Source organism: Hoplias malabaricus, chromosome 7, assembly GCF_029633855.1.
Source record: "Hoplias malabaricus isolate fHopMal1 chromosome 7, fHopMal1.hap1, whole genome shotgun sequence".
Classification (NCBI taxonomy): Eukaryota; Metazoa; Chordata; class Actinopteri; order Characiformes; family Erythrinidae; genus Hoplias; species Hoplias malabaricus.
This window is the reverse complement of record NC_089806.1, coordinates 31,277,573-31,401,357: the sequence shown is the minus strand read 5'-3', so window position 1 is coordinate 31,401,357 and position 123,785 is coordinate 31,277,573. Positions and strand designations below refer to the sequence as shown.

Below are 123,785 nucleotides of genomic sequence, written 5' to 3'. Positions count from 1 at the left end.
TGAGGGCTCGAAGGTCATGCTTATTTAACAATGGTTTTTGGCCTCACCCTTTTCTCCAAATTCCCTGAATCTCCTCACATCATAATGTATGATAGATGGTGAAAGAACAACAGTCTTTGTAATTGTGCATTTAGAAAGTTTTTTTTTTTTTTTTGACAAATTTCTCAATATGTAAAAAATGGTGAAACATAATTGTTCTTGCAGAGAATGTTTGTTAGGTGCTATTTTTACATATTTTATATTCACCTTATTCTATTGGAAGGTTTTAAAATTGTGTATTTTGAATATTCTGTAAACTTTTGAGTGGGTTGCAGGCATAATAATATTTTTTTTAATTTACAAAATAAAATCATTTTTTAAAAATGACAAATTTTCCATAAATTGGATTTGTAGCTGAAACCACTAATTATAAAGATTGTATACAAACCTTTTGTGTAGATATATACCTGTGGCTGTGCTGTTATTCAGAGGCATGGTTTTACTCAAAGAGTCTTGATTATTCTGTGCGACTTATAGGTTAATCAGATTCTGTGTTCTTCAATTGCAGAGAGCCAAGCTCATCAGATTCCACTGGCACACATTCCCCTGGAGATTTACCAGCCTTAGGGCCAAAGAAACATGCAAGTATCTTCAGTATAAATTTATATGTGCATAGGTCTGTAGGCACCTCTTATATTTAGAAATTCTCACAGAAATGTTCCAACTTATACTGAAAATGCTCGCCAAAATAGTAGATGCAGCACAAAGTGTGTTATGTACTGTTGTATGAGCAGATGCCCAAAGACTTTTGGCAAAATCAGTTTATGTTCTAATAATTATGAAGCTTGCAGCAAGTCTCTTCTCTTCACTGCTATAGGTGAAGAATGAACCTAAAAATATCACACACATCTTGTGAGTACATTGTAAAAGTGAAGGGACTATCTAAAAAGTCTGTTGCTGAGGTTAATACACATGCTATACTCTTATTTCCCAAGGATGTAGTAATTCACTATTATAGACCTCTATGTTTGATTCATTTTTCTGAACACACTTGGAGTAGAGGAGACTTTGGATGAAATTTTAATACTGTGCTTCCTACAACATACTTTTAAAATAATAGTTAATAATTCCAAAATAACAGTAATAATTCCAGATTTTCTAATCATGTTTGTCTGCCAGAATTTGCCATGGAGCTGGATTTTCAACTGGTTACACAAGATGGACTTTATCTGTAAGAAAGAGAAATGAAGATATGTTTTACTGTAAGAACATTCACTGTTTAAAGATTTTACAGTCCCACACAGGTTAAGAAATTAAATGAAACTTGTAGAAACTTCAGAAATGCTCTGCAATTTTCCCAGACCCAGATCAAATCGTAGCCTACACTCTTAACAAAAAATGTTCTTTGAGCAATGCCTTAGAAGAACCACTTTTGGTTCCTTAAAGAAGTTTGTTAAAGAGATGTTTGAGTGTGAAGAACCCTTTGAAGACTTAAAGAAATTTCACTTAATGCAAAGGTTCTTCACCAATTTATGGAACCACAAGTGGTTCTTCAATGGCATCACTCAAAGAACCCTTTGTACCACATTTATTTATAAGGGTGTATGGCCAAATGATTCCCTTAATACAGAGAACATGGACATAATAGCAGAACTGAGGAATAAAAACAGAATTTATATATGTATATATATATATATATATATATATATATATAGAGAGAGAGAGAGAGAGAGAGAGAGAGACATAAATGGAAATGTACATAGTGTCAATTGGACTTTGGATTTACAGTTAAAATACAGGAGAAATTTGTTTTTTGTTTTTTCAACCTCTGATACAAAACTAAACCAAAAACACCTGGATATCCCATTCAGATTGTTCTTAAAATATTTAGATCTTAAGTGAATCATTTTGCTGTTCTACTTGTTTGTCCATGTTTACAAAATAAAATCATTTACAGAATTTTGAATATTAAAAACTGTTTGCCCAGATTAGCCCTGTCCGTCATGTGCCACTAACCCACAACAAAGGCTGTGTCGTGCATAAGCTCCTAGTGTCACACATCATGGTCTCAAACCAAAGCTGTGTGCAACTAAATGGCAGTGTGCTATTATGTAGCACCATGGCTCGAGATTTCACTGTGGCATGATCGAGGAGAGGCCATGATCAGGCCAGAATGGGAACAGAAGGAGGGAGGCAGAATACTAAGCCCTACAACATTTAATGATAACTTATAACGTTTGACGATCATAGATCATATTTGACTTGCACATACTGCCCAAATATTTAATTAAATAGAAATAGTTTATTTTGTCATTGCTAAAATATTGCAGCAATTCCAGGAGCATCACAGTGATCTGTAAAGCTTTTCAGGCTGTAAGCACACATAGCAGCAAATGGATCTCTCTGGTCTACTGCTAAGGTATCGTGATTGCTGGAAGATTTTGCTAGGATATTTGGTCAAATTACTATTTGCCTCTGTAAAACTCTTCTTGTGAGAGGGCAGAGAGTCACTGCAGACAAAACAAAAGCGATTTCACCCCATATCCCTTATATGCCCATCTCATATCACTTAAGTGTCAATTCATGTTGGAAGAGGGGCCAAGGGGTAGGGCTACACATCCCTTGAAATGGAGATTTTTCAGGGTCACACAAATGAAGGAATGGGTGATAATACAGGATTGTCAGACACTTCTGAAGGCATATTTTTAAAATTTAAATTTGTGCAGCGTTTCTCTGCTTGATATCTCAATATTGTAGAACATTTTGTAGTTCTACAATGACAGAATTACAGACTCTGATCGATTTGCTGCTGTACATACTATGATACCCCTTTGTCACCCTGTTCTGCAATGCTCAGGACCTCTAGATGACCTTCACAGCGCAGGAACACAGTAGCGCTGCTGTAGCTTTTAAATTATCCAGTGCTAATAGTGGACTGAGAATAATCCACCAACCAAAAATATCCTGCCAAATGTGTACTGTGACAATTGATGAAGGACTACTGGATGACTAACACAAATGCTGCACAAGAGAGGAGCTGTCTCAGACTTTCCACTTTAAGGTGAATCATTCAATAAACAAAGTTTTATGGTAAGGGTAATTTACGAAGGAATTTTTGTTGTTTGTTTTTTCATCATTCAAACACACATGAAGCACTTACAGCTCTCTTCAAAATGTCTCCTCTCTGGGTGTTTAATGGGAGCTTTCATCCAGCAGCAGCGCTCCTCGGGTTTCACAGTCTGTTGAGCGCTGAAGTCACAGGTGTTGTGCAGGTGACAGTTGAAGTGTTTCCTCTGAGCTTGATGCCATATTCTGCTGTCTGCTTCCACACAGCACCATGACTCTCTCTGCAAATTAAGCTCATACAACTCCTCTGCCTTCGACCTTGTCATATTACATCACTACTATTGATACCTGGTATCAGCATTAACAACTCTCAGAGCCATGGGCTGGCTGTGTCAACTGCATGGTAACTTGAGATTTAGCGTCCCTGGCAACAGTGGTGACTGGTTTGTGTTCCCTTAGATGAGTTTAATTTTTGTTTAATTGTAGTGGAAATAGTTATGCACACGTTGTGATGGCATAAACATTACATACCAGACTCAATGATAATTATTTTTTGATTAATAATTAATTATTTAATTCATTTTGCTAAGCTCCATGTTTGGGAGCCATTTAAATAATATGTAGTGTCTTTACCTGTGCAATTTCAGCTTGGACATGTAGGTCATCATGTTAGATGACTTCACATATTATATAGCAAAATTAGCTAGAATTAATTATTATTAATGAATTATGCTCATTGACCCGCTGTAGGTTCTTGGCTCTGAAATCTGAGCTAAAAGGAATTATTCCGTACAAGAAAAGTGCACACACAAATAACCAAGGATTGGTTTTATCACACAACTGGTTTATTAATTATAATATCAAATAATGAATATTGATTATACATTCATATAATGAAATGGATTACAGCGATACATGGGGGAACAGGGAGATTAATATATGAGGGAATTTCTCTATGATAATTACCCTAAATTCTAAAAAGGCTATTGTTTATCCAGCAAGCATTCAGCTTCGACCTCCTGAGCAATGAAAGAAATGAAACCATGTGACCTTATGTATTCCTGGAGATGGACTGGTGATAGCTGGGAGCATGTCGCTGACGCGTGGTGTTTTCCGGCGCAGCTTCCTGGAGCACTGCAGCCATGGGCCTTGTAGCACTGCAGCTGCTGGCGTTCCTTTTCTCCCCATTTTCAGAGACACGGCAACCACTCTGTCGGAGCTGGTGGCGTTCAGGTCTCTATGGGAATTCTCTGTTATTGCTGATCTGCCACCTTGTGAGAGATACGTCCATGCAGGTCTCTCCTGGGCCTTTTTCTCAGAATGTCATTCTGAGGGCGCATGTGGCCTTCTTCATCGCTGGTCCGGAAGTTTTTGTCATCATTTTGAGGGTCACAGGTCTGAGGTCTCCTTCATGCTCTGCATGGCACTGAATTCTGCTTTATTTAAACTACAGTCCTTTTAACTATAGTTTTCTACTAGAGATAAATTTAAAATAAACTTCTGGTTGGAAGATCTGGGTTTGTTCTATCTGGAAGCTGCTTGAGGAGCCATAAGAGATAGCCATAAGACAGTCTGACACCTGCAGAGAGCTGGAGAGTCATTTCAAACCCGAGTCATTTCTCTCTTTAGCCTTGAAAAAGGCTTAAATAGAGAAAAAGCGAAGGGGTGTGAAAAGAGAGAGAGAAGCGAAGTGAAGAAGGGCCATGTCATTTCATGCTACTTGGTTTTTAACCAGAGTTAAACCCTCCTTAAATACCTGATTAGTTCTCAGAGATTGAGGATTGGAGCCTCTCTTGCTTCCTGTACCTTGGTAATGACATCACATACAATTTATGACACTTGACAAGACAAAGACTTGAAAACGCAGTCCCAGTTGAATGACTATCCCAGAATTCTGAATTATACTTTTGATATATTAGAGAATAATAATATTATTCAGACAAACCATGTTTTACATAATTCTTAACCAAATAACACACAGAGTATGTGGCTACCTTGGTTCCAACATAAATTCATATAAAAAGATGATTTAAAACACATCCATCCATCCATCCATTATCTGTAACCGCTTATCCAATTTAGGGTCGCGGGGGGTCCAGAGCCTACCTGGAATCATCGGGCGCAAGGCGGGTATACACCCTGGAGGGGACGCCAGTCCTTCACAGGGCAACACAGACACACACACACACACACACCTACGGACACTTTCGAGTCGCCAATCCACCTGCAACGTGTGTTTTTGGACTGTGGGAGGAAACCGGAGCACCCGGAGGAAACCCACGCGGACACGGGGAGAACACACCAACTCCTCACAGACAGTCACCCGGAGTGGGAATCGAACCCACAACCTCCAGGTCCCTGGAGCTGTGTGACTGCGACACTACCTGCTGCGCCACCGTGCCGCCTGATTTAAAACACATGTAAATTAATTCCACCCGTTTTGATTTGTCTAAATGGAATTCATTTCACACAGTGGTATACATAGGCAACTTGTTCATCAGGTAAATATAAGAATTAAATAATTATTTTGTTTAACAATATTTCAAAATGTGTGAGAAGATTGTGTTTTAATCAATATTGAGCCGGTGTCTCTTTGCATTCTAAAAGATTCTCCTCTTGACCCTGTGTCATAAGCTGTCCTGAAAAGGGCCTGTAGTGTCAGTTTTATGACCCTCTGATACAGACCTTCAGGCACCAATTTGGGGCCAGTGCTTGCTGGAAAGCTTATCTCAAATTCCAATATGGGTTGGTGTGGCTTCGAGATGTCTCTGAAAACCAGCTCAAAATTGGGTATAAAATCAAAGTCAAATTTCTTATTAGAAATTAATACACATTCATCATATCACACTACATAATTGCTCATCCAGTATTTCTTCTCAAATTTATCATTTAAACATTTAGCACTAAAAATAATTGCAGCTCCACTGACCCATAGACAAATGCCCATTTGAGTGAGTGTGTGTGTGTGTGTGTGTGTGTGTGTTTTGCCAAATTCAGTAATAACAGTCATTGACCGAAAAAAAGGTTGATTGCTGCAAAACTTGGCATGCAGTTATGTCTCAGGCTGATATGTAAATGATTACAGGTTTGGTCTGATTAGAAACAGGGACCTTCCACAAGAGCATGTAAAAATGCTTCCCCTGCTGCTTTGTAAGAAGGCTCTTTTAGAGGCTACTTGTACTTAGTGTACCTTTTGGTGAGAGATCATTAACTGCTATACATGCATCTATGATGCACTCAAAGACGTTTTTCCGAATTTGTGACAGGGTGAATCATTAGACTGAGAAAAGCAGGATGGTCTTTTCGATATATTGCCCACCATCTAGGCCATTCTGACCAAGCAAGCCGAAGGCAACAGTGTCAAGGAAATCTCTCTCAAGGCTGGAGGAAATATGTTGGGAGGAACCAAGACTCACAAAGGGGATCCATCTGTCAGGAATTGTGGAGGGCGGACTGATGGAGGCTGACGCACATGCTAAAACACAGTGAACTTTAATGTACAAAAAGAATAACAAAACAGAAAGACTTCGATAATAAGAAAACAAACAGAGAGCTAACAGAGACTTGGACAAAAAGGAGCTAAGTGAACTAAACTAGGACACAGCGTTAAACAGACGAAACCTAAACACAGAGTACTAAACAGACTAAACATAAACATAGAGTGCTAAACAGTGTTAATGGTACATACAGACTAGAGAACTAAACAGAGGACTAAACAGAGAACAAACCTAAAAGAGGATCAACAGAGACAGACAGACTTGAGAGCAACAAGACAATGGAAAATGAAACAAGTAAAACGAAGTGCCGCCTTCACGGGGACAGCAGCGGCCATGGAAGCCACGTGGAAGGCCTGTGAAGGCTGTGGAAGCTGCCTTCACAGGGACAGGAGCGGCCGTGGAAGCCGCCTTCACGGGGACAGGAGCGGCTGAGGAAGCCGCCTTCACGGGGACAGAAGCGGCTGAGGAAGCCGCCTTCTCGGGGACAGGAGCGGCGGGTGCCACCTTCACGAGTACAGGAGCGGCGGTTGCCGCCAAAACAGGTACAGCAGCGGCTGGGTTCGCCACTTTCACAGAGACAGGAGTGGCCGTGGAAGCTGCCTTCACAGGGACAGGAGCGGCCGAGGAAGCCGCCTTCACGGGGACAGGAGTGGCCTGGGTGGCCGCCTTCACAGGGACAGGAGCGGCCTGGGTGGCCGCCATCTCAAGGACAAGAGCGGCTGTGGAAGCCGCCTTCTCAGGGACAGGAGCGGTTGTGGAAGCCATCTTCACAGGGACAGGAGCGGCTGGGTTCGCAGCTTTCACAGAGACAGGAGCGGCTGGGTTAGCCGCCTTCACAGGGACAGGAGCGGCTGGGTTCGCCACCTTCACAGGGACATTAGCGGCTGGAGCGGCCTTTATGAGCTCCAAAAAAGACTCCACGGTAAGATCCTGGGCCTTTTCCTTAATTAACTGTTCTGCCCACTGTATCACTTCTCCTCTAAGGAGAGATTTGACAAACATGACCTGGAAAATGACAGGAGGAGTAGAACAGGTCAAATATTCCAAATAGTGTTTGCACTGCAGAATAAAACCCATACAGTTAGGACCTCCTTCAAATTCAGCGGGTACTCCCATGACAGATTGCAGAATGGCAGGCTGATTACCAATACTTATGGTCTGTCCTTCCTCTGCCAGAACAATATCTTTCACAGAAGACATAGCCATGTTAGCTGCCTTCTTGGGGACATGAGCAGCAGCGCAGTATCGCCTATAAAAGTCCTCTAGACATGCATAGATGCTTGAAAGATAGTCCTGGGAGTTAGGAGAGACTGCAGTGACATCCTTAGAAGCAGGGGGACCTGCGACGATGTCCACCGAAACAAGGGGACCTGCGATAACATCCACGGAAGCAGGGGGACCTGCAACAATGTCCACAGAAGCAGGGGGACCTGCGACGATGTCCACGAAAGCAGGGGGACCTGCGACGACGTCCACGGAGGCAGGGGGTCCTGCGACGACGTCCACGGAGGCAGGTGCTTGTGCTGCTAGCAGGACACGTGCTGGAGCTTTAGAGTGTTTAGGGGGACTGATGGGCGCACTCTTGAGGGATTTCTTCAACCCTGGTTCCCCATGAGGTGTGCCCCTGTTAGCCTCACCTCCCTTGTCCTGAGGATGGAGGCTAACAGCCTCTATCCTCAACAACACCCCCCCCCCCCCCCAAAAAAAAATTTCCCCGGACCTGAGGGGGAAATCCTCCAGCAAGGGGGAGACTCCAGCACACTGCTTTCGCCGACTCCTTTTGCTCCGATTTCTCCCGTTGGAGCAGTCACTCGGTTGAGGAGTCGATTCCTCTGAAGTCCTCGACTCGATCAGCGCCTGGATTATAGACGCTTGGACTACTTTCAACTTTTGAAAATATCCGTCAGTGTTAGCTGCGTCCTTTAATTGGTCGGTCATTCTGTCAGGAATCGCGGAGGGCGGACTGATGGAGGCGGACGCGCACGCTAAAACACAGTGAACTTTAATTTACAAAAAGAATAACAAAACAGAGAGACTTTGATAATAAGACAACAAACAGAGAGCTAACAGAGACTTGGACAAAAAGGAGCTAAGTGAACTAAACTAGGACACAGCGTTAAACAGACGAAAACTAAACACAGAGTACTAAACAGACTAAACATAAACATAGAGTGCTAAACAGTGTTAATGGTACATACAGACTAGAGAACTAAACAGAGAACAAACCTAAAAGAGGATCAACAGAGACAGACAGACTAGGGGGCAACAAGACAATGGAAAATGAAACGAGTAATAGCAGAGACAGACAGACTAGAAGGCTAAACAACATGACCTAGGGATTGAAACACAAAACAACATGACTAGGAAGTGAAACGAGAACATGACATGATGGAGACAAACAGACCGGACTGAGCGACATAAAGCAACACAACATGACTTGGGAAAGGAAACAACAAGACTGGAAATTGGAATGAATGACCGACAAGAGGAAGTGAGACAAGGGGACTTAAATACATAACACAGACAAGACACACTTGAAACAGATAACGAGGAGGACGGACAAGGAGGCGGAACAAGGGCGGGACATGGGCGGAGACATGGACAATAACAAACAGAGCCATGAGAGAGCACATGACGGGGAAAACGGACACGACAAGACAAAGGCGTGACACCATCTTCCTCTTATCAAACTACTGATAGAAATGTACAGTTTCACATGTTAAGTCCCTATGCTACAGTGTAAAAATAATAATAATAATGACATCAATCTGGGGCCACAATAACTGTGCTGGAAGCATTAGTCAGAGTGTTACTAATCTGAGTCCATTTCTACATTAGTGTAACTGATTGGTTGGTAATGGCAAGGGGTCTAAGGATGGCAGAAGTAGATGGAGGTAAGCAGCTGGTCTGGTGTGGACTGCAGGAGAACCCAGCAGACAATCTTGCTTCAATGTGCAGCCATTTTCTCAGAAAACAGTAAAGAGAAGCAATTAGTTCGGCTGAGTGCAGCAGTAAAGCGTAGTGACTTTACTGTAGTGACTCCAGCAGATCTGACTGTAACAGGATGGAAACCAGAAGGAACATAGACATTAGAGCATCCTCAGACAATGACATCCATCCACTAAACCATTCTCAAACCAGAGAATTTGTGAGCACAGCATCACAGAGCCCATCCTTGGATCCCCGATGTCCATGAGTTCCTGAAACAACAACCTTAAACTAGAAGAAGAGGTTAGTTTCCAAAGTAAACACACCATAGCGTTGTAGCTAATATCCCTGTACCTGGATGGAAGAGACCTTTCAATGAAAGGTTACAGTGCAGGATTGTCCGGATGGAGGATAAACAGCCCCAATCAAGTTCCAAGGAAATTCAAGCTGTCCTGCAGGCTCAGCATGAACTATCTATCATTATTTAAATGAAATGAAACGCTATGGCAGGAGACCCAGGAGGGCCCCACTGCTGACACAGAAACATAAAAAGCTAGACTGCAGTTTGCCAAAATGTATGTGAGTAAGCCAAAATCATTCTGGGAAAACGTCTTGTGGACAGATAGAGCTTTTTGGTAAAGCACATCATTCTACCCTTTACCAAAAATGAACGGAAAAAAAAGAACACAGTACCTACAGTCAAATATGGTGGAGGGTTAAAGATGTTTTCGGGGTTGTTTTGTTGCCTGTGGGACTGGGTGAGGGTGGCACGGCGGCGCAGCAGGTAGTGTCGCAGTCACACAGCTCCAGGGACGTGGAGGTTGTGGGTTTGATTCCCACTCCGGGTGACTGGTCTGTGAGGAGTTGGTGTGTTCTCCCTGTGTCCACGTGGGTTTCCTCCGGGTCCTCCGTTTTCCTCCTGTGTCCAAAAAACACACGTTGGTAGGTGGATTGGTGACTCAAAAGTGTGAATGTGTGAGTTTGTATTGCCATGTGAAGGACTGGCGCCCCCTCCAGGGTGTAACCCTGAATTGGATAAGGGTTACACATAATGAATGAATGGCACTGGGTGCCTTGACTGTGTGCGAGGCATTATGAAATCTGAAGTTTACCTAAGGATTTTGGGGGGCAATGAGTCTGAATCTAAATCCCATTGAACACGTGTGGAGTGAGCTTAAAAAAGTTAAAAAATATGAGAGAAGTGGAGCAGTTTGCAAAAGAAGACTGGTCCAAATTCCAGTTGAGATGTGTAAGAAGCTTGTTGATGGTTATAGGAAGTGATTGATTTCAGTTATTTTTTCCAAAGGGTGTGCAACCAAATATAACTTTGAGGGTGCCAATAATTTTGTCCAGCCCATTTTTGGAGTTTTGCATGAAATTTTAGATATTTACGCGTTGTTACATTACGCAAACATGTGTATAACAAAATGAGTAATTACAATAATTTTCTGGGAGAAATTTTCAGGGGTGCCAACACTTTAGGCCATGACTGTATATGTTATACTTATGCAAGTATGAATGAAGTTGTTGGGCCTTAGAGTTTTCTAAGTTCTAATATAAATGGCAGGTTACATAAACGGCAGGTTAGAGTTAGGTTTGTAATTGGATTATACACTAGGATTCAGATCTGGTTTCTTGATCAGGTGTTTACTATCTACTAATTTAAATAATTTGGGTACATGACCCAGGCTAAAGGATGAATTTATGATTGTTAAAAGGCGATTGATTACAACTGGTAAAACTTCTTTAAATAGTTTAGTTGGTATTCCGTCAAGTGTGCAGGTTGTACAATTTGATGAATGGATGATTTTCTCAAGTTCTAGCTGTGGAAGTGGGTCAAAGGCCTCTAATCATTCTTCTAGGTTTTGTTCTATATCAGCCATACGAGATGTCAGACAAGCTGGATTTAATAATATGGTATTTATTGTTTAATAAATTGTCTAATAATTCCAATTGTGTTATTAAAAAGTCCATAAAAGCATTATTGGTGTGAATTTTTGCGGATCTGCCTGATTGTTTGTAAGTAGCGATCACACTAAAGATTACTCTAAGATTGTGTTTATTATTTTCAATCGGAGAGGACAGATATACTGAACATGCATTGACAAGTGCCCTTCTATATTCTGTATATTCTATATAATGAAGTGTTTCTTCATTATGCCACGGAGCAAGTTTTTAATAACGTGGGCATGTACATAGCTTGTAATCTAAACTCAGTTCATATGAATTTAGGTAAGTGGTCTGAGATTGATGATAATTGAGGTATATTTAGGTTTTTTATGCTAGTGCTCAGGGTCAAAACTGTCAAGTGTATGATTACAATTATATGTAGGGCCGGATACATTTTGTGTGAAACCAACAGACTCTATGATTGATGTGAATGCCTTTTTTGTGGATCATCACTCTTTTTCGAAACGAATGTTGAAGTCTCCTACAATTATTACTTTTCTTTCACAGGACACTGTTAAATTAGCAGCTAAATCAGTAAATTCTTTTATAAATTCTGAATATGGCCCTGGTAATCTGTAAATATTTATTAAAGAGAGTGTGTTCTTATTTGTGGCAGGGTTAGCTATGTTGATGTACGTTATTTCAGAAGAAGTTGTAACCATGTTTTTGGTTAATATCTAAAATGTTTGTAAATTATACATAATCTACCCCTTTGCCTGTCAATCTGGGGCTGTGTACATATTTAAAGGAGTGGCTTGATTTAATGATAAATATTCATCATTTCTGACCCAAGTTACACTAAGACATAAAACATAATTTTTTTTCTGCTTCATTATAATTTCATTCATAATTGCTGCTTTGGAGTTAAGTGCTCTTACAAACCAGATTCCAAAAAAGTTGGGACACTTAAACAAATTGTGAATAAAAACTGAATGCAATGATGTGGAGGTGCCAACATCAAATATTTTATTCAGAATAGAACATCAAAAGTTTAAACTGAGAGAATGTATCATTTTAGGGAAAAAATATATTGTTTCAAAATTTCATGGCTTCAACAAATCCCAAAAACGTTGGGACAAGGCCATTTTTTACCACTGTGTGGCATCCCCCCTTCTTCTTACAACACTCAGACGTCTGGGGACAGAGGAGACCAGTTTCTCAAGTTTAGAAATAGGAATGCTCTCCCATTCATGTCTAATACAGGCCTCTAACTGTTCAATCGTCTTGGGCCTTCTTTGTCGCACCTTCCTCTTTCTGATGCGCCAAATGTTCTCTATAGGTGAAAGATCTGGACTGCAGTGTAAGAAATTACAGCATGGACCCAAATGTGACTGGCTTAACTTGCTGCAATCAACAATATTAATATCATAACAAATGTTCCAAACCAGTGTGTCTTCCTAGAGATAGGTTGACCATTTGACATATTTAGTATATAAACAGTCAAAGCAGAAAGAGCCACAACAGCTCTCACTGTGGGACCAGAAGACCTAATCAATATCAAAGGAAGTTTATTACTGAGTAATCAACAACCATCACAGACAAAGTGAACTAGTTTAGACATGAAGGTGATAGAACTCAATACACATTAAGTTCCTCACAGATGACAGTGTTCCGTGTGTATTGTGTTCCTTAGGAGGAGCTGAGATGGAAGGCGGTATTGTCAAACTATATAAGCTGTGTTTTTCTATTACTCAATGTTCAATCTAGCTCCGCTGAACCCATGGTACATCTTTGTATCTTGCAACTGCTTATTGTAATAAAGGTTTTCCATTTTTTCATCAATTTTTGAGAGACGTCCCATTTTTTCCTACAGCAGGCTGGCCATTTCAGTACCCGGATCCTTCTCCTACGTAGCCATGATGTTATGATTGCTGCAGAATGTGGTCTGGCATTATCTTATTGAAAAATGCAGAGTCTTCCCTGAAAGAGATGACCTCTAGATGGGAGCGTATGTTGTTCTAGAACCTGAACATAGTTCTCTGCATTAATGGTGCCTTTCCAGACATGCAAGCTGCCCATGCTACAAACACTCATGCAACCCCATACCATCAGTGATGCAGGCTTCTGAACGGAGCGTTGATAACAACTTGGGTTATCCTTGTCCTCTCTGGTCCGGATGACATGGCGTCCCAGTGTTCCATAAAGAACTTCAAATCGTGACTCATCTGACCACAGAACAGTCTTCCATTTTGCCACACTCCATTTTAAAAGACCCCTGGCCCAGTGCAAACATCTGAGCTTGTGGAGCTTGCTTAGAAATGGCTTCCTCTTTGCACTGTAGGGTTTCAGCTGGCAACGGAGCATGGCATGGTGGATTGTGTTCACTGATAATGCTTTCTAGAAATATTCCTGAGCCCATTCTGTCATTTCCTTGACAGTGGCATTCCTGTTTGAGGTGCAGTGAAATTTAAGGGCCCGGAGATCACGAGCATCCAGTAGAGTTTTACAGCCTTGACCCTTACGCACAGCAACTGTTCCAGATTCTCTGAATCTTTTGATGATGTTATGCATGGTTGATGATGATAACTTAAAAGTCTTTGCTATTTTATGCTGGGTAACACCATTCTGGTATTGCTGCACTATCTTTCTGTGCAACAATGGTGGAATTGGTGATCCTCTTACCATCTTGGCTTCAGAGAGACACTGACACTCTGAGAAGCTCTTTTTATACCCAATCATGTTGTCAATTGACCTAATTAGTGTTAATTGGTCTTCCAGCTGTTTTTTTTTCCAGCCACTTATTGCTACTTGTCCCAACTTTTTTGGGATTTGTTGACACTGTGAAATTTTGAATAAACATATTTTTCCTTTAAAATGTTACATTTACTCAGATTAAACTTTTGAACTGTCATCTATGTTTTATTACGAATAAAATATTGACATTTGCCATCTCCACATCATTGCATTCTGTTTTTATTCACAAACTGTTTAGTGTCCCAACTTTTTTGGAATCTGGTTTGTATATTGAGTCAGCCAATATTTAGGACTGAATGGATGATTCCATTTCTGATGGTTTCATAATGATTTGGGTATTGGTGCATGCTGTTTGAGGTTTCTCCTTACTATGGGTAGACAAATGGCCATTATCTGTAAGTGTATCTTTAAAATCACTTACCTGCTCACTGTATAATCTACTTGCCTGATTTGAGCGTTTGGATGGGAAGTCAGGCCTGGCGAAGAACATCCTCAATGTTTCCAGAGAGGACCACAAGGGTGAAGCCCATCCCAGCCATAGAGGGCAGGACGCTTCGAAAACACTAGTGCTCAACGTAGTCCGCGACAACCAGACCCAATCTGGTGCCATGAGTGGAGTGGGAAGAGCCTGCTGTGATCTGTGACAACTGTGGAGGATCTACAGTCCCAGCTCCAACATCTGTGAATAAATGTGCTACAAAATGCCATATGGCACCTCTATGGCTCCATGCCAAACCATATCTCACCTTGTGTCTAGATGCAGCCCAACAGGGTACTAGAGCCTCCTTTGTACAGTTTTCCCCAATAACATTATACTTTCACTATAATTATTTCATTCATTATCTGTAAGTGCTTATCCAGTTCAGGGGCGCAGTAGGTCAAGAGTCTACCTGGAATCATTGGGCGCATTGCGGGAATATTTCACAGGGCAACCAAAACAAACACAAACACCTTCAGACACTTTTGAGTCACCAATCCACCTACCAGCGTGTGTTTTTGGACTGTGGGAGGAAACCGGAGCACCCGGAGGAAACCCACACGGACAATACACCAAACTCTTCACAGACATTCAACCGGAGTGGGAATTTAACCCACAACCTCCAGGTCCCTGGAGCTGTGTGACTGCAACACTACCTGCTGCGCCACCGTGCCGCCCAATTTCACTATAATATAGTGATCAATTACATATATAGTCACTACATTACCACATTTAATGTTTATATATTTGGAATACAAACTTTTGCACATGTATTGTCGCTGGGAAACAACTTCCTTTTGATGTAAAGGATTGGGTGCTGCTCCTCGCCGTCTCCTTGCAGAAGAACTGTTCCCAGTCCCACTCCAGATGCATCAGTCTGGACCACAAACTGCTTCTCCCAGTCTGGGCTCCATAGGTGCTGAGCAGAGTTGTGACTTCAGTTCTTTGAAAGCTTCATCACACTCTGTTGTCCACTTTACCTTGTGATGATGGTCTTTTTTGTGAGCCCTGTGAGAGGTGCTGCTATGCTTGAAAAGTCTGGGATGAACCTTCTGTACCAGCCCACTAGACCCAGGCAGGATCTTACTCGTCTCTTTGTAGATGGAATAGGGGCTTTCTGGACCGCTTCTACTTTGTCCAGCTATGGGCTTAGCACTCAGTTCCCCAAGACATATCCTAAATACGAGACCTCGGGCTGTGCCATACAACAATTCTCTGGATTAATGGTGAGCCCTGCCTCTTTCAGCTTCTGAAGCACCACCCTCACATGGTTTACATGCTCTGACCAAGACTTACTGTAGATGACCACGTCATCTATGTACGCCGATGTGAAGTCCTCCATTCCTCTCAGCACTCTGTCCATAACTCTCTGAAATGTTGCTGCTGCCCCTTGGAGCCCGAATGGTATCATAGTGAACTGATACAGTCCACTGGGAGCTCTAAAGGCTGTAAGCTTGCCTTGCCTGAATGAGTCTTGCTGGGAATCTGCAGCTCGTCTGTCGTAGTTCTGTCTAGATCAGCCTGATTGAGTGATCTATCAGGTTTGTGTGTCCAGGCTCTGCGCTGAACAGTCCATCAGGAATGACTTGTCTCATGTCGTTCTGCTGGTGCTCGGAAAGGTGGGAGAGTGATACCGCTGCTTGGTATTCATGAGCTATTGGAAAGTATTGTTCTTCACACTCTTCCTCTTCTTCAACAGCCCTCAGCCACATCTGCTCCATGGTCGTTGTACCATCATCTTGCCAGCGCCTCAACATGTTGATATGGAAGGTTTGGGTGGTTTTCTTGCGATCTGGCAGAAAAAGTTTGTAAGTTGTCTGCCCCAACCACCTCTTCACCTCATATGGACCTTGCCACTTTGCTCCAAGGCTAGTTTCCGATTTTGGTAATAGGATGAGTGCATGTTCTCCAAATTTCAGCTCTCTTTTCCTTGATGTGGCATCATACCACTTTTTTTGGTTTGCTTGTGCCACCTCCATGTTTTCTCGTACCAGCTTCGTTATTTCTTCCATCTTGTCTCTCATCTTCAAGATGTATGACAGGATGTTAAGCTCCTTCTGTGGCTTCTCACCTTCCCATGCCTCTTTTAGCACATCAAGGGGTCCTCGCACTTCTCATCCGTACAACAACTCAAATGATGGGAATCCGCTTGATGACTAGGGAACCTCCCGATAAGCGAAGAGGAGGTAAGGAAGCCACACATCTCAGTCAGCTCCTGTGTCTGAGACAAACTTCTGTAACATTTCTTTAAGAGTTTTATTGAAACTCTCCACCATGCCATCAGTCTGTGGGTGATACAGGGTAGTCTTGATGCCTCTAATACCCAGTAGTGCCATAACCTCCCTCACCAGTCTAGATGTAAAATTGGTACTTTGATCCATTATTATTTCTTTTGGGATTCCCACCCATTAGATTAATTGCATTAGAGCATTAACTGCTTGACATGCTTTGATTTTTCTCAATGGAAATGCCTCAGGGTACCGCGTTGCATAATCAGAAATCACCAAAATGTACCTATTGCCCTGCTCTCAGTCTTCCAACGACATGTCAATCAAGTCTGTAGACCAATCAGGGGCAGAGTTATGGTGATGTGCACCCAAGGAGAAGAGACAAACACCCGGCAGAGCACCTAACAGACCCAGACACCACGCAAGAGAATCAAACGGTTCTATTTCGCAGCTACAAGCTCCACGAACAATAATCAAGTCAGTAAACAGGATTTGAAAAATTAAAATTCTTTTAGTAGTTACATTTCCCCCACTGAGGACATTTAAATACAGCAGGGGGTGTGGGGGAGGATGCCTTGCTCTACAGCCAATCAGAGTGCAGCTCTCGCCTTTTAACATGTCAGACATTTAAAGGAACACTGCACTCTGTGAGAAACAAGTGTAAATATCAGAAATAAACTATTAGAATAAAACACACCATAATTAATGGTTTTTACTGTTTGGTGAGGGGTAAATGGCCACTTGGTGAGGGACAGGAGACGAGTTTCTCATAGAAAGTAAAGAAAAACACTAAGATGTTGACATTAGGTCTAGACAAGGTATATACACTGTATTTTTGCAGTAAAAGTAATCATTTTCCTTATGGAGAACTTCAGGTCTAAAGAGACAGTTGGAGAGGCCATCTGTCCACTGTCTGCTCCAGCATGAATAACTTCAAATCAGTATGAGGTATCAACTCCAAATTTTACATGGTGAAAATAGACCCCTGGAGACACAAATTTAGATTCATGATCTGTTCAGTTTATAGTCACTAACATTTTTTATTATTTTCAAAAATAAGACAAGCGCCTAAATTTTTTTTTTGTCATTTTCATAAGTTTTTGATCACTTCATATATATTTCAGGACCTCTAAATGGTTTCTTTTACAAATTTGAAGGGTTTTCTGTAACAATAAATCATGAAAATGCCTCGAGTTTATTCATTGCCTGAGGAATGGGAATATCTGCTTTACATATCGGCCATCGGCCACTACTGCTGTCTAAAAAACGGAATCGGCCATCAAAAAACCCATATCGGTCGATCGTTAAATAACAGACAACTCTTTCCATGCCTAACAAAATCTACAGTATTTTATATAAGCCTTATACAGAAACAAATTAAACTCTGAAATAGAAGCAAAAAAGCTTTTGGTGTAGTACATGTAAACGCAATTAAATATTTTAATCTAACTGTCCTGGTCTATTTAAAGAAAGTATAAGCTGCAGATACAGAGACAAGTTGATTAATTTTTTTTTCTGTGAAATCAGTGATTCTTGAAACTTTGGAAAAAACATGTCCCACTAAGACAAGTGCTAATTTTGTTGTAATTGAAAACATATATTTCATGAACAAAAAGAATCAATGTTATAATCAGGGGATTCTTAGCAAATATTTAAGGTTCTTTTATAGGTTTATTTTTAATTGTTATTAATTTAAAGACTATACGCTGGCTTATTACCTACAATATCAGTTGTCCTCAGATAGGACATAATCATTTCAACTTTATTAAAAAAAAAGTAATAATTGAATTGAATAATATTTTTACCCCTTGAAAGATTACATTGTAATATGTATTAAAAACTACAGTGAGTTCTGAACAATTTTTACTATAATTTTGTGATTGCTCAAAATGTGTCCCATATATTCAAGGTGGCTAATGTGAACAACTCATGCATATCATGTGAAAGTGTAGTTTTATCACCACTGTCAGATTTTCTCTCTGACACTGTCTTACGGTGGTGACAAAACCCTCCAAATGGCCCTCAGAATATAATTGTTGATCACAATAAATACCAATATGACCTATAATGTTTCAATAACCGCTTTTATCACTTTATTTATGTAATTCCCTCTATATTTCTTACATATCATTTAACCTAGGGGATGGGGTGTCCCTTCCTTCTCTCTCAATTCACTATTATGTCAGGTTTATTTGGCTTACGTCATTTGGGATGCACGTATTGCACCAACTACCTACCTACATAGCACATAGTGTATACAATATCCCTTGTAGGTTATGCATCTCCAGTGACTGAAGCCAAATGAAAATGGCATGACAACATTTAACCAAATCTAACATACACTGTAATTCCCTGCAATTTCATAGCCTTTACACTCAACTTTGACTTTATGTATATTAGAAAGTTATAGCTAGGCAGCAGCTACCTGTGAAGGAGAGAAGGAGAAGAAACAGCAGAAGCAGAGTTAAGTTATCTTTTTCCTACTGGGAATGACTTTACTTTTTACTATGATGATTTGATATTTGATGATATGGTGATGGGGTACTTTTAATCAGGATTATTATTTATTGGACCAAATAGTTAAATACATATGTTAAGCAAGAAGCCATTGGCTTGAGAGGTATGAATTTTGGAATTGTGTTTGTTATGAGACCACTGTCACCACCGTCAGTTCTAAATTCACCACCATCAGAGGGAGTTTTATTTGTTTTAAATGAATATGATTACAATATGCTTCTTCAGTGTTGCTATTAAAGTAATAGTCCCTCTTAATACAAAAATACGTTTGTTAAATTTAAAAAAATTACCTTTTTCCTTTGGCTTCAAGTAAACGCATGGTGTTTGATTTTTTTTTTTAAAAGAGTACACTTCAAACAGTATAAAAATTGAACAAATGTGAATATTCAGCATTTAACAGCATATATGTGTATTATGAATGCCAGATAATTATTTTTAAATTATTGTTATTTAATAAAAAATTGTTCGGTTCTTGTGTCTGATGGTTTTGACAAAAACAAAGTAATAACTGGAAAAACACCAATTTATGAAAATATATATATATACAAAATTGCACCGACACATTGCTAAACAGCCAAGACCTCAGTATATAATGAATACCTTCAGATTTTGTAATTTAACTAACTTTTTATTCTCAAGAATCAGTGAAATGTCTTTTGAGTGGAAATGACTCAAATATTTAGGATATGAGCCCTTTAAAAAATACATAGCTCTATTTTGGAATCACAAGCAATCAACATAAAGCAGATTTATCTCGCACTTTTTTTCTCTGTTGAATATGACTAAATTCCCGTTAGCAGCGCTGCTCTCGACCCTCCCTTTACTCACAAAGGAAGACCCATAATGTACATTTTACATACAAACTCCTCCTCCGCGCTGCGATTGGCCAAACTTTATCGCCCGCCGATAACCAGCCAATCACAATATCACCCAGGTTACTACAACGCGGCTCTGCTACAACCCTACTCTGGATCTAACGACCACCGCTATGTTCACTCTCAGCAGGATGCACATGATCTGTCGGACAACGGGTGAGGACTTCACTAATCAGCCTTAACTCGCTACGCATAGGCTGAATCCAACCGGCTTTACATTAATGATGCGTATTCCAGCTCATTCCAGTGAATCATTTCAAATAATTCAGCTCATAACTAATTCATTCGACTTCCAATTTGTGTAAGTAGGGAACACAACTTGGGAGTCGAATGAGTTAGAAATTATAAATCCTTCTTTTACTGATGAACTATGGGTGGGTCCAAAACCCCACAAACACAGCCAAATAAGCTGTGTGATCCATCACAGTATAGATATGGCCAGGAATATTAAAATCTAATATTAATAGATTCGGATTAAAATTTTAGTGAATGTAATCACACTATTTTGTAGTATTACTACTATAAATCACTATAATATGTTAGTAGGTTGTTTAAAATTCCCTTAAGCTAAAAAAACACATTTAAAACAACACCACACGGATATGTAAAACTGTGTTTTACATATTATGGTACTGGTACTAGAAATTATGGTGACTTGATTTTCACTGGAGAGGGCCGACTAATTTGAAAGAACCGACTCAAGGAGCCGACTCCTTCCGAAAAGACAGTTTATGAACACTGGCAGTTATGTGGCCATACCTCCCTCGTGTCGTCCGATGTTGGAGTAGACTATTGAGTCTGAGACTCGGGGAACTGTTATGTGCTTCGAAGCAGTATTGGTACACTCCAGTTCCATATCTCAATTGAATAGCTCAGTAACATAACTGTAATAACTTAAGGGGCGTCTTCTAGCGCTGTGTACTTATAGTCTTTCTGAGGATCCGAAAAACGCCTGAGCGGATGTGAGGATTACACGAGGTAGATGGTTCCTTCATTTTCGTGTTGTGTCTGGTGATAGTGGATGTTATAAAGGGAGAGCTGATTGCATCATGGTGGCGGGGGAGCTGCTTCAGGAACATGTTCGTGCCTGCGAGGACGAGGAGGCTTCAGCGGAGAAAATAAATGACACAAATCCCGAGGACCTGTCCGTGCATGTGACCGTGAGCGCGGCGATCCCGGAGTCGAAGCTGAAGCCAGAGGACAGGGAGCTTCGCCCGGGTGAGGAGGAGGAGACGATGCTGCCCGGCGAAACGCTGAGAACACGGCTTTACTTGCGGCGGTTCGCTGTGCTGGCTGTCTTTAGCCTTTACTCTCTGGTGAACGCCTTCCAATGGATCCAGTACAGCATTATCGCAAACATTTTCATGCACTATTATAGCGTGTCGAACGTGATGATAGACTGGCTTTCCGTGATCTACATGCTCGTGTATGTGCCGCTCATATTTCCCGCCGCCTGGCTCCTGGACAGGCGTGGGCTGAGGGTCACGGCGTTACTCGGTGCGGGGCTCAACGCTGCCGGAGCTTGGCTGAAGTGCGCCAGCGTCGGGCCGCAACTCTTCTGGATTACTGCTGCTGCGCAGCTCATCTGCTCCGTGGCTCAGGTGTTCATACTCGGCCTTCCTTCCAGGATCGCCTCCGTATGGTTCGGCCCCAGGGAGGTGTCTACCGCCTGCGCTGCCGCCGTGCTCGGGAACCAGGTGAGCGAACAACTGAAGAACAGCACATTATCTGTATACACCGATCAGCCAAATCATTAAAACATGACCTTGTTTCTACAATCATTGTTCAAATGATGAGCTCCACAGATCACACTGTAGTTTTATAATTGCAGGTTGTAATTCGTTTGTTGCTCTGCATAATTTTTAACCCAGTTTCATCCTCTTCTTCAATGGTCAGAACCCCCCTAGGCTTTTAATTGAGTGTTGGTTCGTTCTCGGCACTGTGTTGCATGGTACGAGTGGAACAGCAGTGCTGCTGGAGTTTCTAAGCACACAAGTTTCATTACTACAAAGTATTCAGAGAAACAAATGGATCACAGTCTATACTTTTAAAACTTCAAAATGGGCCTAATTTGTCAGTGGAGCTGATGATATGGACAATGAGTGTAATAATAAGGAGAAAGTTAAGTGTAATATCTGATGGGATTATGTATGTTAAAATACATAGCTACATTTCTAAATTCTGAAAAAGCTTTCATTATTATTTTTAAAATTACTGTTATATTATGCTTTTATTTAACCAGCTAGGTCATAATAACATTCTTATTTACAGTGGCATCCTGGCAAGTCTTGTCTAAAGCAACTTAACCATTACACATTTCTTGTTAATGGGAAAAAAAAGCAAATTAGTTTTAGGAGTCTTCCTAAAGGACTTTTATTGATGTAGTTTGGTGTGGTTTCCCAGGCTGGGGACATAGATCTCGACTATGCTATATAACTAATTAATATTGATAACTGTTGAGCTCACTTGTCTTTGTTCACAAATGATATGAGTTCTGTTCAATATACACTATATTGCCAAAGGTATTTACTCATCCATCCAAAAACTTGAATTCAGGTGTTCCAGTACTTCTATGGCCACAAGTGTATAAAAACCAAGGGGTTGGCAATATAATGTCGTTCACGAAAATACCAGTATGGTTTTTATTTCAATATACTTTTTGCCATATCGCAATATTGTGACGTAAGCACGAGCTAGAGCTGGGGGATATATATCGCAAATATCGATACATTCAAGAGTGTTTTTTACATGATGTTTTAAAAATTACCATATTCGTCATATCGAGTATGCCGAAAAATACACAGGTTTCCCTCAGCCGGGGGGAGGGGCAGATATTCCACGGTTCCTAAACAGAGAATGTGCTTCTCACTGATGGTCGTTTCTGCTTAGCCAATCAGCAGCCAGATTTAGCTGTCCATCGTGTAGTGCTGCAGCCAAAGGAGTCATAGTCCCACCTACAGGGGTTAGTTGGTTTTGTGATGCGCTGAGTGAAACAGGTCTTAAAAAAATAAAGAAACAAAAAACCTTATTTTAGCACCATGTCTCGAAGAAACTACATTTAATTTTTCCCGTAACACATCTGTGATGACAGTACAACTGACTAACTTTTAGAATCAGAGTATTTCTTCATACATAAAAATCACATTAGAGGAGAATGGTACTTGTCTGACTGCATTGTGCAAAGTGTAAAGTTATGGGGGATTTTGGTGTGGGGTAATATTTCAGGAGTTAGGATTTGCCCCTTAGTTCCAGTGAAAGGAATATGCTTCATCAATTTCATGCTCCCAACTTCGTGGGAGCAGTTTAGAGATGGCCCCTTCCTGTTCCAACATTACTGCATACCAGTGCAAAAAGCAAGGTCCATAAAGATAGTGAGCTGTGATGTGGAAGAACATTACTGGCCTGCACAGAGCCCTGACCTCCACCTGACAGAATCTTTTGGAAGAATTCGAGTAGAGACTGCAAGCCAGACTTTCTTGACCAACATCAGTGTCTGACCTCACAAATGCACTTCTGGAAGAATGGTCAAAAATTCCCATAAACGCACTCCTAAACCTGGAAATCCTTCCCAGAAGAGTTAAAACTGTTACAGCTGTAAAGGGTAGGTCAACATTATATTAAACCCTATGGATTAATAATGGGATGTCACTTAAGTTCATATGTGTGCAAAGGCAAATGAGCAAATATTTTTGGCAATGTAGTGTACAATATCAGCATGGCATCTTATTGAAACATTTCTCTGGGTGCTTGGGTTTCCTCCCACGGTCAAAGATATGTAAGTAGGTGGATTTGCAATGCAAACGTGTATACAGATTTGAGTATGTGACGACCTGTGTCAGACTGGCATCCTGTGATGTGTTCCTGCCTAAACCATGGTATTATGTAAAAAATATGAATGAATTAATTAATTCATTGACTGCAACTGCTTATCCAGTGCAGGGTCATATTGGGTTCCAGTCCTTCAAAGTGCGACACAAATTCATGTGAAAATATATTTAATTTAATATAATAAATATACCATTTATTTTGATGCAATGGTGTGTTCTTTAAATTAATAAAAGTATTTTTCAGTGTTATGTTAATATCACCAAGAACATCGATATAGCCAAAGTACCCTTAAATATTGTGATATTATTTTAAGGTCATATCTCACACCCTTAGTGTTTGCTCTCCAAATTTACCCAGACTGGGCCATTACTATATCTAATGTTCATAAATTAGTGCCATAACACAAAAACAACTACATATACCACTCTACCACTCCACTATCACTAAATACAGTGTGAATAACCATTTACTTTATATTTTTCTCTGTGGGAGTTTTTGGAGGGGTTACATTTTTCAGATATCAGGTTCCCATCACCATCACTAAGTCACACCAAATTATGTCACAACAAATGAGTCTGCATATTAAATGTGTAATGGTGTACAATCTACTACCACACAAATAAAATGTACAGAACTAACAGCATGATATATGACAGCTCAGTGTGAATGTGCAGTGCAGTGTTTCAGGTTTGCATTTACCTCTGATATCAGTTTGATGTCAGTTTTTATGTAATAAGCATTTAACCCAATGAACTGCATGAACACTTGGACTCTAATTATGGTGTTGTTAGTCTTATGGTCATACCAGGTAAGATTGTACAGTAACTTCAAGTAAAAGTATAGTTACTCAAGCAGATACGAATACAAAAATAACTCCTTCAAAATCAATTGAAGAAATACAGAATTACAAAGTCATCAAATAACATCTGATAGTTAAAAGGGGGGGGGGTAATTTGATAGGCTCTGTACTAGTGACCTCATAGTTCAAGAAATAATAATTAGGCTACAATGTAGTGTTACAATGTATATAAAATATTTGTTAGTTCCTTGTGCATATTATACATGACTAGGAGCAAGGAAACAAATTAATTAACCAATCCAACTGCAATACCACTCACTAATAACTAATGTGAATTATTGGGTCTATTATATAGTATACTAGGCATGCATGAAAATATTGTGATCATATTGATATTGACAGATCTTAGATAAAACTTATTGTGCTCTGAATGACTTAGCTTCTGTGGTAAAATTTCTACTACAGGTAGATATACGTCCAATGTTTACATTCTTTATTTAAATATTTAAAGAGTTTTTTTTGTAATAGGCAAACAAATCCCTCATTAGTGCATGTGCATATAAGGAGTTTAATAAATTCCAAATTGCTCTCTCTATCTCTCTCTCCCTCCCTCCCACCAACTCTCATATCTGTATCCCTCTCTGTCAGTTGGGAGTTGCCATAGGGTTCCTTCTTCCACCTGTGCTGGTTCCAAACACATCTGAAGATAAAGACCTCATGGGCCGCAACATAAGCATCATGTTTTATGGAACAGCAGCTGTCTCGACTTTACTATTCATTTTGACAGTCTTCGGTAAGAGAGTTATAAGCAATGCCATGTTCGGGCCAAGATGCCCTGAATAGCAGAGATCATGTAATGGTGCATCAACATATGAACATGATGCACACACCAGATCCTGTAATGGTTGTGTGATGATGTGTAAATATTAGGAGCAGCCAGTTATGAATCCTTGAGACATAAAGTGAAATTAGTAGAGTAGTAGCACTCTCTGAGCCATGACTTGCAGTTTTAATCCTGACTAAGTTCAGGACTTTCCTGCTCTTTAAGAAATCTGACTCTACTCCTTAATAATGGGCTCATCTCTGATAGAGAGAACAATACAAGCAAAGCTGGAGCTCAGAACCTCAGATTTAGAGCTTCCTGCAGAACATCACATAGAATATATTCAGTGTTTTTAATTGCATACAGCCTATGAGGCATGAATTGCAATATTAAATATTATAATATTGTTAAAAATGGGCAATATACTATAATTTATCCATCATTTGTTGTCTTATATGGACCATCTTGTAACAGACAAGAAGCTGCACTGCTTATTAAAGAGAGAATATTTTGGTTTTTGTGTTCAGAAGTGGTACTTCATGACTAACATTTCATTTTTATCACAGTAAAATTGTTTATTTGGATAATTCGGAAGATGATAATTGTTTGTGAAAATGAACAACTACTGGCAAAAATAATAGAATCACCACAATTTTCAAATGTTCACCCAGCTTTTTTAATTTGTAGCAAATAAACACTAAATGTCACTAAACAATCTTTGCGTAATAGCTGAAAATTCTGGCTTTGTTAAACAGATTATTTGAATTAAAGCAACACTAGGCAGTATTTTCACCTTAACATTACAGTTTCAGAATAATTGTGATGTTGTACTGACTTGTAATAAGGAGAACAGAACTTCTGTCTTTGCTACTCTGGGCTCAGAACTACAAAAACTGTATAATGTAACTTTTGGAGGAGGATAGGAAATCATCCCTCTTTCGCCTTGACTTCAGGACAGTGCTGTAAAAGTGAATATGTAAGTATGTGATGTCCTGTGGAATACTGGCACCCTGTCCAGGGTGGGTTCCTGTCTTGTTCCTGATGGTAACAAAGACTGCATTAGTGGTAATGAAATTTTTATCTTCAGTGACGTCACAATATCACTAAATACAAGACCAATTCTGATACTAAAATCTTCAACACCAGCTGTTCACAATAGCAGCTCTTCAAGAACACAGATGTTTCTAAATTTCCTCACAGTTCAGATGTGATTTATTGTGGAGTAATGCAACAACTGTCAGATTTACAGTAGTGACCATAGGAACAAGAAGTTGTAATACCTATGACAAGTAAAGATACTCTTTACTATCCAGACCTGGACAGTTTTATGTCTACTGTCTGTAAATTAATGCCAAAACCCAAAGCACTCTGCCATGAAGGGTCCAGGCAAAACTCACCAGACAGTTTTCATAACTATTTCATGTAACAACTTTGTGTGGGAGCTCTTTTGAGGTTTGGAGGGATTACATGTTTCAGACATCTGTTTCTTTTTATTGGAAAAAACACCCTAGTATTTATTTAAAGTCATACATTTTAAAGGATCAAGTTGAGGATAAAATAAAAAAAATGTTGAGGAGAACATTTAAGAGTCACATCTTAAAGTTTTAAAATATAAGGTATGGATTTCATTGAAGAAAAACAATATTCTGCATCAAACAGGCTCTGTTTTTCTCAAATAGCTTTTGTCACAGGTCAGTTTTTAAAAACGTCATCTATAAAGTTTCAGTCAGATTGGGCTGTTAGTGAGTTGCCACACTTTTACTGAAGAAAAGCATTAAAACTCTTGTTTTGTGGCAGGATGCATTATCATCCTTCCATCATTCTTCAATGTATGGCTGTGTACTTTCCAGTGAAGTAATGACATTGCTATATATTCTGGTCCTTTACCTGACACACAACGTAAAATAAATAAATAATAAATAAATTGAATGGGATAATTTATTTGCTTTCTTCAGGCAATAATCATTATATTTTAAATCTGAATGGCACCAGCCAAAAGATCTTTCATCATCTCTTTGTCTAATTTGGTTTCGTGATTCATCACTGAATGTGACCTTAACCCAATCATCCACAGTTGTGTGTTTTCTTTTGTTTAGGTGTCAAGGTTAGTTTCCATTTGAATTTTTTACTTTAGCCTACCTGTATTATGTCTTCCTTTTATTATCTTCATGTTTTGTTTATACTTGCACCAGATTTTAGACACACCTGACTGGGAACAACTAGCACATTTTGCCATACTCTGTGCTGGATTTCCTTCTTGAAGGAGGTTTATAATCCCTTCCATTGTTTCCACTGACAACACCATGTGTTTTTTTTTTTTTCAATCAGCCAAATTAAATGCTTGTTAAGTTTTTTTAAGCACTCTTTGTAATTGCAAACAAGTTTGCGTTGTACAAGAATTCTATTTTTTTTTTTATTAAAATGAAAATAAGATCCCATAACATTTCCCTCATCATTATGTGATTTTAGGTGATATTTGACCCAAATATATTTTAATAATTGAAATATTTTTATTTTAGATATTTAAGATTTAGGTGTTATTCACAAAGCTAGAATATTCAGCTATAGAATAACCATTGTTGTGTGTCATATCTGGGATTGTTTATTTGTTTATGAATTGAACTTTCTCTTAGAGTGGTTAATTTAGATATTTTTTTGCCAGCAGTAAGAAATAAACAAGAAAGCCCACAGCTTATAATAATGTGCAGAGTTTTTCCTTGTACCTACCACACATTCTTCAGCTGATTCATTGTTTAAGAATTCTCTGTGAGTTAGTTCTAGAAAGTAGATCTCTAGGAAAAGGGTTGGTGCCCTCTGAGTTATATGTGTACTTTTTACCGTTCTTTCAAACTTTTTGTCAGTTATACTGAATAAAACATCTAAAACTGCATTTTATTGCATGTTTCATTTTTATATTCTTGTGACTAGATCGTGAAAACAACATTCAGAAACAATAACAAGCTGTTTTTAAACTAACTCTCTCTCTCTCACTCTCACTCACTCACCCCAGTCATTCAGGACAGGCCTCCATTGCCCCCCAGTCCGGCTCAGGCCATTCTGCCAACAAGCCCAGCAGAGGACTATTCATACAAAAAGTCCATCATCAGTCTGTTCAAGAACAAGCCCTTCATCTTACTCCTACTCAGCTATGGTAAGATACTTTCCAGTATGCAACAAATCATATGAATCTGCCTTACTAGCCAGGGGTGCGTTTCCCAATAAGATTAATCTTAGCAATTTCTGAACAACTTAACCCTTTGGGGTCTAAGGACATTTTCTCAATTTTCTGAAATTTGCCTTTAAAGTACTTGTATTATATTATAATGCCCACATGTTTTATATCAAAATGTTCAGGACAATCTCAGCTCTCTTGTTAAGAGAGGCCCATGTGACCTAGAGCATTTTATAAAGCGATCATCTGTCTCTAACCCTGAAAAACTTTATATTTCTTATGAAAACATCCCTTTACTCATGTGGATGATTTGTTTTGGTGATTGAAATAGTTTTATCAGTCTTAGAAACAAGCGAATCCACTAGTTAGACACGGCAAGAGGCAGAGGAGGCGTGTCTCAAGCTTATACATAGGCTAGTAACTCGGGATGTATGGTATCGTGTACAGTCTTGCGATAACATGCAATCGAAAGAGCAGTTGGTTGCAACCTGATATCATGGCTGAAACGTACCTATGCTACTAAAAGACCACACCAGCTAAAACGTACATTTTACGTACAAAAACTACGTTTAACTTGATATGCGCCCCCTAGCCTCTAAGGCCGCTTGGAAAACGGCATGCAAGAAATTTAAATAGAAAAGTTTTGCAATCAACTGATAAGCCACGTGTATATAAACACAAATAAATTCAGTATACAAAAGCGCGCGCACACACACACACACACATATATATATATAGAGAGATATAGATAGATAGATAGATATATTCACTCGGCAGGTTGCAGCTGTTCTTACTCGCGCGCGAAACTAAACTACAATCCGGCATTGTGGGAAATGTAGTTTAGTTTCGCGCGCGAGTAAGAGCAGCTGCAACCTGCCGAGTGAATAGATATATATACTTATATTCATACATTCACTATCATTAACCGCTTATCAAATTCAGGGGCGCGGTGGGTCCAGAGCCTACCTGGAATCATTGGGCCTCACAGACTCACCCGGAGCGGGAATCAGACCCACAACCCTGGTGCTGTGTGACTGCGACACTACCTGCGGCGCCACCGTGCCGCCCTACACATTTTTCCACTAAAAAAAAGTTAAATAATCTTCTACTTAAATGCTTTGGTTCAGCATGCCGTTTTCCAAGCGGCCTTAGAGGCTAGGGGGCATTATAAATTTAAACGTAGTTAAATGTACGTTTAAGCTGCTGTGGTCTTTTAGTAGCATAGGTACGTTTCAGCCATGATATCAGGTTCCTTTCTTTACATTCAGAGAGTGTTTGAACTGTATTTCTGTGCTGTGTTATTGCTAAAATATTAATAGAAACATTGTGAATGGTCGTATTTGACGCACAGGCGCATTCTTCGGCCCTTCGGGTTAAACACAATTTTAGGAACTCCAATTTTATCCTAGTTTCCAAAAGCCCTCTTAGTCTCCAAAATGACGAGCGAGATACTCCGGTAAAGTTTAAAAATTTAACCCTTACTGGCCCGTGGTGATACATTTTTCATTATAAATTTCAATAGCTTTTGAACCTTTGATGATATGGTTTCAAAACAAGTTTTATTTGATCAAGTGCCACCCACATGACGTACTACACCTCTTATTTTGGCAAATTTAACCCTTACTGGCCCGTGGTGATAAATTTTTCATTATAAATTTCAATAGCTTTTGAACCCTTGATGATATGGTTTCAAAACAAGTTTTATTTGATCAAGTGCCACCCACATGACATACTACACCTCTTATTTTGGCAAATTTAACCCTTACTGGCCCGTGGTGATACATTTTTCATTACAAATTTCAATAGCTTTTGAACCTTTTATGAAATTGTTTCAAAACAAGTTGTATTTGATAAAGTGCAACTCACATGACATACTACACCTTTTATTTTGGTCAATTTAACCATTGCTGGGCAGTGGTGATGGGTTTTTGAAAATAAATTTCAATAGCTTTTTAACCTTTTATGATATTGTTTCTAAACAAGTTTTATTTGAACAAGTGCCACCCACATGACATACTACACCTCTTATTTTGGTCAATTTAACAATTAATGGCCCATGATGATGTATTTTTGAGAATACATTTCAATAGCTTTTGAATGTTTATTGAAATTGCTCAGAAAGAACATGTAGCTGTTTGAATGAAGTAATGGTGGGGTAGGCAATAATTTGAGCAGCTTTTTTAACAGGTTTTAAAATATTTTTATTGACCAACTGTCAATATTTTGCAGAATGTAAGTATATACACACAAAACAACAGCAATAGTTATAATCCAAAAAAATTACTTTTAATGTAAAAATTAAGTTGTCTGACTCATGAGAGACATAACTTTTGCCAGAGGTCTGGGAATGTCTGCTCCAGCTTTCTTTAAATGTATCCTGTGGATACACCAACATTTTGCATACACCTACTGTATGTACACCTCTGGCAAAAGTTATGTCTCTCATGAGTCAGACAACTTAATTTTTACATTGAAAGTAATTTTTTTGGATTATAACTATTGCTGTTGTTTTGTGTGTATATACTTACATTCTGCAAAATATTGACAGTTGGTCAATAAAAATATTTTAAAACCTGTTAAAAAAGCTGCTCAAATTATTGCCTACCCCACCATTACTTCATTCAAACAGCTACATGTTCTTTCTGAGCAATTTCAATAAACATTCAAAAGCTATTGAAATGTATTCTCAAAAATGCATCATCATGGGCCATTAATTGTTAAATTGACCAAAATAAAAGGTGTAGTATGTCATGTGGGTTGCACTTTATCAAATACAACTTGTTTTGAAACAATTTCATAAAAGGTTCAAAAGCTATTGAAATTTGTAATGATAAATGTATCACCACGGGCCAGTAAGGGTTAAATTTGCCAAAATAAGAGGTGTAGTATGTCATGTGGGTGGCACTTGATCAAATAAAACTTGTTTTGAAACAATATTATAAAAGGTTCAAAAGCTATTGAAATTTGTAATGAAAAATGTATCACCACGGGCCAGTAAGGGTTAAATTTACCAAATTAACAGGTGTAGTACGTCATGTGGATGGCACTTGATCAAATAAAACTTGTTTAAAAACAATATTATAAAAGGTTCAAAAGCTATTGAAATTTGTAATGAAAAATGTATCACCACGGGCCAGTAAGGGTTAAATTTACCAAATTAACAGGTGTAGTACGTCATGTGGATGGCACTTGATCAAATAAAACTTGTTTAAAAACAATATCATCAAAGGTTCAAAATCTATTGAAATTTATAATGAAAAATATATCACCACGGGCCAGTAAGGGTTAAATTTACCAAAATAACAGGTGTAGTACGTCATGTGGGTGGCATTTTATCAAATACAACTTGTTTTGAAACAATATCATCAAAGGTTCAAAATCTATTGAAATTTATAATGAAAAATGTATCACCACGGGCCAGCAATGGTTAAATTTACCAAAATAAGAGGTGTAGTACGTCATGTGGGTGGCACTAGATCAAATAAAACTTGTTTTGAAACAATATTATAAAAGGTTCAAAAGCTATTGAAATTTGTAATGAAAAATGTATCACCACGGGCCAGTAAGGGTTAAATTTACCAAATTAACAGGTGTAGTATGTCATGTGGATGGCACTTGATCAAATAAAACTTGTTTAAAAACAATATCATCAAAGGTTCAAAATCTATTGAAATTTGTAATGAAAAGTGTATCACCACGGGCCAGTAATGGTTAAATTTATCAAGGTAGGAGATGTAGCATACATCATGCGTGAGTTTCGTCACCTTCGTTTTTACCGTGTAGTGTAGTTTGTAAACGGTCCCTTAGCTCTCGCGGAGATGGCGGCAGCCCATAGAAAACAATATATTTCGTGTTTTTTAAATGGCAAACATTTCTGACATAAACTGAGTTGTAGTTGCTTGTCTTGCATCCCAAAAACAATACTTTGCAAGTATTAAGTCATTTGCATGCACCGTTTGAGAGCTATTGAAGAAAGAAATCTGAATATGCGAATATGAAACCAACTTTACCGGAGTGAGCGAGATTTAAGATTTTCTTTGTTGATTCCGCCTCTGGATCTAAACACGAGAAGCAGAGGCAGTCAAAAACTGAAACATTGATTTACATACATTTTACATAGTACAGCATTATTAGGCAAACTTTTTTATTAAAAAAAAAAAAACGTATTATCAAAATGTTAGCACTAGATTCCCAAATTCCCACATGTTAATAAATGTTTTATTAGAATTATTATAAATGTATAATTCACTATTAAGATCTAGATTCAGTAATTTCTTGACTTGCATAGTGCACTACATAGGGAGTATGGGGTGATTTGCAATTAACACATCTGTGTTTCGCTCATGCTTGGTGGGGTTTTGATGCCAGTCTTTAAGAGGTACTATTGCCCCCTACTGTACAGGCCATTTTAATATTCGTCTGGACAGGGATATTTTCAAAAACAGAGAGAGGAAAATCTCAGTTTTTAAAAATAAACTGATCTGTGTGGATAGGGTCTTAATTTACTGCTATTAATACTTCACTGGGAAAAAAACTATTTGAAAATGTATATCATAAAATATTTATGTAATTCCATCAAGTTCATTATTTGTTTCACATGAATATTTACATGCTGGAATAAAATGAAACATTTATGTAAATTTATGCTCAGAATTGAGCATATAGTTATTCATAGTGGGAGCTGCTACACAATAATACATCAAGCTAGTCTCTAATGCTAGGAACATACTAACTCATAATTCAAAATATTAGATTTGATTTTTCGTTATTTCCTCCGGGTGCTCCGGTTTCCTCCCACAGTCCAAAAACACACATTGGTAGGTGGATTGGCGACTCAAAAGTGACCATAGGTGTGAGTGAATTTGTGAGTGTGTGTTGCCCTGTGAAGGACTGGTGCCCCCTCCGGGGTGTATTCCCGCCTTGCGCCCAGTGATTCCAGGTAGGCTCTGGGCCCACCGCGACCCTGAACTGGATAAGCGGTTACAGATAATGGATGGATGTATGGATAATTTTTCATTATTGAATGTAGTATATGGAACACAGATACATTCTCAATAATCAAATCAAATCAAATCAAATTTATTTATATAGCGCTTTTCACAACTGATGTTGTCACAAAGCAGCTTCACAGAATTCCAGTAAGACAAGATTTGACATGAAATGTAAAGACAAATGTAAAACCCTCAAGTGAGCAAGCCAGGGGCGACAGTGGCAAGGAAAAACTCCCCCAGCTGAGGAAGAAACCTTGGGAGGAACCAAGGCTCACAAGGGGTGACCCATCCTCCTCTGGTCAATCTACTGGTGATGATAGTTAGTAGTCCATGAGAACTTCAGTGTAGGGACAGCTTCAAGGCACTTGGTGGTTGCTGGAGCGTGGGCAGCTGGTCTGAAGCGTGGAGGAAGATCTCGACAGTCATCCATCAGTGTCCAGACAGACAGGTGGGCAGTCGTTTACTCGGAAAGATGTAAAGGGATGGAATTAGTTTTGAACTGTTTTGTGTTTGTAAAGTAGAAAATATGAAAATTTCCAGAGTGTGGCTAATGACTCCGGCAGATCTGACTATGACAGCATTAACTAAAAGGAGAGAACCAGGAGGACACACAGACACGGGAGCATCCTGAAACACTGGCATCCCTCCGCTCCACCGTCAACAAACCTGAGTGATCGCGAGAAGCGGCGGGACGACAGCACCAGCATCTCAGTTTACTATAATTCCCTGTGTCCATGGACCCCCCGGATCTGCCGCCTTTATCTATGGGGGAGCATTAGCTATCAAATGATAAACTAAACAAATGAGTTTTTAGCCTACATTTGAAGATTGCGACTGTGTCTGAGTCCCGAACATTTTCTGGAAGATCATTCCAGAGTTGGGGGGCTTTATAAGAAAAGGCTCTTCCCCCAGCTGAGGCCTTCTGAATTCTGGGAACATTTAAAAATCCAGTATTCTGTGATCTGAGTGAACGTGGGGGCTCATAATAGGAAATTGTATCTTGAAGATATTCAGGAGCAAGCCCATGTAGAGCTTTATATGTTAATAACAAAATTTTGTAGTCAATGCAGAATTTAACAGGCAGCCAATGAAGTGATGATAAAACTGGGCTGATATGTTCAAATTTTCTAGTTTTAGTGAGGACCCTAGCTGCAGCATTTTGAACTAGTTGAAGTTTTCTTAAATTGCTGCTGGTGCATCCTGACAGTAGTGCGTTACAGTAGTCAAGCCTTGAAGTAATAAAGGCATGTACTAATGTTTCTGCGTCCTGGAGGGATAAGGCATTTCTAATCTTAGCAATATTGCGAAGATGTAAAAAAGCTGTCCTAGTGATACTACCTATGTGTTGATCAAATGATAAATCCGGGTCAATTATGACACCAAGATTTTTTGCTGCTGAACCAGGTTTAACTGGAAAGTTAGCTAGATTTAAAATTAAGTCTGATAATTTATTTCTTGTCACTTTTGGACCCAAAAGCAGGACCTCTGTTTTGTTGCTGTTTAGAAGGAGGAAATTACGCAACATCCAGCCTTTCACGTCTTTTACACAGTCCTCTATTTTCTTTAATCTGTGTTTGTCATCGGGCTTGGCTGAAATATACAATTGTGTGTCGTCTGCGTAACAGTGAAAGTTAATGTCATGGTTTCTTATAACTGTGCCTAGCGGTAACATGTATAATGTAAATAATAATGGTCCTAAAATAGAGCCTTGTGGAATTCCAAATCTTACTTTAGAATAATTTGAATTTAGATTGTTTACTTTTACGAATTGATAACGTTCCGTTAAGTAAGATTTAAACCATAATAGGGCTGTCCCTGTGATTCCAACCATGTTTTCTAACCTTTCTATGAGAATATTGTGGTCTATTGTATCGAAGGCTGCGCTTAGGTCAAGAAGCACCAACAGGGATACGTGGCCTTGATCAGAGGCAAGAAGAAGATCATTTGTTATCTTGACTAGAGCTGTCTCTGTACTATGATGTTGCCTGAATCCAGATTGGAATTTTTCATATATATGATTCTTATGTAGATATGAACTAAGTTGTTGGGCCACAGCTTTTTCTAAGATCTTAGACAGAAATGGCAAATTAGAAATAGGCCTGTAATTAGACAGTGTACTAGCATCAAGATTTGGTTTCTTGATCATAGGTTTAATAACTGCTAGTTTAAAAGCTTTGGGTACATGGCCCAGACTAAGGGATGAGTTTACTATAGTTAAAAGAGGATCAATAATAGCTGGTAGTACTTCTTTGAGCAACTTTGTGGGAATTGCTTCAAGTGTGCAAGTTGTACAGTTTGCGGAGGTGATAATCTTCTCTAGTTCTAATTGTGGGAGTGGGCAAAAGGTTTCAAGTCTTTCTTTTACAGTTATATTATGTTTTATTTCATTCACATCAGGTGGCAGCCAGGATGGATTTGATCCTGTGGCTAGAGTTTGTTGTCTAGTATTCTCAATTTTATTATTAAAAAAGTCCATAAAATCTTTACTGGTGAGAGTTGCTGGAATTAGTTGTTCAGAACCTGCTTGATTTTTTGTAATTCTAGAAAACACACTAAACAGTGCTCTCGGATTATTTTTATTATGGGAGATCAGCGAGGCCAGATATGCTGAGCGAGCTTTAGTGAGGGCATTTCTATACTCTATAAGGCTGTCCTTCCAGGCAGAATGGAACACTTCAAGCTTGGTTGATCGCCATTTCCGCTCTAGTTTTCGTAATGTTTGTTTTAAAGTACGGGTCTTATCGTTATACCATGGTGCGAGCTTTTTCTGTCTTATACTTTTATGTTTAAGTGGTGCTACCTTTTCTAAAGTAGATCGACAGGTATTTTCTAGGTAATCAGTTAGTACATCTAGGTCCATTGGGTCTGATGGAGTTGGAACTGGGGTCGATAGTTCTGGTAGGTTTTCTATAAATTGTAGGGCGGTAGATGGTTTTATTATACGCCTTGTAGAATAGCGAGGGTTCTTACATATATTATGGATAAAACGTAGCTCATATGAAATTAAGTAATGATCGGAGATTGCTGAGGATTGCGGTAAGATATTAATTTTGTCAATGTTAAGACCTAGTGTCAGAACTAAGTCTAAAGTGTGGCTGCAGTAGTGTGTAGGCCCTGTTACATTTTGAGTAATACCAATAGAGTCTAAGATTGAGGTAAATGCCTTTTTTAGTGGGTCACTTTCCTTCTCAAAATGGATATTGAAATCTCCTATAATTATAACTTTATGATTGCACACCGCTAGGTTTGTAGCAAAATCGCTGAATTCTTTCAGAAATTCTAAGTAAGGCCCTGGTGGTCTGTAAATGTTGCATAATAAAAATGCGTCCTTTTTTGTGACCGGATTTGTAATAATAGTGGAGAGAACCTCAAAAGAAGAGAAGGTGTCACATTGTTTAAGACTAATTTCTAGGGTATTTTGGTAAATTACACATACTCCACCTCCTTTGCCTGATATTCTTGGGCTATGTGCATAATTATAGCCTAGGGGGGTGGCTTCATTTAGTGCTAAATATTCATTTGGTTTAACCCACGTTTCCGTGAGACAGAAAACATTGAATTTATGATCACTTATAATATCATTTACGATGAGTGCTTTTGAGTTTAGTGATCTTATGTTGAGTAACCCAAACTTTAGTTCTGAGGTGTTGCTGCTAGGTGTTGTGTATGATTTAATATTGATTAGGTTGCTGAAACAGGCTGATTTTGTTTTTCTACTTTTACATTTAGTTCGGGGGAAAGACACAGTCTCAATACAGTTGAACCTGGGTGACGTCTCAAGACAGTTCGCAGACGGTCGGTTTAGCCTGTCTGTCTGCGGCCTGGTCCCGGCTCTGGATTGTCAGCAGCTATCTACACTACTCTGCTGACTAACTAAAAGACTATGTGCTATGCTGCAAGAAAGTAAGGCAGCACCCTCCCGCGTGGGGTGGATACCATCCCTACCTATAAGACCAGGCTTGCCCTCAAAACGTAACCAATTGTCTATAAAGCCCACTTGATTTTCGGAACACCACTTGGACATCCAGCAGTTTAACGCCCAAAGTCTGCTGTAAGCTTCGTCGCCACGCCGCATTGGTATGGGGCCAGAGCAGATTACGGCATCGGACATCGTCTGGGCCAGTTTAATCACCTCTCTAATATTACCCTTAGTTACCTCAGACTGCCGCAGACGAATATCATTGGCCCCTACATGAATGACTACCCTCGAATATCTCCTATTAGCTAACAGTCTAAGGTTGCCACTAATATCCGGCGCTCTGGCTCCCGATAAACAGCTAACTGTTACTGCCGGCGCCCCTAAAGGAGTAGCTAATTTCACGTGCCGAACAATAGAGTCTCCTATAACCAGAGCACTCTTAACAGGCTCCTCAGCGGGTGCTTCGCTGAGCAGGGCAAACCTGTTTGACACGCGAATCGGAGGAGCGTGGTGTCCCGGTGGGCTAGCTTTGGCCTCAGCGTTAGCATCAGCCTTAGCTTTCCGGCTATGACGCCGAGACGTCACCCATTCACCCCGCTGTGAGGGCTCTAACGCCAGAGTCGTGGGGGTGCTAACTCTCCCTAAGGCACCCGGAGTTGCTAACACTGAATCTCGCTGTTTATCCCTCAACAATAATAAGCTCCGGATGCGCACTTCTAGCTGGTCCACTTTATCCACCAGAGAGCTAACTAGCTGACACTTACTACAAATACAACCACTATATTTATCGCTAGAGGTGGAAAAGGGCGTTAAACTAAACATGCCACACTCTGAGCAGGCAAAACAGCCAGTAGTAGCCATGGAATTGCAGGTACTTACCGCTTTTTGTGAATTTTAGTAACTTACACCAAGAACGTTACTCCAGGGTCCGGTGGCAGTTTTAGTGCCTCTGTAATGAATATTCCTGCGGAGACAATCTAAAAGATAGATCTATGGATGGTTAGTAGGTTATAAAAACAGATATAAATATAGAAATAACAATGGAAACGAGTAAACAGGAAAACCCGAGCGATCAAAACAGCTTCCAAACGGGTACAGAAACAGCCAAACGGGTTGCCAGATCTCCACTCCACAATAATATATTTAGATGTTCATGAATTCATGTTTTATATATGTAAGTTGCTATTGCTGTGCAAATAACAAGCATGTCTTTTTAATTAAAGGCCTCCTAATTAAAGGAATTTAAAGGCCTCTAAAGATTTGTGGCAGAACTGCACATGAACTTTAAGATAAGAAGTACTTAGTGAGTTACGAATGAGTCAGAATACTCTCAATTTAACAATGAGTTTAAATACTACATTAATTACAAATAGTTTCAGGAAATGCTCATAATTTTAAGAATGTTCTTAAGTACAGGGTTATGTAGTACTTAGATTAATGAATGGTTTGGGAACCCTGAGTTAAACATTTCTGCATTATATGTCCAAAAGGATTCAGACAGTCCAAAATGGGCACTAATTCCCTAGTAATAACCTTGACTTCAGAAGGAATAATGATGAACATATGTCTCCAAGCTTTTAGAGATATAGTGTATATTGTTTTGTATCTAAATGTTGCTTTATTATTGATACATTATTATTGATATTGCTGTTGTTTATTTGCTATTCTTTATTTATTTGAAAGTTATTATTGATTAAGCCATTTTCCAGGAGATAACTAATGAATCTGTTTTGTAGGCATCATGACTGGATCTTTCTATTCCGTGTCCACGCTCCTCAATCAGATTATTATCACCTATTATCCAGTGAGTAAACATTTGTTGACCTCACTAACTGATTATGTACATTTAAATGTAAATACACATGTTTAAAAAATTCAGAAGTAAAATTCTCTCAGATGAACATACAGTGTTAGCAGCGTCTGAGTCTGGGAACAGATTCATGTCTGTGTCCTTGCAGTTCATTAGCTACTTGTTTCACGCATGCCTGCTACTCATGAGAGAGAGGTGAAATTTATTGAGAAGGCTGATGGACAAGAAGCTCTGTGTTTCCTCTTCTAGCTAGCCTGACCCAGACCCAGTCAACTAACTTTGTAACGTGATTGGAGGGCTTTCTTACCAGTCTTAAGTCTGTAAATTGCACTCTCAATGTGACATTACTTATTGATATATTACATTTGTGTTACACTAGATATGTTATATAACAAGCTGTAATGAAATAGACATTTTAGTGATCTAAAGGACAGGTCACTTTCTTCAAATTGCATACAGACAACAATTAGAGTCAAATAATACCAAAAACATTGAAAACTACTACGGATACATTCAATATTCAAAATTACTAACCCAGTTTGTGATTATTTTTCAGGGAGAGGAGATAAATGCGGGTCGAATTGGTCTAACTCTGGTGGTGGCAGGAATGATAGGCTCCATCCTTTGTGGGCTGTGGCTGGATCATACCAAAACATATAAGTATGTATTTATTTCTTGCAATATAATAAAAATTACAAACACAATAAAATGGTTATGCATCACAGCAGGCCCTTACAGCAATAGGGTGGTCTACTAAGTACTAAAGGTGCTTGTCATGAACAGGTTGAATAATTCTGATACTTTAAAAGTGGTATTTTGTGTTTAATTTGGAAAAAAACAATTGCTGAATTGTTTGTGTTTAGATATTTAATCATCATGCTCGATTGGTTTATTGCATACAGCTGAACATTTTTACTTTTTGCTAATAAACTTGCAATGGTGTCACATCTTGGCCCAGTCCTGTTTGTTTTCCCCGCCATGTGCTCTCTCAGCACATGGCTCTGTCTGTTATTGTCCATGTCTCTGCCCTTGTCCCGCCTTTGTTCCGCCTCCTTACTCCTTGTTATCTGTTTCAGGTGTGTCTCGTTTGTATGATGTATTTAAGTTCCCTTGTGTCATTCCCTTGTATCGGTCATTCGTTTTGTTTCGTTCCTGGTCCAAGTTATGTCCTTTCGTTCCAATCTCTAATCATGTTGTTTCTCATCCAGTTTCATGTTCTAGTCTGCCTCATCTGTTCCTCGCTTCGTGTTTGCCCTCAAGTATGTTTGTGTTGGTTTTGTTATTTTGTTTTAAATAAACGTCTGTGTTGTAGCGTGTGCGTCCGCCTCCGTCAGTCCGACTTCGCGTTCCTGACAAATGGCATTTGAATAACTGGCAACTGCAACTGTGTCCTCTTGTAGCCACATACCATTTAATTCTCAAATTGGTCTAACATTTAACAAAAGGCTATCCCAGAAGATAGTAGTAGGTAGGTCTGCAAAGTCAGTTACTTTCTGAAGACTGTGGCTTATGTAGTGCTGCAAATATCAATGTCAGAAGATTTTTTTGACATGGCTTAGTTTCTCATTATTTTTTGTGAAAGTAACTAGTCACAAAGAGGATTAACCTTTATTACTGTTAATACCGTAGCCAGAGTCACTGTTTGAAGATTCAATTGGTATAAACCCTGTTTCTGGAGAAGCTGGGATTCTTAGTCAAATGCAAAAAAAATATTTGGTTTGTTCATTAATTTGAACTTTTGGTTAACTGGCAAAACTACAAAGATATGTATGTATGTTTTTAACAACTTGATTGTATTGACACATTCCAAAATATTTGGGACAGGGTAAAATTAGACTGAAATACTTATAGAATATTCAAGTTACACCATTTTGAAACATTTAAATAAAAGCAGGTGTATATTAAATACATGAAAGGAGCAGCTACAGATGGCTCAGTCGTTGAAAACAAAAATGGTTATTGGATCAACATTTTGTGCCAAAATTAATGTAAGGTTTGTCATGAAGTTTAAAAATACTTCTCAGCACAAGATTAGAGAAAGTCCATCTTTAGGTTTTTCACCATCTTTTATACATAAAATTATGAAAGATTGTGTTTGAAGTTTAAGCTAACTTGCTGCAATTCATTATATATTTTCAAACTACTGTGTTTGGAAACCTTAGAAAACGGTTCTAACCGTTCTGCTTCAGTGTTAAGAAATACTGCCTGAAAGTCCTTTATTCAAGGCAAAAGCATTCATCAAATCTGTGCAGAAATGTGAAGTTTTTAGGGCCTCAACTCATCTTAGATGGTCCATAAACTGTGGAAATATGTGCCATGGTCTGATAGCGGTATGGAAAGACATCAGTGCAATGGCATGGATGACTTGCATATTCGAAGGTACCATTGATGTGAAGGTATGCATTAGGATTTTGGAGAGACATATGCTGCCATCATAATGATATCTTTTTCTGATGTAATGCAATTTTGGCAAGACAGTGCCTGGCCTTATTCAACACATGCTACAACAATGAGGCTCTCTTCTCTTAGAGTTGTGTGTCCTTGACTGTCCTGCCTGCAGTCCAGATGTGTCTCTTTTGGCACATCATGAGGAGACTCAGACAACAGTGCCAACAGAGTTTAGCAGCTGATATTTGTATCAAGCAAGAATGGGCACAAATTGGAACTGGAACATTTGATGTCCTCAGTTTCAAAATTAGTAAAATAAATAAATAAATAAAATTAAATAATAAATATATTTAATCATACCTCTACCCCAACTTTTCCGAATTTGTTGCAGACATTATGAACTTATTTAGCTATACACAGTAAAAATGTTGAAACTCATTGGAAGGTCTAAGAAAATTCTTTTTTTTTATTGCATTTTATAAAATGTCCCAACTTTTCTGGAAATGGGGTTTGTAGAATTTCCATTCCCATTTAATAAAATATGGAAGATTTGTTAAAGGTACTATTTGCAGATAAAATAATGCTGCACCAGTGAAAACCACCACAAACCAATTCAAACACACACAATAACAAAAACACATACAACCTGCCCAAACAACAACTTTAAATAACAGTCCTGACTATTAAAAATGTTGGCTGCTGAGCATGCTGGGTACTCTCTTACAATCTCTCCAGCCCCTTTCATACTCTGCACCGCCACAATATCAATGTGACTGCATTAAAAATGTGCTATATTGTAATTCATTTTTCTTTTTCCTTTTAAGAATGACAACACTGATCGTATACATCCTGTCCTTTATTGGAATGCTGGTGTTTACGTTTACTTTGGACCTGAAACTCCTACTCGTGGTTTTCTTCACTGGTGGAGTGTTGGGGTATGTCTGGAGGATTCTTTCAGAAAAGTGTCACTTTAATTCGTAGCAATTCTTTTGTTTAAAGCAACACCAGGTAATATTTTTCCTTAAAATTACAGTTTCAAAATCATTGTGATGTTTCACTGACCTGTAATAGGGAGAATCGAGCCTCTGTTATTACTACTTAAGGCTCAGAACTGCAGAAACTACAATATATAACTTTAGGAGGAGGGTAGTAAAGCACTTCCCTTCGTCCCCAACCCTGTTTGATTTCAGGACAGTGTTGTAAAATGAATTACACTCTGCAACTTTAGGGAAACCCAGAAGTTTAGATGTTTGTAAAACATCTAAGTTATTTGCTGTCCCAGAATAGCAGCGTTGTTGTGTTATATAGAAACTCAGTCATTCAGTTATTTTTGGCGATTGCTTCATATTCTTCAGGGTTACAGTGGGTCTGGAGCCTCACTGGGTGCAAAGCATTATATGGAAAGATTTTCTATTTTCAGTATTTACAATGTTTATTTCAGAAAATGATGAATAGAAACACACAGAACTTAAGAAGTTTTGGGATAAGTTATGCCATTTACACACTACACGACTTCGAGTCATCAGTCTGCCCTACCTTTCACACTACACCACTTGTTTTCTTATAATCAGGAGTCTTTCAGTGTTTTTGCCTTCAACACTGCGTGACTGATCAGCGACATAGGGTCACAAAATTACCCTATCTCTCACCAAGTGTATGACATCACAATAGTGGGAGAAGCAAAGGGTGCAAAAACACCAAGTGGACAATATAAACCTGGATGAGTGTAAACATCCCTCTTGCGAGGGTAAATGTGAAACTTCCGAGCACAAAGAGAGGATTTGCGTGTACACTGATCATAAGCTCACTCTCAAATGTTTTTTTTTTTTTTTCTGTTTAGGTCTGTCTGGCTCAACCCAACCACATCTCCACCTTATATGGGCCAGATATCAAGTTTGTTGTAGACTAAATCAGGGCCAAACCAACATGTGGCTCACATCTGGCCCACATAACTAGCATTTTTTTCTCCATTCTTGAATGATTTTTACCTTCTCAATATTAAAATTTACCTTGCTTGCCAAGCTCTTTTTGCTCGGGCTCTTACTGCGCTCAAGAACATTTTCTGTGCTCAGGTTTTGAAAATGGAGGGATTTTGACAGTTTGGGGGCAGGGGCAGGGCCAGTGCTCTGAGTGAATACTATTGGATTATGTCTCCTTGTTCAGTGACTGTTTCTGTTCTACAGAAAGTGTTGGAGGTAAATAGAGATTTTTGTAACAATAACATAGCTGCCCGCTCATACTGATGAAAAGCCTGTGTGTATGTGCAATTATTATGATAGAAACTACACTGTCAGAAAATTTGTCACTGTAGTGATACATTTTGCTGTATCTGTGGTGGTACGCTCAAGGGAACATAAATTTGTGTTGATTTCATCTGCCCATTTAATCTCCATGACTTATGTTCTTTTATTTTACACAGTTCTATAATGAAAGATTACAGATATCCCCCTCTCCTTCTGGAGAAAAGAATGTAATGTACTTTTAAGGAACACAACTGTACTTTTAAACACTGTTGTACCTTTAAAGATATATTTACACTGTTTAGCTATATATAGAGAAATGTTCCTCCAGGGCCACAGTGCAACACAGAACACAGCGAGCATAAAATACACTGCAATAATTACAAAGGGGTTAAAACATACGGAACAGTGTCTCACATTCTCATTGGCTGTAGCTAGTCTCTGCATTCACTGCCAGTCACAACACCTTTCACACTAGTAGAGTTGGCTCTGCAAGCTCTCGGATCACATCTTTCAGTGGTTCACACATAATGACTGAGCGAGTGCTGTGCAAACACAGATTTGCCTCCAATCTCAGGGTTTTGATGACAATCTCCAAAACCAGTCAGCGACTGGAAAAGAAGGGCTGAAATTGTGTAGTGTGAACCTGGCATTACAGGCAGCTTGGCTGTGGGCAAACTGAAGAGAAAGGAGTTGATTTTTAAGGAATGTGTGGGAAGAGGAATTCTGAGAATGGACATTTGCGTCAAGATAACTTATTTAATCAACCTATTTAAAACACACTCTCCTGTTTGTTTTATTGCTCAGAAACTTGTTGTTCAATGAGAAAATGCTATCATAAAGTTCTTTCTGTTTTACAGGTTCTTTATGACTGGATACCTGCCTATTGGCTTTGAGTTTGGTGTGGAAATAACATATCCTGAGTCTGAGGGTACATCATCTGGTCTTCTTAATGCATTTGCTCAGGTGAGAGTGTAATCTTTAGTAACTGCTACTGGTTGCCACCCAATAAACTTTCACACAGTTTTCAAACAAAGAGTGCTTCAAACATTTGCATACTCTGCCAGACAGCAGGCAGCCATGGCTTTGTCAGGCAGCATTCTTTTGCATGTATTTTACTAAAGACTTTATGGCATAGGCATAGGTGTGAATTACACTTAGGGAGGCTGTGGACACTGCCCAGACAGAACAGAATGTTCGGCCCTAATGTGGTCCACATCTGCAGTTCTCTTTGGCCTATATTTGTGTGAGTCTGTCTGGCCCAACCCAACCACAGCTCCACCTTATATGGGCCAGATATCAAGTTTGTTGTAGACTAAATCAGGGTCAAATCAACATGTGGCTCACATCTGGCCCACATAACACATGCCATAAACCAATTCAAGCCTAATTCATGAAAATTGGACCACATCCTGCCAACATAACATTTGCCATCTGCTCTGAAAATATTTTATCTCTCTTAGTATTATTCTGTTTTATCTGTCTTAGTATTAATATTAATCTTATCAAGATGTTCTTATTTAGAACATCTTGCTGAAGATTGTTGGGAAAAGGTGTTCATGTTACTTTAAGAAGTGTGTGGGACCATACATTTTGCTGTTTGGAGAAAGTTTACATTTGTTAAGAAGCTGCCTTGCCTTATTGTCTGCTTTTCACTGTAATGTTAGCAATACTAAATTTATGCCCACACTTCTTTATTTCAGTTAGTTTGAGAGCATGGAACAGAGGATAAACACCACTCTGCTTAGGAATTTCACAAAAATGATATTATCAATATAATATAATCAATTATATTATAGTATTATATATATATATATATTGATAATGTCCTTTTTGTGAAATTCCTAAGCAGATTGGTGTTTATCCTCTGTTCCTGTTTCACATTCTTTATTCTCTAGCTTAATAATTACATTTTTGCTGAATATTTGCTGCTCATTAAAGGAGGGTAATTGCATTATTATGTTATTATTATATCAGTGGCATTAAATGGTTTTAAAATGACAAAAATATGGTTTATTGCAATTATTTTTGGGATATAGTGCTGGCCGATATGAGCGCAAATCAATATCACGATTAATTGCACATTTTACCACGATTTAGATTAATGAATGATTACTTCTTTTTGTATTTTTGACCCTTATATTTCATGTGTGGCTTGTACTGTAAATATGCTCCAGTATTATATATAGGATATTTTTTCGAATGTTGCTGGGACCTCGCTCCTCTCTCGTTTTTTGAGCACGGTTTATATTTGATGTGTGATTGTACTTTGGTCGTTTTTTCTCACCCTTTACATTTGACTTTTTGTTCAGTTTTGTCTTAATTATAGTCAAAAGACAGCACGTTCAAACTACAGATGCTGTGTTTTTCTTTGGTACTAGTTGCTCTAGTCGCTTGGTCGGCCTCTGCATTTAGGTTGCTTCCAAGTGGCAGACAGGGGCAGAGTCATGTGACTACAACTTGGTAGCATGGTTTTAATGGGACAGTACATGAACACACCATGGGGACATAACAGAATTAAAATAATCAATATAGATATGATTATGTTGATCAGAAGTTCTGAATGTCAATTTCAATTAATTTTTGATTAATTGCCCAGCCCTACTGGGATAGTATATAGGCCACAAAACAGCCTATCATGACAGGCCTAATTGTGCTGTGGAATTTAAACTTGCTGCACTGTGGCTATAGTGGGTATTACTAGAGCTAACTAGCTAGCCTTGAAACTAGAAGTAAAGAAAAACATCCTCTGGACCCCATCTATGGCCAGGAAAAAGGGCTAGAAAAGGGTAACAAGACACCTGTCCAGTCAGTCTGGAAAAATGGCACTAAGATCATGAAGTAAGCCAATAATATGGCATCAAATTGAATGTATTGCCCTGAATCTTTTCCCTAGCGGTTTTTCAAAGCAAATTTAAGCCCATTAATTGAAGGATGTGAAAATGTCTGGCTCTTCATTGTTAATATAACTGTCCTTTGTACACTGATCTTTGCTCTACATTAACCTGTTTTCTGGCTGTACAATTTATAGGTCTTTGGAATCATTTTTACGTTAATCCAAGGCAAGCTCACCACAGACTACAACCCACGGATTGGAAATATTTTTGTATGTGCCTGGATATTCCTTGGTGTCATTCTAACAGGTGCCATTTCTGATATCTTTCATTATAATTTGTAATATTTCTGTATTTTGATTCAAACAAACAAAATCCTCTAGCTCTGTTTTGGACATTTGTTTTTTTTGTGTTATTTTTGACATAAATAACAGCTGCCATTTAAACTCTGTCAAAATGTGTAGTCCTTCAGGCTAGTTCATATAATTCAAAATTTCTTAAAAATTGAAATATTTTGCATGAATTTATATTGACAGCTAAAGAGTTTTCAAAGCTTCTGTTCTTACACTATACACTTTCACTCTTACAGGGTTTTTCCCCTGACAATTTCAGTTTATTTGTGTGTTGTACAATGTCTTGTAATTGTTCAATTCTTTTTACTGTGAATTTCAGCATTAATAAAGTCAGAACTTAAAAGACATGGAGCTAATATGGGCAACAGCAAAGGACAAGCGGTAAGAATGTCTTCACTTTAGTCAATTCCACATCCGCTGCTAAAATATAATCTATTCTTTGCCATGTTTCTTCTTCTTTTTTAAAATTTTTTATTTATTTATTTTTTATTAAGAATCATATTGACTCTTAAAAATGATTAATATTAATAACGATTAATCTCTCTTTTTTAACTCAAAAAGAGAATTTGGGGTGTTAAGGTCCTTCTTTTCTTCTTTCAATAAAATCAATGCATTAAAATAAGAAAATAATGATGCATTAAAGCATCATGAAATAAAGGAAGGCCATTTCAGAGCAATATATTTTTTCCATTTCTCCCAAATTTCCTTAAATTTATTATCTTGAAGCCTAATGGAAAAAGTTCTTCTTTCCATTACAAAAAATTCATAAATTATGTTGTACCAATTCTCAATAGAGGGAGTATTTTGCTTGAGCCATTTTCTTGTAATTGCTCTGTCTCTGTCCCAAATATGTTCACTAATTCTAACTAAACCTCCAACCAAAAAATATTTATTTTTGGACAAGACCAAAACAAGTGGAAGTGGTTGGCTTCATGTGAGCCACACGACCTCCAAAAACTAGAGGATCCCATATAACAAGACCCCTGAACAGGTGTAATAAAATATCTAATAAGTCTCTTCTATCCAAATACTCTTCATGAAACTGAACTTATTTTCCACTGAAATTCACAATATTTTATCCAGATTTCCTCTTAAATGTTACTGTTAAAGTCCTTTTCCCATTTTTGTTTTATATAGGTGGTAAATTTTTTTCCCCTTCTTTGAGGCCCCGATATATTCTAGAGATCACTTTAAGCCCAGAATCTGCTCTGTAGACACTTATAAACACTTTAAGTAGATGATTCTCAAATGCTTTTTGATTCTCTTTCATTGATGTGTTTTATATAGTGACGTACCTGTATAAACCTGAAAAGGTCACTATTATTTAACCCAAATTAATTTGTTTAACTTCTGGAACTTATTCTGTATATGTTTATTAAAGAAATTACAGTAAGAAGTTAAGCCTCGCTCAGCCCACCAGTTATAAGTCACATCAAATTGGTTTGGGGTAAAATCCAAGTCGTGGGCACTCCATCTCAATATCTTTATCACTTCGATTAATCCCATCCTGGTGATAATGTTTACCCATGTTCTCAGATTTACATTTATCCACTTATTACCTGTATCCATTAATATTTTGATTAGTCTTTTATCGTGCTTGAATAGGGACTTCCTATTTTCTCTTTAATTTTTTTCCATCTTGCTTGATGGTCAGGTTTACACCAACAGAATAAATGACTCAGTTGGGAAGATATGTAATAGTCTTTGAGACAGGGAATTGACACCTCTTTGCTATGTTTCTGACATAAAACAGGATTGCATATATAATTATGGGGACATGACATTTACAGTGACTAGTGCATTATGTTACAGGTACATTCAGTAGCCAGTTTTTCACTTTCTGCAAACCCTTTAGGTTTGTAATTACGGTTTGTAGCCCATCTGTTGTTTGTCAGCTCTATCTAACCTCAGAGTATCAGATCCTACAGATTTTCTTAGGGTTTTTAGATTCTAAGCAACTTGTGAATCTGGCTTAACATCCCCATTCCTACCTTCCTCATTCCATCGTTTGTTTACTCATTCATTCACCCACTCGCACTCAAAGCTGAAGATCCTCCTTGAATTGTTTTTGTTGCTTTGCAACAGTGACACACACTTTAAAAGATCTTATTGGCTATTTTTACATTTAACCAATCCTTAATAGCTCAATCAGAATTCAGTCCAACTCAGAGTTCAATCAAAGCTCAGTTAGAATATAATTAAGTCAAAGTCAAAGTTTTTTTTATTATTTTAATTGTCAGCGTGTATTGTGTGAGCTTTTACATTTCAAAAGTTTGATGGCCTGAAGGATGAAGCTCTTGCAGAGTCTGGCAGTCTTACACTGGATGCTGCGGTAACGCCTCCCAGAGGGCAGAAGCTTGAATAGTCCATGTGCAGGGTGGGTAGGATCCTTGACTATCCTTGTGGCTCTGCTGAGACAGCGTGACTGGTGCAGCTTGTGTATGAATGGAAGTGGGGTACTGATGATTCTCTCTGCTGTCCTCACCACTCTCTGGAGAGACTTCTGGTCTGCAGCTGTACTGTTACCACACTAGACAGGGAGGCTGCAAGTCAGGATGCTCTCAATAGTGCCCCTGTAGAAGGTGGTGAGGACAGGAGGGGAGAGATGTGCCCTCCACAGCTTTCGCAGGAAGTGGAGGCGCTGCTGTGCTTTCTTGATGAGAGAGGTAGTGTGTTTTGTCCAACTGAGGTTGTCTGTAATATGAACCCCCAGAAACTTTTAACAGATTCGACAATACTGCTGCGGATTATGAGTGGAGTGTGAACTGTGTGTTTTCTCCTGAAGTCAACTGTGATTTCTTTTGTTTTGTTGATACTCAGTATCAGATTGTTTTTGTCACACCAGTCCACCAGTTGGTTGATTTCATATCTATAGGCCACCTCATCATTGTTAATGGGGCTCACCACTGTTGTGTCGTCCGAAAAACTTGATGATATGGTTGGAACTGTACTTTGCACAACAGTTGTGAGTCATCAGTGTAAACAACAGGGGACTCAAAACACAGCCCTGAGGAACCCCAGTGTTCGTGCTGATGGTTTGAGAGGTAGTCTTTCCCACTCTTACTGTCTGGGGTCTATTGGAGAGAAAGTCAAATATCCAGTTGCATAGCATGTGTTGATGCCTATCTTTGTAAGCTTCTTAATCAAGTGCTGGGGGATGACTGTATTGAATGCGGAGCCGAAGTCAATGAAGAGCATCCGTACATATGAGTTTTTTTGCTCCAGATGAGTCAAGCTCAATTGAAGTGCTACTGATATGGCATCATCTGTTGACCGGTTTGAGCAATATGCAAATTGCAGTGGGTCGAATGTAGCAGGGAGATTTGCTGTAATGTGACTTTTGACCAGCCTTTCGAAGCACTTCATTATGATGGGGGTGAGTGCAATCGGACAGTAGTCATTAAGTGATGATACAGGTGACTTTTTTGGCAATGGCACAATGGTGGTGGACTTGAAACACTTGGGAACAGTGGCTTGGCTCAGGGAGGTGTTGTAGATGTCAGTAACCACGTGCGCCAGTTGGTCAGTGCATTCCCTAAGAACAAAACCTGATATGTTATCAGGACCAGAAGCTTTTCATGGGTTGACCCTGTGTAGGGCTGTCCGTAGTTTGGCTTGGTCTAATCTAAGTACTTCATCGTCCAGATCCAAAGGGGTTACTGTTATTGGTGTGGTGTTAGTTTCATCAAACCTGCTGAAGTTTATGTTGAGTTTGTCGATGTTGGCATTGCTGAGTGAAGTGGATGGCTTGTAGTCTGTGATGGACTGGATGCCTTACCACAGCCGTCTGAGGTCTTTTGAGTCAGTGAAGTGGCTCTGGATTTTCTGTCCATAGGCACGCTTAGCAGATCTCACACCCTTATTCAGTTTGGCTGCAGATCTGAGTGCATCTGTGTCTCCAGACATAAAAGCAGTGTCACATGCTCTCAGTAGAGCATGCACCTCACTGTTGAACCAGGGTTTCTGATTAGCCCGTGTGGTGATGTTTTTGGTGACTGTCACATCTTCCACACACTTGGATATGTATCCGATTACTGACTCAGCATACTCTTCAAGAATGATGTGTTGGTTTCCAGTGTCAGCTTCTCTAAACATAATTCAGTCCGTGCACTCAAAACAGTCCTGTAAAGTTGAAACTGCTCCCTCTGGCCAGCATCTTATCTGCTTCACGGATGGTTTGTTTCTGGTAAGCAGGGGTCTGTATACTGGTCTTACCATGACAGAGAGGTAGTCTGAATTCCCCAGGTGCGGGTATGGAACTGCCCTGAATGCACTCTTGATGTTACAGTAAACATGGTCCAGTATGTTTTTCCCTTTGGTTGCAAATTCCACATGTTGGTAGTAATGTGGTAGTACAGTCCTCAATTTAGCCTGGTTAAAATCTCCAGCAGTGATATAAACACACTCCGGGTTGGCATTTTGGGACAAACTGGTAGATCTGTAAAGTGTGGATAGTGCATCTTTTGTGTTTGCATCAGGGGGGATGTAAATATCTATGAAGCAAATAGCAGTGAACTCTCTTGGCAGGTAAAAAAAGTCTGCATTTTATTCTGAGAAATTCAATATCCCGTGAACAGTGGCTTGAGACAGTTTTAACATTTGTGCACCAGTTGTTATTGATGTTGATGCACACTCCACCTCCTTGTGATTTTCCACCTAGTGCGTGGCTCCTGTCCGCACGGAACACTGTTAGTGTTCCATCGATGCTAATTGCGCTATCAGTGATGTCTGAATTTAGCAATGTTTCAGTGAAAATGAAAGCACAACAGTCTCTCACCTTGCGTTCAGTGGTTAATTCCAGTCTAAGATGGTCCATTTTGTTTTCCAGTGAGCGGACATTAGACAGGAGAATGGATGGAAGCGCAGTTCTGTGAGGGTTTACTTTAAGCCTCACGCTGATGTCGGCTTGGGAGCTACGTTTGCGCGATCTCTCACAACACTTGCGTCGCCTCTTCAGGCGGTCAGTAATGGTAGTCAAGACTGCTGATGTGCAGGCCACTGGATCTTGCTTGCACGTAATCCTGAGCTCACGGAGTGTTATAAGCCCTGACGGCAGCAGTCCGCTGTTAAAGGCGCTGAATGAGCTGGTATTACGAAATCCAAGTAAAACGCTGTCTGAAAAAATGGTACATTTAACATAAAACGCACATCGCCGATGGGGGTGCCGCAATTAACTAATTCATTTGCTTATAGAAATTTGAACAGAATTCATACAGAGTCAAAAACTTGACTGTTAAATTGTAGACATCACTGTGATTAGAAAGATTCAACAACCAAACAATATCTGGTCAGTGGATATTTATTTATTTATTTATTTATTTATTTATTTATTTATTTATTTATTTATTTATTTTCACTGAAGGGTAGGGTTGGTGATGCATGATAAAATGAGCCTAGTAGAATAGATAAATAAAGTAATTGTAAACTTACAAAATGCACTTATATGGTAGGACAAGCCTTATAAACATGCACCCATTGTATATGGGTGCAAGAACAACCAGATAAAAATGGCAAAGGTCTTTGTGAATAGAAATGAAACAAGTGCAACTCAGCAGAAAAAAAGAAAGGCAAAAGTTGTTATTGCCATTTATGTAGCAGGGTATGTAGATTTTCTTTGGAAAGGTATTTTTTACTTCTATATATATATACAGTATATATGTTGTATTTACTGTGATTATATATAACTTTATACAAGCACCATTCTTACTGAGAAGGCATTAGTTTATTATATATAATAATCCTAGGTACCTAAGACTGAGGAAATTTCATGACTAGACTTATTGCACAGATGGCATCCTATCACAGTAACACGTTGGAATGGGTCTTCTCAGGAACCATCCTTCTCCAGGACCCATTCCATCACAAATATTTGTAGAAGCAGTCCGTATGCCTACATGCTTGGTTTTATACACCTGTGGCCATGGAAGTGATTGGAACACCTGAATTCAATTATTTGGAGTGGTGATTGCTAAGGTATTCAATCTTTCAGTAAGAAACCAGACAAGCTGGCATTCCCAGTTGCTTTAAACTCAATTTTTATCAAATTTTATATATAAAAATGCAATAAAGACTAGATATTGTAAGCTGTTAAATGCCTTGAACTTTTATTTAGCATTTTTATAGTGCAATAAAATATCATCTGTGTTCGTGGACAGTGCTTCTATTGCTTCTGAAAATGCTCCAAAGAAGCAAAATAAAGTGAAGACATAAACAAAAACGGTTCAATTACTAGGTATGCTTTGTACAGCATATCAAATTAGCATTTGCACAAAGGCTATTACATTTCCCAGATTTTCAGCAATTGGGGTGAAACATTTCTTGTATACCAAAAGATGATAGTGTAATATCTTAAATGAAAGTGACTATTTGCAATTTATTCTTTTAAGGTTCCTACTGAGTGTCCTTCAGAGAAAGTATCCAATGGTGTGAAGATGGGGTCCTCCTCGAGTTTTTCACGTGAGACTTCACTGTAATCCCAATGAAGCCACAGAAACTGTGCAGCACTCCTGGAAAAACCCAGAAAAAACATGCTCCTGAGGTTACTTGAAATTGTTTCTCTTAATTTATTTTTTCACTGTTCTGTAACTGAGTATGGATTGTCTTGAGTGAAACATTTTTAGTACATACTATTTTTTAAGATCATGAAATAGGCGTCTGAGAAAAGTCCACTTACACCTCAGATCTTTAGCAGATGTGATTTGTAAAATGTGTCTTTTGTTAGAATGCTAATCACATCCACACTGCACTGTAATCCTTTCATAGTGACAATTAAATATGTATTCTGTAAGATTTATTGGTTAAGTGACACTTTCTCCAACTGCACTTGTCATTGCAGTTAGCTCAAAGAGGTTTAACTTAAATAACTCTGTAAAAACAAGTTTATGAAATATTTAAAATACATTCCATCTAAGACCAGGAGTCCTAGAGGATACAATTGGCCACAATCTATGGGTGGGTAAAATGGCCCTAATTCAACAGACATACAAGCACAATGCTAGCTGTCATTGGCAACTAAACAGTCATATCAGAAAATTATGACCACCTCCTTGTATGTACACGCATTGTCCACTTTATCAGCTCCATACAGGAGCACTTTGTACAAACCGGATTCGAAAAAAGTTGGAACACTAAACAAATTGTGAATAAAAACTGAATGCAATGATGTGGAGATGGCAAATGTCATCAAAACATCATCAAAATATTCAGAGAATCTGGAACAATTGCTGTGCGTAAGGGCCACGGCCGTAAAACTCTACTGGATGCTCATGATCTCCGGGCCCTTAAACGTCACTGCACCTCAAACAGGAATGCCACTGTCAAGGAAATAACAGAATGGGCTCAGGAATATTTCTAGAAAGCATTATCAGTGAACACAATCCACAGTGCCATCCGCCGTTGCCAGCTGAAACTCTACAGTGCAAAGAGGAAGCCATTTCTAAGCAAGCTCCACAAGCTCAGATGTTTGCACTGAGCCAGGGGTCTTTTAAAATGGAGTGTGGCAAAATGGAAGACTGTTCTGTGGTCAGATGAGTCACGATTTGAAGTTCTTTATGGAACACTGGGACGCCATGTCATCCGGACCAGAGAGGACAAGGATAACCCAAGTTGTTATAAACGCTCCGTTCAGAAGCCTGCATGGTATGGGTTTGCATGAGTGTTTGTAGCATGGGCAGCTTGAATGTCTGGAAAGGCACCATTAATGCAAAGAACTATGTTCAGGTTCTAGAACAACATATGCTCCCATCTAGAGGTCATCTCTTTCAGGGAAGACGCTGCATTTTTCAACAAGATAATGCCAGACCACATTCTGCAGCAATCATAACATCATGGCTACGTAGGAGAAGGATCCGGGTACTGAAATGGCCAGCCTGCAGTCCAGATCTTACACCTATAGAGAACATTTGGCGCATCATAAAGAGGAAGGTGCGACAAAGAAGGCCCAAGACGATTGAACAGTTAGAGGCCTGTATTAGACATGAATGGGAGAGCATTCCTATTTCTAAACTTGAGAAACTGGTCTCCTCTGTCCCCAGACGTTTGAGTGTTGTAAGAAGAAGGGGGGGATGACACACAGTGGTAAAAAATGGCCTTATCCCAACTTTTTTGGGATTTGTTGACGCCATGAAATTTTGAAGCATATTTTTTCTCTAAAATGATACATTCTCTCGGTTTAAACTTTTGATCTGTGATTTGTGTTCTATTCTGAATAAAATATTTGATGTTGGCTCCTCCACATCATTGCATTCAGTTTTTATTCACAATTTGTTTAGTGTCCCAACTTTTTTGGAATCTGGTTTGTAATTTAAAGGTTACAGACTGTAAGTCTGTGTGTTTGTTCAGCACATTTGATGTCCACCTTTCACCCTGTTCTTCAATGGTCAGGACCCACTCAGGGCCACCACAGAGCAGGTGTGATTCTCATCATTCTCAGCGTAGCAGTGACATTAACATGGTGGTGGTTCGTTGGTGTCTGTTGCTGGTACGAGTGGATCAGACACAGCAATGCTGCTGAAGATTTTAAACACTCTCCACTCACTGTGCACCTACCTCATTGGTCCACCTTGCACATGTAAAGTCAGAGACAGTAGCTCAGCTGTTGCTGCATATTTTGTGCTGCTTAGCCTCTAGTAGTTCATCAGTGGACACTTGATATTTTCGTTAGTGGAGTGTTCTCAGTCCAGTAGTGACACAGGGTTATAAAAACTCCAGCAGCACTGCTGTGTCTGATCCACTCTTACCAGCACAACACACACCACTTCACTACAGCACTGAGAGTAATCCACCAAACAAATCCTACATGCTTCTATGTTGGCTCTGTGGGGATCATGACCATTGAAGAACAGGATGAAAGGGGGCAAACAAAAATGCAATGCAAAAGATGGACTACAGTCTGTAACTGTAGAAAGTGGTTCTGTGTGGTCAGTGGAACTGAGAGAATGGACAGTGACTGTAGAAACAAGGAAGTGTTCACAATAATATTCTAACATGACTGTTGTTGAATTGAGGGGCTCTTGAAAGTTGTTTAAACTAAATTAAACAGAGTCACGCATATCTGAGGAAAGAAAGTATAATTTATTTGAAAATAGAAAGGTTTACAGAGATCACGTATGCACAAGTTAAAGCGAGTGTTATAGCCCTCAACTTTTTATAAACAGTTTTCTTCCAAGCATCAAGGTTATAGACCAGTGATATACAGGCAGAGAAGAGGCAATCAACTCTGAAAGAGTTCACAGTGACCTAAAACAAAGTGTAAGAAAGTCAATGAAATTTACAACCCCAATTCCAATGAACTTGGAACGTTGTGCAATACATAAATAAAAACAGAATACGATGATTTGCAAATCCTTTTCAACATATATTCAATTGAATACACTACAAAGAAAAGGTATTTAATGTTCAAACGGATAAAGTTTTTTTTCTTTGCAAATATTCACTCATTTTGAATTTGAGGCCTGCAACATGTTCTAAAAAAGTTGGGACAGGGCATGTTTACCACTGTGATACATCACCTCAACACTCGATAAGCGTTTGGGAACTGAGGACACTAGTTGTTGAAGGATTTCTTTCCCATTCTTACTTGATGTACAACTTCAGTTGCTCTACAGTTCGGGGTCTCCATTGTCATATTTTGCACTTCATAATGCACCACACATTTTCAGTGGGAGACAGGTCTGTACTGCAGGCAGGCCAGTCTAGTACACACACTCTTACTATGAAACCACACTGTTGTAACACGTGCAGAATGTGGCTTGGCATTGTCTTGCTGAAACAGGCAGGGACGTCCCTGAAAAAGACGTTGCTTGGAGGGCAGCATATGTTGCTCCAAAGCTATATGTACCTTTTTAGCATTAATCGTGCCTTCACAGATTTGCAAGTTACTCATGCCATGGGTGTAAAAACACCCCCATACCATCAGAGATGCTGGCTTTTGAACTTTGCACTGATAACAATCCAGACAGTCCTTTTTCTCTTTGGCCTGGAGGACACGACATCCATAATTTCCAAAAACAATGTGAAATGTGGACTCATCAGACCACAGGAAACTTTTCCACTTTGCGCCAGTCCGTCTCAGATGAGCTCGGGCACAGAAAAGCCGGCAGCATTTCTGGGTGTTGTTGATATATGGCTTTCACTTTGCATGATAGAGATTTAACTTGTAGATGGGGCGATGAATTGTGTTCACTGACAGTGGTTTTCTGAAGTATTCCTGAGCCCATGTGGTAACCTTTACAGAATGATGTTGGTTTTTAATGCAGTGCCGCCTGAGGAATCGAAGGTGGTTTTCGGCCTTTCCACTTGCTTGCAGAGATTTCTCCAGATTCTCTGAAACTTTTAATGATATTATGGATTGTAGATAATGAAATTCCTTGCAATTGTACGTTGAGAAAGGTTGTTCTTAAACTGTTGGACGATTTGTTAATACAGTTTGTGAACCTTGCCCCATCCTTGTTTGTGAACAATTGAGACCTTCAGGGATGCTCTCCTTATACCCAGTCATGACACTCACCTGTTTCCAATTCACCTGTTCACCTGTGGAATGTTCCAAACAGGTGTTTTTTGAGCATTCCTGTTGCTCAACGTGTTGCAGGCCAAAAAGAAAAAAATAATAAGATTTATCCATTTGAACCTTAAATATCTTGCCTTTGTAGTGTATTAAATTGGATATAGGTTGAAAAGTATTTTTCTTTATGTTTTACACAACGTCCCAATTTCATTGGAATTGAGGTTGTCGAATCAATATGAAATCAATTACTTCCCAACAAGGTGTACAGAGTTTACAGGGAAATAGTTGTTTGCTTCACATGTCTCTGAGAAAGTATGTGCTTGCCCGACCCTCCCAGGCTGGTGGAAATGTGTGACACTGTGTGGTGACACCTAAATGAACAAATTAATAAATAAATTTTATGGAATTTATGCAGTTTAAATGCAATACATTACAGCCCACATCAGAGAAGAGGGATTTCACTGTAATTCTTAGTACACTACTGTTCAAAAATTGGAATCACTTGTCATATTAAAATGTAATTTTTTACAATAGCAAAATACTGAACAGCAGAAGGTAATTAATTTAAGATATTTTATTTTATGTAAGTTTTGAAATGCAAATAATTTTCAAATGTAATGATATCAAAGCTTAAATCACAGTGTAGTGAATCACAGAAGTAGTGAAGGCGAAGCAGAAGTAGAAGAATATCTGGTATTAGATAGCTAGGTATTTATTAAGTAATTAAGTTGATTTTATAGCAATGTCTCCTGTTTGATACTGTATATAGAATGCATGCTTGTTATTTTTTAATAGAAGTCTTAGTCTTTTTGTCTTCAGGTTTAGTATATGTACAGTAGGCTACATTCTCCAGTTTTTGTGTCATTACATTGGATGCAGTTTGAAAATTAAATAGGTTTTTGGGGACTAGCTGACACAGTTACAGAGCAAGTAATAATAAACAAAAATGGTGAAAAAAGCAGGGGGAAATTTCACAGCAGACGTTCTCAGTTAAACAGGAAACTTAAGAGCAAAGCCAGTACTGTTAAATAAGAAGAGAGTCGTGTGACTTTTCTATTGCCATAAACTTGACTTTTGGCCTTAACTATCTCAAACCCAGAAGTCAATTTCAGGACTGCAGTTCTGGACTGCATTCAGAAGGCAGTTTAGGATTATGTTATATTTCTGTCTGGAAAAGTAAACAAGCCCCTAAACATGTTATTGTATTTTTAATCATGAAATATTATCAAGTCATATTTAAACATGAATTAAAAAAATAATTAACTATATTACATTTGATATTCAAAGGTTAATCAACATAACCTGATATCAGAAATATTAATAGTAAAGACCTACATGAAAAATGAGGCCTGAAAATAAATGTACCGTTAAAAAGCTAGTGGTTGCAGAACGTTAATAATGTATATTCAGAGCCATTTTATCTAAATGGTTCAGGAATGCCTGCATTAAGTTATATGGTTAACTACTTTGTGAATTGCCCCCAAGACAAAGCTGGCACTTTAGAAATTAAAGCACAAAACATTTCAGGCTAAATATACTTCTGATCCAGGTGTCTTAGATCCTGAGCACATGACTTTTCTGTCTTGCAGAAACCTCACAGATAAAATATGGTAACTATGAATGAGGATTTATTATTTATCAGTTAACTATGACCACAGGATTTAGGACTATGTGCTACTGATGATTTAAAACCCAGGCACTATGCAATCACTCTGTGAGGGACTTAAAAGGAGCAAATAATCATCCTTCAACATTCCTTCAAAAGTGATTTAAAATTCATTAATTAATTCATTCATTCAAATTCTGTAACCACTTCATCCTGTTCAGAGTCACGGTGGGTCCAGAACCTACCTAGAATCACAGGACACAAGGCAGGAACACAACTGGGACAGGGTGCCAGTCCCTCACAGGGTGTCACACACTCACTCAGTCACTCATACATTCACAGTTCTGGACATTTCTCAATAACCAGTTCACCTACCAACAAATGAGTTTGGACTGTGGGAAGAAATTGGAGCACCCAGAGAACAATGAACAGGAAGAACAAACCAAATCCCTCATAGACAGTGTGCCAAGGCAAAAATTGAACCTACAACCCAAGAACCGTTTCAGGCTACTGTGTTACCCTGTAGAGGGGATGCACAGATGTCAGTTCCTTGTCGGAACATGCGCGCTCAGTCAGACTGAGTGGCAAAGTGGCTGTGTTTACTGTACTATAAAACTTAAACAGTGTAAATGTACCTTTTTAAAGCTACAGCAGTGGTTTTAAAATCCAGTTCTTTAAAGGTCCATTAAATTCTCTTCTCCAGAAAAAGAGGTGAATATTTGTAATCATTCATTCATTCATTCATTCATTATCTGAAACCGCTTATCCAGTTCAGGGTTGCGGTGGGTCCGCAGCCTCCACTGAATCACTAAAAAATGCTCCCAAGTCAATACCTTGAAGTAATCCTTGAAGAACCATCATTTTTAAGATTGTAGAATTAAGGTGTTCCTTTATAGGTACAGAATATGTACCCTTGAGTGTATCACTACAGTGACCATATTTCTGACAGTGTATACAGTGCCAAAAAGATTGTGCTATTATGATATAGTAATATCATATAAAGCTATTAATAATAGCTTTAATAGCAGAAAAACTCTGTGGTGTGATTTACAACCATTATTTTAAAAGATTCAACATTTGCACCATTTGCAATATCTTTTGCACCAATCTGAAGAACGCTTTACAATGCAAAAAAAACCCAAATCTAATATTTCTTTGAGTGTTCATGTTCTCATGTTGTTTTTAAAAGAAACAACTAAACCAGTACTGACCTGAATAAATTAAAGGCCGTTACACATGATCACAGTCCACAACACAACCACTTAGTATGGATAGATATCTGTGTAGGTACAACACAAACAAAATGGCCCCATTGAAAATTGGAGAGCTGTAGAGCAGACTAGGATGGTTTTGAAAGCCATGTGTACGACAGGACTCAGAGAGACGTGTTCACATGCAGCAGCATTAATGTTTGCAGTTGTGTCCTACTGTGTCATTTGCTTCTTTTTTCATTAGCATTTGGTCATCTGAAAAAAGAACTCAGAATTTTTGTTGAATCTGTAAATTCAAGCACAAACAGTTTCATTTTAGAAGTTTAGGTTTTTTTTGCTGCATTCACACTGAACTCTGACTCTGCTGCTGAGTGGGCATAACTGCAGTGAGTTCTGCCAGTTGGGACAACGCATGCATACCGTCTATAATCCATATGAAAATGATTATCCATTTTTTGTCATATTTCTTCTCTAAAAGACAATTTGCATTTGATTATCAACTCTTGCTCCATACAGCGTGTTTAGTACATAAACTATGATATATCCATGCCACTAAATATTAGTTTATTCATAATGTTAAGAGTAACTATTGGTTAAAATGGCTGATTTCTCCTTTTAAATATCAGGAAAGGAAAAGATGTTTCAATGCAATGATCTGTCTACAAACATGGCACTGTATTATTGTCACTAAATGTACAAACTGTGTAACAGTATAAATGTAATTTTAAAAGGTACAACAGTGATTATAAAGTACAGTTTTACTCTTTAAAGATACATTACATTTTCTTCTCCAGAAGGAGAAGTGAATATTTGTAAGCTTTCTTTGTAGAACTGTTTAATATAAGTCCTGGAGATGAAATGGGGCTTTTGAAATCAAAATTTTAAAATCTACAATTATAACAGGTACAACTGCGTGACAACTAACTGCTCAACTAACACACATTCCAAAGTTCTAAGTTTGAATCCTGGTGAGATTTTTATGTTTTTTATTACCTCAGAAGTTTGGTGTGGTAAATGGGAGTGTTTACAATATTATTACTATTTCTTTTTTTATTTTACATTTTACAAGTTTTTGAAACTAGGCACATTACACCACTAATAATTAAGGAACTGCATCAATGTTGATGTCTACATCTTCCGTTTGTTGTCCTGCTGATATGGTTTCATCTACTGAAATGAAATCAGTATTTAAACATGAATAATAACATTTGTTTCATCATCTGGAATCACTGGGAAATATATTTCATCTTTTCATCCTCAGAATTTGTTGTTGAATGTACAGATTTTGCTCAGTATGCATCCATGCTCCAAGATAGCTGTAATTTGTCCTAAAAATAGAATGGTAATCTCATGTTTCTTTTTTCAGTCCTTGTCAATAAAGATAAAACCAAACTTCAAAGCTGTAGTTGTTCATTGTGATGTTTTCTGTAGTACTCTTTGTGTAACCGGTGTTTTATATATACTACAAGGAGTCATTTTACCAAACCTACACTTACAAAATATGGCTCTCGCATGTATAATTCAATTTTTAAAATGAAGTCTTAAAATGTAGACTTCAGATTACGCGTCAATCTATATTTGAAGAATTAAGGCTTTTCAGTAACCGTTTATTCAGTTCAGGGTTGTGGTGGGTCCAGAGCCTACCTGGAATCATTGGGCGCAAGGCGGGAATACACCGTGGAGGGGGCGCCAGTCCTTCACAGGGCAACACAGACATTCACTCACACACTTTTGAGTCGCCAATCCACCTATCAACGTGTGTTTTTGGACTGTGGGAGGGAACGGGAGCACCCGGAGGAAACCCACGCGGACACGGGGAGAACACACCAACTCCTCACAGACAGTCACCCGGAGCAGGAATCAAACCCACAACCTCAAGGCCGCTGGAGCTGTGTGACTGCGACACTACCTGCTGCGCCACCGTGCCGCCCTAAGGCTTTTCAGACTAATGTTAATTCTGAGTCCCTCTGCATCCAGGCACGGTTGCCCATCCCAGAAAATCCAGTTGTTTTTTAGCCTTTACTGGGCAAAGAGTGGTCAAAACCTGGCTTCTCTTTGTCTTTCTCATACATACCATTTGTCTTGATTATTATTTCCACAACACAAGATTATCTTAGGTTGTAAAATATTCATTAGCTATTACATCATTATCTATTATTTTCAAGTCACGTGACACACAAGATTTACAAAATAACAATCGCTGGCTTTAGGCCTCAATATGGCCCAGCCTTGACCTGGAGCTCTCTGGCAGCTGCCCTGTCTGCTACCACAGCAACCTTGAGAATAAATGTTAACAAACTATCTCAGACCATAGACTCGGTTTCTGTAAGAGCTTTTGTTAACATATAAAGCATACGTGTGATGTTTACGAGAATTCTGCTAGACTACAACGGGCTTCTTCAACATAACTAATAAGTGTTCTTGATTACACAGACCAACTCAAGAGAGAACCAGCTTCACAGTTTTATCATTATTAACTGTTGCTGTATTTTGCATTAAATACAAATATTCCTTTAAGTGGAGATATCGTATTTTTGGGAGCTTTCCAAAGGTTACATCATAACAGACATAAATCTTTCTTAGAATTATAGACATTTATCCTTAATTAAATGGGGCCACCATAAAGTAGCCAAAACACATTTACACAATGAGGGAAGATCTTACCCAACCACAAAGCTCCAGTACCTGAAAATCTGAAAGCTAAAATCTGAATTTCGGTGCAAGCTAATATAAAGAGATTTTATTCTTATTAATTTTGGAACATTTTATTAGTACTTTCATCATGACATTTTCAAACAAAGGGTAGCTGCAGTGCTGTGTATTTATTTATTTAAACAACTGCATCATTGATGTGATGGGCAGCTGTTATAAAACTTCAGAATCTAGGCTGTTTGAGTTAAAGAGGGGGAAAGCAGCCATTTGTTTCATCATAAGAGACCAAGGGAAACTCATATTTCATGTTTTAATCATCAGAATTAATAACAACAGTGTGTCAGGAAGCTTCATGGTTTTATAGTGTCTCGTGTATTCAAACAAACCCAACCATTTCAGCCATTCTGTTACTGCCCTTGCAGACCTCATAAAGATAATCAGGCTCATTATCAAGCACTTGGGCGTGGGACATTTTGTAAAGCGCGAGTGAACAGTGTGTGACTGACTTACAATAAGGTTCCATGAGGATAACGAAGATATTATGAAAAGCCCCACTGTCACTATTCATTAAACAAGACAACTGTTTATTAATGCTGCAACTGTCTTCACCCAAATATGATTCTGGCGTTAAGACACTTGTTACCAAGCTATATTACAATTCGGCTCCCAAACCTCTCAGTTTTCAAATAATACTCTTTATTCTAGCGCCCTCCAGGGTCCAAAATAAATCACACTCAGTGCAGGAATCAAACAGGCGGAATTTAGAGGATTATCCAGTATTTGGGTAGGAGTTTTAATCCCAGCTGCACACTGATTACTTAAACAAATAAATATTATGTGTCAAAACTTAAAATTATATAATGATATTTCCCATCCAAAACAAAAACGTACTTCCAAATTATATTTTGTTATGTATTCAGTTGCAGGTGGTTTAGATTTGTTGTCTTTTTTTTTACACTTTGGAACATTTACGCATTAATATAAGGGAGGTTTTTTAAATTATGTTTATGAATATCAAATTTCATAATTCTTATTTTAGCAATATTCTAGGACATTGTAAAGTAACTTCACTGATATAGAATTCACAGTCTAATGAAAAAGTTAGGACACCACATGAAAACCTTTGTCTTTTTTAACATTTTTAAACATGGACATTTGAGCTTTCTTTGAACAATATTGAGAGATGGAGCTTATATATCTAAACAAGTAAAACTGAAGAAATTTCTCATAAACATAACCTGTAAAATGTAATGATTATTGTACATATTTTGTGAGGAAAAATTAGGACACCCCCACATTTATTACTATTTAAAAATGTCTATATTTAGAATTAGGTGCACACATCAGCTGCAAATGATTAGGCCATTGTTAAAGAGGACCTTGGAGGAGGCTCTTATTTAAACCTCAGACATTAGTTTGATTTGCTCTTGATTGTTGAAGTGAGTGGTATCACGAGATCTCAAAACAATTGGAAATCAGCCATTCCACTGTCCACAAAATAATTTACAAGTGAAAAACATTTCAACCAACTCCCAACATGGCCAGGTCAGGCCATTCTAACAAGTTCAGTCCAAAAGCAGACAGCCAGGTGCGTAAAGGAGTCTCCAACCATCCTAAAATATCATCACAGGACCTACAAGTAGCTCTTGCCACAGTTGATGTCAAGATCTACCATCAGGAAAAGACTGCACAAGTTTGATTTTCATAGGAGGCGTGCAAGGAGGAAACCCTTGCTGTCAAAACAACATCAGGGCAAGACTAAAGTTTGCCAGAGAGCACCTAGGCAAAGACCAGGACTTCTGGAACAATGTGCTTTGGACAGATGAATCCAAAACGGAATAATTTGGGCACAGTAACAGAAGACAGGTTTGGCACAAACCAACATAGCATTTGAGTACAAGAACCCTATACCAACTGTGAAATACAGTGGTGGAAATGTCATGGTTTGGGTCTGCTTTGCTGCAGCAGGGCCAGGCAAGCTCTTCATCATAGAATGCTTCACTGTATCAGAGGGTGCTTGAAGAAAATGTTAGACTATCTGACCAAAAACTGTTTTTGGTTTATTTTTTGCTTTCTTTGCTCTTTAGCTCCACCCCTAAAAACACCCAGCTGCTCCTGCTTATTGTTGTCATTAGGTAATTGTATATAAGGCCCCTGTTTCAGCTTTCTATTTGGTGGGTATTTCATACTTGCTCTTGTTGGTCTTTGTGTGAACTGGTCTTTTCTTGTATTTGTTGTTTTCATCTGTCTGACTTTTTTTTATGAAATTTATCATTGGTTTCTGTTAGTCTGTCTTGGTGTTTTTGTTTTTTGTTTTATTAAAAATCTGTGTTATTGCATTTGCATCTACCTCCATGACATCCACCTACTGATACAGAGTGGGAACATTTTTCTCTCAGTTGATTAGGGAACATCAATTTGATGTTATTTAATAAACTAGAACTATAATTTGTAAGATTAGAAGTATAAACCTTCGTTGAATATTTCTGCTTTGGAATTCCAGCATACCAAAGACATTCTCAAACAGACGAATTCAGACAACTTCAGTTTCTGAGCTCATTAACTTGAGTAACAATTTTTTTTTATGAAGAGAGATTAGTCTCAAAATACCTTACAAATGCGTAAATGTTAATCCACAAATAAAACACAAGTCACAAACATGTTTCACTGTTCACAAATGAATACATCCCAATCTGTGTCTCACAGTCTGCAGTTTGTACAAATACAGTTACATTCATAAATACATGTTTTTGGTTTTCATAGATATAATCACAATTCTATGCGAAAATAAACACATTTGTTTAAATTTGTTTAAACATTGCAAATATTTGTAAAGTCGGAGTCTCGAATGTAAAATTTATTTGTAAAATGTAAAATCTGGATTTGTGAATCGAGTCACTGACGAATTTTCCGTGACGTGCATTTCGTCTCGCGGATTTTGCGGTTTTGAAACTTTCCTTTTGCATTTCACCCGATCCAAATACAAATGCAGCATGATCCACAAATGTGGCCAGCAGGCAAACAAGCCACCGCTGGGTGGCACTGTTGTTTTAGGACGTGGGGGGCAGCTTAAACGGAGACGCATTCGCGCAACATTTAATGTGGAAGTTCGAACAAAAAGCCCTCAAGCCGCTGAATTCAGCTTCATGTCACAGACAGTTAGGAGGGGGATCACTGGGGAGCACTTTTGAAGGTGCTCTAAATTTAGCGGGGTTAAAATCCAGCGGAACTTCCCTAATTTCGCTGCAGAATAGGGCTGTCAAATAAAATACGTTAAAATCATCCCGTATTTGGACTAAAACCGTATTGCTTACTGGACTGATACGGGACTGATGTGTTTCGTAATTTCGAGATTGAGTTGTTAAAACGGGTGATTTGTTTCAAACATGCTCTCCCTCAGCCGGAGGGAGGGGCAGATACCCCATGGCTCCGCAACAGAATATGCGCTTCTCATTGGTCATCACTTTTATTTAGCCAATCAGCATCCAGAGTTAACTGTCTATATTTACTACGGCAGCCAATGGAGTCATAGTCCCGCCTACAGGGGGTTGTTTCGCTGCGGTCCTGACAGCAACCGGTCAGTCCTGAGACCCTGGGGGAAACAACAGTGCCGCCCAGCGGTAGCTTGTTCGCCTGCTGGCCACATTTGTGGATCAGGCTGCATTTGTATTTGGAGCGGGTGAAATGCTGGAAATGGTGGAAAGTCTCAAAATCCAAAAACCCGCGAGAGGAAATGAACAAATGCATGTCACGGAAAACACGTGAGTGACTTCTACATTTTACAAATCAATTTTAAATTCGAGACTTCGACTTTACAAATATTTGCAATGTTTAAACAAATTTAAACAAATGTATTTATTTTCGCATAGAATTGTGATATATCTATGAAAACCAAAAACATGTATTTATGAATGTAACTGTATTTGTACAAATTGCAGACTGTGAGACACAGATTGGGATGTATTCATTTATGAATAGTGAAACATATTTGTGACTTGTGTTTTATTTGTGGATTAACATTTATATATATAAGAGCATTTATTATATATATAAGAGCAGAAACCTTTAAATGAATTGCTCTACACTATACTCAAGTTCACTATGGTGAGCTCGATGTCTCTTTAAACTGAAACACGAGAATTTGTGACCGAGTCGCTCATTGGAAAACGCGAGGGGAGCCACGCCCCTTTATAGGATGCACCCGAATCAAGAGACTCTTCATACCCTTTTATGGTGCCAGTCCCGCTTGTCTTTGTTGCTTCGTCCAGTTAGAGCTGAGCATGAGTGTGGTTGGCTGCCCGGTTACGATGAGAGAACAAACACAGCCAAATGAGACTGGGATTAACATTCACCGTCAAAACCAAGTGGGAAAGGATAATGGAGGATATTAATGACGGAGGAACCAGTTACGCGGTTTAATAATTAAGCAAAGTGATTGAGAAGGGTTTGCTTTGCTAAGGTGCAGTTGTTTTTTGTAGGAGCCCGACGTCCACTCGGTGGTGGTTTATGCGAAAGAGAAGGAGGAAGGGGTGAAGTTGTAACGTTAACTGGACTCTTACTCAACAGCCTATTGACGAGGAGTATACACGCAGAATAAGAAGAATGCTTTTAGTGTACCCTTAAAGCCTCGTGATTCAGCGAAAACAGGCAAGCAGGGGGTACCGTTTCATTAATATTTCATTTTTTCCTTTCGTTATAACAGATATAGGTCAGCCGTAGTCACATTCAACAATGTGGCTGATTTTAATAGACGCGTAAAAGACGTGTTATAGAGATATTGGAATTTTAAACGGAAATGCCTGTCTAAATGACCGTTTACTATGCAGTGTTTATAGCGCGACACGTTAGCAGCAATGCCCTTGCTCAGTTAAGCAGAGGCGGTAAACGCTCCGCCTTTTGCCGCCACCGCTGCTCTTGTGGAGTGTCGGGGAGAACGAGAACAGAGCCGGAGAGGAGAAAATTACTGTCTTCATGACCGGACCGAACAGCTCCAGCTCGGCGGCCAAAGTGGCCAGACACGGCCGCTCCAAGAGCACCAGCGCCTACTGCTGCCCCTCGCGGACGGGGCCGGAGTCTGCCCCCTCGGCTACGATCAACAACACTGGCCGTTCCTCCGGGGAAGAAGATGAAAAAGAGGGTGGTGTGCCGTTCTACGTGAACCGCACCGGCTTCCCCATAGAGATCCTCACTTGGGAGAGGATGTGGACTCATGTGGCCAAAATACATCCAGATGGTCAAGAAATGGTGCACAGGATACGAAACGCAGCACACCTCCCCAAAGTAAGAATAAGTTTCCAGTGTAGTATTTCTATCTGTCGTTTCCTGTATAAAGTTGCCCCGCCTGGTATATAATATATACAAATATATAGAATCCAAAACATTAAAAAGCCCTTTCTGTTTTGAAGTGGGTGAGTTAGAGTAAGGAAAGCTCTAAACCTGTTCAGAAAATGTCCAGATTAAGGGCTGCTCCAAACAGCTTTGGAACTGTGTACTTTTTGGTAAACAGTTATATAGCCTAAAGTTCTGTTTTATAATGGAAGGCAAATTAGAATAAAAATAAATTTGATTAGTGTTAATTTACTCAGATAAATATTAATATTATAATAATTATGACTAAAATAATACAATAAATAATTACTTTGAATTTTCTTTTTACCATTTCCTCAGTGGTTAGTAATAATATTAATAACATTAATAATTGTAGTTACTATTTAATACCAGGTTTAAGAACACAATACTTGAGTTATGTTCAGTCAAATACATTTGTGATGGAACTGATGAATGAAATATCATAGGGGCTTTCAGGGTCCTGGGACCCAAAGTAGTTCAGGAAAGACAGACATGTATTATTACATTTATTTTTCAATTTAAGGATATGTGATAATTTTACAAGTATTTACACATATAAACTAAGATGCTTGTGCTATAGTGCCCTGTTATAGTATATTCTATATCAGATGTGAAAATACCCAGCCTTTTCAGTGTCCTTTGAGAATAACTCTAAAAACGCTGTATTACAGAGCAGTGTTCAGCAAAGCAGTTTCAGAATCTACCAGCCATCCATTTAAAATCCAGTCAGTGTGACCTGCTTTCCAAGCCGAGGAATAAAATGTAGCATGTGAACTGACTGCCTCTCCTCATCCCCGTTTCCCCTGTCAGGACACTGCATTGGCTCGCAGGCGAGGTTCATTGCAAATCAGGCATGACTGAAAACTAACTGCACATGCCTTAATGAATAAGGGCACATGGGTGGGTCTAAGTGCAGTGAGTTTGCAGGGCCATCGTGAAGAAATACATTATGCGGTGTGGATGGAGTGTAGAATAAAATCTGGGAAGTGTACATAGACATTAATTGAAGACAACCCATATTATTGGTTTCAGATGTTTGCCCAACATTGCTATTAATTAAACTCATTGAAGCCATTGTCATCTTCTTACAGTGAGACCATGAGCATAGAAAGTAGCATGGTCAAGATTTCCATCCCAGCAACTATTTTTGATCCTTAAGCATTAACCCAAAAGGAAGAACGGATAGTCTAATACTAGCATCTTGGAGGGGATAATGTGACTCTTAGTCAGTGACTGCATAATCCAGATAGATAGATCTCCCTGAAGACGCTGCCAATTGTAGCAACTCATCTCTTCTGTGAGAATAGTCTGTTTATTGTGTACACTCTTTGATTTTTATGGCCACACATTCCACATTTACAAATCAATAACCATCTTGGTGGTCAAAGTGGTCTATGTCATGTTTTAGTGACCTAACTTTTCTTGTGCAACCAACTGATGTTAGACTAGTTCATGTGTGCTGTGCACTCATTAAGAAGACTGAGCAAAGTTAAAGCAGATTGAAGCTGATTTGAGAGGGCAAAGCTGGGGACATGTGGCAGACAGTGCAGGCAGGCTTACATAGACTAGATAAATGCATGAGGAACAGTTAGTACAGCATGTGGAACTAGAAAAGCAACAAAGGCAAAAAATGTTCTCATTGCCAGTGACACAAACGTCTGCAGCGTTTTAACTTCACTGTTCAACCCAGATTTTACTTTCACATCATGACAAATTTCAAGTAAAGCTGTTTTCAGATATTTCTGTCTCCACAGATTATTATCTTTTGTATTTATGACTGACATAATCCAGTCCAGGGCAAAGTTCATTAATTTTAGCTGTTATGACCAGACTGTGCCCTTTTATGCTAAATGAAACAAGCTTTCAGCCTCTAGCCATTCCAGTGGCTTGTTAAATCATATTGACACACAACCTGACAAGTTGTAAATTTGGCTGTTTTGTAAAAGGACATGCTTTAAAATGTCCAACACACTGCTGCTCTCCTACTATTATTGATAAAATGTCACGATATTCAAAACATTTCAAGGGAAAATCAGATGCTTTTTCGCTGGCTTGTGCATATTTCCGGTTAAAAAGACCCCTGATGATTCAAAGGTCAGCTAATTTTGCCGACATGGAAGGCTGCACTTTTTGGGAACTGACTCAAGCCAAATCCAATATTGGGCCTGGAAATGAGCTACCCTACACTTAGGTGGCACCGAAGACAACTAAAAGCATCACTTCTGCAAGCCAAGCACCCCAAGGAACTGGCTTGTACCTCTTTCACTCATACGAAATTCTTTGACCTTAAGCAGTACCATGTATTGTTTCATGCCCTACAGAGTTGCAGTTCTGGATATCAAATTTTTGGCCTCCATTCATTGCACTTCATCTGATGTGTTTTAATGGTGAATCTTTGGCAAGTGTGAGATGATGTGGTGGCTAGTTGTCATGCTAATATTTTAGTTTAGGCAATAGAAAAACACTTATGCTTGACTATGCTTAGATTGGTGGAACAATTGCACCCAGCGAAACTGTTTCCTAAAGGAATGTCAACACAATCTTCTACAACTGCATTGTACCATTGATTATCAGAGACAGCCATTGTGATTTATTTCTTCATAAAAAAGTCTTAATTCAATAATAACAATTAGGGATACAACATTTTTAAAAAAATTTTGGACTGATACCATAACTGATAATTAGCACTTTATACTGATATTAATAACCAATGGTCTTTTTGTAATTAAAGCAAAGTCACACTCTATTAAAGCCAAACAAAAGATTTTTATCATAGGTTGTCATAGGACACGATTTTTCTTCAGTATTTGTACGTTTGTGTACATCATTAATTTCATCTTTTAAAGGAGCAATCTGTAATTCTGACGCCAAGCATTTCAAAACAGTGGAGAGAGCTGTCTGTCTCCTCTTCCTAGTCCCCAGTCGTGAAGCTCGACCCGGTTGCCAGTTTGAGGTAAACCGAATGAACAAGTAAGAGACAAGGTTAAGAAATTTGCACCATAATAGCTGACAAGAATGTGCCACAATCAACATTTACACAGAAATGTGTTCATCATTTTGCTAAAACATTTACCTATGCAAGAAAAAGACAAAACAATTGAATGAGTGGCCGCCATTTTCTGTCCAAATCCACATAAAATATTTTGACTAGACAAGGCTGGTGTTACTAATCGATTTTCCCTTCCATCAGTGTCGTATAGGAAGCAGAACTTTGCTCCTTATTCACAATTTTCATAGTCAAACATTTTGTTCCATCTTAAATGTGTGAGTTTATGAGTCTTACTGGCGTTATTTGCCAGCTTATTGAATTCTCTCTTCCACCTTAAGAGCCGAAGCTAGTGCTATAGCTTTTGAAAATTTTTGAAGCAACTGTTATTCTAGTATATCCTTTAAAATGACACAACCCAAATGTATGTAATGTCAAACATTTGCCTAAGTGAATAGCAGAAATAGAAAGAGCCCCCGTTTCCCGTGAATTTACAATAATTTACTGTCTAAACCACATTAAAATTTTAGACTAAACAAGGCTGGTATTATTTTCCTTTTAACAATAAATGTTATTTTAGGAGGCAGGTCCTTGATTTTTATTTACAATTTTCATAATCAAGCATTTAGTTCCACATTAAATCGGTCCGTTTAAGAGTCTTATTTGCGTTATTCTCCAGCTAATTGAATTCTTCAATAAGAGCGCTAGGTTTTATAAACGGAACTCATTTTGAAACACTTCTATTTCCCATTTTCTTCATTTAAAATACACGACCAAGTGTACATCATGTCACTAAAACATCTACGTACTGGGGAAACCCTTATATTTGGTGTGAATTCCCTAGCTTGATATCTTCGTTCCACCTTAAATAGGTGCATAAACGAGGCTTTTCAAAATAAATACATACATTCATTATCTTCCGTTTGTAGCACCTCAGGCTTCTGAATATTGCTTTTAAACACACAATATTGATTGTTTTGTTGTGTTATAATGACAAAATTGCAGCTAATTCTGTGGTGACTTTCATGTGAAAAGGGAAATATTTCAGGTAGTTGTTTTGCAATCAGTTAACATCAAAACCGATTTAGCGCCATTTGCTTTTTTTGTTACATCTTGTGCAGTTGATATCTTATTTTCCCATTAGGCTTGTTCCATGTTACTTAAAGCTGCAAAAGGAAGGAACTATGTTCCTTTAGCATTTATCTCTTTTTATTTCATGCTAGAGAAAATAGGAGTAGGTGGGGGGAGGAAGAAAGGGATTTTCTGACCCTGCAGAAGAACAGTTGCCTCCTCAGCTGTCAGGGGAAAGGATAGTGCTGTTTCTGTGAGGGGATTATCGAAAATAAGAACTTAAAATGAGTCCAGCCTGCATTTATTTGGGAAGTTTTGATTAAATAGCTTTTAGTGCTATTTAATGTGTTTCTCAAGAAGCTTATCTTTTACTGGGGATCATAAGAATGAAGAAATCCACATCGCCTACATCTAGACCTAATAGTTCTTTTTTTCTTTCCTTTTCTTTATTTTGAATCCAAGTCTGTCCTTATCAGATACAGTTTTGTTGAGGAGTGATCAAGGCTTTGATATCCCGGTTGCAAAAGTGACAGAATGCCAATGATCCTTAAGGGATTATTTCAAGCCATGAATGACTGGAACTTTTGACAACATCGAAAAAAAAAATTGCCCCTTACTTCATGATTATTTCAAGATCAGCATGGAACTGGTGGTGTAACCTAGAAGATGACTGTGCCTTTGACCCATTGTTTTCATTTTTGAAGGTGTAATAATGAAGATAATAAATAATGAATAATAGTTAAAAACAAAAACCGTCTCCCAGTTTCTATCAATTTAATTTTTTATACCCTCTACACACTACCAGCATTATTGGCTGTGTAGTTCTTTTGCTTGAATGCCATTCTAAACTCTAAACTTCTTTTGCCTCTTTTGATGCTTTCACAGCAGCCTGTGCCATTAGTTCCCACCTTCAAGCCGTCCATGTCCGTGCCTGACTGGCTCCATGCGGTCCAGAACTACATGAAGAACTTGCAGTATCCTTTACTTCAAATTCCACTTATAGCTCAGAGCACTAACCCCAATACAAGCTGCCCCAACATGCACTACAGGTGGATATAGTTTGCCGTTGAGAATCAGTGACCGTTCTGTTAATTCACTCAGGCAAGTCGAGTTGCTAAAACTGCCTCTTTTGTAGTACCTCTGATTTATTTTATCTGACTAAAAACAACTGTAATTGTAGTTAAAAAATATACATAAATCATTCTTTATTTAAAAAATTAATAAATCAATCAATTAATCAATATTAAACCTTATAATGGACAGCAGTGTTTTGGCTACTTCATTACCCAGCTCATGTATATATTACACGAGGCCAGTAAACATTAATTAAAATAATTCATCTTTTTTTATATTTTGTGTATTTTTCATGCAACAATAGGGGAACAGTCAGAACTTTGGAACAGTATGTTATTTTCAGTTGTGCACGAGTCACAGTGAAAGCACATGTTAAAAACCCCTTGCCAAATGAATCGCTCATTCTTCTCTACCTAGTTTACCTCCTTAAATGCTGACAGATACAACCACACAGGAACACAGTTCTTTGAGATTCGGAAAACAAGACCATTGTGTGGGTAAGTGAGGTCATTGTTGTGGCATCTTCATTATCCTGTATTTCCCCTTGTGTAAAAGCTTCCTTTCCTGCCCTCATCTACCAGCTGTCAAAATAAAAAACCCTCTCCTTCTAAATGTCCAAAGAGAAATATTGATTGCTGTGTGGGTAGTGTGAAGATGTATGGAAAGTTATTGTAATAATATTTAATAACATTCCAATTCGACTACATATTCATTACATGTAAGTGTTAAACCACTTTGACTATTAAAAGCATCTGTTATAATACTGGTGTACTGGAACTACATTACAAATAAACTATGGGAGACCATTATTATATATATATTTTTTTCATATTGATTATCCAAATCATCAGGACACTAAAGTTTAATAGAAAATGTCCTTTAACAGTATGTCATCAGGTAAAGGTACAGCAGACTCAACACATTTGCTGTTTTTGAGAACCTGTGCAATAATAATATTGTAATTAAAAATATTTTTCTGTTCCATCTCTATAAGGTTTTGCTAGGTTTACTAACTTTAAGGCTTTTATAAATGTAAATGTCAAAGCTGAGACCTGGTCAGTGGGTTCTCAGTGTGTCGCAGTAATTACTCTTATCTAAAAGGTCTCCAGATTCAGGTTGACATAAGTATAGGCCTGTGGCTTAGAAAGTTAACAGTGGATCATATCAGTTAGTTTGGCTCCATTTCATTATAAGCCATATGGGAATTGTTTGTGGCCTTTTATAACCAAATGATTTGTTGTATAGAACATTTAAAGTACCTAAAAGTAATGACAAAGTAGTGACTTTCATCACAGCTGTCTTTAAGTGTTGGTCAGGAGCTCAATTACATAAAAAGAAGATTTTGTGGAGATCAGTGCTCTAGGAAGGCTGATACTCTAATCTCTCTCTCCATGTCTTTCTTTCAGGTTAATGGAGACTGCCAGAGAAATGATAAGGGAATCACTTCCCATTAAATGCCTTGAAGCAGTTATCCTTGGGATGTATCCTTAAAGCAGTTATCTTTGGAAAGTTTTACTTTTTTAAATTATTTTATTTTCACAAGGTAAGTGAACGATAGTGTACAGGGTGGGCCATTTATATGGATACACCTTAATAAAATGGGAATGGTTGGTGATATTAACTTCCTGTTTGTGGCACATTAGTATATGGGAGGGGGAAAACTTTTGGGTTATGGGTGTATATGGGTGGTGACCATGGCGGCCATTTTGGATCCAACTTTTGTTTTTTGTTTTTCAGTGGGAAGAGGGTCATGTGACACATCAAACTCATTGGGAATTTCACAAGAAAAAGATTTTGGTTTTAACGTAACTTTATTCTTTCATGAATTATTTGCAAGTTTCTGACCACTTTTAACTTATGTGTTCAAAGTGCTGCCCATTGTATTGGATTGTCAATGCAACCTTCTTCTCCCACTCTTCACACACTGATAGCAACACCGCAGGAGAAATGCTAGCACAGGCTCCCAGTATCCGTAGTTTCAGGTGTTGCACACCTCGCATCTTCACAGCATAGACAATTGCCTTCAGATGACCCCAAAGATAAAAGTCTAAGGGGGTCAGATCAGGAGACCTTGGGGGCCATTCAACTGGCCCACAACAACCAATCCACTTTCCAGGAAACTGTTCATCTACGAATGCTCGGACCTGACACCATGTGGTGGTGCACCATCTTGCTGGAAAAATTCAGGGAACGCGTCAGCTTCAGTGCATAAAGAGGAAAACACATCATCATGTAGCAATTTTGCATATCCAGTGGCCTTGAGGTTTCCATTGATAAAGAATGGCCCCACTATCTTATCTTATACTACACCATTCCAGTCAAGACATGCAGCACCTGAAACTACGGATACTGGAAGCCTGTGCTAACATTTCTCCTGCAGTGTTGCTATCAGTGTGTGAAGAGTGGGTGAAGAGGGTTGCATTGACAATCCAACACAATGGGCAGCACTTTGAAAACATTTTATAAGTGGTCAGAAACTTGTAAATAACTCATGAAAGAATAAAGTTACGTTGTTTTTCTTGTGAAATTCCCTATAGGTTTGATATGTCACATGACCCTCTTCCCACTGAAAAAACAAGTTGGATCCAAAATGGCCGACATCAAAATAGCCACCATGGTCACCACCCTTCTTGAAAAGTTTTCCCCCTCCCATATACTAATGTGCCACAAACAGGAAGTTAATATCACTAACCATTCCAATTTTATTAAAGTGTATCCATATAAAGGGCCCACCCTGTACTTAGTCATTCTTTATGTTAAATCTTGAATAAAATTTAGTGTTTTGTGTTTTTATTAATTAGATTTAAGGAACACTAGGTAAAATGTGTCATTTTTTTCTCTTGAGCTCCCCCTACAGTTGCAGAGTGTAATTCACTTTGCAACACTGTCCTGATATCAAGGGAAAGTGTGTAGAAGGGGTGTTTTCCTACATTCCTCCAACATTTACATAGTGTATTTGCTGCAGTTGTGAGCCCAGAGTAGCTACAGCAGAGGCTATATTCCCCCTATTACAGGTCAGTAAAATATCACAATGATTTTGAAACGATGAGTTTAAAAATACTGCATAGTTTTCCTATACAGTAGTAAAAAATATTTCTGTAGCAAATCTTTAGATAGGTAATGTTGCTGCCACACAGTTCCAGGGTCCTGGGGTTGAGGATTCAAGCCCTGCTCTGGGTGAGGAGTCTGTGGTATGTTCTCTCTGTGGGTTTCCTCCAGTGCTCCGTTTTCCTCCCAAAAACACACATTGGTAGGTGGATTGGCTACTCAAAAGTGTCCATAGAGTGTGGACCCACCAGGACCCTGACTTGGATAAGCAGATACAGACAATGAAAGGTTAAAAATTTAATATAACTAATTATATAATTGTCACTCATAGCAACGTGACATTTAATGTTTATCATGGGCATTCACTAGACCACCCACCATCCTTTTTTTTTTCTTTAAGCGCATCACTGTGTACACTAAATATTATCTGAACATTACAATCATGTTCTTACAATCATGTTTCTTGAGGGCACTACTATCTCCCAGCGTCTCCTGTTACTAAGCAATTATGAGAGGAGTGCTAGCTTACGTTAATAATTGCTATTCAGCCCCTAAAAATACCTGACAGGACCCTTTGACGAGTCACAATACAAAACTCTGCTTTTAAAAATTTTATTTGGGTGTCTTCAGATTTTAATAACATTAGTGTCATTCAAATGATTAAATGTCAGTTTGTTCATACTCAGATAAGCTTTGTGAGACAGTTTTTCAACCTACGATATAGGGCCATCCCTACAGGCTGGTTTGTTTTTGCAAAAGTGGTAGGCCTGAAATCACCAAGATCCGTTTTATTCATGGACCCACTGCCCGTTCATATCAGTCTCAGGCTTCTCAGGCTCAGCTGTTGCTAGGAAACTAAAAGTCTGGATGACAGAGTCAGCAATTATAGGAAGGCATAGCTGGGTTTACTGTGCAGTGGATGGGGCCCAACCCATTTGGCATCAGTGGAAGCTCGAGCCCTTTTAGAAGCTGTAAGTGTTGATTAGATAATCAAACTTGGCCAGTAGGTTTATATGCTGTGAACCTGCTAGTGCAGCTGTCTCAGATGGTGGTAGGACTGAATTATATAGACCAGTGGTTCTCAAACTTTTTAGACCATGTACCACCTATTATCTAATCAAAGCCTCCAAGTACCACCTATCAATCCTATATCTTGCTTGAATATTTGTAATTTGCATGCATTACACAACGTTGTTCTAAAATAATTACTAAAAATTATAGAGCGAATATAAATAATTAATCTTAATTGATATTAATAACATAATATGGGACTGCCCGGTATCTGAAGTTACGTATGGCCGCTGTCACACCTGCAACCGCTTCGACTGTTCTGTGCTCTGCAGTCTTACCCACTTCAGATTGGTGCTCTGCTCTCCTGCTTCTCCTCCTGCTGCAACCAGCCGCCTGAGTGACCCCCCGCATCTGCCTCAGATGCTGGCGCACGGCTTTGAGCCTCCCCTTACCTTCGTCTCCAGCTACGCTGCTACGGGACTGCCTCGTGTTTGGGGAACGCAAATCTACTGTTGGTATGGCTGCTACTCCATAGCTACAAGCTCTACTGCGCCTTGAGCCTCCCATTTTCTCCTCTCTGGCAGAACAGCCTTGGCGTTCCAGTAACGTGCTCTGAAACAATGGCATTCCCTTTGCTCACTCAGCTAAAGAGAGAAACGCGTTTGCTGGTGTACGGAGCCCCCTGCGTAGCAATGCGAAGATGTCACAACCTCCTCTCTCCCCCGACTCAACGCCCCCTGCTGGAGCATTATTCGTCTTCCTGTTACCCTTCCTGGTTGTGACTAAGCTGGAGACATTATTCTCAATGTCTTATAGTCTTTGCTGTCTCACAGGTCGGTGCCTTAGAGGGCTGTTTTCATAATAATATAATTACCTGAGCTGCATTGGATTATGGCTTGGAATCTGCAATATTCATGCACATCACCAGGGCACTAGTTCACCCACACTGCTTGCCAAGATGGTCCTATTTGAAATGTTAGAAAAGAAAGCAGGCAACATGTTTAAGCCTTCCCTCTGAATACTGGAGCATTGCACCCATTTAGACACAGCCCTCCTTGCTCGTTCCGTTCTCTCTTATCCTCTCTAAGCATCATCCCACCCCTCCCTTTCTCTTCCTCTACATCTGTCTCTACGCATCATCCCACCTCTTCCCCTGTTGCAGCTGCATGCCACAGATCTTCTAGTCACACCCCTCTATAGGTGCTGCGGCGGGCCTGTCTCCTGTCGAGCGCTCTGGGCACTCGATGCCGTCTACTTTACGTACGTCTACTCTACGCATCATCCCACCCCTCCCTTCATCATCCCACCTCTTGCCCCGTTGTAGCCACAGCTGCATGCCTCAGATCTTCTAGCCCGCACCCCTCTATAGGTGCTGCGGTGGGCCTGTCTCCTGTCCAGCGTTCTGGGCGGTCGACGCCGTCTACTCTATGGTATACTCTACGTAGGTCTACCCTACGCATCATCCCACCCCTCACTTTATCATCCCACCTTTTCCTCCATTGCAGCCGCTACTGCATGCCTCAGACCTCCTAGCCTGCACCCCTCAATAGGTGCTGCGGTGGGCCTGTTTCCTGTCTAGCGTTCATCCATTCATTTTCATTTTATCCCCCCAACGCACCTTTCTTCATCCCACCCTCTACCCCACGGCAGCTGCTGCTCTATGCATCATACTTTCCAGCTCGCACCCCCTCTACATGTTGCTGTTGCGGGCCTGCCTCCTGCCCGGCCCTCTAGGCAGTCTTGCTGCACAGCTTCCTCATCCTAGATTCGCTCCCAGCCTCTACATCAGCAGCTTGTGTACTTCGTGGACGCTCATCCCAACCCCTTCTATTTGTGGCTGTGCCATACCTTGCCTCTATCTTTACAATTCTCACTTTTCTATTCAGGTGCTGTTGCGGAACCTCATCCTGACTCCTCTGCTGCTGTGCTCCTCCCACCCTCCGGCCTCCAGTTTGTACTCTTTTCAGATGCTGCTGTGGACTATTGTACCGTACCTTCCTTTGTGCTGCTTTGCTCCTCACACTCTACAGCTTCTAGCTTCTGCTCTGTTTTCAGGTGCTTTGGTGGACCTTCACCCCCCCACTTATTGCTGCTGCACTACTTCCGGTCTCTGACTTTCCATCTCATCGTCTTCTCGGGTGCTGTTACAGGCCATGTCCTAATCCTCTCTCCTTTTCGGCTGTCTCTTCCTTTACAGCGCATCCTCTATCATGCCAAAACCTTCATCCCAAACCCATAGCTTTGCGGCTGCACCACCTGCCTCCAACTTCACAGCTTGCATTCTATGCCTTCCCCTCACAGACATACAGTGCCCTGCGTCCACTGTACGGCATGCACTTGCTCCTGCTGGATCTTACTTTCTGCCTCTCTGCTTGCAGCTAAGCTTCTCCTAGTGAATGCACCTCACCCTGCCTCTTATGGTACTGTTTGCATTGATTTCTCCAGCAGCTGCGGGCTTTCAACCTGATCTCTCCTCTTCGCAAGCATGCTGCTCCGATCCCCTAAGTTCCAGCTTATGCTCTCTTCTCAGGTGTTGCCTTCGACCAGCCCCTCTACCCTGCAGTAACTCTCTCTGCTAGCACCTGCACCTCAGCATGCCTCCTATGGTACCATTCGCATTGATTCCTCCAGGCGCTATGGGCCTTCAACCTGTCCTCTTATCTTCACAACCATGATGCTCCTAGCCCCTAAGTTCCAGTTATGCTCTCTCCTCAGGTGTTATCTTGGACCAGCACTCAGGCACTTGATGCCACCTCAAATTCAATTCACCTTCTTACATGCTGTCTCTTCTCTGGCACCTGCTTTTCTTCACCATCTAGGCATTTTCGCTATCTTTGAGTCAACTTTCTACCTGGCCCCCTTTGCTTGAGCTCCTTAGCACCTTTGGATTTTGTCTCTTTCAGAGTTTTCTCCTGCGTGACAAACTGCCTTCTCTCTATCGCGCCATTCCTGTGGTGCTGACCCTTTTTGGGCTTCTTATTTGGTCTCATCTGTCATCCCTCTAGATCACCCTTCCGTTCTCAATTCCCTCTATGCCATTGGAAAGGCACCACCAGGGCACACCTGCCAACGAAGGACATCTCACTATATTAATGCTGCCCCGCTGTTACCAATCCACTTTCCACCTATTGTTGCCAGCCTCAGACCCCTCACCATTACCCAACCACCATTAATTACACTGGACTTAGCAACACTCTGTCCAATGCATCCAGTCTGATGCACTATCATGCTGGCCCCAGATTAATGTCACTATTATTGTTACACTGTAGCTTAATGACATTTAGCTGGTAATACTTTAAAATACTATTAGTAGTTGATCAATTTGATTTCTGCCGACATGATGATCTTGGCCATCTTAAGACCAACTCTGACTCTATCGCATTTCCCCTTTGCCGCTGCGACATTCAAATACTCAAATTACCAATCACGCTAGAATTTCTGTCATCATAATCAATAAAGGACATTCAACTTACTAAACCTAATGCTATTTCTCTACAGTCTCACATGACACTCAGTCATGGACCAGTTTATTAAAAGTAGTTAATATATAGACTCACAAACCCCTTTCATTTACCTACACACAATCCAGGACACCAATCAAACCCATGACCAGAGAACCTGAACCTGTCCATTCTGTAGCACTTAATGACCAGCATTCCTGTACATTTTTGGGAGTCCGGCTTCATATGCATTCATAAGCCGCCCTGAACTCCTCCCCCTTTCAACCTTTACATGTGTGGTCCATATTAGCAAAACTGAACGTTTTAAACACGATTATACATTTATGAGAGCATATAGAATTTTGGGGAAATAAGCATTTTGAAAGAAATAAAAACCTGAAGAGAGATTTAATTTAAAATTTATTTATTCTAATTATAGGTGGAAAAAAGCACGGCGCTTGAAGCAGGTGCCCACAGCGCCTCTGAGCACATGTATCAGTAGGTGAAGGTGCTGCGGGCTGTTAAACAGTCTTTTAGGACTGTAATGATGTGAAGATCGGCCATGTTGTTTTCCTTCAGTTAAGTGATCTGTCTGTTTATACCTCTATATTTAGTCCTTCTCGGCTTAGGAGTATTTTTACGGGGTTGATCTCTGTTTGTTTTTCTCATTTCCACTTTGCCGTTTTTGCAATAATATTCACGTCTGTCTCTATCCTTTGCTTACATTTAGTATGAAGCAGAAACTGGGCTTTCTTTACATGGATTTTGCAAAATACTGGGAGATGGCATTCCTCCCTGGAAATAAGACGTGGGGGAATGCTGCACCAGTTCTTCTCTTACAGTAGTACTGAAAACTGTTTCTTTGTAGCCCATGCTATATTTTTTTTAACACAAACTAAGCTTAATTATGAAAACCATGAAACATTATGTAGTTTACACATGAACATTTTTCAGTTTAAGATTTTCAGTTATTAATTGATTTTTTTAGTTAAGTAGTAGTTTTTACGAGGTCACCTGGCGTAGCACCACTTGCTGCTTCGTGTACCACTAGTGGTACGTATGCCACAGTTTGAGAACCACGGATATAGACCAAAATACATGCATCGCGATAATATATCAGACTACATTTTTTTTGGCTGATCATTGATTATTGAATATTGCTGTAGAGCTAATATAATGTAACTTTCCCTTCTGTTGTTCGCATTCATTTGCCATATTTATTTATTGTTGTGCATTTATTTATTCATTCTCATCCTAAACTATAGAATTGTTAGTAAAATTCTAAATAATAGAAGTGTGTATGCAAAATTATGCAAAGACAGCATCAACAATATCTTATTATTAGTGAATTCAGTCACTTAAAAGGTACACCCTTTGTGGGCACACAACTTGTATAATCTTCATTTAAAAGAACTACCAAAAGGGATGAATCAAGTGCAAATTAAATTTAGGCCACTATGTGTCAGCTGGACAGCTATAACCCCCATGCCCCTTCTCCCCACCCTTCTTCCCACCACCATGTGGTTGTGTTGCACTGTAACTACTAAGTTAAATTTATGTTCATTTCAATCACCAGTGAAGATATTTTTGTAATCATTATTAGCAATATATTGTGGAGCCCAAGCTGTTTTATGTCGTGAGAACTTTAGTGGAATCTCTGCAGCTTGTTGCAGAGGCACAAACATCACAAGAGGGTCATGGCAGTCCATGCATCATTAGCAGAAGAAGACAGGAGGCAGATTGCCAGTGTGATCTATATATGGTGCATGTGCACGTATATACAGGCCTTGTTGTAAATAGGTCATTAGTTTTCATGAGACTTTTAAAGAGCAGCAAGCGAGTAACCTTTATTATAGAAAATATGTGACTTAAGGAATCCTCTCTGTTGTCATGAGACTTCAAAACATGGAATATAACAGAATCATTTCATTTAGAATTGTGACCATTATAAAAAACATGCTTCACTTTTTGGAGAGCTTTTGGGATTGGAACTGTTATAAGTTATTGGAAATCCTGGATTTGTGAAATATTGCTGTTATGTAAAATTTCTGTGCTGCAGCTGTTTTGGTGATTGCTTTAATCCTTTGTATTTTTTTCAGACATTTTAAATCGGATAGTGTTTTTAGACTTTAACAGTAAATAAAATAAGTGGGTACCACTTCAGTATAAGACCACAAGTATAAAGGTTTAAAATGAATAAAAGTCATTAATAGTTATTTGCATATATATATATATATATATGTGTGTGTGTGTGTGTGTGTGTGTGTGTGTGTGTAACAGTGGTGTCTTTTGCAAAATTTAATTAATTAACCACTAGAATAGAATCTTTTTTGACATTGATAATGTGTTGTTTACCTTAACATGAAGTGACTAAATTCATATTAGAAAGTACATTTAGAAAGCTAAAGAAAATAGCTTCAGAAAATCAAGCATCAATCTTGCTTCAAACCTAAAAAAAAAAATGATGCTCTCCACTGTGAGGGAAATTCAAAGCTATAAATCTAAAAGTATGTGTAGCTGTTATCAAGCTGTTACTAAAAACAAGAAATAGAAAAGAAGACACTTTGTAGAATATTAAAATGGGACATCTGAAATCTGCAGTAAGGTTTTATAGTTTTCTGAGAATTAATATTTAATTTGGGTTACTTTGTTTCTCAAAAGCTGAAAATTCACCAACTTTTAAAATCTTGCAAACATAAAAAAGCACAAATAGCCCAAAAAGATTTTTGTTCAAAATATGTGTAAACTTTATTAACACCAGTTCAGTGTGTATTATTGCTTATTTAGACATTCTGGAGCAACTGCACATGATCTTAAGCTGGCCATGCTCAGACCATATAATTGGATGGAGGAGATATATATATATATATATATATATATATATATATATATATATATATATATATATATATATATATATATATATATATATACACACACACACACACACACACACACACACACACACACACAGTGGAACCTCTACCTACGAACTTGATCCGTTCCGTGACCCGGTTCGTAAGTGGAAAAGTTTGTTTCTCGAGTCAATTTTCCTCATTTAAAATAATGGAAAAGCAATTAATGCGTTCCAGCCCCCCCCAAAAGTCACCCTTTTTGCACTGATATATGTTTACAAAACTCTCAAACTAGTAAAAAAAATACATATAGCATTACTAAAAATAAAAAAGAAATACAGTGGTAACAGTAATAAAAAAGAAATAAAGTTTTATGTGGTTACATATCGAAGACGTGACGACTGGGTGGAGGACTAACACAGGCACTGACTATATGACGGGAGGTGGGGAGTGGGTGGAATAACGCAGAGTAGGTGGGTGAATGTGGGGAGACGAAGCGTAGATATGGCTTAACTTAGCACGAATTTCGATGTCTGCTATTTACACTAGGTGGAGGCTTGGGTTCGTTTCTAGAGTCATGGTTCGTTGGTGTAGGCAAAAAAATATTCAAATGCCCGGTTCGTACCTTGGAAAGTTCATTAGTAGAGGTTCCATTGTGTGTGTATATATATTAACCTCCTGTTTGTGGCACATTAGAATATGGGAAGGGGGAAAACTTTTCAAGATGGGTGGTGATCATGGCCATGACCGTTTTGAAGCTGGCCATTTTGGATCCAACTTTTGTTTTTTCAATGGGAAGAGGGTCATGTGACACATCAACTTATTGGGAATTTCACAGGAAAAAATTGGTGTGCTTGGTTTTAACATAACTTTATTTTTTCATGAGTTATTTACAAGTTTCTGACCACTTATAAAATGTGTTCAAAGTGCTGCCCATTGTGTTGGATTGTCAATGCAACCCTCTTCTCCCACATCCCACTCTTCACACACTGATAGCAACACAGCAGGAGAAATGCTAGCACAGGCTTCCAGTATTCATAGTTTCAGGTGCTGCACATCTCGTATCTTCACAGATTGTCTATGCTGTGAAGATACGAGATGTGCAGCACTACTGCCTTCAGATGACCCCAAAGATAAAAGTCTAAGGGGGTCAGACCAGGAGATAAACTGTCCAGATCAACTGGCCCACGACGACCAATCCACTTTCCAGGAAACTGTTCAACTAGGAATGCTCGGACCTGACAACCATAATGTGGTGGTGCACCATCTTGCGGGAAAAACTCAGGGAACGTGCCAGCTTCAGTGCATTAAGAGGAAAACATCATCATGTAGCAATTTCACATATCCAGTGGCCTTGAGGTTTCCATTGATGAAGAAGGGCCCCACTATCTTTTGTCCTGTGTATTGGTCGACGTGGGCCAGTTGAATGGCCCCTAAGGTCTCCTGATCTGACCCCCTTAGACTTTTATCTTTGGGGTCATCTGAAGGCAATTGTCTATGCTGTGAAGATACGAGATGTGCAGCACCTGAAACTATGGATACTGGAAGCCTGTGCTAGCATTTATCCTGCGGCGTTGCTATCAGTGTGTGAAGAGTGGGAGAAGAGGGTTGCATTGACAATCCAACACAATGGGCAACACTTTAAACACATTTTATAAGTGGTCAGAAACTTGTAAATAACTCATGAAAGAATAAAGTTAAAACCAAGCATACCATTGTTTTTCTTGTGAAATTCCCAATAAGTTTGTGTCACATGACCCTCTTCCCATTTCAAAAAACAAAATTTGGATAAAAAATGTCCGACTTCAAAGTGGCCGCTATGGTCACCACCAATCTTGAAAAAAGAACAGCAGAAGTAATACGTCAAAACATAAATATAAATGGAATACAGACATGTAATATGGAACATAAAATTATTCTATACACAGATTATATTCTTCTTTTCTTAAAAGAACCATTGTCAATAACAGAAGCCATTAAAACTATCGAAAGTTACTCAAAAAGTCCACAATCCTACCTTTAAATATGAACAAATTTTATGATACACTACCTATTCCTGAGCACTAATCAAATCACAAATCTGGTTATTAAAGTTTCCCTACAGTTGTCAGTATTATCCAAATTTAACTTTAGTCAACTTATCGAAACAATAAGGGATGACTTATTGACTTTAACTTTAGTCCACTTATCGCTGGGCAAACCTCCCACTCTCCCTTCTTGAAAGGAGCCTCAATTAAAATGGCAGTATTACCAAAACTAAACTACCTCTTTTCAATGATTCCCATACAGCCCTCACCAACCTGGTTTAGATCACTGGATACTAATATAACTGGGTTTTATTGAAAAAATAAACCGGCCAGAATCAAACTCACTACGTTACATAATTTGTGGCCTAGAAGCACCAATTTATCACCATTATTTTCTTCAAGTTCCAAGAGTTTGTCATTTGCACAGTAAGGAACAGGTTCCATGTACAATGAAATTCTTTCTTTTGCTCCTCACCAAGAATGCCAAATGGAAGAGAAAATACAATGAATAACTAGATAATTAATAAAGTGCAAAGTTCACTGAGATTATATACGTGGGTGAACAGTAAATTGAACGAGTGCTATAATCAAAAACAGCAATAAGTAGAAACAATCGTTTGTGTGACAGTAAATGACAGAGGCATGTAAACATGTTGATAGTAAAGTGCAGAGTTATTTCTGAGGTAGGTTCAGGAGTCTGATGACAGTGGGGAAGAAAGAGTTATTTAACCTAGTGGTCTTGCATTTGACACTTCTGTACCTCTGGCCTGAGGGCAGAAGTGTGAACAGTCCATGCTGGGGGTGGATGGGGTCTTTAAGTATGGAGGCAGCTCTCCTGCGGACTCTCTGGTGGTAGATGCTTTGCAGAGAGGGTAGTGGAGTCCTGGTGATCTTCTCAGCAGTCTTCACCACTCTCTGCAAGCGTTTTTGGTCCATCACAGTCGTGCTGCCATACCACACGGTGATACAGCTGGTCAGGAGGCTCTCGATAACACAGCTATAAAAAAGATTCTGGTTGGCATCCCAAATTTTCTCAGCCTCCTCAGGAAATACAACCGCTGCTGAGCCTTTTTGACCAGCTGCATGGTGTTCAATGTCCATGCGAAGTCTTCACTGATGTGGACGCCCAGGTATTTAAAGCTGCTCACCCTCTCTACTTCAAGCTCCCTAATGAACAGTGGCTGATGAGGTCTTTTCTTTTTCCTCATATCCACTATCAGCTCCTTAGTCTTGTCTGTGTTGAGGGTGAGGTTGTTGTCCTCACACCATGCTACCAGCCCGGTCACCTCCCTCCTGTAGGCCTCTTCATCTCCATCAGTGATGCGTCCTATCACTGCAGTGTCATCTGCGAACTTGAGGATGATGTTGTCCTTGTGATAGGCGACACAGTCATGGGTGAACATGGTGTAGAGGATGGGGCTGAGGACACATCCCTGTGGAACCCCAGTGTAGGTGGTAATACTGGCTGAAGTGTGGACAGTTTGTGGGTAAATTTGTGAGGGATGACCGTGTTAAAGGCGGAACTATAGTCCACAAAGAGCATCCTGACATAGGAGTCTTTATTTTCCAGGTGAGACAGAGAATAGTGGAGGGCAGCAGCGATGCAATCCGAGGTGGATCTGTTGGCACGGTAGGCGTACTGCAGGGGGTCCAGGGTATCCGGTATACTGCGCTGGATGTGGGTCAGCACCACTCTCTCAAAGCACTGCATAATGATCGGAGTGAGTGCCACTGGCCTATAGTCATCCGGGGGGGGGGGGGTGTTCTTGTGGTGGGGGATGATAGTTGTGGTTTTGAAAATGGAGGTGAGAACATCAGCTAACTCGTTGGCACATGCTCTGAGGACTGGTCCCGGAATGTTGTCTGGTCCTGCCGCTTTGCGAATGTTAATCCTTCTCAGAGCTCTGCATACCTGGCCTGATGAGACTGAAGGTGGGGAGGAGAGGGCTTGTAAGAACTGGGTGTGTGCATACCTCTCAGTGCTGCTGCTGGAGGTCTCGAAGCGAGTGTAGAAGATGTTGAGGTCATCCGGTAGGCTGTCTGTGGAGCTGATGCTGTGGGTGGTGGTCCTGTAGCCTGCGATATGCTGCAGGCCTTGCCATATCTGCCTGGAGTCAGCAGTGGAATAGAAGCTGTCCAGTTTCTCCCTGTACTGCCTCTTGGCTGCTGTAATGGCTTTCCTCAGTCTGTACTTCACAGCTTTGTATTCATTGCCTGATGTAAATGCCAGAGAGCGAGCCCGCAGCATGTGTCGTACCTGACTGTTGATCCAGGGCTTGTAGTTGGGGAACCTCTTCACCTGTATGGTGGGCATGTTGTTGTCCACACAAGTGCTGATGTAACCAGACATGTGCTCGGCATAGTCCTGTATATTGACACTATAGTCCTCCATAGTGGCTGCAGCTTTAAGCACATCCCAATCTGTTGTAGCAAAACAGTCCTGCAGGATGTCCTCATTCTCTGGCATCCATAGTTTAACTGCTTTGGTTACTGGGTTTGTTTGTTTAAGTCTTTGCCTGTAGGCCGGGTACAGGAATAAGGAGATGTGGTCTGAGTGTCCAAAGTGGGGGCGGGGTACAGCCCTGTATGCACCGCGCAAGATGCTGTATACATGATCCAGGGTGTTCTTGTCACGGGTGGGAATGTCCACATGTTGCCAATATTTGGGGAATACAGTCCATAAGCTGCACTGGTTGAAGTCACCAGCTGTGATAAAGACGGTATCAGGATGACCCGTCTCTAACCTGCTGATGACGTCGTGGAGTTTGCCGAGCGCTGCCATAGAGTTAGCCCGCGGGGGCATGTAAACAGCGGCTAGAAACACAGCGTTGAATTCCCGTGGTAGATGGTAGGGACGGCATTTTAAAACTAGGAATTCCACGTCTGGAGAATAGTGTCTATAAACAGTCCGTACGTCTCCACACCATGTATTGTTTATAAACACACACACCTCCCTCTTTAGCCTTACCGGAGGCTGCCGTCCGATCTCCCGGTGCACGGAGTGAGTCTCAAGCTGAATGGCCCTGTTCGGCACCTTGTCTGTAAGCCAGGTCTAGGTGAAAATTAGAGCGCAGCATTCTCATTTCCCGCTGTGTTGTAATCCTTGCTCTCAACTCGTCCAGCTTGTTGTCCAAAGAACGCACGTTAGCTAGGAGGAGGCTGGGCATCGGTGGTCGGCTGGCGCGAGCTTTTAGCCTCGCATGTAACCCTCCTCTCTTGCCTCGCTTACGTCGCCTTCTTCGAAGCGCTCACCTGGTGTCAGCATACGCATTCGAGATCGGTGTCTCGGGGTTTTCCTGGCAGTAGTGGTGGTGGCAGTGATGGCGGCTGTGATCGCGGTGGTCGCGGCTGTGGGAGCGAACAGTGTGTTGTAGCTCCGGTGGAATAATACCGGTAAAACGAAACCGATTATAAGATGCAATGTCCAGCAGCGTTTGTCTGTCATATGTTAGCAGTGCATGGCCTTTGTGCACTTTAGAAAGAGCGTAAAGGGTCCAAAAAAGAAGAAAAAGCCGGTGTTGTGCCAAATTCAGCACCCCCGCCGCGAGATGACTGCGGTTAAGCCAGCCGCCGTTTGAGAAAACACGGTTAAACTAGCCGCACGTCAAATTTTAGTGCGCGTATACTAGTGACAAACCGGTAATACTCAATGAACGTGAAGACCTGAGTTTATGGGTATCAGTTGAGGGTTTACTACACTATGAATCTATGAAGTATGAAGTGATTTTACTGCATAGTTTTTATGTAAATGACATTCAAAATCCCTATAATTGTCCATTGTTTTTAATGTTAACTCAAGTTTACTACTTTATCAAATGGTTATTTTGAATAAGTAGTCCACACAACCAACATATATCAATTCAGTGTTTGCCATACTATGTACCTATGACATATGAAGTGATTTTACTGTGTAGTTTGTATGTAAATGACATTCAAAGTCCCCATAATTGTCCATTGTTTTTTAACATGAGTCAAGTTCACTGCTTTATAATATGGTCATTTCTATTAAGTAGTCCATACAATCAACAGATGTCAGTTCAGTGTGTACCCCAATATGTACCTATAAAATATGAAGTGATTTTACTGTATATTTTTTTGAGTAAATGATATTAAAATTCCCCATAATTTCCCATTGTTTGTAATGATGACTCAAGTTTGATGTTTTATAAAATGGTAATTTCTAATAAGTAGACCATACAACCAAAAGATATCAGTTCTGTGTTTACTATACTATGTGTATATGAAATATGAAGTGATTTTACTGTATAGTTTTTCAGTAAATGACATTCAAAATCGCAATAATTCTCCATTGTTTTTAATGATGACTCAAGTTCACTGCTGTATAAAATGATCATTTCTAATAAGTAGTCCACACAACCCACAGATATCAGTTCTGTGTCTGCCATACTATGTACCTATAAAATATGAAGTGATTTTACAGTATAGTTTTTGAGCAGATGACATTCAAAATCCCCATAATTTTCCATTGTTTTTAATGATGACTCAAGTGTACTGCTTTATATGGTCATTTCTATTAAGTAGTCCATACAACCAACAGATATCAGTTCAGTGTGTACCACACTATGTACCTATGAAATATGAAGTGATTTTACTGTATAGTTTTTTCTGTAAATGACATTCAAAATTCCCATAATTGTCCATTGTTTTTGAACATGAGTCAAGTTCAGTGCTTTATAATATGGTCATGTCTAATAGGTAGTCCATAAAACCAACAGATATCAGTTCAGTATGTACCACATTATGTACCTATAAATTGTGAAGTGATTTTACTGTATAGTTTTTTCTGTAAATGACATTCAAAATTCCCATAATTGTCCATTGTTTTTGAACATGAGTCAAGTTCAATGCTTTGTAATATGGTAATTTCTAGGAAGCAGTCCATACAACCAACAAATATCAGTTCAGGATTTATTATACTATGTATCTATGAAATATGAAGTGATTTTACTGTATAGTTTTATGTAAATGACATTCAAATTCCCCATAATTTTCCATTTTTTTTAACATGAGTCAAGTCCACTGCTTTATATCATCATTAAAAACAATGGAGAATTATTGTGATTTTGAATGTCATTCACTCAAAATCTATACAGTAAAATCACTTCATATTTTATAGGTACATAGTGTTTTACACTCTGAACTGATATCTGTTGGTTGTGTGGACTGCTTATTAGAAATGACTATATTATAAAGCAGTGAATTTGAATTATCATGAAAAACAATGGACAATTATAGGGAATTTGAATGTAATTTACTTAAAAACTATACAGTAAAATAACTTCATATTTTATAGGTATATAGTATGGTACACACTGAACTGATATCTGTTTTATGGACTACTTATTAGAAATTACCATATTATAAAGCAGTAAACTTGAGTCATCATTAAAAACAATGGAAAATTATGGGGATTTTGAATATAATTTACTCAAGAAATATACTGTAAAATCACTTCATATTTCATAGGTACATAGTGTGGTACACACTGAACTGATATCTGTTGGTTATATGGACTACTTATTAGAAATGATCATATAAAGCAGTACACTTGAGTCATCATTAAAAACAATGGAAAATTATGGGGATTTTGAATGTCATCTGCTCAAACACTATACAGTAAAATCATTTCATATTTTATAGGTACATAGTATGGCAGACACAGAACTGATATCTGTGGGTTGTGTGGACTACATATTCAAAATAACCATTTTATAAAGCAGTAAACTTGAGTCATCATTAAAAACAATGGGAAATTATGGGGATTTTAATATAATTTACTCAAATTATACAGTAAAATCACTTCATATTTTATAGGTATATAGTGTGGTACACACTAAACTGATATTTGTTGGTTGTGTGGACTACTTATTCAAAATAACTATTTTATAAAGCAGTAAACTTGAGTCATCATTAAAAACAATGGAGATTAATTGTCATTTACTCAAAAAGTATACAGTAAAATCACTTCATATTTCATAGGTACATAGTATGGCAAACACTTTATTGATATATATTGGTTGTGTGGACTACTTATTCAAAATAACCATTTTATAAAGCCGTAAACATGAGTTAACATTAAAAACAATGGACAATTATAGGGATTTTGAATGTCATTTACATAAAATCTATACAGTAAATTCACTTTTTTCAGCCAGAATTAAGAGGGGGTGCCTTTTCAGGCAGGTGGACAGCCTTGAAAAGCACCCCATCATAACTCTTTCTGTACACACAAATATGGTTTGTTTTTGTTAGTACACCTATAGGATCAATATAAAATACCTGTATAAGTTTCATGGCAAAAACAGAAATGTAGCCAGAATTAAAATCGGGTACATTTCTTTCTAATTCAACTATTAATATTGCAGTTATGTTCAGGCAGTGGCAGCATGTGTACATTTTCATGCAAGTACAGTAATGAAGTGGTAATTTTATTTACAATTCGCTGCTTTTGTCCTATATTCCTATTTATTTCCAGTGTTTAAATATTCCATAAAATTTGCGACAGGATATGTAGGAGTTTCATTGTGGTCAGAAAATGAACGTACACGTTTGTTTTAGAAAAAGTCGAAGCTGACTTCAGAAAAAGCAGTGTTGCATGTAGATTATATCATTTTATTATTTACAAGCGACCTTTTCTTTTTTACATCTTTTTTACATAAAACGCTGATTAACCTCCCTTAGGACTAAATATGCCGGGGATGAATCTCGCGGCGGGGGTGCTGAATTCGGCACACCACCGGCATTCAAGAGCAGAGCGAGCAAACACGTTCGCCATGGAGGGCGCCATGTTGGGCGCCTTGCAAATGAACTTCAATATATACTAAAATGGACAAAAGCCAAAGCGTCACATAGATAATGGATAGACATATATATATGCAAATATATGCAAATCCCACCTTTTATTAGTAAATCAATTAAAAATGTCCATGCTTTAACAATATAACTTCATCAACAATTCTGACAGCTTGGTGGAACTTTAATAAGATAACAAACTCTTAACTTACATATATTTTGCAGGCTACCATTAAAAAATTCCACCATAATAAAATCAGCCTTTTTATATAGGCTTCCACCTTAAGTAAGTGACCACTTCATAGAAATGGTCAGATTAAAAAATATCACCTTAAAAAATATCCTATTATATTTTGCCAACCACCTTAAAAAATTCCACATTAAAAAATCTGCCATTTTATTTAGGCTTCCACATTAAGTAAATGACCACACCAAATAAATGGACACCTTAAAAAAACTAAAGACTAACACGTGCTAATATTCCACACAAACCCAACAACAATAATGTGAGAGAATGTATGTCATTCATCTGGGTGTTTTTTTTTATTTATTTATTATTATTATTATTATTTTTTTTTTTAATTAATTCTACACCTGGACTTCCCAAAAACCTATTTTCAAAGGTGCTGATATATGGTGAAAAAACACATTGTGAACATTTATGAAGTTTTCTTTGGTGTTCTGAACTTTCTAGACAAAATTTGTGTTTGCTACACGCTGATGTTTACAGTTTTCTGATATTTTAATTAGTTTTTGTTCTATTTTCCTATGAATCTGTTATGACACTGTTTTTCTCAATACCTGGGCTCAAACATACTATTTATGAGGTGTGAAACACAGGTGAGACCAACTAAATAATTTGTTTGTAAACAGTGCTATTTATTTATTTAGCGGGAGAGATTAGTAGAATAGCATATACTTGAGGCTGCGTTCCACCTTAAATGGTTCAGAAACATTAGTAGTAGCTGTAGTGTGTGCCACAGTGCTGTGTCATTTAAGGTGAAATGGAAAATTAGAATACAATTGGAATAAAGGCTGTAACAGCATATTGTGTGGTGCACTATTCTCCTACAGGTAATACTTGTTATTTGGAGACAAATGCATCCAGCACTATGTAATGTCTTGTAGTCAGTTCACGTTCACTGAAAACACAACTATGTGCATTTGTTTATATGACTAAAATTTCCACACGTCATAATCCTCCAATAAAAGTGGCTGGATTATCATGATATTATCATATGACTAAGAATGGGTGGGCCATCAATGTTTGCCGTCTGAGCCTCAGAGAGAGAGACTTGCCTCTTGTTACATATCTTGTGTACAACCAGGTAAAAATAAAAATAAACTTTTTAACCTCCACAAAAATAGACCCTTTAAGGTTTCTGGGAATATGTTTATTATGTTTCTAGGACAAAAAAACCTCTGTGTGCTCACACGGTCAAAAAATACATTGAAATCTATGATGCCTGGAACCCTCCATATCTCCTCCTATCTTATCCATTTCATCATCTCTGCGTCTCTTAGGTGATTTATCATCAACTAGTACAACACCAGAAAACAACAGGATCTTGTTTGTGGCGCTAATCATTTTCAAGAAAACCATATTCAAATTGGAAAACAAAAAATATCATTAGGGGTACTCACTGGAAAAATCTATTAATAGACTATATATCAGTGGAGGAAGCCTCATAATCAATCAACCAAAAAAAAACACCTCTGCTAAAAGCCTTACAGTAACTCCTGAACTTCTATCATGTATTAGATACAACTCCTCCATAGCCAATCCACTACCTAGAAGAATTCCACTTCGTCACATTTATACCTACATTCTCTCTTTCTTTCTCTCTCACACACAGTGGCCAGTATCATTTTTTTTCTATCAATATCTGTTTTATTATACCATATTGATCATGTATGCCTATGTTTCATTTTTCTTTCATGTTTTGTATGCTTATCTGAATATTATATGTATTACCAACTCCTCACTGGACACAATGTTATATTGTGAACAGTGAAATAAATAATAAAGTTTAGTAGTCCTCCAGTGAGGGGAGGTGGTGGCGGGGCAACAAAATAGTTGTATCCTTTCATAAAAATATAAGAGAAGCCTTTAAATTAGCAAAGATGGCTATTCTCTTCTAATATGTGTTGTTCTAAATGTGTATTTCTGTTTTAGGCTTTAGGTGCTATAAAAGAACTTGGTTGATCAGAGTTTTGACCAGACATGTATGTGGGGATATTTGCAGGTGGTAGCCACTCCCAGAGCTGATGATGGCAGAACAGATAATAGGACTATGATGTGGTAGAGCTTTCCAGGCCCAGGTATTAAACACGTTAGGTCAACAGACTTAGCAGCTTTTTCACGGCCACCAAAACAAGGCATATAGACTGAATGTTGACAATGACAACAATGTTGCTGCTTTAAATGCAACTTCTAGATAAGCATATTGTCACTTCAACAAGTATAGGCATCTTCAAGCTATGCCATATCTGACACTTAAGAACAGATGTATGAAATGTTATCTTGTTTATTACTGCAGCCTTCAGCAGTTTTTTTGCATTTTATGAGATAATTAGTAGTAATTTTAGTAATATTTGCATATTTACATTCAAATTTGTCAGATGCACCTATCATATATTTGCACTTTTGTAGGTTTATCAAAAGAGACTGGGTCCAATCTGTTTGTGTACAGATAATCAGGTAGGTTAAGGATGATAGGGATGCTCCAATATGGAAATAATTGGTATATGAGATATGGTATTTTTGATATATGCTATCCAGTTTGTCTTTTGAAAGCAATAGAGGCTTAACAGCTTATAGAATTCTGAGACAAGTGCAATGTACTGTTGTCAGATGTTTAATTACATACTGAAGTGTTGGAGCTTCATTCAGTCACCTTTGGGATAAGCAGCAAAGCCAATGCTGGGGAATTTATATGCCTCTGCATCAGTTTGACATTGTGCTTGGTGACCCTAGGTGTGCAATTGCTCCAGAAGAACACATTCTGTGTTTTCTGTGCTTTTCTATTTTCATTATTCATGCTGTTTGTGTGCAGTTGAATGCTTGTGCCAGTGGGTATACCTTAACCCTTAAACTTCCTTCTCAACTTTTTGTTAGAGCATATTGTGTCATTATATCTTATTGAAGAAGGTGTAAGGACATTTAAGGGTTAAATAACGCAATTTCACTACCACTTAGTAGGGGTTGCCCACAAATATTTGGATATAAACTGTATATTTTTCCTTGTTGTCCACTCCTGATACTCAAACTGCTAACTTGAGGTAATTTCCCATTTTGTAAAGACCTGAAAAAATGTAAAACTCAAACACACTTAATTATATATAAACCCTCTTGCTATTATACATTTGTACTATTATTTTTAATATATGCCTATTTTTCCAAATCACTGAATACAAATAAGGGTAGCTACTGCTTCATGTAATCCTGGCTGCAGAGTTCACAAGTCAAAAGTTCAGTATGCTTATGGTCTTTTTTGCCACTGCTGCAGGAAAGCCCTAGTGTGAACCTTACGACAAATAAATCTGCAGGTTTTGTCTTACTGTGTGGATTATTCATTGTGGTAGAGCTGCCGCATCATGTGCAGCCAGGCTGCAGTGAACAGTGATGCCAGTTATATAAGACCAAAGGAAAGATGCGGCAGACAAAACAGCGCCAGACCCAAGGGAAAAAGCCATCTAGTTAGTGTCTGCTGACCCACTACAATCAGATTCCTACTACCTATTTTTCTTATTATTTTTCTTATACTTTGCCACAATAGTAAGGATTATTTACAATGGCTGGGCATGCTTTATCTGAAATCTGTGAAGGGTGGTGTGCTACTCTGGTGTCAGCACTGCAGACACTGCACTATGCAACTTTTGCATAATTTAATCCCACTCAGACATCATAGTAGCCATAAAAAAGCAAACTATATGTTTTTTAGGTCCATATGTTTTTTATTCCCCTAAAAATCACGTTGCAATTTATTCCACCCATTTTGGTAATACAAACTCCTTGACTTAATATTCAGCTACCTAACAAATGGCCTGACCTCACTGGAGCGCTTTCCCATCAGCTTCAAGACTCAGTTCTCTGGCCACTACTTCCACCATGTGGTGCTTGGTGTCTATTGTAATGGTCGCTATGGTACACTGGGTATGAGCCGCCGTGCAGACCTGATGGACAAGGCACTGAGCTTCCGCACTCTCAGTGAGCTGGTCTTTGATTTTGAGGATTCCTACCGCTGCTACCAGCACACCATGAAAAAGGTGAAAATAGGCCTATACGTGCCTCACAACCCCCACGTTTTCCAGCCCATTGAGTGGAAGTACCTGGTGCTCAACCCCTGCAGGCAGGGCCGTGAGGACATGCGTAAGGAGCTGGAGAAACATGGCCGTGACATGAGAATGAAGGTGAGAAACCACTTTCTAAGCAGCTTGGGCACAGATTGGATACTAGAGGGTAGTGCTGGGCGATATGTGCACAGATCAATATTACGATTAATTGTACATTTTACCACGATTACAATTAATGAATGATTACTTTGTTTTTGTATTTTTGACCCGCATATTTCAGTGCCTCCAGTATGCTCCAGTATTAAAGTTTGGATATTTGTTATAATGTTGCTGGAACCTTGTTCCTCTCTTGTCACTGTTCATATTTGGTGTGTGGTTTGGTTGCTGAAACTGTTTATTTCTCAGTGTTTATATTTGACTTCTGTTTGTTCTGTGTCGTCTCAATTAAAGTCAAAGCAAAACACATCCAAACCACAGACCCTGTGTTTTTCTTTGGTACGAGCTGCTCGGTCGGCCTCAGTGTTTAGGTTCTCCTCAGAGTTGCTTCCATGTGGCAGAATCACTTGACTACAGTGTAGTAGTGTGGTTTTAAAGGGACAGCACATGAACACACATTGGGAACATAGCAGAATAAAAAAAAAAAAAGTAAAAAAAAAAAAAAAAACGTATATAATTTATATAAATCAGATTATGTCGTTCTGAATGTTGATTTCGATTCGTTTCCAATTAATTGTCCAGCCCAAGTAGAGGGTTAAACCTTTCGAGGTTAAACAGGCGGATATATATGCAATATTTTAGAAACACCGGTGCTAGAGGGAAAGAGCATGAGCTTGCCTCCTAGAGAAACAGAGGATCTGACATCAGATTGAGCTCATAAAATCTGATACAGATCAGTAAAATAATGGTGTGTTCGGCCTGGATATAAATCAGATCAGGACATCCACGGTTTAATATTTTATGCCTTTGTCCGTTGCTAGTTTTTACAAACTGTAGACAATACAGTTTTGTATAGTCCTCTATTTAGCGGAATCTTTTTCTTTCTTGTAGTTCTATGTAAGATGCGATATTGAGGTTAATTTTATATATATATATATATTTAATGAATCGACAGGCAATTCGATTAAATTGATGTCCATCATAAGACTAACGAGTTGCCTTTAAGGGCAATGGATTCATCTCCTTCAGATTTTAAGGCTGCTAATGAAGGAAGATGCATGGGGAACCTTTAATGATTTTGCTCCCCACGGTGTCAAATAGATGCAAACCATTTGCCTTTTTTAAACTACATATTCTGCCATTAGTCTTTTAGATTGGAATCCATTGGATGTGATGATAGTCGGTACTCTCAGAGCATTATTTTCTCTTTTTCATTTATCTGTATTTTATGTTCATGCCTTACCATCTGCAGTGATATTTCTATTACTTTTTCATTGATTCTGTAATAATAACAGAATCCTTGACTAGAATTGTAAGACACCGAGATGAGTGTTGTACAACGGGTCGTCAGATTAAGAAAGTTAATTTAAAATACTCACTTGCAATGATGGCAGCAATGTTCACAAGTCATTCATGCAAGTCATAGTCAAACCTAAAGTCTTTAAAGCGAGTCTGAAAAATTAAAAAAAATTTTTTTTTTTAGTTCAGCAGGCTAGTACACAAATTATGAACATACTTCACAGTATTTTAGGTCATAAAATATGGTTTCTGCACTACAATAATGCATTATATGTCAGAAAATAAAACTTGTTATATCCTGTATAAGATATTTATCTCTATGTCTAACCTTTAGTGCACTGTCAGTGTGTAGTAGTATTAGGTTTACAATCTGTGTACTGTGTGTGGAGTAGGACATATTTGGGGCAGGGCTAAAATTTTCCAGACTTGAGCGCCTCCCTTTCTGTTTCCCATTGAATTGTGGGACAATATTGTCCATTATTACCACTCAAAAATCAACTGGTTCTAAGTATGAATTGTGGATTTTTTTAGTATACTCAACTGAAAGACAGATCATTATATAAATAAAAGAGTTGAAAGAACAGATGTATAGCTATTATTTTAAAAATTATTTTTAAATTTGTTGCCTAAGATCTTTAAAAGTATCATATACAGCATGCAGTCCTGTGAAGGACTGGTGCCCCTTCCAGAGTGTATTTGCGCCTTGCGGGATTCAAGATAGGCTCTGAACCCACCGTGACCCTGAACTAGATAAGTGGTTACAGACAATGAATGAATGAGTGCTTTGTTTTTGTCCATACACATTATTTCACTCTGTACTGTGAGTTGTGCGAAAATGGCCTGGTACTTCCTATATCTCTTATTGAGGATAAAGGTCGTATGGTAAATCTGGTCTGATTGAAACACATGATTATGTGGCAGATACTGAAGTCATCCAGCGCCCAGTCACCAATTAAGGAGAGGACCAGAGGGAAGTCCTTATCCCCTCGCCGACGGCAAGGTGTAAGCCCCCAAAGACGACAGCACCTTCACAGAAGGGATAAATCGTATGTATCCATTCTTTTGTACGATATATTAATGTAGTCAAACAATCTTCAGATAGGCCATCCAGCCCCAGAAGAGATCCAGAGATCCATTTATATATTTTCATTAAATGCTGACATAATTTCATTCATCATTAATATGGTGATGATTATTGCCTTGGATATGTAATTAGAAGTTAAATGACTGCCAATAATTATTTTATTTAAAAAGGTAAACATTTGTCATTTGTGAAAAGATGCTTGCACATTTCAAATTTGGAATTTCTGTGAGCTAAAAGTTTCACACCTTTAAATAAACCACTGAAAAAAAGTCTTCTGTGTGATACACTGCATCTAACATTGTAGAGCTCTGCCATGCTGATTTAGTTGTAGGTTGTTAGATGATTATATAAATCTGGAATATGGCATTTTTAACCTGTTATGTTTCAGTGGTTTTAATTTATTAGTGCTTGTTCCTGTTATTTCAAGTTGACATATTTTGTAAGCTGTGTCCTTCTCAGGACATCCTGTGCACAGTCAGGGAAGAGCACACAAACAGTGTAAAATGTTAAAACCATGGGCTAATGTGCTCTGGCAGATTTGTTAGGAACACACTAACCTAACAGGACGTCTCGTGATATGATGGAGAACCCACTGCAATCATGTCCGATTGGCTTCTCTGCTTGAACACTAGGGCACACAATATAATAAGCACTTGCTCTTATGTTTAATTTGTAGAAAAAACAAGTTATACAAATTTATCATGATTTCTTAGTGAAAAATGATGTTTAAGGTAGCATTAATTAAACTTCCAATAAAACAACAAATTAGCCATATCCACTTTTAGTAGCACTGATCCAATTTTGGCAGTGAGCATAAAGAGTTTTTCATTGTGAGAATACAATTAAATGTAACAATATGGACTAATAAGCAGGTGAAATGTTTTGGTGGCTTCTTTATAAAACAATGATATGATTTTAAACTAATGTTCAATATCTCAATATACATAATTTCCAGCATCTCTCATTGACATTCATTACAGGGTGCTGTCGTCTGTTCATTGCACTCAATTTTAAATGTACAGGATGGGCCATTTATGTGATATTAACTTCCTGTTTGTGGCACATTAGTATATGGGCGGGGGGGAAACTTTTCAAGATGGGTGGTGACCATGGTGGCAAAATTTTGGTTTTTCAGTGTGAAGTGGGTCATGTGACACATCAAACTTATTGGGAATTTCATAAGAAAAACAATGGTGGTTTTAATGTAACTTTGTTCTTTCTTTTTACAAGTTTCTGCCCACTTATAAAATGTTTTCAAGGTGCTGCCCAATGTGTTGGATTGTCAGTGCAACCCTCTTCTTGACTTTGACTTTATTGATCCCACATCGGGGAAGTTCACTTGTTACTGCAGCACACAATCTTAAGCATTGGACAAGAAGTGGGAAAAAACAGTAACACAATAAAACAATGGAGAAAAGACTTACATATGCACAAACATATAAACCCATACAACCCTTACAGAGATCAGTGGATTAAGTTATTGCACATGATTATTCACATTGTTGGGAAAAGGGCAGAGGTAGTAATACTGGTAGTGCTAAGACAGATAGTGCAAAAAACTATACATGCAAGATAATACTATATTACATATTGTGAATAATGTATAATCTAACAGCAGTAGATATGAATGACCTTCGGTATCTCTCCTTCCTACACTGTGGGTGTAACAGTTGTCTGCTAAAGGAGCTGCTCAAGGCCCCCACTGTCGCATATAGGGGGTGAGAGGGGTTATCCAAAATTGATGTCAGTTTTGCTAACATTCTCCTCTCCCCCACCACCTCTATGGAGTCCAGAGGACAGTCTAAGACTGAGCCAGCCCTTCTGACCAGTTTATTTAGCCTCTTACTGTCCCTATCAGAGCTTCCACAGCCCCAACAGACCACAGCGTAGAAAATCACTGAAGCCACTGCAGTTTCATAAAAAGTCCTTAGCAGTGTCCTGCACACCCCAAAGCACATGTCCAACAATGGCCGTATCATCAGAGAACTTCTGGATGTGGCAGCTGTCCGACTTATAACTGAAGTCTGATGTGTAGAATGTAAATAGGAAAGGAGAGAGAACTGTACCTTGGGGGCCCCCATGCTGCAGACCACCACATCAGACACGCAGTCACGTAGCCTCACGTACTGCGGTCTGTTGGTGAGGTAATCAGTTATCCATGCAGCCAGATGACAGTCGACACCATCTCCCTCCAACTTCCCCCTAAGCAGTGATAGCTGGATTGTATTGAAAGCACTGGAAAAGTCAAAGAACAACACTCTTACAGCACTCCCCGTGCCCTCTAAGTGCGAAGTGATCGGTGTAGCAGGTAGATGAAAGCGTCCTCAACACCAATGCCCAGTCGATATGCGAATTGCAGGGCGTCAATCCCGCTATTTACCAGGTGTTGAAGGTGAATGAGGACAATTCTGTCCATGATCTTCATTAGGTGAGAGGTTAGAGCTACTGGCCTGAAGTGTTTATGCTCCCTAGGGTGCATAGTCTTTGGAACTGGAACCACACATGAAGTTTTCCACAGAAGTGGAACTCTCCTCAGACTGAGGCCCAGGTTAAAGATGTGCAGGAATACCCCACAGAGCTGATCTGCACAGTCCTTAAGCTAGCCGCCTTCCTCGTTTTTATACTTAAGTTCCCTCCTTACCTGATCAGCTGTAATGGAGAAACGGGGGGTGGGGCTGTAGTCTATCTCCTGTTGAGTAAGATCAGGGCTAGGGTGTGTGGATCAGTTCAGCAAGGAACAAAGTGGGGTGGTGTACTGTTCACCACCCCACTCTTCACACACTGATAGCAACACCACAGGAGAAATGCTAGCACAGGCTTCCAGTATTCGTAGTTTCAGGTGCTGCACATCTCGTATCTTCACAGTATAGACAATTGCCTTCAGATGACCCCAAAAATAAAAGTCTAGGGGTCAGATAAGGAGACCTTGGGGGCCATTCAACTGGTCCACGACAACAATCCACTTTCCAGGAAGCTGTTCATCTAGGAATGCTCAGACCTGACACCCATAATGTGGTGGTGCACACTCTTGCTGGAAAAACTCAGGGAACATGCCAGCTTCAGTGCAAGAGGAAAACATCATTATGTAGCAATTTGGCATATTCAGTGGCCTTGAGGTTTCCATTGATGAAGAATGGCTCCACTATCTTTGTACCCCATATACCACACCATACCATCAAGATGCAGCACCTGAAACTATGGATACTGGAAGCCTGTGCTAGCATTTCTCCTGTGGTGTTGCTATCAGTGTGTGAAGATTGGGAGAAGAGGGTTGCATTGACAATCCAACACAATGGGCAGCACTATGAACACATTTTATAAGTGGTCAGAAACTTGTAAATAACTCATGAAAAAATAAAGTTATGTTACAACCAAGCACACCATTGTTTTACTTGTGAAACTCTCAATAAGTTTGATGTGTAATATGACCCTCTTCCCATTGAAAAAACAAAAGAGCATGGATTATCTATTCAATATATGTGTAAAAATTTCACACTATGCCATTTTACAGTACCCAGAAGTGCTTTATACAAGAGACTGCCCAGCCCTGCGCGTTTGCCCTGTTTTGTTTGCAAAAAAAAAAAAAAAAGTCATAATAATTGTTATTCATAGACAACACTTTGAGACTACAAATTAAGCCCTCTGAGCCCTCTTCGGCCTCAGCATGTACATTGCACTGACACACATGGTAACAGGATCTGAATGCAGTACAACAGATGCAATGGATTTTGTTAGGACAGACAATGTCAAATTTTATTATGTATCCTCCTATCTATGCAGCTCAGATCAAACACAGAAAGAAGAGAAAGATATTAAGTGTGTGATGAACATAGTGAATTTACTTTCTGTTACATGTTGCAAGTTACAAATTTCATACAATGTTATTTAATGATCCCTTAATTTGGATCATCATTGTTGGTTTGATACTTTGGAACTTATATATCATTATAGTATTAGTGCCACATTTAAAAATTGCATTTAAAACTATTAGAATAATAGTTTGTAAATTAATTGTATCACATATTTTGCATCAGTACTCTCAGTTAAACAAAGCAAAATATGTTTTCAGGCTCCCAGCAACATTTGGATTAAAATTCCAAGAGTGAACACACTGTCAGAGTTCTGCAAGTGTTGACCTTACTGATGATATGCCCTAAAACCATGATAATGATATCATAAAGCCATTTCACACATTTGTGAATTTTTCGCTTTTTTAGCAGAGGAAAATAAATCGAAAGTGAGAATTTTCACTTGTGGCTTCTAGCTGTCCGTAAGACAAATTCTCTGGTGCAGTTTAGATTAATCTCTAATCCCTTGCTGAACAAAGTATTTCAGACAAATGTTCTGTATATACACTTGAGATAAAAGCTCACTGGTTCAGTTCCCTGTAGGATACACATACAGGCAGCTGACATGTGGAGAAACATAATGAGTGAGGATGCTTCCAAGTAGGTGCACTCTGTGATGCAGTTACTCCTTTATCACACTACTGTATGTGTAGATGCTATATGACTGCAAAAAGTTAAACATTTTACTTTGATTAATTAACAATTATTTAGTTTTTGTTTTTTTTGCCCACATAGTTCACTGACAAGGATTGTACTGTAAATATGTTCAAATATTAAAGCTGGGGTAGTTTTGTCCAGTAATTTATGTGAGATTGTCAAACTCTGTTTTGAGCCATGCAGTGTTCATATGTGGTGATGTGATTGAAACAGTGATGTGATATTAACTTTGGTCATTGAAACTATTTTGTCAGTGTTTATTGTGTTGTGTTGACTGATTTATGCTCAGTGCCATCTTTACTAAAGTCCAAACAGGTCTGAATTATTATGGTTTTTTCTTTTTGTTCGTTTGTTTGTTTTTTCTTTTTTTTTTTTTTTTTTTGTAAAAGTTCCTTGAGTTGCTTGGTCATGAATTTAGTCACGAATTTCACGTGATTTTGTGGTATCCAACAAGTTACCAGTGTCAGAGCCAAACATGAGCACTGGGGATGAGGAATGGTAATGTAGTGTAACATAATCGCAGAGTAGCAATGTGGTCCCTGGGATGCCCTATGACACGCATACAAAAAGTCTAGCATGTTCAGATTTTTTGGATCTTTTTGCCTAGTCTAATATAGTCCTTGATGATTACCAATGGGGGGACAGAATGATGTCTCAGCACATATGTAAACATGGAGAAGAGAAAGAGGAAGGTGGCTGCTGCTGTCAGGTGGAAAAACCAAACTGAGGAAATGCTTGACAAGTTAACACATTACCACAAATTCCCTTTGCACGATAGACAGCCGATACTGTCCTCTTCGTAACACCCACAGGACCACATTGGGTTTTCTTCTTCTTTTTCTTTTCGGAACACCCACCAGCATCACACACAGGACTTCTGTAGCCACTTTTGAAAGTTTCTTGACCTGCCTATCTGAAAACATCTAAACTCACTCAGTGACACAAACGAAGAATGGTTCATGTCAAACGTGTAGTGGTGGCAGTCTCCTGAACAGACTTTATATTTTATATTTCAAATGTATATAGTGCTAATCTGACATAGAAAACGCTGTGAAATATTGTGTAGTCTGATCCCGGCATTAGCCTCTGTGTTTTGTTTGGATGGGGCAGAATAATTTGACTACATGCATGGTAGAATTGTCTTAAGGGGACAGTGCATGAACACACAGTAGAGGCATATAAACAAAAAAAAAAAGGATAGACAGAATAAAAAAAATTGATAGTATAAGCAACAATGTCAATTAGAAAATGTAAATGTCTAAAGTTATTTTAAAGGATATAATAATATATATACAGCACCCTCCATAATTATTGGAAGCCCTAGTTAAGATGTTTAAATTAATTTTTTATTGCAGAAGCATAATCTCACTATGGAAATATTTAGAGAAAAGCAACCTTCAACTCATGTGAAAAAAAGAGAAAGAAATAATTACTTCCCATAAAATGACCTGTTCCACAATTATTGGCACCCTTAATTTCTTGGAAATAAATGTATTTTAACCATTTATGTCATTTCTAATATAGTGTATAAATTGGATCAAAGTATCAAGGAACCTTTAATTAGTATTCATCACTTCCTGTTTCCCTGGGGTTTAAATATGGTGTTACACAGAGTCCTATTTCTCTTACTCACTCTTAAACATGTGAAAGACAAGAGAATACACTATTCAAGTAAGGCAGATGTGTGACGACCTTCATAAATCAGGGAATGGCTACAAGAAAATAGCCACTCACCTGCATATACCCTTACCTACAGTCAGAGCAATCATCAAAAAGTTCAAAACATCTGGAACTGTGACAAACAAGCCTGGAAGAGGACGCAAGTGTATCTTGCACAGTGAGAAGGATGGTAAGAGAAGTCAAAAGTTCTCCAAAGCTCACTGTAAAAGTATTGAATCAAATGGTAGCATCTTGGGGTTACGAGGTCTCCCAAATAACCATCAGGTGCTATCTACAAGCCAACAAGCTGTTTGGGAGGCATGCACAGAGAAAACCTTTTCTGAGTTATACTCATAAGCGTAAACGGGAGTGCCAGCGGTACTGGGATTTTAACTGGGACAGTGTGCTTTGGTCAGATGAGACCAAGATAGAGCTTTTGGCAACAAACACTGTAAATGGGTCTGGCATAACACCAAGGATAAGTATGCAGAAAAACACCTCATGCCCACTGTTAAGTATGGGACAGGATCGGTGATGCTGTGGGCCTGTTTCTCCTCTAAAGGACCTGGGAAACTTGTAAGGACACATGGGATCCTTGAAATATCAGGACATTTTGAATCAGAACCTGGTGGCCTCTGCCCGAAAGCTGAAGATGGGTCATTACTGGGTCTTTCAGCAAGATAATGACCCTAAACATTTGGCCAAATCTTCTCAACAATGGTTCACAAGGCACAAAATCAAGCTCCCCTTATGGCCATCTCAGTCCCCAGACCTCAACCCAATAGAAAACCTGTGGGGTGAGCTGAAGAGGAGAGTGCGTAGGAGAAGCCCCAGGACGATTTAAAGAGGTTGGGCAAAGAGGAATGGTCGAAGATCTCTCTTTCTGTATTCTCCCATCTTGTGAAGAGTTATAGAAGATTAAGTGCTGTCTTGTTGGCAAAAGGAGGTTATACAAAGTACTAACACCAGGGGTGCCAATAATTGTGGCACACATTATATCATTCAAAAATTTTATTTTTTTCCAGCCAAATAAAAGGTACTTGAATTAAAGCTTAGAGTTTTCTCATTTTTTTAATTGTCCTATATTATTAAAAAAAAGAATTTATTAGAAGCCAAAGAACACTTCTTAACCAGAGGTTCCAATAATTATGGAGGGCACTATATATATATATATATATATATATATATACATGATCAGAATAAGTCAAAAATCAAATGGGAGAAATATTTGGCTTTGTCTATAGATTCAAATGTGTGGCAAGATCTTTGTAAAGATGGCGTTACATCTACTATGAACTCAGGATATAGATTGATTCATTTTCATTTTCAAACTACAACAAAACCTGAAAAAACTCAAAAATCAAGAAACTAGAAGAGAAAGACGCTATCGCTATCAAACACTGTCCCCAAACACTCCCACTTCTGAGAGAGAGAAAGAGACTAGCATACCGGACTGAGAGTGTTTGTTTATTTACTCCTTTACAGACACTGGGGCTTTGTAAACGCATTAGACTGGTTTTTTACTCATGTGGCACACACCAGGTCTGAATATTTGACCCTTAGAGTCACAGGGTGAAGAGGTCAATAGATTGAGTATGAAAATTTCATGCAATACTCATAGATAGCACTACAATACATCAATTAGTCTGCCCTAAGAATGTTCAGAGGTTTGCTAGAGACAATGAGTAAGTCTTATCAACGCTGGCTTGTATAACTAGATATAAAAATATAGTTCATAGACCACACTGGTGCTTACTGGTGCTATTTTGGTTCTCCTTTAACACCCTTTTCTCAAGCTTTTCACAGGCTTGGAGATGTTAATTGTGAAGTGTATGGCTGTGACTCCCTACAAGGCAGAAACACACCATACATTTTAGTGTCATCTGCACATACAATTACTTTTGCTTCCTTCACCCAGAGACAAAGAGAAAGACTAACAGTAAAATTCCATTGCATTTAAAGCCTAAAGCTTTGCTGTGACATGAGAGAAATTCAGGCATGCATTTCTTAAAACAGATAGCACCCAGAATCTACCCAATGAATAATTTTATCCAGAAATATAGTGATAGCATAGCAAATAAATAAATAAAGTTAGCAATGCTTAGTTGTATAAGCAATTAAATATTACACTTTAAAATAAAAAAAATATTTTTATGAAATTCTGAGGACGTTTTCTCACCATGTGTTAGCTCTCCGGTCTGTCTACATGCTTGAAACTGGTCTAATGTGATTACAAAGCCCCAGTGTTTGTAAATGGTTAAAAAAACAACAATAATGTCTCTGTCTACTATGAAAGTGCTACAAAACTAAACAACTTGAGTTACAAATGTGTTTGTGTGGTAATTTAAACAGTGAACAAAAACTTACAGACAAGTTAAACGTAAAAAGCCACTTTAAAAAATAGTACACATACATAGATACATACACATACATACATAAAAATAGAACATAAAACAAAACCAGAAGGAACAACATTTACCCACAATCATGGACACCCCCTTTAACTGTAAATACTGGTATACAACTGTTTATTATTAACACATAATTATCACAGAATTTTGACTCTATGTTTGGAGCAACAGGCTTTTACATTATCCATTATAAGGAACCTATAAGGGAAGCAGAAAAGTGTGAGCCATGGTTGTGTTTGCTAGAAAGTGCTGTAGTTTAAAAAGTCACATATCTGCTTGGATGCCTCTTATGGAGACGATGTTCTTTATGCAACAGTACATTTTGGAGACCTCTTCCCTGGTTCAGAATACTCACTTCTACATTTGATTCTCACATGACCTACACAAAATTATTCATTTAATTTTCACTTGGAAAGTAGCTATATTTGGTCATTATTCAGAAGCTGTACAGTTGGTATTCCTCTTGCACTTTTGCTAATGATTAGGAAGTGGTATTAGTGCCTGTTAGTAACACTTTCTATGAAGACACTTGTCTGTGAGAATTTTTTATGTATCTAAGGGTATGCGTATATGTGTTTATGTGTAAACACGTGTTTTAGGACTGTGTTAGGAGACTGAAACACCTGGAGAAAACCCATGCGGACACAGGGAGAACACACTAAACTCCTCACAGACAGGTCCCTGAACTACCTGTTGGACCCTATAAGGAACTACCATGCCATCTATGTGCAGAGTTGTCATTGTTATTTTAAATAAAATGTTATTCACAAAAAAACAAACAAAAAAGTAAATGCTACATTTCTATAGGTGTTCTATTAGGAACAAACATTACCTGAGTGTCACTCATCAGTGTCCACTGCCTTTTTGTATATTTGAAATATAAATATAATTCTAACATTAGTCAAAATATACCTTTTTATAAACACACACACACACATATATTAGAGGATGCTATTCATATAGTTTTTTCCCTGATTTGTATTCACGCAAACATATTTTCCTGCAAGAAACTGATTGTAATGCTGCATGATTAACAGATCTTCCTGAGTCAGGAAGTTGCGGCTAGTGCACATCAATTTAGCACTAAACTTGTCAAAACAGCTTTAACAAATACTGAGCCTCTATCTGTAATAACAGACAAAAAATTGGTGGATATCAGAACACTTGTCAGGATTGCGGGACGGATTGACGGAGGTGGACGCACTTGCTAAAACACAGAGTTTTATTTAAACTAAATATAACGAAACAAAGACAGACAGACAAAACAAAGCAAGGAACAGAGGAGACAGACAGGCAAACATGGAATCAAACCGAAACGAGGACCAGCAGAGCAAAACGACAACAGTGGAACACGATGACAATGAAGAGAAACAGACAGACTTGGTAGAAATACAAGGGTGGAATGTCAGACAATGTACGCAGAGACAAAGGGACTTATATTCACAACACAAACAAGGGACACCTGGAACAGATAACAAGGGGGCAGGATTACAAATGACACTGACAAGGAGGAGGAACAAAGGCGGGACTAGGGCAGAGACATAAAAAATAACGAACAGAGCCATGTGCAAGAGCGGGGAAAACAGACATGACAGGACAAGGGCGTGACAACACTTTACTAATAGAGAAAACATGCCATGGTTTGAGTGCTACAGTGTCTTTTTTATTTTTTTTTTTTTACTTCTTTTAAAGCAAAAAATCAACACATCAGATTAGATGTCCCTGCTGTCAGGTTCATGGATATAGACATGAATAATGCATTGGTAGTGAAGTTATAAGAATGGGCAGCAGTCATGTTAATGACAGTGCGGCTTATGCTGACTCCTGACTACACAGCTGTCAAACTGTCCACGCAGTTTGAGAAATGCAGCATGAGGAGAATGTGGTTAACGTTTACTTATTAAGCTTACAGGGATTCACCAATTATCTAGTATCTGTATTTCTTAATTGTACCAAATCCCTTGGTTCTGAGTTTGACCTTGCCCTGGGAGTCATGCCTGACTCACACTACAGGATTTTAAAAAATCCTAAGTGATGTTAAAAAAGTTAAATATCCCACACATAGTGATATTTTTCACAGATTACATGATCCACTCTGAATGAAACACCACACAATTTCTGATTACTCACATCTACAGACTACTCAGCTCCTCAGAAGCTTACAGGATCTTCTCACAAACTGTTACACCCTGAGGGCAGGCAGGAATTTCTCACCCACTAGGGCTGTGTCTGAATCAGAAAGCAACAGATACCTTGCTGTCTTTGAAATGAAGAGGTTTTTTTACATTTACATACAGACACTTTAAAGGCAGCAATATTTCAACACATTTTCAGGGCACCTCTAAAACAAGCATAATGGGTCTGGATTCGGACCGCAGGCCACCTGTTTGCGACCCCTGGCTTAGAAATAACCCCAGCTTTTCTCTCATTGGTTTACGGTCTTTAACATTGAATTTCACACCAAAGAGTTGGCATACACTTCACACTATAGGATTCTGAATTATAAATATCGAACGTTTCATATTTATGATTTAAAATTGGGATGACCCTGGCTGCACAGGGAAAATATTGGATTATGTAAAGGGGTGTAAAAATTGGATTATGGACTACAGCATAATCTGTTAAGATTATCATTTATATTCACTCTAAAGGGAGACCTTTTGCAATTGTCTGGAGAAGCGAATCGGCTTTAACATCAGCCCAGTTATCCTGTAGTGTGGGTCAGGCTTTACAAGGGGTAGTGGTTAAAATGGGGCTAAGAAATGGGGCAAGCCTTCAAAAGCCTGATACATCATCAAAACACAAAAAAGCAGCGATTTATTGGTGCTCTGCAGTGATACCAAGAAGTGCTGCTGGACTGTAATGTAGTTAAATCCTCAGCAAATCCAGACTCTGTTATATGAAGTTAAATTCAGCTGCTTTTTTGACTGCTTTTTGTTTGAAACTTCCAGTTCCATCTTAAATGTTGCAGTAGCGTCAGGCAGCACAATGAAACTGCTTCACCATTTAAGTTGGAACCTGAAAATTGACTAACTACTGAGACTTTGGCATACTACAAGATATATTTATGTTTGATATGAAGTAAAGAGACATGATGTACAGAAACTACATTAAACTAAGATAATACAATGGCATATTACAGTGTTTAAAGGAGAAAATACTGATGTAGCTTTTTATGTTTGCTTGCACGGCCATCTTTCTGGTGATTCACAAGGGCATTCTTAGCCTTTCGTTTGAAGTGTACCCCTGGAAAATCTCAGTTTCAAGGTGTATATAGCCCTACCCCTCGACCCTACTCCCATTCTCAACAAAAATTGAGACACTCTACCCCTAGCCAAAACGAACGGGTTGGGCTAAGTGCTAGGGCTCAGGGGTGAAATGGGATTCACCTGCACACAAGTTGTAGTCACCATCAAATTGTGAATTATGTAATTTACAGTGGAATTGTAAACCCATTTATATGGGCAGTCTGAGAAGTAAATGTGGTCTAAAATACAAAAGAAATATTGAACCTTACAAAAAAATCTCTTCTGAAATTAGGAGTAAAAATTAGGGAGGTTGAGCCATTTTTACTACAATAACATTTACTTTTCTGGGAAGGTTCCCTTTTCCCTTTAGCTGCAGAGTAAAGAAAGTCTCCCTTTGGCATTTAGCCAAATGTGAATGCCATTTGCCATTAGTGCTCTTTCCCTCCAATGGTCCAATTGCATCCTCTCCTAAGGGCTGCTTCACTCTTTTCATTTCTTTCACTTTAGATCATCCAAACTCTCCATACATGTCCTCACAATACACAATAAAAATGTCTGTGTGTCTGAGTCTGAAAGTCAGTATCTAGAAAGGGCATCACTGCAGGCTTTCTGGAACAATCAAGTAGTGTTTTGTTTGTGCATTTTATTATATATTGTTGTTCATGTTCAGTGTTGCATAACACTGTCTTTAACAACAGTCTTTAGTTATTACTGACATTGCAGCTCTAAACCTTCCAACAACTTTTAAAAACTTGCTTTGACTGGAGTGATAGAAATACTTTGAGGTAATTGTTACATTTCAGGAATTATTTTTTTTTAAACTGTAACACCTTCAAAACATTTTCATGATAAGTTACATTTTTCTGAGATTATAAGCTGGAACCAAAAGAAAAAAGCAAAACATAAGAACTAAATTATTAGTATTCTGGATCATTCTTACATTTTGTGCTATATATAAATATTAAAAACCTGAAGCCACAAAATCCCCCCAAAATTTTTCATCCAAATTTCAATTCAGAGCACTCAAGGAGACTACATCATGAGTGTTAAGAGCTTAACTGCACTGTTCACTCTTACTGTTGTTTTTACTCTCAGCACTAAAGTCTCAAGCCTTTGTCTCACCAGGTTTGTCTTCAGTGTATTGGTGAGTAATAGAAAACACCAAAAGAGTGGAACAACTGCTTGCACATTTTGGAACAGTGATGAGCTAGACTGACAAAGTGTTACTGTCACATAACAATGATCAATTTAAATACACACACATACACACATATGAAATCTCAAGCAGAATCTGTGTTTTATGGCTTAATGTGGTCAAGAACACCTTTTGAGGCTAGAACTCAAAAAGAAAGAAAAGCTTTTTGCATGAAAGGAACATGACAATTAATTAGGTGTACCAATGTTTTAAAGTGTTTTTATGTAACTTATAATTATAATTAAAATTCTAACAGTCTCCAGCTGTTTTGTAATTTTTTGGTAACTGTTGCTTAGTATTAACAATGACAGATATTAACCTAAAATCAAGTGGTATGAAAATGAAAAGCAAGAAAAATCATTGCATTTGATATATACGGAGGGTACATGGGTAGAAAAAAAAATAATTTGAGCGAACGATTTACAGTTCGTTCACACGTTTTAGCTAATTCAAGTGAATGAATTGCAATTTGTTTGCACAATTTAGTTAATTCGAGTGAACAATATAGTTATTCGTGCGCATGATGTAGCTACTTCGAGTGGATGAAATATTTATTTGTGTGCACGTTTTAGCTAATTCGAGTGAACGAATTAGTTATTCGTGTGCACGAATAAGGAATTGATTCTCTGCGGGCTCCTTAGAAGCAAGCTGCTTTTTGCCAAAACTATTATAATGTGCGAGCCGTGGTACTAATGAGTGCAGTCACTGCACATGAAGTAAAATGACCTTATTTAGTCCGTAAAAACAAAAGATATCAGTTCAGTGTTGATCACACTGTGTACATATGGATTATGAAGCGAGTGTAAGGAAGTGTTGAAGTAAACGGCGTGCATCATAACTATATTGTTCACTCGAATTAACTAAATCGTGCAAACAAATTGCAATTCATTCACTCGAATTAGCTAAAACGTGTGAACGAACTGTAAATCGTTCACTCTAATTATTTTTTATTTTTTTTCCCATGTCCCGTCTGGGGCTCCGAAAGGAAAAAAATCGCTACAAAAACATGTGCATCGATTTGTTCTGTTCTTGAAGATAATTTTGTATCTAAAAGTAGATGTGATAAATTGTTTAATACGATTTAAAGATGATTTTGATGCCAGCAATCATGAACAGTGCAGACATTTAATTTTGAGTTTATATATATATATATATATATATATATATATATATATATATATATATATATATATATATATATATATATATATATATATAATTACCATAAAATGACTAAAGAAAAGGTTTAAATTTTGAATTACATTTATACAAAAACCATTTAATAGTATGCAATTTTTTGTCATTGTACAACGTACAATCAAATCAAATTTATTTATATAGCGCTTTTCACAACTGATGTTGTCACAAAGCAGCTTCACAGAATTCCAGTACAATGAAATGTGTCTTCTGCATTTAGCCTATCTGTGTTAGTGAACACACACACTAGTGCCCTAGGGGCTGTGAACACACACCTAGAGCTGTGGGCAGACATCCCCAGCACCCGGGGAGCGTTTGAGGGTTTGTTGCCTGTTATGTTATTAATTGCAGCTTCCAATGAGAGTTAAGTTACTATTTTATAGTGCTCAGGATGTAATCAGTGCACATATTCTGATCCATAGCATTAAGACTGGATAATATAGCAAAACGTTATATTCCAGATATATTTCAAAATTTAGGTTGATAAAATAGAATTCTGATATTAATATTGATATTCATTGATTCATTGTCTGTAATCCAGTTCAAGGTGGTGGGTCTGGAGCCCACCCAGAATTACTAGCCGCGTGGCAGGAACACATCCTGGAGAGGGCCTGATATTGATATAAACAATATACAGGTGCTGGTCATAAAATTAGAATATCATGAAAGAGTTGATTTATTTCAGTAATTCCATTCAAAAAGTGAATCTTGTATATTATACTCATTCATTACACAAAGACTGATATATTTCAAGTGTTTATTTCTTTTAATCTGATGATTATAAGTGACAACTAATGAAAAACCCAAATTCAGTATCTCAGAAAATTAGAATATTACTTAAGACCAATACAAAAAAGGATGTTTTGAAATGCTGGCCAACTGAAAAGTATGAACATAAAAAGTAATGGGCACGTACAGTACTCAATATTTAGTTGGGGCTTCTTTTGCCTGAATTACTGCAGCAATGTGGCATTGCATGGAGTCAATCAGTCTGTGGCACTGCTCAGGTGTTATATGAGAGCAGGAAGCATGAAGTGCAAAACTTCCTGGTAGATGGCTGCGTTGACCTTGGACCTCAGAAAATACAGTGGACCAACACCAGCAGATGACATGGCACCCCAAACCATCACTGACTGTGGAAACTTTACACTGGACCTCAAGCAACATGGATTCTGTGCCTCTCCTCTCTTCCTCCAGACTCTGGGACCTTGATTTCCAAAGGAAATGCAAAATTTACTTTCATCAGAGAACATAATTTTGGACCGCTCAGCAGCAGTTTTTGTCTTTAGCGCAGGGGCGAGATATTTCTGATGCTGTCTCTTGTTCAAGAGTGGCTTGACACAAGGAATGCGATGCTGAAACCCATGTCTTACATACGTCTGTGTGTTGGTGGTTCTTGAAGCACTGACTCCAGCTGCAGTCCAGTCTTTGTGAATCTCCCCCACATTTTTGAATGGGTTTTGTTTCACAATCCTCTCCAGGGTGCGATTATCTCTATTGCTTGTACACTTTTTACTACTACATCTTTTACTTCCCTTCACCTCTCTATTAATGTGCTTGGACACAGAGCTCTGTGAACACCCAGTCTCTTTAGCCTTCACCTTTTCTGTCTTGCCCTTCTTGTGTAAGGTGTCAGTGTGTCTTTTGGACAATGTCACGTCAGCAGTCTTCCCCATGATTGTGTAGCATACAGAACTAGACTGAGAGACAATTTAAAGGCCTTTGCAGGTGTTTTGAGTTAATTAGCTGATTACAGTGTGGCACCAGTTGTCTTCAATATTGAACCTTTTCACAATATTCAAATTTTCTACATTTGAATTTGAGATACTACATTTGGGGTTTTCATTAGTTGTCAGTTATAACCATCTAATTAAAAGAAATAAACACAGAAATATATCAGTCTGTGTGTAATGAATGAGTATAATATACACGTTTCACTTTTTGAATGGAATTACAGAAATAAATAATCTTTTTCAGGATATTCTGATTTTATTAGCTAGCGCTCCAGTCTATTTGCGTTCTGTAAATCAGTCTAATGTGTTTACAAAGACCTAGTGCAGGGGTGTCTAAACTTTTTTCAAAGGGAACCAGTCTCTCTTTCCAAGTATATTATACATAAATTATTACAATAATATTATACATAAATTAATACAATAATTATACTTCCCACTCTCTTGAAATCACTTGTTCTCACTGTGAATGTTTTTTTTTTGCTGGAGCCATCACCAAATGTGGTTCTGTGAATTACTTTGCTAGCCCAGAGAAACGAATGCCGTTTACGTTTAGCTTAGTTGATTAACACAGTGTTGCCATATCCTATACATTAGTACACCATCAGGTGAAAGAAAAAACTGCCAAGTGCCAGCAGGCCACTAATGAGTTAAAGTCAAGTTAAAAATGAGTTTCTGCAGTAATTCAAACAGAGGCAAAATACTTCCAGACAAGCTAAACTTCAGCCACGTACAAACATTTTTTCTCTTCAAACATACCGTTCCACCTTAAAAGACACTGAGCTTCTCAGCATAAACAAACCAGAGAGAACCACAGTGCAAATTTGTAATCACAGGTATTATAAAGGGATTTTATCTCCCTCCTATACTGTAGTAACAGCTTCTAATCTTCTGGGAAGGCTTTGCACTCGATTCTGTGCATGATGCGATGTGGATTTGATTGTGTTTCTCCACAAGAGCATTAGTGAGATCAGGTGCCCATATTAGACAGTTCATTCCACATCACAAATATAGGATTGAAATCCATACAACGTTTACACTGCGACACAGCCTACTGGTGGGGGGGCTTTACACACCTACAGCCAATGTTTGTCACTGAGCATGGTGACCTTGGGCCCATGTGCTGCTTCTTCAGAGCATGATATTCCATTTCATCTACAGGGGTTATACAGCTGAACGTCTTTGTCCACACTGGATTCTTTTGAACAGAGTACAGCTGTAGTGATTTGTTTAAAAAAAGAGTTTAAACTTGCAAGAAAGCACTACACAGCCTCTTTTAAATTTCTTGTGTGGATTTTTAAAAGCCAGTTATGTCATAATGCTGAATAAGTGAATTTCTCCATTCTGTGTGTGATATCACTATCTCTCTCTCTCCCTCGAGGGGAAGGGAGGTGACAAACCTGCAGGAATAAAAATTGATGACTGAGGATCTCTCTGCACTCTTCGTCATCTTCTCTCAAGAATTAATTGCGTGTGTGTTCTTTTTTTTTTTAGGCCTGCTGCCCTGGACAGAAAACCAGCAGAGCTCAGCACGCTCAGCGATGGCTACCAGATCAGAATCTGAAGCTCCACTGCAGCCAGGAAGTCCATTCTCTGTCTCACCAGACCAGCCAACAGCCCTTCTGCATTTTAGTTCTACACAATGTCTTCCTGTGGTCAACCCCATATAGGCAGCCTCTAAATCTGAGATCTTTGTATCGTTTTAGGATTTTAAAAAAAAATGTAAAACATTAGACAACATTGTTTGCCTTTTAAAATGTAGTTTTCACTATTCAGTACTAGGCTGACTACCCAATGATATTAATGCTGTTTACTCAAAATATTGAAGCCTATGTGCTTTAATTTGTATGTATAACAAGTTTTGTGGCAAGATCTTATTCTAGCATTTAAAAATATAATAATAATAATAATAATAATAAATCTGGGATTATTGAACTGTACAGCATTTTAACTATTGGAGTTGTATTGTCTGAGAAAGTAACACCCTACTGGAATAAAACCTATCAAAAAACGCAGCTTACATCCTGAAATTTTAATAAAAATTAATGTAACCTACTTTTTTTAAATTTAAAATTTATTTGAAGAGTTATAGAAAAATCCTGACAGTACAAACGGCAGCTGGTGTTTTTAAATGATTGGTGGATGAATAATGGATATACATTTTGTTCTGACAGGAACAGTATGTACATTTAGCACAGATTTTTCATTACATATAGAGGACACTGTATATGGGCAAGTATTTTAGGGACCAATGGGGTCCCATTTTTAAGTGAAGTAAAGATCATATTCAGAATATAAACACTGAAAAATTTCTCTCCTGATCATTTTAGATTTGGAAGCAATTTTAATGATAAAGGAATTCACTTGCATACGTAAGTTTGAAAGACTGTGGTGAAGGACACTTGAAGGCTTGCCTGAGGGAGCAGGGCTTGTGGGACCATGAGGAATGAACTTTTCTACTTGGAGAGCCTGTTTTTGGACTTTATTCTGGACACTTTGGTATTAGCATTTTACCAAGACAGCAATTTGGAAACAGCACCATGTATTCCCGAAGGAGTGTTATAAAATGTATGGGTTAAAGTAGCAAGAGGACTTGCTTAAATGCTTGATATTTGTGTTTTTTGTTCCGTTTTGATTTTAGAGTAGTTTACAGCTTGCATCCAGGTTTTCTTGTTTATTTTTTTCCCCCCACAGAGATGGTCATCAAATTAGCTTCTCTGACAGTGTTCCATATCACGTTATTTATTAGTTATTAAGCAAATCTCAAGCCTTTTCCTCACCAGGTTTGTCTTCAGTGTATTGGTGAGTAAGCTATGCATGCTTGGTGTCCTAATGAATGCTCTGATCTGTCTTCTCTGATAAAGGGCGAGCTCAAAAAATGTTAGGGATTAGTCCAATTTTTCATGCGTTTATTTCTGTTTCTGTCCTGATTTAGACAGAGAGCAGCTCTGAATAATGCAGCCTTGTTTCCCAGCAAATCTGGTGTGAAAAACGATTGGCTAGTTGGAGAAAACAAAAGTTCAAAAATCCTGGACAGGTCCAAAATCGCACAAGTTAAAGATCCAGAGATCATTGATAAGAGCAAAAGAATGTGTGACAGATTTGATTTGAATTGAACTCTACCTCGTGGAAGGTCGATAAACGATTTTTCACAGTCTTCTCTTAAACCTAATAATAAATGATGATAACGAACTGTGGTATAACAGCAATAATACACTCGAGGTTCGTGCTATAAAGTTAGATATTGGCACCTATCTCACGTTATAGCACTCCCTCTCGTGTATTATTGTTTAATTGAATAATGCTCACTGGTCCTGACTTGTTTGTCTTAGGAAAATTCTGGGTGGGTGAAATATCCCTATTCAAAGCAATTGAACCACACAAGTGCCAGACCATTTGCAGCATTATACTTGCCTTCTTCCTCACTCCATTACCTTGATGTTCATTTGCAGCTCCATGTTCAGCAGAAAGTTGGCCCTCATCTCAGCTGTTACTCTATACCCAGGAAATACTGCTCTGCTGCAGAACCACCCCCTTTTTTATTTCAAATTAGATGTGAAGTACATGACGTGTCCAATGTAACAATCTTGTCCAATCAAAACATCGTGTGTAATTGATGTGCTCGTGGATGAACCGAAATTGTGTCAAATTTTGGTCTTTTGTTACTGAAAATGCTACCAGCTCTCTTCGAAGGTGCTACCAAGAAGGAATATCAACAATGATTCTTCTACTTCTGTTAAAATTTTAAACCTTGTTCTCAAATTTGAGGCTATACTTTGTTGTTGTACTGAGAAACCTTTATAATTCACTTTGATTCTATAGAAATCTTTCCTTTGAAATGTCCTTTGAATGTTTTACATGTTTGGTAGCTGAAATTCATCTCGACACACCTATTGTAAATAAGTTTATTAAAAAGGCTTGACATAAAGCTTTCTGTCATGGAAAGCTGTTGTGGGGATGAAGATACATCACATCAGTGCAGATTTTTAAAACAAAGTCAATAAACATATTATTTTCTTGATAATAAGCACATCCAGAAAGGATTACTGGAGTACGGCAGTAGGGGGAGTCAATGACTATTAGTTTAACAGTTGTCTGTTAAAGCATATGACACACTGCAGCGTTCAAATACAATCAAAACAATTTTTTTAAACCTAGTTTTGATTGATGTAACTTATTTCATGCTTAAGGGGAGTGATTGCAAACAATCTCTTATTCTGAAAATGTACAATCATCTGTCCCTGAGGTTTATTGTTTCTGCACCTTGAATGTATTTAATTTCCCTGAGCTGATGAACTTGATCCAAAGCGGGCTGTAATTTAAGGAAAGAACACTCTGGAGCCTTACCATGGCCTTTATCAGTTTGACCTGGGCTTTTATTAAGTGCAGTTTTTCTGCAGAGGTTTTATATATTAAGAGGAAGGTGAATGCCCCTGTAATAAATTATTGCTGGATCATGATTTTATGAATTGTAGCATGTTATAATAATAAAAGTATGTTTTTCATTTCTCTGTGCATTTTGACTAATATTATTTGCTTACATTAAAAGATGTTTAAAATTTGCTAAATACATATGAACAGGATGATTTAAAGGTTCTGTATTTGATATCAGTTATAATAATATATACATTTTAATTCAGTGAATGTTTCCTCACAGTTCACTAGAACTCCACTCTGTTTGCTGTTTGTATTCAATCTCAGCAAATACTCACACTCCTGGTTCTGTAAATGAGAAAAAAAGGTCGCTTGGTTCAAGAAACATAACACTATTGCAGCCAATCAGCAAAAGAGGTCATTTATAGTCATGTACAAGAAGGGGAAGTGGAGGGACAGGGAAGAATGTATCTGGCACATTTTACATGTTGAACTACAGGGGTTGGACAATGAAACTGAAACACCTGGTTTTAGACCACAATAATTTATTAGTATGGTGTAGGGCCTCCTTTTGTGGCCAATACAGCATCAATTTGTCTTGTGAATGAAATACAAATCCTGCACAGTGGTCAGAGGGTTTTAGGCCATTCTTCTTGCAGGATAGTGGCCAGGTCACTACGTGATGCTGGTGGAGGAAAACGTTTCCTGACTCGCTCCTCCAAAACACCTCAAAGTGGCTCAATAATATTTAGATCTGGTGACTGTGCAGGCCATGGGAGCTGTTCAACTTCACTTTCATGTTCATTGTGGGAAAATGATTCAGTAATTATATTTTTCAGCTAGCTTGATACTTTTATTTTTTTTAAGAAACAGTATTAACTTTATGGTCTGCGTAACAGGGCAACAGGAAAAGGTGTGTGTGAAGGGGGTATGTGATTAACTGCTTGAACTCAGCAGTAAACAACAGGGTCTTCTAGCAGAGAGGTCACTGGGTCATTGGAAAGCCTTAGCAACACCCTAGCAACGACTGACTCATCTGGGAGCCAATCAGGGTGAAGCATATACGCTAGGGGAAGAATATTATCAGGGGTCACACACCATGCCAGCGGAGAACAGACCAGCTAAGGGAGAAGAAGCATGCTGTACTGTTCTTCCCAGAATTCTGTATAATTGATTTATTTTTTGTTTTGATTGTTCACTCAAACTCTGTGTTAACCTCTTCTGTTCCAATTATTTGCATCAACAAACACGCATGACAGTTTTGTCCACATCATCAAACCTATCGTTCACCAGTCTTGCTGTGTTTATTGGTGCATTGTCATCCTGTTACACGGCACCGCCTTCAGGATAGAATGTTTGAACCATTGGATGCACATGGTCCTCCAGAATGGTTCGGTAGTCCCATGATATGGCAGCCCAAACCATCACTGATCCACCCCCATTCTTCACTCTGGGCATGCAACAGTCTGGGTGGTACCCTTCTTTGGGGCTTCTCCACACCGTAAATCTCCTGGATGTGGGGAAAACAGTAAAGGTGGACTCATCAGACAACAATACATGTTTCACATTGTCCACAGCCCAAGATTTGCGCTCCTTGCACCATTGAAACTGTTTGGCATTGGCATGAGTCACCAAAGGTTGGCTATAGCAGCCCGGCCGTGCATATTGACCCTGTGGAGCTCCCGACGGACAGTTCTGGTGGAAACAGGAGAGATGAGGTGCACATTTAATTCTGCCGTGATTTGGGCAGCCGTGGTTTTATGTTTTTTATATACAATTTGGGTTAGCACCCGAACATTACTTTCAGACAGCTTCCTCTTGCGTCCACAGTTAATCCTGTTGGATGTGTTTCGTCCTTCTTGGTGGTATGCTGACATTACCCTGGATACCATGGCTCTTGATACATCACAAAGACTTGCTGTCTTGGTCACAGATGCGCCAGCAAGATGTGCACCTACAATTTGTCCTCTTTTGAACTCTGGTATGTCACCCACAATGTTGTGTGCATTGCAATATTTTGAGCAAAACTGTGCTCTTACCCTGCTAATTGACACTCTGCTCTTACTGGTGCAATGTGCAATGAATAAAGATTGAACACCAGGCTGGTCCAATTTAGCCATGAAACCTCCCACACTAAAATGACAGGTGTTTCAGTTTCATTGTCCAACCCCTGTATATGCACTGCCAATTAGAGATGGCTGAGAGAGAGAGACAAAAAGGAAGATGAACAAAATCTTTAAAAAATGTCTTAGATCAGGCAAGTGCAAAGACAACTGTAAACATCGGTGAGGCATGCACATTGGAGAGACCTCAAAAACGAAAAGGGAGGAGGCTGTTGCTCTATTCCTGCAGCCCTGTGGACTTTTTTTTTGTCCCACTTGTGATTGTTTGTGAAGCTGTAGCGATAAAAAATGTCTTCTCCCTTATTGAAGTTAACATACCCTTGGCGCGCTGGATCATTTCCTTTGGTCTGAAAGTCCAGTGTCGTTATCTTGGAAAGCATGTGCATATAGAGGTGGGGTGAGCTTATGAAGATCTGGAATACAATTAAAGGGATGTTTTGCTGTTGGGTTCAAATATCTACAGTCACTCTCCAGAGTCATATACAGCACTTTTAAATTCCTTGTAAAAGCATGTGCAATGTTGCAGTTGTAAACAAGTATGACCATCACAGAAAATACACTAGAACCTGCCTAAATAGTATTTTAGAAGCTTTGCATATTCAAGTTCAAGTTCAAGAAGTTTATTGTCATTTCAGCAGTATACAGTGTTTACAGTACACAGTGAAACGAAATAGCGTTCCTCCAGGACCAAGGTGCTACATAAGACAATACACAACATTAAAGTGTGACTAGTGCAAAGCTAGTGCAAACATAAAACAGTGCACACGCAATAAAGTGCAAAGGACATAGAACACAAAATAATACACAACATTAAACTGCAACTAGTACAATCTAGTGCAACATAAAACAGTGCATACACATTAAAGTGCAAAAGGTATGGCTAAGAAAAATACAAAACAATGTCCCTACAGTACAATACAATACAATGTAATACAAGACAAGGCAAAAACCATAAGTACGGAGAGGGTGAGGGAGAGAGACACTGCAATTCATTGCTTTTACAAATGTAGCTATTTGTTGGCAACTCAACTGTTTAAAAATGTTTATTTCATAACATTTCCTTGATGAACCTTATGTATTTGAGCCCTGAACTCTGACAAAATGGTGACTTGAGCCAAAACTAGCCGTGATGTAACATTGGTCCCTAAATGTAAATGCCCACTAATACCCCCCAAACCTGCTCCTGATTGTGTGTGTGTGTGTGTGAGTGTGTGAGAGATTCCTTCATCTGCAGCAGGGCAACACAGCTGCCAATAATCTGCTTACAGCCTCTATACCATTCATTCATTCATTATCTGTAACTGCTTATCCAATTCAGGGTCGCTGTGGGTCCAGAGCCTACCTGGAATCATTGGGCGCAAGGCGGGAATACACCCCGGAGGGGGCGCCAGTCCTTCACAGGGCAACACACACACACATTCACTCACACCTACGGACACTTTTGAGTCATCACCTACCAACGTGTGTTTTTGGACTGTGGGAGGAAACCGGA

At 38.7% G+C, this 123,785-nt stretch overlaps 3 protein-coding genes across 5 annotated transcripts; 2 read left to right on the top strand and 1 right to left on the bottom strand.

Moving 5' to 3' along the window:
• Window positions 1–2,086: 2,086 nt before the first annotated feature.
• Window positions 2,087–3,371, bottom strand: LOC136702717 (spermatogenesis-associated protein 45-like). The gene is made up of 2 exons (XM_066677864.1): window positions 3,140–3,371; window positions 2,087–2,187 (listed from the first exon to the last, which is right to left on the bottom strand). Exons 1-2 carry the CDS (start codon window positions 3,369–3,371, stop codon window positions 2,087–2,089), a joined length of 333 nt encoding a protein of 110 aa, XP_066533961.1.
• A 17,601-nt stretch (window positions 3,372–20,972) lies between these two features.
• On the top strand, window positions 20,973–54,470 carry flvcr1 (FLVCR choline and heme transporter 1). Of its 2 annotated transcripts, XM_066677514.1 has the most exons (10): window positions 20,973–21,909; window positions 25,488–25,632; window positions 28,673–28,813; window positions 39,481–39,548; window positions 40,111–40,214; window positions 42,767–42,877; window positions 45,043–45,148; window positions 47,214–47,325; window positions 47,689–47,750; window positions 53,756–54,469. In XM_066677514.1, the coding sequence occupies exons 1-10, from the start codon at window positions 21,262–21,264 to the stop codon at window positions 53,840–53,842; spliced, it is 1,584 nt and encodes a 527-aa protein (XP_066533611.1). In that variant the 5' UTR covers window positions 20,973–21,261; the 3' UTR covers window positions 53,843–54,469. The 2 variants fall into 2 exon arrangements, with proteins under 2 accessions (XP_066533611.1, XP_066533612.1); XM_066677515.1 differs by lacking the exon at window positions 42,767–42,877 and having other exon boundaries at window positions 53,756–54,470.
• A 13,145-nt stretch (window positions 54,471–67,615) lies between these two features.
• On the top strand, window positions 67,616–120,243 carry vash2 (vasohibin 2). Of its 2 annotated transcripts, none has more exons than XM_066677718.1 (7): window positions 67,616–68,622; window positions 73,637–73,722; window positions 74,263–74,319; window positions 75,229–75,303; window positions 97,048–97,429; window positions 99,689–99,813; window positions 117,291–120,243. In XM_066677718.1, the coding sequence occupies exons 1-7, from the start codon at window positions 68,314–68,316 to the stop codon at window positions 117,358–117,360; spliced, it is 1,104 nt and encodes a 367-aa protein (XP_066533815.1). In that variant the 5' UTR covers window positions 67,616–68,313; the 3' UTR covers window positions 117,361–120,243. The 2 variants fall into 2 exon arrangements, with proteins under 2 accessions (XP_066533815.1, XP_066533814.1); XM_066677717.1 differs by having other exon boundaries at window positions 73,634–73,722.
• The last annotated feature ends 3,542 nt before the right edge of the window (window positions 120,244–123,785 follow it).

Bases quoted from the DNA above. Each gene is read 5' to 3' on its own strand.
- vash2 (XM_066677717.1), top strand. From the start codon at position 68,314: ATGACCGGACCGAACAGCTCCAGCTCGGCGGCCAAAGTGGCCAGACAC. The intron at 68,623-73,633 runs GTAAGAATAAGT...ATGCTTTCACAG, and splicing joins ACGCAGCACACCTCCCCAAA to CAGCCTGTGCCATTAGTTCC. The intron at 97,430-99,688 runs GTGAGAAACCAC...ATTATGTGGCAG, and splicing joins GCCGTGACATGAGAATGAAG to ATACTGAAGTCATCCAGCGC.
- LOC136702717 (XM_066677864.1), bottom strand. From the start codon at position 3,371: ATGACAAGGTCGAAGGCAGAGGAGTTGTATGAGCTTAATTTGCAGAGA. The intron at 2,188-3,139 runs GTAAGTGCTTCA...TAAATGTTGTAG, and splicing joins GAGACATTTTGAAGAGAGCT to GGCTTAGTATTCTGCCTCCC.
- flvcr1 (XM_066677514.1), top strand. From the start codon at position 21,262: ATGGTGGCGGGGGAGCTGCTTCAGGAACATGTTCGTGCCTGCGAGGAC. The intron at 39,549-40,110 runs GTGAGTAAACAT...ATTATTTTTCAG, and splicing joins TTATTATCACCTATTATCCA to GGAGAGGAGATAAATGCGGG. The intron at 45,149-47,213 runs GTGAGAGTGTAA...TACAATTTATAG, and splicing joins TTCTTAATGCATTTGCTCAG to GTCTTTGGAATCATTTTTAC.